This window comes from Pectinophora gossypiella, chromosome 8 (assembly GCF_024362695.1).
Source record: "Pectinophora gossypiella chromosome 8, ilPecGoss1.1, whole genome shotgun sequence".
In the NCBI taxonomy this organism is placed as follows: Eukaryota; Metazoa; Arthropoda; class Insecta; order Lepidoptera; family Gelechiidae; genus Pectinophora; species Pectinophora gossypiella.
The window spans coordinates 6792958-6937136 of NC_065411.1; the positions used below are offsets into that span (position 1 = coordinate 6792958).

The 144179-nt window shown below is 37.6% G+C and overlaps 1 protein-coding gene across 1 annotated transcript; it reads left to right on the forward strand.

Moving 5' to 3' along the window:
• Positions 1-276: 276 nt before the first annotated feature.
• On the forward strand, positions 277-70115 carry LOC126368915 (protein eva-1-like). The gene is made up of 8 exons (XM_050013155.1): positions 277-551; positions 38966-39186; positions 39719-39857; positions 52320-52469; positions 59365-59508; positions 63912-64016; positions 64522-64674; positions 68793-70115. The coding sequence occupies exons 1-8, from the start codon at positions 476-478 to the stop codon at positions 69254-69256; spliced, it is 1452 nt and encodes a 483-aa protein (XP_049869112.1). The 5' UTR covers positions 277-475; the 3' UTR covers positions 69257-70115.
• Positions 70116-144179: the final 74064 nt, after the last annotated feature.

The following is a 144179-nucleotide window of genomic DNA, read 5'->3' on the forward strand; positions in this document are numbered from 1 at the left end:
AGTGTTATTGATGAAAAAATATATAGTATACTATGTATAAATGTAGGATAAAAGATAAAAGTAGAGATATATAAGGGTACATATATTAAACCTATATTGTTCTCCAGCTAACCGGATACCCGTGGAAATTTACGTCCAATTTGGCTCTCAAAAAAAAATCAATTTTTAATTACTACCCAAAGTCCTTAATTTCACTCCGGGGAGAACATTTTCATTGAAACGTCACGGCGAATTGATGGGTATACTCCGGGTTGAGTTCTGAGTTGTGACCTACACTGTTTGTTGGTCGCGTCAGTTGAGCGACCGACGCGACTGTGACCACACGCCCGGGCCGTCCGGACACGTTCTGACACGCGCGACACCACGTGACTTGCAACGTCACCTCTCTCGTTCCTTGTTGTCCGATGCGCGAACTTTTTTGTGAAGTTTAAATATGTGATATGATATATGAATCTCATCATTCTTGACTGTCACCATGATGTATGTTACAGCGATTGTGTGTGCCTTCCTGTGGCTGCCGGGGCCTTCCTGCACCAACTCTGATAATTTCGGTGTGTTATTTATTACTGCCGTAATCACCGAGGGTTCCGTACACCTAATGACGTTCGCTTAATAACACGTTCGTGAGGCTTATGTTATGTTATGTTGTTATGGGATTCGCTTGTTAACAACGGTTTAGTGTAAATTAGAAATGTGTTAGAGATACTGTAGTAGTAAAAAGTAGTTTTTGTATTATTATCGAACGTTTTAACTTTCATGTTTGGTACGAAATCCTTGGTTGTTATCGGTATAAAATTAAATGTTAAGAAAGTATTTGTAATGATGATATTATTGGATTAAGAACTTTTAGACACTTTCTTTTACAGCGATAATTATTAATTGTGGAAGGAAGTTTGAAAGTTCAAACAGTTTGCTTTTTAGCAATTCTTTTTATGTCGGAAATTAAGGTTTTGAGTCGGAAAAACAATTTTCACGTGTTTATTGAACGGTATTTACTGAATGTGGAATATTTTTACTTTTTCCCTAATGGGGCTTAAACCTGCGCTTTGGGTTAGGCGCTCACATGTCTTGGAACCATTTTTCCTTTTATAACGCAACAATACATAAGGTCACAATCGGGGTAGTCAGAGGTAGGTACACCCGTTTTGATGAACTCAGTACCCACACTTCACTGAGTATTTAGTAATTACCTACGTAGTTATGTTTTATGCAAGACGGGCAAGCATTTCAAGCAGTTTTTTAAGCATTTTTCAAAGCGTTTTTTCGTGTTTTTTTCACCTTCCTTCTATAAAGGTATTTATTTACGACCATTACTTTTACTATAATCTCGCTAGTGTTGACTTTGAGATTGATTTTTAGACCTAAGTTTTTTTTATCTGTACATATCTGTGTCTGTGGCAGTCAAACGTAATAAATATTTATTTCTTTCGTCGTGTTTGAGTCGTAATGGATATCCCGTGGTTCCAGGATTTGTGCCCGGTTAATGGCATATTACATGGGAGTTAAGCATAGCTGGCGATGTGTGATGTACCCCTTGGATACAGCCTTGATGCTGTGCTGTCTTTCTTTTATTCTATAAGTTTATTCCTTAATAATGTCATAGATAGGTACTTACTGCCTTATCTTTGTGCTGTGTGAACTGCATAATGACTGGTTATCAACCCACTATGAGTAAAAATTATAATTTATAATTCATACTTCCTTGGGCATGATCATTTAAGATTCCTCTTCTATCGTGTGGGTTGTGAGGTGGCAGGGTTATTATTGAGCCGCAAAATTCCCTTGACATGGCTCATGTAACTACTACTAACTTACATCAGTAAGTAGTAACCGGGACCAGCGGCTTAACGTGCCTTCCGAAGCACGGATCATCTTACTTCCGGACAATCAGGTGATCAGCCTGAAATGTCCTAACCAAACTAGTCATAAAGTGATTTTTGTGATATGTCCCCACAGGGATTCGAACCCGGGACCCCCGGATCGTGTGCCCAACGCTCGACTACTGGACCACGGAGGCCGTTAAGATTTAAACTCAGGAGCAATTATTATTTTCCAATTGGGCTAGTCAGAAGTAATCCATTGCAGATTTAAATGATTATTAAAAGAACATAGTACCTATTCAAGTTTAATACATATTTATATAAACTTAACTATATATCTACGTTTTGTTGTTTTTACATAATATATTGTAAATGTTGTGTGTGTGTGTTTGTAATTGCGGTACTTATACAAACATTACCTTAAGATGAGTATTTTTTATCATTACGATATATCTATTGTTGGTACATAAATATATATTTAAGAATAAAAAAGATGAATAAAGTACTCACGCTTCGTCGAGCTTCCTGGTAATCAATAAACTGTTATATTGATAGATAAATAAAGATGAACACGATTTAACCTTTCCGTTTCTTAAGAAATGTTGTTTAGAATCGTTAGATCTCACATTGAACCTCGAAAGTATTAGAGATGAAAAAAGTTACTTTGTACAATTTATCTCAACGTATCAAGTGGTGAACCGTATCGCTGTTTATAGCTGCACTTAAGACATATAATTGATGGTGCTGATTCCTGTAAACACCATTCAATTTTATTTTATGTTATACCTGTCATTTTATTACCCGCCGAAAAGGAAAGGGACGGGTAATCGACAGCACGAATCTACAACAACCGCCTAAAAAATGTACATTGATCAATAATCCGACCTAAGTTGACAGCACACTTCAAAGGGTTTGCATACCAATAAGATACCTCTTTGATTTGTTCGGATTATTCATTCATTTTAAAATTAACAGTTGTTAATTATCCGTCCCTTTCCTTTTCGGCGGATAAGAAAATGACGAATATAACTTAAAATAAAATTAAGAGTTGTATGCAGGAATCGGGCCCAATAACTCATTGGTGTAAACCCGATACTTACCGGGGTTTGACTCGGCGCTTCCCGATTGAGAAGCAAGTCTACGTTGGTCTAACGGAAAGCTTGATGAGGAGTGGATACTTCGTTCATCCTGCGATGGATGTACTGCACCCCAATTGGGATATATGTAGGTACATAGTAGGGAGATTATGTATGTATATAAAGTGATGAAAGTGGTTGCAACTTGTCTTCTCGACTTGTCGCTCTGCACATCCCAATGGGAATTGCGGACTGAAACTTTATGTATGTATGTGTTGTGGGAGGAAAGTAGTAAGTTGCGCAGTTGTCAACCAGGGTCGCATCGCCTGGCGCGAAGCTGGGGCTCTTTAGTCTCTGAATTGGATTCTGTTGTTATAATTACGGATTAGTAAGATGTTTATACTTTACTACTATTTCTGTTCAACTTCATTCCACGAAGTTTTTTTTTATAATATGCTGGACAAACGAGCATCGATCTAGTGTTACACAATATTATACTTCAAAAATACTATTATTTTTATATATTATTTTTTCCAGTATCAATGCAAAATAGAAAATAACATATGCTCGAAAATATTCACAATTGCTTAGTTCATAGGTTGATTTAATTTTAGTAGGCAATATATAACACAATTTTCTGATGCCGGAATTGAATTAGGTAGGTTGTCCTGTCTACAATTTACTTCACTCTAAGATACTTTGGGACATAGATTTAGTTTTTTTTTTTTTGCTTTCAGAGAGAAAAATCGACAAAGACAATCTCATTTTAAAGATTTTTCCTTTAAAGTTTCTGCTTTCCAGTCTCCAAAGTGAACGTCTACATACTTATCTCCGTCTAAAAAAATAAAAGAAAGCTTAAAGTGACCCTCTGAAGGTACATTTGCTACATCAGATACTTCGAGACATCTACGAGAACGGAATCTTTAAGCTACGCCGGAGCCCGTAGCAAGACGTAATGGATGTGAGCTACGCGAATGCAACGAGAGAGAAACGTAGCACTCGATCTCAAATACTTGAAGCTTCGAACTTTGCAACTTAATTTAACTTACTCTTTTGTGTTATTGATAAGTTTAAGACTCGACGGGAAATGTTTTAATTGTTTTCTTTGTTATTTAGGGAGTAAACTTGGTTGATTTGTAGGTATTAGATTTAATCATTTATTTAAGTTACCTACGTATATACCTAGGTCTTAAATAATTGTCATTAATCTTTAAAATACTATTAAAAATCGTTGGTTTTTCAAATATACATTAAAACCTAAAGAGTATTAAAAAGCGTTCTACATAATACAAAAACATTGTTCTTAGCATTGTTTTCTTTTAATTCCATATGTAAAATCTTGCTTATAGATTAAATAGCGTACATTGTAAAATTGGCTGTATGTAAGCACCTCCAAGAAAATAAAATAAACTATATGACTCACTCCAGAGATCTTATGGCTACTTGTATGTACTTGTACAGGGTGTAAGTGACATCGTAATAAATACTAAGGGGTCTGATTTAGCTCATTATTCTGAGTTAATATGAAGTGAAATTTTCTATCGCAAAAGTATAGAATTGAAAATAATTAAAAAAAACAATAGAAATATCATGAATTATTCGACAGAAAATTCCTCTTGATATTAACTCAGAATTATGGTCTGAATCATCCCCCTCAGTATTCGTTACGATGTCACTAACACCCTGTAGACACCACTCCTCGCCAGCTACGTATTTAGTCCTATGTAAGAGGGAGTGAGGAGAGTTTATTTAAAAAAAATGAGTAACTACTTATTAGCAATTCTAATACGGGCTGGGTTCCAAATTCAATTCAATAACCAAACTTTCTGCGTTTTCTTTAAAAAAAAAGCTAACAAAGGAATAAAACAAATGAATATATTATATGGAACATAAGTCAATAATATTACCAATTAAAATAACAACGAATGTTGACCATTGAATCTCTGTAAATAAAAACAACCGAAAGTCATGAAACTGTCGTAATTATGACTGTAGTTAAAACAATTGTGCATAAATGTCATATTCCAATAACTTTTACTACGAAATATAATATTTTTTTTTGCATTATTACTTTTACTACGAAATATAATAATTTGTATTATTATATTTCGTAGTAAAAGATATTGGAATATGACATTTATGTGAGATACAAAAAGCAGATGAATTCAATTTATGTCGATGCGGTAAAACAGTTGTACAGAGCTGTAGATTGTCTGGAATTTTAATTACACTCGAATTTCGATCACTAAGCTTGCTTAAAATGCCCAGTTTGCTAGCAGTCAGAACAATAATAAATGAAAGTCAAACTCATCATCTCCCTAGCGTTATCCCGTTCTTCACGGGGTCCGCTTACCTGTATTTGAAAGGTCTGTTTTTTTTTAGTAGCGTAACCTTTCACTTAGAAGTAAAAACCAACCCAATACAGTTTAGGTCACATACCTCCGTAACGCTTTTCTCGGGAATATAGGTGGATTTCCTCACGATGTTTTACTGCCCCGCTGATGATAATTTATCATTTAAACATTAATTTGAAAATCATTAGTTAAGTCCCTTGAGATTATCATCATTAATTTAAGAGCCACGCTCTTGTCGTTGTAGCATTCTCCGTTCTTGTCTATCAAAGGCCAATTCTTTCATTTCCTTATAAGACACGACGTTCACATTCTCTTTAATCTGTTCCATATAAGCCCTTCCTCTCTTTCCTTGTCGTGTCTTATTAAGTGTCCAATCTTCTTGCCTCTTCTGTCCTCAATAACTCTCAATATTTGCTTCTTTTCCCTTACTCTTACTAGCATTTCTTCATTAGTAATCTTTTCTGAACAAATTATTCTTTCCATCCTCCTCTAACACTACATTTCAAACGCCTAGAGTCTCTGTCTTTCTGTGTCATTAACAAGTAGTAGGTAGTAAGTTGTAGTGTGTGATAACTATTAATAATAATATTATATAAATATTTGCATACCTGCTTGCAGGTTTTACTTAAAATAAGATCTTGAACTTTGTGTTCTTGGAAATAAATGATTGATTATGATTATTATGCGACCTCGAACCTGCGGCCTAATAGTGAGAGTCAAGCTTTCTCCCAACTGGGGCTACCACGGATCTTCCAACCAAGCATTAAACCTTTTAACTACGACGTTAAAAAACATCAAATCGGGCTTATGGCGGCAGCCGTAATATACCTTCTTAGTACATTAACAATTGTTTATTGGGTTTTAGATGTTTATAGTCCGAATTTCTGAAATTCAAAGAAAAATCGAGTCGGAAAGGAACAAAACTCGGACCGAGAATAGTAATATAAACAATGCACTGTCCGCTTCAGTTCCCCGAGGATAGCAGTATGCAAATATGCGCACCTATATCTACTCCCTATCGATATACCTAGTATAACAAGGAATAGAATATGGAATTTCAAATATAACCTGACTGAGATGGGAACTCAGTATCCCGGCTTGCGTCCCAATATGGAAGCGCCTATACGAACTCTGGTACCGGACTTCCATTCGGTTTTCACTAACAGTTGTGGCGACCATTATAGATGGCGATTCGGCTCACCAGCTATCACGTTGGTTCCATAGAAATGTCGGTGAGGTGTAGGTACTTAGTTTATCTTGCGATGGATGTAACTCTGACTACCCCATTTTGGATATACCTAATGGTACCATTACGTACATATATAATATAATAATAGTCATAAACTTAAATTTAATTTAGTTTGCGAATCCCAAAACAAGCTCTATTTCTTTCTTGCACTTATTGTCTGTAAAGGATAGCACTATAAAACGGTGAAACTCAATTAAAATTAAGTATTGTTCCCGAGAATCAGCACCAATATAACATGAACCGCTTATGTATATGTCCCGCTGCTGGGCACGGGTCTCTCAATCAATCTGAAGGGGTATGGAGCATATTCCACCATGCTGGTTTTTAATAAATAATAAATGAATGAACATATTAATGTTAACCCTTAAACAGGCCCCGAAGAACTGCTGTAAGAAATAAAGTGTTATATATGGATTTAGGCTTTGAATAGCGGCCTGTATGATTCCTTATCAACACATTCAGAAAAAAAACACTGAAAGTCCTGAAAAAAAATGTGGGAAAACATAATCCCATTGCCTGGATAGAGACTATCCTTTATGTGATAGCTATATATAAATGTCGAATGTTTGTCTGTTCATAATTCTAGTGTTTGATTACTAGATCATTATTATTTTAAATTGTAATTGCTATTACTTATTTAATTATTTATTTATAAATAATTAAATTTAAAAATAATTATATTATTTTTTTATATTTATAGAGGTTATTATGTGGTAAGTAAATCAAATACTTTTTATTATAAATCCCATTTATTTCACATTTTATTATGAATCCCGAATTTAGTATAATTTGTGTATAACATAATCATAATAAATTTGTGTGTAATCGAAATGATGCGTAGTTTTTAGTAAAACAAATATGTTTAAAAAAAACACAAGTAACGTCGGGTGCAAAGGCTAGTATAAAAAAATTGGTGATTTGAACAGGCAAAGGATATATAGCTCCCACAAATAAGTTCGACTCAACAGGCTTTGGTCACATGTTCCCCGCATTATTATTTGCCTTGTTTTAGACAATTTAGCAAGAAATCAACTAGAAATAATGCAAATCATGTTAGGAAAATTCAAAATCTCTAACATATCAAAAAATTGCACGACTTAGCTTTCTTTGTTTCGCCATAATCTGTATAAAACCACCACAGTCACTCAAAAACACGTCTCTAACGGACAGACGAAACTCGAATGGCTGTCAGTGTCACTTACGTTCGGATACACAAAGTTTGAAAATTCGGAACCATAGAGTATATATTTACGATTAAATTTTGACAGATTGTGGACTCTTTATTGCCAAAACCTGGCTACAGCATCGAAAAATCAATGTGGGACACATATGTCCGCGGCCTGCTTAAGGGTTAACCTATGTACTCACGTATTTACTACTTAACATAACATCACGCCTATATTCCCGAAGGGATAGACAAAGAACCTACTTCTCACCTGTTGAAGTCAAGTTCTTAGTAGTCCGGTCAAAAAGGGGTTGTAGAGTGCGTGAGAGGGGTCCTAAGTTTTTTCTTCATAAATGTGTTCAGGGTGTTTAGGGAGCTAACATACTAAAAGTCCCCGCGTCTAGGAAGCGAGCCGGAGTGGGGGAAGGGGGGGGGGAAAGATCCCATGGCCTTTTCGCCTTATCCCTCTCACGCACTCTACAACCCTTTTGAGGCATTTGTTGACCGAACTATAGTCACAAATCAGCTGATAAACTGCGTACCCCGAAATCCCAAAATTCTGCAATACCTCAGGCACATCACATGTAAAATCCCTAACTTGTCTTTTACAACACAATTTGCAACATAACCCCAAATTAGTTCCAACCGCCCATACGCCTGAGCACATGCCATTTGTCCTCCGTTATTAAGATTTAAATCCTCTTAAAATTCCGCTGGCCATACATTTAGAGCTTTATTCGTAACGCGAGTCAGTCACGCCGGAAAAGGGCTAAGCCGGTGGTTGTCACCATTTTAATTAATTTACGAGTATACTGGGCGAGGCCTTTGTTACGCGTATGTGAAATTCATCAATTAATGTGGCCTTAGCACGTACGGAGAACTGTCTAGAACTGTCGTTCCCAAAGTGTGGGTTGCTACGTACCGCGGTTGTTAACTGAAGAGAGCTCCGACAATATGAATTTTATACATAAACATTAAACAACTCGTATTACATTTAAAATATAAATCTACATAAACATAATTTAGAAGCGATATCATCTAGGTGAGTGACCAACTGAAACAAATTAAAATTCGCTACTTACATACTTACCTATATGCGGTTATTTTCCTTGGTCTCATCCACGTGTAACTTATTTGCGTCAGCCAAAACCTAAGAATAAAACTTGTTTGCGTACAACAATTGCCTCTCACTGATGGCCTCTAAGTGGATTTTTGAATTTTATTATTTTGGTGTCGCAGTTGATGTCACATTGAGAACCGCTGGTGTAGAATGCTGTGCGAAAGTTTTGAAGGCTACCTTTGGCCGCGTGAGGAATTACAATGTTTGCGGATTGGATTGTCATCGCGTCGTCAATGTCAGAGGGGTAAAGAGGGATAAAATTGTCGGACCGGAGGATGAATGACCGCAGTCTATTGTCTGTCACGTGTAAGGTAATCCTGCAACGTGGAGGAAATGAAAAATAAAATGTAAATACAAAACCCACAAGGGTTAATGCTGATGCTTAAATGTAATCTTTACGGGGATAGAGAGAGCCACAAGTTATCACAAGACAATTTGCAACTACAGTTTTGATAAAATTGTCGGGCCGGAGGATGAATGACCGCAGTCCATTATCTGTCACGTGTAAGGTAATCTTGCAACGTGGAGGAAAGGAGAAAAATGTAAATAAAAACACGAAAAAGGGTTAATTAAATGTAATCTTTACGGAGATAGAGAGAGCCACAAGGAAGCCACACGTGTAAGGAAGAAGAAGAAGAAGCAACGTGGGGGAAATGAAAAAAAAAATGAAAATAAAAGACCCGAAAAGGGTTAATGCTGATGCCTAAATGTAATAGCCGAAAACTACTGCAGCTTCTCACAATCTGTATAGCTGAGGAAGAGCTGCAAGAAAAACCTCGGCATAGATTCTTGAAAAACTGGTAAGGGAGCGCACGTGGACTGTCTGTCTCCTACGCATTCACGGGGTAAGCCGGAAAACGAGATTTTTGGATTATCCGGGCTGTTGTTCTAGAGCGGGAAGCTTGTGCGCCGCTCAGAACGCTAGCGATACCACCTCTGTGTACATCGACCTTTAACCGCCCTTGACCAGTTCACATTATTTCGTTAGCCAGGACAAATAGTACTGACTCATCAATAGTTGACTTCTACGACACATCCCTGATGAAAAAGAAGTCACTAGCAAACTAACTAACACCAATTAACTAAATTTGGCGGCGAGGGTGTGATGTCGCCATAGGATGGTATCGGGGTACTGAACAGAGCATATTACCCCGCTAGTTATGGGTTGGTAGTGTGACTAGGGATCTACGATCTAATGGTGTTATGTTGGAAGTTGTATAAAATGCGCGACGCGCTGTGCAGCCTATAGAGATCTATGCGAAAAATCTGGATGATTGCTTTATTTTTACATTGTTTGTTTGACTGATGAAGACACTTAATATTCTCATTTTTTAAGTGAGCTTAAGTGAGGTTAAACACCATCCTGCGCGCGCTGGCAGACCGGTGGGACTTACGGTTGCTGGCCCGATGGATACGACTGCACGCAGTCAAATAAAAATATAGTCTGCCGCCATTGGGGTTCCAACCGGCCTCGATTACTTCTTTGTTACTAATACTAGATTTAAGTTTGTAATGTTACTAAAAATTTGGATGTTTTTTATTAGTCCGAAATAAACTTTTATTATTATTATTAAGTTCGGAGATTAAAACAACATTCGGTAGGTAGGTATTGCCACGTTCAAAGTTCATCGAAAACAAAGGCAATTTTTTTTTATACAATTATAGGTTACATCCCGAGAATAAATGTTTTCCCAACTTTTCCGTTTAAAATAACATGCAGTAATGAAGCAAGAATAATTATAATTATGTTCTTTATATATTTTTCCCAGACATTTCATACAACTGAGTTACTTTAGTTAGTGCTGGCGCCGCAGGGAACCCGTAATGAGTACGGTGTCGCATTTCAAATTGTGCCCGACAGAAGCGAAATATCTTTGTATATTTTAGTAATTTAGACACTACTTACTTCAGGTTATTATAATATTTAACTATTTACTATTTCTCAAAGGATAAACCTTTCAGGTTTCGACGCCCGAGGGATTTCAAATTGGGATTTCAAAGTGCTTTGTATTGGGGTTTTTTGACGCAACTTATTATAGATTTACGTAGCTCGGATGACATTCACTAATAGACTGGTCAAATGAGGTGCACTCAGAGCTTTCACCTAGTTCAAAATTTAATTCAACAGGTTGAATTTCTCAGGTTGGGATAGTTTTAAAATAGAAACATAATATATAATGGTGTTAGTGACATCGTATATCTCATGGTCAACTAAATAAAGATATTTTTGAGTTTGAGTTGAGTGGTCAGTGCCCTTGCAATCCACATAGGAATCGTTGATGTGGGGCGTAAAGCCGTCAGACTTAAATGGGATTGGGTCGGACATGTTTGTCGCATGCACCCTGAGCGGTGGACACGGATCGTCACGCATTAGGTGTCTCATGACGGGTACAGGTGTCGTGGTAGACCTCGAAACAGATGGCGTGACGACTTGGACGCCGGAGGGACTGGCCGGAGTACGCACAGGACCGCGAAAACTGGAAAGAGGAAATGGAGGCCTTTGCCCAGCAGTGGGATGTTGTAAGCTAGATTAGATTAGGTTATTTGTGGAGGTTTCCGTATAAAAGGTGTGGTGATGAGGTGACGGGATCGTGCTGGTATGTTTCATATATTGGAGCCTACAATATGCCAGTCGTTGACATATTCAAAATTGCTTTCTATTCATTCATTTCAATACAGTACATATCATATTGAACGCTCTTTGTGCGGCGTATGAACTCCCTTTCAAAGTATTTTTCTGAATGATGTCTGAGAGTTTATTAAAAATTCTATGGTATCTAGCTTACAACATAAAGCCGTGATCGGCGTGAGTAGAGTCACAAAAAAAGCTTTTTTGGCTAAAAGCTGTAAAATTTTTAGTCTCGGCTATTTAGGTCAAAATCAAGCCAAACTCTGACAAATGGGTTGGCCACTAGCCTAAACACTTTTACTAGGCCCGAGTGGAGTAACGTGCTAGAGTATTAGTAATATATAATTATTATACTCCATACTCTACGGTTGATTTAGGGGTGGCATGTGCGTAGCAGTGGGAATTATTAAAGAAAAACACAGTACCATACAAGTTAAGCAGGCACGCACACACACATACACACATACATACAAACACCCATCCAAACACACCCTCCAAACATTTTTACCCAACAACAGCATAAACTTGTAAGTTAATAACAAGCTCACGGATGAACACTGCCTCCTAAGACACAGATTCTCCTAGTTTAGAAGGTAGGAAAGCATTGACTATGTATAACTTCAATTTATATTGTTTCTTTGTGTAACTTGTTAAAAATGTTTTGATAAATAAATATATTTTATTATTATTATTTATTATTATAGTAAGGCTCAACTTAAAATTGTTTTTATTGAATGTCCTGATTCACCTGTACTAAATTGACCTATTATTGTATTGTTTGTTACACGTAGCACCCTGGAATAGAAGAAACAGGATGGGAAGGCCCTCATCCGCATTTTGTATGAGAACCACTGTCGCCGGTTCTACCCCTCTCGCTTTTACCACTTTCCCTGCAAACGGATAACAAATTCCATAGCCGCATAGCAGTGTGAATTTTATGTGGTAGGCTGCAATTTTATCATTACTTTTTTACGTAAGATACTGCATACAAAAGTACCTAATATTTTGATAAATAACGAAACATATTAAGGTTTTTAGTTTTCCTGTGATATGGAGGGATCTCTTTGCATGATAGTCGAAATTAGAATTTTTGCCCTGCAGGTTATAACACACAAGACGACCTTTTCATACCTCTATATTATCACGGAGCTCCGAGCGTCGTAAAGTTTGCGGACGAAAAAAAAAGTTGCACTTAATATTAACTCAGAAAGGCCTCTGTGGTCTCACGATCCAGAGGCCCCGGGTTCGAATCCCGGTGGGGGACATATCACAACCCTACATTTGATGTCACTTTGTATGTGGTTTAATGTGCTGGATGGTCGTACTCAACACATTGTAGTGAATGGTAATTTGCTTCATCACGCAAATTATTATCCACGTTGGGAATTGATGGTTGGCTCTTATTAGACAAGCTAGTCGCTTTATGACGTTGCAAGTTGCATCCTTACGCCAATTAAGTTAAAGTACTTAAATAATATATTCTTAGCAAGTCTCTGCTCACCCCAACCTAGCTGCAGCCGTGATGCATAAATAGCAGCGCAAACGAACGCTCGGGCTCACTTTTTTGTCGGCGCTCGTGGAGTACGGACGGTTATAGGATCAATTTATATTGTTTTGATTGTCATGGGCTATTTTTGTCGGTATTAGTGTTAATTTGATAATTAGGTTGTAAAATCAGTTAAGGAGTATAAAATAATTTGTTTACTGAAATCTTATTTGTTAAATAAAATTATTAGGTCAATTCGTGCGTTATTTTTTAAAAACTTAACCTCACTCCTGGTTCGTAAAATCAGAAGTGGGATCACCGCGTGTTTTTAAGTGCCACGTGTTTCTGATCACCACGTGTTCCTTGCTGCTTTTGTCATCCTCACTAAAATTTTGTGTACTGTGCTTATTTGTTGAGTAAGTTTTATCTTAATTTTGTTATTCTTTTGCTACCTACATTCTTAACTGATTTTCTTAAGATGTCGGGACGATCATCTAGATCACGAATGGTTGATAGATCTCGTAGAAGCAGGCGCTTGCGTTCCCGGACGCCCAGTGACTGGTTGCGTCGTTATAGAGGCGATTCTGCCGCATCGCGTTATACGCCGCCGGTTTATCGGTCCCGTGGCTCATCGGATGACCGACAAAACATTTCGTCTAGGCACCGCAATAGGTCACGTAGCCCACGTCATGCAAATAGGCGTCGTGAAGGTTCACACGGTTGTCGTGATGGCCCCCGTAACGAGGCCTTAGATCAGATTCTTGGTAGACTGAGTGCGATAGAGAGTAGGTTAGAAACTCCGTCCTCACGAGCCGCCGATGCATCATCTCACCCGGTCAGCAAGTGTCACGCGCCGCCGCCCCCTCGGATGATGTCGACTCCAGTGGAAACACCGAGCATGGATGCTGGCACTGACAGCGAGAAGGGCATAGCAGACAGGATTGTTGGAGCACTGTCTTCTCTAGTACAAGTAAGATCGAACCATTTTTATATATCACCCTTCGATCCTAATGTGCATGATTTTGACGTGTGGTGCGCGGAGGTTGACCACGCCAGACAATTGAATAATTGGGATGATCGCGAGTGCCTCGGGCGTATAGGTGGTTCTTTACGTGGTGATGCGAGGACATGGCTTAACGACTGGGTCACGTCGGATCGTTCATGGACGAACTTCAAAACTGACTTTCGTACGTTATGCCCTCGTGATATTGACTTTGCCACTATATTGTTTGAAGTTATGAACACCGATTCGAGTAAATTCCCTACTTATGCCGAGTACGCCCGTAGGTCACTCTTGCGACTCAATATCATTAAGGGCTTAGGTGACGAGCTAAAGACCTCTATAGTCTTGCGAGGAATTTGTGACCCCCAAGTCAAAGCGGCGGCAACCAATGCGAAACTACTGTCAAAAGAACTGGTACATTTCTTGTCCGTGTATGTCAAACCTAAGTTGGATACGCGTGCGTCCAACAATTCTGTGCGCTCAAACAATAATGTTGCCTCGATGAGTTCGCGCAAACGTGTATCATCTCAGAGCGATAATGTTACCGATGGCTTTTGTTTCTATTGTAAGAAACCCGGCCACAAAAAGTGGCAATGCTCAAAGAAGCCAAAATTAGACACATCTGGGGCACCTTCAGCTCCCACCACTAACGCGACAGCCTCTATGTCCAATAATAACAAATCCACTAGGCTTTGCACCTTCTGTAAACGAAATGGTCATTCTATTGAGGCATGTTTCCAAAAACAACGTATGGATAATGAGGGTAGTCAGAAAAAAGCGACGAATGTAAATTTTTGCTCAGAGCCCAATCAGGACAAAACAATGTGATACGTGCCGATATTAAGAATATACCCGTAGACGTGTTGATTGATAGTGGGTCTGATATTTCGTTGATTTCCGAGTCAGTTCTTAATTCTTTTGATTTTAACCGGATACCCACATACCGTTTGATGCGCGGCCTAGGTGGCCATGAGATCGAATCAATTTCTTACGTCACAACAATCATACAATTTCCTGAGGTATCGGTAGAAGTGGATTTATACGTTGTCCCCAGTGGTTGCATTACTGCTCCTATTTTGATAGGTACTGACGTGCTTAATAGAAGCGGAATGACATACGTTCGGACTAATGAGACCCAACGTTTGAGGAGGTTAGAAAATATACCGTCCGTGCTGCCAGTGTCTACATTGGGGTTTGATGATAATTACATTAATACACCCCTATTAGGCGAGGATAGAAATTGTTTGTTACGCGTCATCAATGACTTTTCGAGTACTTTTGTCACCGGAACCGCAACCTCTACGGTAAATACAGGTAGCATGGACATAAAACTAACTTCTACCGCGCCAATAGTTCATCGACCTTATAAACTTTCGATTGACGAGAAAATTAGAGTGCGCGACATAATTAATGACTTGATGGAGAAGGGCATCGTTCGAGAATCACAATCAGAGTACGCGAGTCCTATCATTCTCGTCAAGAAAAAGGACGGGAGTGATAGGATGTGCGTTGATTACCGCGCGCTTAACGCTGTCACGGTTAAAGAACGGTTCCCTTTACCCCTTATCGATGACCACGTTGATAAGCTTGGTGGCTTTAAATACTTTACAAGCCTCGATATGGCGACGGGCTTCCACCAAATACCCATGAAAGATGACGAGTCAATAAGCAAAACTGCCTTTGTTACGCCCGAAGGGCACTTCGAATATTTAAAAATGCCTTATGGTCTAGCTAACGCCCCAATAGTGTACCAAAGGATCATATCAAAGACACTTAAGCCGTTCATAGATTCTGGTAGGGTGTTGACCTATATTGATGACGTGTTGATTTTATCTAACACAGTGCAGGAGGGTATTGATCTGTTACGGCAGGTTCTACAAGTGCTTACTCAAGCAGGGTTCTCAGTTAACTTAAAAAAATGTTCTTTTCTGTCCACTGAAGTTGAATATTTAGGACGGTTAGTGAGCAATGGTCAGGTACGACCGAGCCCTAAAAAGGTGGAAGCGCTGGTAAAGTCTCCCAGACCTACCAATGTTAGGGAGGTTCGCCAATTCCTAGGCCTCGGCGGTTATTTTCGCCGGTACATTGCGGGATATTCATCTAAGACTGCTCCTATTGCGAAGCTTCTGCGAAAAGGTGAACCTTTCTCTTGGGGTCCAGAACAGGACAAGTCTCGCGATTACGTTATACACTGTTTGACGCACGAACCTGTTTTAGCGATCTTTGACCCAGCTTTGCCAACAGAACTGCACACTGACGCCAGTTCAGTAGGGTTAGGTGCGATACTAATGCAGGAGCATCCCGATAAGAAGAAAAGGGTCGTTGGTTATTACAGTAGATCCACTCAGGGGGCTGAATCACGATACCACAGTTATGAACTGGAGACGTTGGCAATGGTTCGAGCACTCCAGCATTTCCGTCATTACTTGATAGGTATACATTTTAAAATTGTGACGGACTGTAACTCACTGAAGTTAACAGAACGGAAAAAAGACCTATTGCCCCGTGTCGCCCGCTGGTGGGTCTATCTCCAAGATTTTAATTTCACTTTAGAGTACAGAAAAGGCTTATTTATGCAGCATGCCGATTATCTTAGTCGGAATCCTCCTGCAAATGTATCTTATATCCGGAATCATAACAACTGGGCAAAGATCGCTCAAACCGCGGACGATGAGACACAAGGTCTTATCACTAAGCTAAGAGAGAGTCAGTTAGATCCCTCTAGGTATGTTGTAAAAAATGACCTGTTATATTATAAGTACGTACCGACTGGCGAGGAACCGCGTTTTCTATGCTACATACCTAAGGGTCACCGGCTTAGCCTTTTAAGGATATTTCACGATAATCACGATCACATCGGTGCCGACAGAACGACGGATTTAATTTTACGTCATTTTTGGTTTCCGGGCTTACGCCAATTTGTTAGGAAATATGTTAAGCACTGTCTGGTTTGTTTGGCACATAAGAAAGTCCCCAGAGCGCCACTACAACCAATTGAATCCTGGACCAAACCTGATATTCCCTTTTCCACTGTCCATACTGACGTACTGGGACCACTGCCGGAATCAAACGGGTATAAGTTCGTGCTGCTCGTTATTGACTCGTTTACGAAATTCTGTCTGTTATATGGTATTTACAGGCAAGACACTGATGAATTAAAACGAGTGTTCAGAAACGCAGTTTCGCTTTTTGGAGCCCCGTCTATGATAGTCTGTGATCGCGGTCGAATGTACGATAGTACTGACTTTCAAAACTGGGTTAATAAAATCGGAAGTTCTCTTCACTACATTACACCCGGTATGCACAGGGAGAACGGACAGGTGGAGAGATATTGCCGTACCGTACTCAACATGCTGCGAGTTGAAGTGGGGAATAGAGGGGTACAATGGTCTGACGTACTCTGGAGGGTACAGTTAACCCTCAATATCACCCGACAGTCTACCACCCAGGCATCGCCACTACAGCTGCTCATTGGTATCGATGCAGCAACTCCTGCGATACGATCCCTTGTGAGGGATACTGCTTTGCATGACTCTGGTACTAATCGAGAGGCGTTAATGACACTAAGGCGTCAACGCGCTGCTGAAAATCTGACGGCTAATCAACGGCGTCAAGACGCGTACGTCAACGAGGATAGACGTCAACCTCGTGTGTACTCTGTAGGTGACTTTGTGTTTGTGTCTAAGAGTTCACAGAGCACCGGTAAACTGGACGCGGGCATGCGCGGCCCCTATAAGGTGGTGAGCGCGTTGCCACATCATCGTTACGAGCTGGAACTCCTGGCCGGGTCATATGGCAAAAGAACCCAGGCTGCCGCGGAAAACATGGTGTTGTGGCATGGCGAATGGACGCCGGAGACTTGCGCAGCTTTCTTTCGGAGCGGTGAGTTATTATGTGAACGTTACAGCTAACGCCTTCATGGCAGTGCCTCTGACGTCCATATTAGTTGAGTGTTAATGCTAACGCCTCACGGCATTGCCTCTGACACTAAGGTTTCGTGTTATCGCTAACGCCTATACGGCAGCGCCTCTGACACCCAGGTATATGAGTGTTATAGCCAACGCCTTTATGGCAGCGCCTCTGACATTCAGGTTTTTCAGATGTTATAGCCAACGCCTTATGGCATTGCCTCTGACATCCACACTTGTTGTTTGCTGCCTTGCGGATTAGTGCGGATGTAAACTATTGCTTCCCCATGTGTTCGCGAGGAGAGTAAGCAATTATTTGGTGGCACTGCGCCCGACGGTAATCCGGAACGTCGTCGGACGGAGTGTTATGCAGTAGATAAGTCATTTGTCTATAGCAGACGTAACTTTAAATTTTCTTTCGCGAGACTGTGAGAGCGAGAGTGCACGCTTGCTGTCATAGTTAAAAGTTTCATATGAAATCCGTTAGTTTAACTCAATTAGTCCTTACAAGTGTCTAATTTTTCACCGATCAAGACAAATGACTTAGTGCAGTTGCACGGACTAAACATAAACTTTAATGAGGAATGTGCGCTTTTCAGACGACCATGATGAACCTGGCGATGGCCCGAATGATGATGGTTCGGGAGATGACGGTGATACTCAACCCGCAGCTATACACGCGGGCGAGGACGCGCCGCGGTCAGGAACGGCCGTCTTAGCAAGTCTCTGCTCACCCCAACCTAGCTGCAGCCGTGATGCATAAATAGCAGCGCAAACGAACGCTCGGGCTCACTTTTTTGTCGGCGCTCGTGGAGTACGGACGGTTATAGGATCAATTTATATTGTTTTGATTGTCATGGGCTATTTTTGTCGGTATTAGTGTTAATTTGATAATTAGGTTGTAAAATCAGTTAAGGAGTATAAAATAATTTGTTTACTGAAATCTTATTTGTTAAATAAAATTATTAGGTCAATTCGTGCGTTATTTTTTAAAAACTTAACCTCACTCCTGGTTCGTAAAAATATTAAATCACAAAGATATTTCTTTTATTTTTTATTTAATCACGAAGTTACAATAATAAATTAAAAAATAGAATTAATAAATATTAATAATAAATAAATAATTAATAAAATAGAATTAAAAAATAAAATAAAATAATTGGGAAGCGAATAAAGAAATAGATGACTTTCAGGTGTCTTCTTAAACCAACAGAGGATTTTTTTTAATAGCTATTATTAATAATGGACCACTATATGGGTCATGAGCTGATCTGTACCATATACGATTCATCATATTTTTCTTGGGACTTCGAATCAAACCGTGCTACGTTTATCAACGTAGATTGAATTCGCTGCGTCTATTGCTCGGAACCCGTTGTATTGATATTGCCGCAACCATCAAGGTTGCTGAACCCATAATTTTACCCAAATACACTCTTGCATATACGTTCCACTGCTGGGCACAAGCCTCTCCTCAATCAACCGGAGGGGGTTTATATATACCAAAGACCTTGTATAGAATAGACGGAGCATATTTAAGACGAAAGAAAAACATAGGTTTTGTCTTTCGCACTCATGTGAGCCGTCATAAGTTAAAAAGAGATAAATATACTATCGTCGTAACGTCTTTTGTACTCGTGTAGCGGGTTTGTTATAGAAACGAACCTATAGTATATGTTTTTGTATCAGAACCACTAGTGCCGTTCCATGTCTTTATCGACATTATTATTGGCTAAATATTTCATGTTAGTCCAAGATCTAAAAAAATATACATTACAAATTGAATGATTAATTAAATACAGAAATAACGACCTAGTATCCATACCTGGGTGGGTAGAACCACAAGTAAATTAGTTAAAACGATACCTATTTGTACCCTGATAGAAAGATACCTAAGAAGAACCGTACGTTGCGGTGACAGATTCAGAACCACTTATTCAACGTAATTATCATGGACAAACTTGTTAAAGGTCAATTTATCATTTTTGAATCTATGTCATTTCGCAAGGTGTTATGGCCGAGGAGGTCGAGGACGGTCCATCTAGTCCACATATACTATAGTATCATTTTAATACGACATTGCGGCCACCCTTTGGTTGCTATAAATCACATACCTACCCTTTTATAAAAATTAAATACACGTTTTTCATTGACTTGACCGGAAATCGAATCGGCTCTCGATACAAGAAGTAGACGACCTTCTAGTATATTTCGGGGATTATCTCAATCCGATTAAAGAATAAAAGCAAATACTTCTTTATAAGATTTTTATTCAATATAGTTAGAATACAATGACTACGAAGCACTGAACAATTCCGACTTTTGGTGATAAAAAAAAAATATTTCCTCTTGTTCACTTTCTTTAGAAGTGTATAGTGTCGGCTCTGGTCGTTATAACTTTACCTGCAAGAATGGCACATATTAACGTGGAGCACACAAATACACAAGCATTGCATGTTTACACATTGCACATAGAAGGAATAATCACAGGTAATTACAAAAATAGTTATTCATACTAATTATTTATAGAAGGAATAATCACAGGTAATTACCAAAATAGTTATTCATACTAATTATTTTGTGCAATAGAGAATATTTGTATTGTATTGAAATATTTTTTCCATGCTAATGTAGAATACAAAAACGAAATAGCTGCAAATTTATCTATAAACTTATAACTAAACTTAAACTCACCTTATGTGAGATATGTGAGTGAATATGGTTGGTACTGCATCTCTATGTAATATTTTTGTTTGGTATCCTGCTCGATAGAAAGCAAGATACATCGAAATGTATCTTGCTTAGCACAGGCTTAGCACAGGCTTAAATAAGGAGAAGGCGTCCTTCAGAAGAGAGAATTATCTCGTTTCATGGTCTGAATCTAATTGTTTCTTAATTTCTTGTTTCGTAAATTAGGATATTTAGGAAATCTGGAAAATACAATATCTTTATGTAATCTTCATCCAAATCGGAAACAGGTCGAAAAATAAATTAAACGTGAATAGAATAACGCAACATGTAGATGTTACATTCAAATATAATATTATGTTATCGATATCAAAGGACAACACTACTTATAATACTTTGGGTACATAATCTGTCAAAGCTGATTAACGTAAAATGTGAAATCAATTATTTGTACAAATGTGACGGCTTTGCTGAAAATATGCGTCTGCATCGTGTTTAGGGCTCAATAAACTTTACAAAAACCAGACCAGGTAATGTATTTCTTGCACACAAACATGTATTATGTGGTCGATAACTTACCCATGGTGAGACATTGTTTGATCGTTCTCCATTATAACACCCATTCTACTCTCACAACCAATAGCTACGCAAGCCATGGTTCATAATGAATAACTATTTCACAGATTGTTTATATAAAAAGTTAAAATAATGTCCCAAAACACCAAAAAACTAACGGCAGGTTTGGTATCCAGCTGACTACCACAACATCTCAAAACGGTAAACACTGACGTTCTAGACAGCGGTGTTTGTCTATGTTTGTTTCTTTTTTCCACAGAGATTGTTGCCATAGGGAAGAAAGAGAGCTGTGATAGTTTGATCGTCACTCTAAAATATTATCCGTCTATTCTATACAAGGTCTTTGATATATACACTCTTGCATTATGATTTAGTGTACATTTTGTTTGTGGTCTAGCTAGAGTTAAATTCCCAGTGCGGACATGTCGCAAAATCTCTAGTTTGGTTTGGACATTGGAGGCTGATTACCTAATTGTCCGGAATACGTAGGGCACATTACGTAGTCAATCCGGGCTACTATTTACCCAAGTATATGATAGTGATGATGATGATTTGAGTACATAGTCATTAAAAGAACCGTGTCTCAAGGCCTTTAGCTGCTCAATAGTAACCACGAAATCAGTTTTGATAAGGTAACAATCTTCTTAGTCAAGATGCTACTAATAACTCACACGAGAACAACAATCTTTTTAGTCAAGAAGCTATTAAATATAAAAGACAACATTTACAGTTGCTTGTAAAAGTGCAGAGTAAAGTGGCATAATAAAAGCTTTGGAGATTCTTAGTGGGACGGTTAAGTATGTAACTTATACTTGCTGACAATTTGCTAAGGATACTCTTTGTAGCTATTATAATAATGGATCGTGTTTTGTAAGGGGATTGCGGTAAGCTGGTCCTATAAAGATTTACATTTGGAAGTCCCGTGCTAGACTGCGGGTAAAGAAACAAACAAAATATGTTGTGCCATAGAGGTGGAATAGCAGCACACCACAGACACTACGTACAAAAATATCATCCTTACCATGTGCCGCCTTAGCGGGTAAGTGCGAACGAGACAGACAATCTGCATGCGCTGCCCCCAAAAGAAGACCCAGAGGGGGTGAGGTAAATCTAGCTCGGTGCCCAATACGAATAGGTGCGGGGCGGAGAGTTACCAGCTTTATGACGTAGTTTTATTCTTTATTTTCTGCTATCAGTCCGCGACAGCAAATATATTTCTGATCCCCGACACCAGCTCCGCTAACGTCGGAGTTATCCATTCTTCAGCGCTTTTCTCTATCAAACCATTCCGAGCCTATTCTCCCCAGCAAAACTATCTCAGCTAATGTATCAGGCTTACATTTTTGTACTGGGTGAGGGTCTCAGCGCTCCCTATTCGTTCGGCCAAGATGCAAATCTGCTACAAGTTACGTCAAAAAATAAGCAAAAATGGCGCAAAGGAGCGGGAAACAACACGATAGATTATGAATACGAGTACCTACAGCTGCGCTACCCTCACGTAGAAATTACTTAGCTTGGCGGCCTGTTCGAAATGCCTGGACTGTTTAGGCTAGATTTGCTAGTGCGCCTGGACTGTCAAGTGGCTATGTAACCCTACACCACCATAGTCGAACTACCAGTCTTGACCGCTGTAGACCGTGCCTCGGCCTGGAAGAGTGTGTTCTGTTCACATTGTCATCTCCACGTCACAGTGCCATCAACGTGGAAATTCACGGTACCGCTGACGTGGCCTGGTGCAAATTTCAACGTTTCACGTTAACATCAAAGCAAATTTTGAACAGCGTCGTGACGTGGAAATGTAGACGAGCGGAAAGCTAGTAAAGTAATGAAACTTACTAAATTAGATGGTAAAGAAACAAATTGGGAAAACGAAAAGAGATTTAAATAAAGGCCCATATTCCGACGTACTATTTACTTTGAATGTAGACGAAGTATACCTTCAAATGACACAATGACACAAATTTATCCTCTCTCCAAAATTTGTTGCTTTTAACAAAATTGCGAGCTCTTGTTTACATTATCTTCTTTTAAGATGAATGTCAAGAAATGAAAACATCTAATAAATTTCTTTTCATTTAACGTTAATGGACAGCTGGATGAATTGCTTAAGAAATTGTTGACAGAAATACGATATTTCTAAGCTTTATGGGGTGTTCCGTGTTATGTTACCTACTAGAATGTTTGCTTTTGAAATTATTCAAATCAGAAACCGTGTTTTTAGGAAGTTTCTTGATTCACTTCTTCTCCTCGGCCATTACACGTTCTAAAGCGGTAGTAAATAGTACGTTTGTATGTTGGAAAATAAAGAAAATCTAGACTTTTACGACTTCCACTTTTTATTTTGACGTTTCAGCTGGCATTTAACTACTTGGGCGGACAAATGGGGAGCATTGATAGTGACATGGCTCCGGTTATATGCTAATGTGATCGTGTTCTTGAAGTGTTACGTTTTAGGAAGAAGTTGGTTATTGTTTTTTGAAAATAAAACAGCTAGTTACAGTGATACCAGAGCACTTCTTATATTGTAGGACGTTGCACGGTCACGAGCATTAATAATGTATACACTTTAGTACCATGTCAAATTAACTTTTTTTAACAAATTAAACCGTAAGTCTCATTAAAAAGTCAAATATGATAGTGCGACAGGGTTCTAAAGTGGGTACATGATATTGCTCATGACTGCACACTCTATTCTTGTTGCGCAGGAAGCAAAAGTTACAGAAAAAGTGTTACAGTATTAATACTATTACAAAAACTACTATATTTTAGTTAGCGTTGCCAACACTAGCGCACGTATCTTAACGGATGAATGGATGATCCTCGCAATTCATAAAGAAGGTAATTTAGGTGGAAAAATACATTACTTACCTAAGTCTCAATTCATCAAATTCTTGGCCTAAAGTCATGTCCTCTTACCCTCCGTAGTTATCTTCTATTGTATGGGTTCTGAGGTGGATTAGGTACCACTCTTGTCAAACCTGGTGTCAGGGTTATCACTGAGCCACCAAAGACCCCTGAAATGGCTCATGTAACGACTAATTATTTACATCAGTAGGTAGTAACCGGGACCAACGGCTTAACAGATCATCTTACTTTTGTTCACAAAGTGATTTTTGTAATATGACCCCACCGGGATTTGAACCCGGCCTCCGGTGAGCCCAACGCTCAACCACTGGACCACGGACTGCTTAATATAAGTATACTAATCAACCTTTATTTATTCACCAATCCTGGAACGAAATGAGAACGAATGTCCACATTTTAATTCCTTCTCGGCTTGATTGTACTTTCCTTAACTTTTCCTCATTATGAGTGAATCGGCTTTACTTCCTTTTCCATTAAAATATCATGAAGGTTGTGGTAAGAAATTACATCATGTAATCTTGACATTGCGACATATGCTACTTGTTTCTTCCCGATCTAATGAAGTTGTTTGTGAACAACAAGGAAATAATTACTTCGGGTAAGGTAATCTTCTTTAATGGCGTGTATTTCGTACTGGCTGTTACCTCAGCGTGAACTATTCCTTGTTTAAAGCGAGTAAGAAAATTGACAATACATGTGCAGATTGTTATGGTTGATCTAAACTACGATCCAGAGGACGTTCGATTGCCGGTGGGGAAACGTCTAACAAAAAAATACTTTCCGAGACTGTCCCTGGTCTGGTGACGACAATGCAGACTGAAATCCATTAATCGATCAATAATTATTTTTTGCACGTATAACCCATACGACAGTTACAAACGGATAAAATAAGCACAATAGGCTGCCTAATTGCTAAACAGATTTATTTTCCAGGTAACATTAAAGTCACCTGTTTCAACAAAATCACCCGACTGTCTGAATAATAAGATGATTCCGTGCTTCAGAGATTCCGGCTTATATTTACGTATGAAGCATCTAGTAGGCCAGTATGGTAGTCGCAACTGATTCGTAACTGACTCATTGCGTTGATTTTGCTTCTCTATGTTTACTATCAGGCATAGTTGAGCCAACATACTTGACGATTATAAAAAAAATGTAGTCATTACTTGAGCCATATCAGGGGCCTTTCGCGGCTCAATAGTTACCCTGACACCAGGATTGATAAGGTCGGTCATTTATCTCGCAATCCACTTTAGAGAACAAAAATAAACGCTAAACGTTGGCAATCGATAAACCCTTGATGCAAGCTTTTTAAAATTAGCATACAAATAATTATTTTGTCTATATCTACTTATTGTTTTAAATAAATGGAATTTTGCCTTTGTTACGATTTCATATTATGATACCTACAAAATGGGCTTCATTTGCATACGTTTCTGTTCCACATTTTCAAAACGAAAGGTTTAATATCAGCTATATTCATGGTTCGACTGATACCACGCTACGATTGTGTTTTTACTATGAAAGTCCAATCAGAGTGTTATGTTTGCTATTCGTGGAATCGACAAATAAATCCCAACAAAAACATTTGCATGTAAAATGATACCAAGACGAAATCATATCGATCGCAGTGTCAAAAAGTTATCAGGGGGTTAAAATGGCTTCATTGAAGCAATAATAATTCATCTAGGAAAGAAATATTGTTATTTACTGACATTTATTTGTTTTGCATTGCGCAGTTACTATTATATGCACAAATGTCAAATTGCAATATTGCTTTCTTAGATGAATTGCCTCGATGTGGCCATTTTAACCCCCCTGATCTTATGTAGAGCCTAGCTTCTAACACCAAATTGCTGTTGAAACAATACTGTTAATTGATAAGGGATAACCCTTATCAATGAATAATTTAATGAATAATAATTAAAAATATTATTCTTGCACACATCTGTGTTAGACTACATATACAGTTCAGCTGCATAATGATCCTTTTTATAGAATAAAATATGCCATGAACCTCCAATCATATTGACTTGAACTAAGTATAGTTATTTTTATTGAATAACATAAAGTTCAAGTATTTAACTAAAACATTGTTTATAAATGCAAAACTTTGATTAATCTATTATTATTTTGTTTTGTCGCGTGTTTATCCAACGTGACTCAAATAATGTTTACATAATTATATACCGGTTTATCTGCATTGTAGTAGGTACTTATATAGTTATTATGTTACTATTTTATCTGTGTCATTTCCGTATTTTGACATTACCGTAGGTATATAGCTTACTTTATCGAATGAACAACGATTGAGAGAATGTTTAACCATTTTTGTTTACGCATATTCAATATTTTAATCCTATTGATACTAGTCAGTCCAAACACCGTCACCAAATACCGGCTACTTAAAAGTTGTAACATGAAAGTTGAAATATGAAATAATATGTCGTATGTAATATTTTATCAATGATTATCCAAAAAAAAAACGCATTCTTATTTTGTAATAATAAAATATTTTAATATTTTAATTTTAATATATTTTATTATTACAAAATAAGAATGCGTTTTTTTATCTTTGTATTAAGTACAAGATTCGAACACGGGCGGCCATGATGGAGCTTCGTGTAACGTCACATTTCACAAAATATATAAAAATTATGTTTGACAGTTTATTTATTTGTTGAAATGTGACGTCACTGGGCGAAATGTCACGTGACCAACCGTTTTCGCGCGAAATTTAAAATAATTGAAGAAAAATATGTTTTTTTTCCATTACATAAAGCTTTTTTGCATTGCGGGGTGGAAGGCAAGAGGGAAACCACTGCCCTATTTTTCCTTAAATTAAATGCTGCACCGACAAAAGCGTGGCTCTTAAATTGATGATGATGAAAGCTTTTTCGAGAAAAATAAATATTTTAAGAGGCATAAAATAAGCATCTGTAATTTTTAGAATGCTTATCTGAAAACTGTCAAGCAGCCAATTCGCAATAGAGATGAGTGTGCTCCATACCTCCTCTGGTTAATTAAAGGGACGCCCGAGCCCAATAGTGGGAGGTGTGGGTACAGTCATGAGCAATATCATGTACCCACTTTAGAACCCTGTCGCACTATCATGTTTGACATTTAATGACACTTACAGTTTAATTTGTCAAAAAGTTAATGTGACATGGTTTCAAAGTGTATACATATTAATACTCGTGACCGTACCTGTACGCTTTTTATGTTCTTTGCGGAGCACGCGTAACTTGCATTGTAATATCACGGGTTCGAGTTCCGGCTAGGGTTCTAAAACTCTGAATTCAACTTTGACTTTGAATTGATGTTTGGATCGTATATGATTGATATCCAGGAAACCACGTGTTACAAGATTAATTTATTTGTGTCCATTTAATGGCAATAGTTTCGCCGGGACTTAAATATAGGAGCGGATATATACTATACACCTCTGCCTACCCCTTTGGGGATATAGGCGTGATGGTAAGTTATGTATTTTTAAGTTATTGGTATAAACTATTGTGCATGGAATTTTAAATATTTTTATTAAAAAACTTCTATACCTAATATACAAGTAAAAAGTTTTTAAAGCTATTTCTAGTAAAGTCCTGGTTCGAAGCAGAGCGATCATGTAAACCGGGGCTTTATCTCCCGGGACAGAAAACACCTTTTATTCGCATTATCTGTCCCGTATTGTTTCGGGCGATTTCCCTTACGGCACCACCTGTACTCTGATGTAGGGCTGCCTTTTGTGCGATGTTCGTGGAAAATTATACTTATGGGTTGATTACATTTTTTACTTAGGTATATGTAGGCATGTGTTTATTTCAAGAGAATCGAGGAGAGGAGGACAATTAAATAAATAAAAAAAGTAAAAAAATATATAACATAACAGAGAATCACGCCCGTAGCCCTAAGGGGTATGGAGAGGTGTACGGTCACGAGCATTAATATGTGTATACACTTTGGTACCATGTCACATTAACTTTTTTGACAAATTGAACTGTAAGTCTCACTAAATGTGAAATACGTTAGTGCGACAGAGTACTAAAGTGGGTACATCATATTGCTCATGACTGTACAGTATATACAGCAGCTGGCGACTTGATCTAACCTTTTTTTGGGTTCCATGTAATAGGGGGCGAGCCAATGAAAAAGAACCATGTAACATTAGGTACTTATTAGGCCATTTTTAGTTGCCATCTAGTCCTATAGCAACATAAATATACATCAATGATCTAATTGTAAACGATTTTTTCAAAAAAGAACAAAAGTCGACCTTGTCTATTCTGTTATAGAGATTAGCATTCCTTAAAAAAACTGAAAATGTTGACAACGCGTACGGTGCTGAAAAATTTTGATCTCGTGGCTTCAATACGCTCCTTTTTAAAGTCAATAAAAAGGCAATGACGTCATAATGTTTTGGCGCATTGGCGCCTCTGCACTGTAAAGTCGTGAAATGTAAATAATAGTATTTTATGCAACAGTTGTATAAGAAGGGTCAAAAAATGCGAGTGGCGTGAGTTGCGATGTGAGCCTTGGCGAACATCGCAATAAGAGACGCCACGAGCATTTTTTGACCTAGTTATACAACGTTGCATACAATACTTTTTCTACGACGACGTCATTTTAAACGAAACACAAAAATTTTCCAATTTATTTTCCAACGCGCGGGAAAATGGCGGCAAATGTATACTTTTTTTTATAGTATATCTATGGCACCAAACAAAGTAAAGGTGCCAGTTTCCAGGTCAAAAAAAAAAAAAACAACAACAATGCTTTTTTGGCGACATTATAGTACAGTTACACTTTGTAAACAATGCTTTTATAGGCCATAGAGCGTACACTTTTTCAAAGAGTTTAATTATGTATGTACTTATATTAGACTTTTTGGTTATTTAAATGCCAGATTAAAGTAGAGGAGTAGAAAAATAAATAAATAAAGGCGAAGCAATTCGTCTAAAAAAACAATATTGCGTTTGTTGGCATTGTGGCGTTCTAGGTGTGATGGTTGAGTGAGTGGTGTGCTGGTAATTAAACGACCACATAAAGGAATATTTTAAAGTTTATTGTTTTCTTTTACTTATTCACACATTTTACACTTTTATTATTGTTATTTTATAAATCACCATAATATTTTTAGTATTGTTTTAGATAAATTTTTAAGACAAGAAAACATTGATTATGCATCCATTTTTGATGCCAAGAAGAAGTCTCCTTTTGTCTATGATAATAACTTTTTTATAGTAACAAAAACCATAGACATTGTTATATTTTGTTCGTGATCCGAACAGGCATTACGCTCTTACTTTTATGTATATGCCCATATTGTTTCACGTGGCCTTTTGGACCCCTTAGCTTTCTGTTTTACCCCCAGTTCAAAGAGGAAGTAACATGTTAATATTATATCCCCATGTAATCAAAGAAAACAAAATTTTACAATAAGTACGTATTCAAAGTATGGCAACCCTTAGCATGACACGACATCGCTTCAGTGTGCGTTTCCCATCGATAAAAGAGCTGTTGTTGCCAAGACCGTGAACGACACACCGCTATAAATACATGGTTTACCCTAAGAGCCTCGCATTATGCCTACTTTGTATTTACAAAGAAAACATTATTTCTTCTTTTATTTTGTTATTTGTTTAGGTATTTTACATTTTTGTGGATAAACAATTATGTAAACAAACATATTATCGGGAAATATCACGTTTCATCTATTACGCGGAAATTTTTATACTGTTATCTAAATTATATAAAAGGAGAAACTGACTGACTGACTGACATAGCCACGCAGAGCCTACACGGCTAAATGTAGGCACTTGAAATTTGGAAGGGACGTAGCTTAGGTACCGTAAGAAAGGAATTCCCGAAATTCCCACGGGAACGGGAATTAGTTGGAAAATCCTTCCACGCGGACGAAGTGGCGGGCAAAAGCTAGTGTTTACATGCGTTACACAACTCTGATCCTGACCTCGCTTTGCGATTTCCTAGAATCGGTTAAATCGATTTCAATTATATATAATAATTAATATATGTTAACGGAAATGTATATAATCCGTCATTGTATACAATTCCTAGGAAATGTATGTACTTAATTTTTAAAATCGCACGCAAATGTATGAAATATATTAAATTATACTTACACATTACAATCGGAAATGTGAAACATTTAAGATATTGGTGGGTACGCGGGGACGCATTTATAATTATTTAATTATCAGACTGATTACTTGCTTAATGAAAATTTGATTTTATAAGAATAAATAAAAGTTGATTTTGTGATACGTTAAAAGTTAATAGATAGTTGATTTTAGAAGTTTTAATTAGTAAGATAATAATATGAACATTATTATTATTATTTTACAGTATGACTTTTACCCGATTGTCTCAATAAGTGCTATAATAAAAATATATTATTAACAACGTGTTTTATTACAGAAAGCATTTACTTTATACTTTTCCTGGGATTTGTATACAATTAAGGAATTGTATACAAATCCAAACATTATATATAAATTTCAAACATTTCCGGTAAACACACACACATATATATATATATATATATATATACCTACCTAACCGTCTCTTGCTTCTGTAATAGTGTTATGGGGTCGTCAGGTGGATCGTTTCTGAAAATTAAGATTAGTAATTAGTTACACACATACAAGATCATGCCTATCTCTCGTTGGGGTACGTAGATACCTCGGAATTCCATATAGTATGATCCTGACACACCAGTTTTACTTCTTCCACTGTCATCGAAGTGAACTGCATTTTTCATCCCGTCTCAGTAAATAGGTATCAACACCAGTAGGCTCTGCATGGCAACCGTGCCGAGCGCGGCGCGAAATATATTGAGGATTTCGACCAATAGCCATTTGACGTCCATCTACAAAGATAGCATTCATATCGTTTATTGGTCGAAGCGCTCAATATAATTCGCGCTGCGGCAGGTGTACAACTATAATACATTTTGTAACTAATGTTTAACAAATAACAGGTATATATATTAAAAAAAAACACATTTTCTTTTTGTAGGTAAGTATTTAATCTTTACGAATTCAAACCAAGAATAAAAAAGCAGTTGAATTGACCAGTTGGAAACATCTCTATTTTCGTATTGGCAGCTGGGCCGGTTACCAGGCCATCGGTTGTTATTCGTATAATAAGTGTACCGTGATAGACAGGGCGGCTAATATGATAAAAGTTTCATGAGCTGGAAACTTGTCACCGAAACCGATACTTTTCCGTTACTATTCGTAGTTCTGCTGTCATCTTAACGGTTATTACAGCATATGAGCTGAAACTCAACTTCAAAATTACAATTTGGGCATAGTTTTTGTGAGGTTGGCATAACACCCGTATCGATCTCCCTAGATATGCTCTCAGCACTAAATTACACGAGGCCGCATGTCACCTGTTTTTTTTTTTTTTTTATTTAAATCACCTCGGCATGTGAAGCGGCCGTTACCACATTATGGCTAGATCGCTACGTCGATTTACCCGACGTTCATTGCGTAGTAACACAAGCGCTAGTTGTGGTTGCGCGATACCTAAGAAACAATGAATGGTGTGGAATATTTTATAAGTAATAATAATGATCGATCGTGTTAGACCGCTTCTCGAAACGGTGGCGCGAGCAAGCTGGGGACAGGGAGGAGTGGAAGAAGGGAAGAGAGGCCTTTGCCCTGCAGTGGGACATTGAGGGCTATTAATTATAATAATGATCGTTACCGCATGTACGAGTAATATGATCGTTTTGTGCATACCCACATTCACTTTGAGGTCGTAGGTTCGATTGCTGAATGATTGCTAAATTATATTTTATGAAGTAGAATTTTCCGTTGCAAAAGTATGGAACAGAAAACAATTTAAAAAACACTAAAATTTTAATGACTTTTCCGACAGGAAAATCCATTTGATATCAGTATTTAGACAGAAAATTCCACTTGATACTCGTATTAACTCAGAATCATAGTCTGAATCATCCCTCTCAGTATTCGGTACGATGTCGCTAACTAACATCCTGTATAATCATTAACTGCCTAGTTTCTCCTACAATGTTCTCTAAAAGCTCTGGGAACATGCAGGATCTTAATTGCATACATTATAATTTGCACTAGTAAGTATGTAGTATAGTAAACGGTTAGTTCCCGGTACGTGCAGCGTTTTACCGTCTTACCAAACATGTTTACTAAACTAGTGCAAATTAAAGATGTCTGTAGAAAACAGTCCATCAAGTGTGATAATGAAAATTACAACAGTTATTACAACAACCTTTGTGGTCTTGTGGTAGACTATAGCTCATTATGAAGTCGGGTTCCAAAATCAATTTTAGTGTTTATCTTTTAATACATTAAAGGTTCTCATTTGATCACAATCTCAACTATATTACGAAAATATATATATTATATTTTCGTAATATATATATATATATTATAAGTAAGTGATGATGTGGTCTAAGTTGGGCGCTTGTAGCACAGTGCAAACTCTACGCATACTGGCCTTTTCTTTTTGTCGTCAATAATTTGAAATTTCGAAATTTACATTCCATTTCGCAATTCCTTTTAATCTGCTCTGACTCATTACATATTTGACCTTGATAAGTTACATATACATTTATATTGTTTAACTGTGGCCATGTCCACTATCTTTATTTTCTTTATATTGTATTCTAAATATTATTATCGTTCAACTGTGACTTTAAGTTCCTGTTGTGAAGTGCCAATTAATAAACTGTTTACTGTTCGACTCCTGTCTCACTACTGTTACTACCTACTCCTATCGTACTACTCTGCCGTTACGTCGGGACTCCGGTCCTCCACTTCTACCCGTCGTGCGCCAAGCTTACATACCTAGCAAATTCCTATTCACTTTAGTTTTGAAAAATTTTTCAAGCCTCCGTTCAGCATCATCTCATCCTGGGCATGTCGTGGAAGTATACTAGAGCAGGGGTCCCAATCTATTTCAACCTGCGGCGCAGTTACAAGTTTAGCATTTTGTAACGGCGCCCTGCCCTAGCTACTCGTAAGTTGTTAGGTTAGGTTACTTCGAGGGAGATAGGAAAACGCGCGCGAAGATAGTAGGTTCCTACCGTCCTTGTAAATTGAAAGTCATGGTCTAAAAAGAATGACAGGACGCCATATTATATACCGATGCGAGCGCTCAAACAGGTGCCCGTGATTATTTATGGTTTCGGATAATGATAGAACTCACGACCGACTGTCCCTCTTTAGTTTCTACGGAGCACCAGGGCGCCGCGGCGCACACTTTGGTAACCCCTGGACTAGAGAATTGTGTAACATTGTGAACCATTATATTGTTGATGGGCGCCTCGTCACCGGTTACACGTATCGATTTTAGGACGTGTCAAAAGTTTCTGCTAAGTAGGTAATAAAATATTCCGAAGTTTAAAAACAATGGTATAATCTGCTGTGTCTCATGTATGTATTTCATTTGCATTTCTTCGAGGCAATGACGTCATAAATCATCTGAAACAGACGTATAAGGCAAATGACGATGTAATTCCATAACGTAATATTTGGGTAAAATTTTACAAAATAATAATAGGTATAAGTATGACGATTGATTCCTTAGAGTAGCGTAATCTCGTCTACTTGACATTTTTGATGTTCTAATAATATATTATCGAAATTATTATGGAAAATATTAACAGCAAAATATTGTGTGTTTCGGCAAAGCTTGAGGTCGATGAAACGGTAGATTATTGACCCTCATTATTATTTGTTTTCTTTTTGTGAACGAAATAACGAGAAAATGTAGTTTGATGAACTCCACAAATACATACAGTAATTATATTATGTTTGAAATTGGTTGTAAGTCTCCTGAGTTTCACGAATACTGTTAAATTATTTTCTTTTATGAATAACATGAAAGAAATTCTGAAATGCCAAGAATTTTATGGAACGTGAATTGTCCTTTTGACATAAATACGAATTATAGGATTTTGAATAATGAACGAATAAGTAGATAGGTAGGTACCTACGTCAAGCCCTCCAAGCCGTTTTTAACCAGTGGAGTGCTGTTCCCAGTAATGTTCCCAAAGTTATTTATTTATTTCAGATATACATACATAGTGATTACAGATACTCCAAATCAATCTATGCAATCTATTCACTAAAATACTTTAAGACTAATATTAGTGAATTCCGCTCTGTGTCCGGATTTTCATGAGCTATTTCGTTAATCGCTTATTAGTTGATTAATTGAAATGTTAAACTCTTAATAGTAAGGTCACCGGCTGTTTTTCTTTTACAAGTTATTCTTTCTTCCACTCTTATTTGCCTAAAGGTCAGCTAATAGAGCTCTTTTTACGTATATATAACTTTTGCACCTTTTAGAACTGAAAGTTTTACTGTTTGTTTTACACGTCACTATTTGTAACTACGTAGTACTTATTACCGCACTATCGATAGTTTGACAATCGATACTATGACTTGTATTGCTGCTGACTATTGTAAAAACTAATTAAAGCACATAATAACGGGTTCTTACCGCGTTTAAATGGGGATATGAGACTCCCGATATTTCGACACTGTTGCAAGTGCCATGATCACGGGATGACTGATGAGATTGGAGTGGAGTAGGTAGATCCATAATTTTCTACGGGCAGACATATCTGTCTACCCTCTTTCTCCATGATGGTTCCGAACATTCCGGTATCAAAAACATTAACAAGCGGCAGAGAAAGAGGGTAGACAGATATGTCTGCCCGTAGAAAATTATGGATCTACCTACCTACATCAGTCATCCCGTGATCATGGCACTTGCAACAGTGTCGAAATATCGGGAGTCTCATATCCCCATTTAAACGCGGTAAGAACCCGTTATTATGTGCTTTAATTATGATAATAACCGCGTAAACTTAAAACAATGTATTGTAAAAACTGTCGCTAGTATCGATACTAACAACAGCAGTTGTAACGTTATACGGTATTGCTCGGATTACATCCGACTATACCATTACCCCTACATACCTACACTTTACCATGTTCAGCAGCTTTTTAACGAAATACTTCGCCTCTTCCTTTTTCAAATAATTTCAAATCAGTTTCCAAGGCAAAAAAAAGAAGAAGAAAAAAAAATAAAAGAAAGAAGAAGAAAAAAGAGAAAGAAGAAGAAGAAGGAAGTAAAGATTTCCTAGATAAGCGCCTATTACTTAGACCGTAAATTATCAAAGATAATCTAAGTTAAGGGGAGATTTTGTCGTTGAAAAATTATTGTCTCCATCTGAGGTCTCCATACATAGACATAGGTTGCGATTGGTTAAGCAACTGCAAATAAGCTTGTAATCGCAAAAAGAGAGGGAATGTTTTCGCTCCTTTTAATGTAGGATTACCTACTTTATAATTTAGGAAATTAAACAAAAATACGTCTGTAATTTTTTGACGAACAGAATGACATAATTAAAGAAAATTACAATTGTTGTAATGAAAAAGGTTTTGTTCAAGGAATAGTTATGAATCCTAAAAACGTGTTGAGGAAAGGTTCCATCCTATTGTCATCCTATTGTCATTATAATGTATATATATCGTCACTGGAAAGGCAAAATTACGTAAGCGCCAAAAGGCCATTTCGAGAAAAAGCCGTTTAAAGTTTCATTTTTTCGTTTTTTTATCATAACTTTTTACCCAATTATCCAATTTAGATGATGTCAATGAAAGGTTACATTGTTTTTTAATTTTCTATGTCCAGCAATACATATCATTACAGTTGGATTGCTATTTTAGGATATAGTGGCGCTTACGTAAAAATGACTTCAGTTTACAGTAAAGCAAATTTACTTAACCGCCATCTGGTTAAAATATTATTTGGAAGCAAAATTACTTACAGCTCTTACGACAATGCATACGAGAACGACAATATTTCTTTAAATATAATAATACTGTAATGTTAGCGGAGTAAAAGTTACTGTAACGACTTTTACACATCTGCTTTCATTATGTGAAAATTGCCTAAAAAGTGATCGATTGATTATGTCAGTTCACCAAAGATTCTTTAAAGTAAGTTTTTGTAATATCTTACATGGGTAAAAAGACGTAAGAGACAAATAATTATTCTTAATACCTCCTTAAATTACTTATTACTTCAATTGATTTATACAAATAGCTATTAAAATACTGAAGTGCCAGAAATAAAGTATCATAAAATATAAATAATAGCGTACAACCTGACGAACTGGCAAGGAGAGGATCAGACACCAGGGTATATGGACCCGAACCAATCCTGCCGATACCTTTCAGTCAGTTACGCTCGTGGGTACGGGACTATACCCAGCAACTACACAACGACAGATGGGCAGAGCTGCCCACATGCAGACAGTCGAAGGATATCATGTCTATGATATCCAATTCACTCGCCGACTGCTTAGCTTAAACCGCAATGACCTCCGAATAGTAGTGGGCAGTATAACGGGTCACTGCCCACTCAACAAGCACCTATTTAACTTAGGGATAACGGACAGCCCACTTTGCAGAGGCTGTCTGGACGCAGAAGAAACTGCCCCCCATGTAATCCTGGAATGCACGGGAGTGTCAGCACAACGGGTAAAAATCCTCAAAGGAATGGGGTCGCTCCGCGAAGCCTGTGAAATCCCCAGGAGGCTTCTGAGCTTCTGGAAGGAGATAGGTTGGCTTACGTAGTCAACAATTACACGCATATTGGGCCACCTTAGAGTCTAAATGCGGAAAACAGAGCACACTAACATAACATAACATATGCAGGGCAGCACAGTCGACCATGCAGTAGTATATTTGGGCTCAAAATTGTTTGAATTAGGACAAGCATACGTGGCTCTAAGTCGAGTCAAGTCTCTGGAAGGGTCAAGTCTTTTTAATTCCTCAATAATTTCTAATTCCTCAATAATTCCCCTTATTGTTTTTCAGAGTATTTACCACGAAGTTTAATACACTTTTCCATTCGCTCGAACCAGGTATTATTTAACATTTATTCCACTCCAAAGTAGAGGTGTTCAAAATGGCTGACTTGAAAGCGTTGGCCGCTTCTTCACCACACTGGAACCTTTGACCGCGAAGAGTTTATTTTTTAATTTTAGGAAATGTAAAGAAATCATTGGAGCTTAGGTCAGGACTGTATGGAGGATGGTCAAGAATTTCTACGTTTTCCTGCTTCAAATAATCGTTTGACGAGCGGTGTGTGAGCTTGCATTGTCATGGTGCAGCATCCTGCACTCCTGCGCATCATCATGCGTGGCTTTGGGTTAGATTTTCGAAGTTCGGCGATGACTTGTGGTAAACAAATTGTGGTATACCAATCCGCATTAACCGTCCTACGATCTTCAAGTGCAATTGTCGCAACATGACCGATTTTCTCCACGAAGGTAGCCACCATCTTCTTTGAAGTGCTTCGAGAGCGAACAACTTTAGTCGGCTTTGACTCGTTTTGGAAGACCCAAACTGTGGATTGTTGTTTGGAATCAGGATAACAGCATAAATCCAAGATTTGTCACCACTGATGATGTCGTACACGTGATTTGACTCTCCTCGGTTGAACCTCTGAAGAGTTTTCTTACACCATCTGACGCGGGCTACCTTATGATCGTCAGAAAATGCGGGATGCAACGGCAAACTAGTTTTCTCACACCAAGTGCCTCATGCAATATCGTTTAAATGGTTGTCCCTGAAATGCCTAATAACGCCTCTATTCTCGGTATGTCACATGACGATTTTTGAGGATTAGTTGTCTCACAGCAACGATATTATCTTCAGTGAAGGCGGATGTCCACGCTCGAATTCTAAATACCAGCGTTCGATGGTTCGCAGACATGGCAATTCATCGTGGAATAGAGATTTTAACTGTTTGAAACACTGAAGTCGCGGTAGGCCTCTTCGAAAGTTATAGAAAATTTTTCTTTGTAATCTTACATTTAATAATTTTCGGACGTGACCTGACAGATTCAAACCAACGCTGTGACTAAACAATTGCATTAATCCTAATGCTTTCAATTGTTTTGATATTCGAAATTCCAACAAATTTGAATTTTGAGTTCTCGATTCAAAATTGGCGCTAAATATGCAAACGACAGAACTTAAAAAGTATAACAAAGTCGCTTTTTCTGTCCCTATATCCATATGTACGCTTAAATCTTTAAATTGCGCAACGGATTTTGATGCAATTTTCTTTAGTAGATAGAGTGATTCAAGAGGAAAGTTTATAGGTATGTATAATAACATCCAATAAATAGTGTAGAAATACTGTTATTTTTGAGGATTTTAATGTGATGTCGTAAATAATTTCATTTTTCCTCAGCATTGCATCCGAGCGAAGCCGGGCGGGTCGCTAATAAATTATAAAATCAATTCTAAAATAGTTTTACTTTTAGATCTATTGTTAAAAAATAACTTCCTGGGAAACTTACTGCTAGCCCACGAACTTGCTTAATAACAGCATAAAAATGCGAAGGCAAATTTACGTCCACGCCTTACTTATTCTAAATAATGTAAGTCAAAATTACTTATTCGCCATTCACTGCATAAACATGCTAAGACATTTTTTTCTTATACGCCTTACTTTTTTTAAAAGCTGTAAATAAAAATGACTTATACATAGTCTATTTTTTATTTTCAGTAGACCAAAATTACTAATAAAATGATACTTTTCAAACTATAGAATGCCAAATTTACTTGAAATTAATATGTAGTTATTATATAGGAACACAATATTACTTATACACCAGTCACGAAAAAAACACCAAAATCTTGTCGTTTAAGAAACTGGAATTGAAAAAAGTCAACTATTTTTAAATTTACGTAAGCGCCAAAAAAGTGCTCGTATCGCAATGCTACCCAGACAGATCGACGCAGAATGAAACGCTGATTCCGAATATATAAAAAACCCAAAATACCTATTTTGGCGCTTACGTAATTTTGCCTTTCCAGTGACGATATGTAATCCGTGTCTGTGGTGTCCTAAATAATAAATGTTTCTTTCTTTCTTTCTATTGCATCATACTTTTAAACATCAGCTCTAATTCAGGTTTTCTTTCGCAGCTCTTCTCGGAGGCACACTGAAGACGATGCAGCGAGCAGCTTGTGACGACGAGATCGTCGCCCTGGCCTGTCCTACCAGCACTACCATCAGCATCCAAGTGGCACAGTACGGGAAGGCAGCCCCTGATGGACACAACTGCATCGTCGACAGGCCCAGCTCTCAGGCTATCGATGTCGAAGTTGCTGGAGAAGAGAAATGTCTTTGGCCTAATTCTATGCAGGTTTGTCGAACTGTTTTTCGGTGAATAAGTGGTTATTTAGACCAGGATCTGCAGCAAATGCTCCTTTACAAATTAAACGACTTGTAGAGAAACATGGGGAGGCCTTTGTCCAAGTCAAATGGGCCAGTAACAATAATAAAGGTTTTTTCAACACCGTTTTACTGCAGCAGTAGCCAGTATTTTCCTTACGATCTGTTTCACCATTAGCTGATAGCTGTCTGATAGCCTATCACGCACATTGTGTTCCGCTAACAGACATAAAAAGTGGTGAAACCGGCGCTTAGACTTTGAGATGGACCATTCCAAATAAAGTCATGACAACTATGTTCATGTTGAAGGTAGATATGGTATATTTTTTTTAAACTTAAAAAATCTGGAAATGCAGTTACTCATGAGGGAAATCTACAGAGAAACACAAAGTGCGGTTGTCTGTTCGAGTTTTATTTTGAGTGGAAAACCGTCAGCAGGTTCCGTGTAGATTTTCTTTTATCTTTCCAATTCCATACATTTAATCAATTGTTATTGTTTACAGTACTCACTTCTCCAAACCGTAGTGGAGGCGTGTCAGAAGAAGCCGTCCTGTAAATTTAGTACCAAGCCGAAGCCGGGACTAGTGGACCCCTGTCCCTTTGCTAGGAAATTCGTTGAAGTCGCCTACAGATGTCGACCATGTAAGTAATTTGTCATCTTTACACCGCCCCGGTGACGTGGCGCTCGCCTCGCCTCTTCCTGACATGAACACGGCTTTTTTCTGCGACACTAAACGACTAACTGTCGACCAACTAACAGTTTTCATTGACATATGTAACGTATCCAGGATGTTTTAAAGAAAGGCCAGGTTAAGAGTACTCTAAACCGGCGAGCAAGCTTGAAGTCGGCGAGTATGATGGGTGATGTGAGTGGAGAAGGCGCGAATGGTGGGTCAAGTTCGGGAAATAGACGAGATCTTATGTATGTATGTGTCTAACATAGGGTAGAGACGCACGCAACGTCGCGTAGTGACACGCGCTCGCGCGATCTAAACTATTATGATCGGTTGATGAACCTTTTAGTATCAGCGTATGATGAAAGAAAATCTCACTACAGTATAACTTGTTGGTCGATGTATGTCGAGTTTGGGCTCGTTTGATTCATCTTGCCAAGCACTTCCAGCTCCATCTTCAGACCGCATATCATGAAGCACCAGAAGTCCGAATCAGTTAAATATGTGGGTTCGGAACAATAATGTAGAAAATATTTTCCCATGAAAATTCATTTAGCCCTAACTTTTTACTAACAGCATATTTTTGACTTGTATTTGGTATTTATTACTCAGTATTTAGTGATCTATTTCGGGACATAAGTCTCGTTGGTAGTGGACATTTGGACATTTTGGACTAGTTTTGATCAATCTCCTTAAACTAATAGGTGCGTTAACGTTCAAAGAATTGGTACATATTCTCATTATACTATTCGGTCCCTATTATTACCGTATGGTAATAATTCCGGTGGGGACATCCAACACAAAATATTGTGTGATCCCTAGTTTGGTTAGGACATTACACGCTGATCATCTAATTGTCCGAAAGTAAGTTGATCCGTGCTTCGTTAAACCGTTGGTCCCGGTTACTAATTACTGATGTAAGTATGTAGTAAGTAGTAGTTACATGGGCCATGTGGGGGCCTTTGCGGCTCAATAAGAACCCTGATACCAGGTTTCATGAGGTTGGAAATCCACCTCAAAAACCACACGATAGAACAAGATTACCATACGACCTATCGTATTCATATTAGTGTTTAGTTTCAAAAGTGGCTATCAATTGTTGTTTGAATGTTTGTAACTCTACTCACTCCATTAATTTGGGCGTGTACTATTTTGTTTTCATCTACAATTTTCTTGATAGCTTTTGTTTTTTAAAATGGCGTTCGTAAAATTCGTACCTCATCTATTACATAAAATGAATAACTCTTTTTTCCAGCAGAGCTACCCACCTCTAGATTTAATATTCTGAAAGGGAAGTACAATTTGCTTGCTAATCTGATTTAAGTTTCTTGCTTGGAATTTAAAAATTCACGATGGAAATTTTGTTTCAAAATGTACGGATGATCGGCAAAGTTTTGGAAGGGTAAAGTTTTTGCGAGTTTGCTGAATCGTAATATTTATACCACAGGAGACGAAAAAGTGGAATAATATTAAAAATTTGCGTCGATATTGTAAAAAGTCACGTGCCAAGTCATAAATTATACTCAAAGGTAGAAACACTGTAAGAATTCTAGAGCATAAAGTTATTTATTGTTATAGATTTATCTGAGGAGCTCAATGGCGCAGCGGTAAACGCACTCGGTCTGCGATTGTTGAAGTTAAGCAACTTTCGCAAAGGGCGTTCATAGGATGGGTGACCACAAAAAAAAGTTTTTTTTTATAATCTAGTTAATCTTTTAGTCTTAATTTTGTTATTTTTATAACAAAAAAGTCATCTCTTCTGTCGTGTAGGTTGTGAGGTGGATTACCAACCGCAACAACCCCGGTGTCAGGGTTACTATTGAGCCGCCAAACTACTAACTTAGATCAGTAAGTAGTAACCGGGACCGACGGCTTAACGGATAATCTTACTTTCGGACAATCAGGTGATCCAATTAAACTATGGATCATAAAGTGATTTTTCTGATATGTCTCACCGGGATTTGAACCCGGGAACCACACTGACACAACACACTGATATAATTTCATTTGAAGGGAAAGAAAAATGAGTAAATTAATTTAAAAAAAGAGAGACTGTTGTTTACACCTCTTTTTTTTAAATAAAGTTCTTCCCTCACTGCTTTCCGATACTTCCGGTAAACCTTATCTCCGGAACAACTCAATTTTAGGTGTCACTTGACAATATGCGGGTAGTTCTATTTCATGTCTCTATCAATTCAAGTATTTCAATCTCTTTTACACACAATTTTTAATTTTTACTTTCTCCTTGCCCTGACTCATGCAGTCATCTTCACTTGAATAATTAGGTAGGTTAATACCCGCAATGGAGCAGCATGGTATGCTTCTTACATTTTCCGGTTGATTGAGGGCGCCTGTGCCCAGCAGCCCACTGCTGGGCGTCCCAACGTCCCAACGTATATAGGCTGTTTATGTATGTTGTTATTTAAATATGGTCAATGTAAAAAAAAATATTGGAGATGTCCTTATAAAAGGTGTAATACGATCTATTCTGAACCGGCGTGCACGTATGAAGCGATTTATGAATGTGGAGGAAGCAAGAGAAGTGTGTAAGGATCGAAGCAAATGGAATTCTATAGTCTCTGCTTATCCCGGTGGGGAATAGGCGTGAGTTTATGTATGTATGCATGTTATTAAAATTTCATAAAAAAACTTTACGCTGTTAAATGGATGCTTCCAACTAGTCTATCACAACTCATTCAACCTCTATTTTATGTATATTTAAAATAATGTTAAAGTGCTACTTCATATATGAGTTATATTTTAAGTAGACACGATTATTTTGTGGTCAGAGATTATGGAAGCAAAATTATATCGAATCAGTTAGTTACCACAAATCGCATTCAAAATCATTGGTTTCATTAAAAAAGAGAAATGCATTAAATTCAATCATATTTTATAATATACGTCTAAACTTAAACCCACTCCGTGATTCCTAAAAGGGTCTATGCTATACGTCAACGTAAGATAACTTGAAGCTACTTTTATCAAGCCCAAAAATGGGTTATGAGTAACTTCTCATCGCTTATATAAAATCAAATATCGTCAGCCACGTCAGATTTCTATGGCGATCTGATAAGATAGACAGATAAAATCTTTATGTAGGTTTAAAACGTTACATTAATATCTTAATATTAAAATTTGAGGCTGTGTATCGTGGCTGTCTTTGCTAATTGACGTATTTGTATTTTTTTTTGCTAGAGTGGTGAGTGTGAGTGAGTGAGTGAGTGAGTGACAATTGTAAAATGTGCAAATCAGTTTCGGCGTAAATTGCAGATACGTCAGTTCGCGACATCAGCGACAATAAGTAAAAGGGGTACTAGCTTGGCTGATGTCATATCGACCCACATGGGATGCATTACGACGCCCATTTTCAGCCAGACCCTTTTAACACATACAAAAAACTTAAACTAATAACAAAACAATTATCAGCGACTCTTTGCTATTCAAAGTAAAAAAAAATATATATATGCGCACTGGTCATATAAAACTAAAGTGAGACCCGGCCAGGGGTGAGGTAAATCCAGCTCAGCACCAGTACGAAGCGGCCTCCGTGGTCCAGTGGTTGAGCGTTGGGCTCACGATCTGGTCCTGGGTTCTAATCCCGGTGGGGACATATCACAAAAATTACTTTTTGGTCCCTAGTTTGGTTAGGACATTACAGGCTGATCACCTGATTGTCCGAAAGTAAGACGATCCGTGCTTCGGAAGGCACGTTAAGCCGTTGGTCGCGGTTACTACTTACTGATGTAAGTACGTAGTCGTTACATGAGTCATGTCAGGGGCCTTTGGCGGCTCACAAGTAACCCTGACACCAGGGTTGATGAGGTTGGTAATTCACCTCACAACCCACACGATAGAAGAAGAAGAAGACCAGTACGAATTGGTGCGGGGCGGAGAATCTCCGTTAGAGCCACAAATCCGTCTGAAACCAACCTGCGGTCTCAGTTTAGCCGTAGATTACCAGTCTGTATTAGTCCATAAAGTTAGACAGGATGTGACACCTTATTCGCTTTATACGACCGTAATAAAACTAAAATACTGCTGAAATACTTTTTTGTTCCACGGCAGAATAGGGCAACGCCCCTTAATATTCGGTAGGAGGGTCCCAAACCCCTTATCAAACTCGTATGCTCCACGTTACCGTTTAATGGATAAGGGTTAATGCCCTCTAAGTTTCAGCTGTTAATGAAAACTTAAAGATACTAGATGCTTAACTTCTAAACTCGATTGGAATCCTTCAAAATGTGTAGTTTTCGACAGATGGATTGTGTCTTGTCTAACTTGGTTGACCACCTCATCATTTGTTTAGGTCCGTGCTGGATTTGAACCTGCGACCTCTATAATAACTATACTATAATAATGATAAACTTTTATTTAAATACTTAATACAGGGTTCATACATAATTTCTTAATATAAGTAAGGCATTATAAACATAGTCTAGTGTTCACTAGTATCTGAACTAGGCCGACCCTGTATCTCAGATACTAGTCCGTTCCTTGTGTGCAATAAATACTATCTAATAACCTCAAAATGAGAGTCCAGCATTTTCCTACTAGGCTAACTCGGCTCATAATTTATTATCTCACGTGTAACAATGATTTGCACCCGTAACTAATGTCGTAAGCAGAGCGTTATATAGAGAATCAAAAGAAATCTTACTGCGACCTTTAATACGAAATCCTAAGTTGAACAGAATAATATATGAATAATGGTATCTCTGTGGTAAATAATAAATAAATACAGACATGTGCTTACTGTGTATTTCACATTCCGCAAATTTGTTAAACATCTTATCATTCAAACATCTAAATTATTTTTACAGCTACACATAAATCCAAACCGTAAAAAACAAACTCTCATTGTAATAAACAAACGTACACGCTTTTACTGTTAACATTTCCAACTCGCGTTATTGTCTCTCCACCTCATAAATACCTATTCCAATATTCCAGAAAAGCACAACCGAAGCCCGAAAGCAATATTCGAAACATATGTCAAAAGCGAGGAACACGAAAATAATTCCCGCCCTAACATTTCTGATATCACCGAACACACCAACGAAAACATTAGATTGAATAACTGCGCTGATATTCTACTTTTATGAGAATGGAGCCTAAGTCGTCGTGGCCATTATCGATAAATTATTGGCTGACGCTTTGTTTTACTTAGAAAGAATAAGGAGGGGAGATATTTGGGCGTTTGATTCGTGGAATCAGTCTTTCGAGAATGATTTCTTAGAATAGTTTTATCGATCGTTTTTTTCACGACATAAATATTAATTATCAACCGTTGACTTCAAAAAAGAAGGTTTCTCTTTAGGTTTTTTCATGTTTTAGACTTGAATAATTGAGTTCGGCCTACGCTCAGACATCGTAAATTTAAAAACATAAAAAGTATGTTTTTTCCCCAATTGTTTACAGGCAATAGGGAAAGTACCACCATACTTTCATCATTATCGTAGGACTTGGCCTTCTTCGATCATGTGGATTGTGAGGTGGATTACCACCCTCATAAACCCTAGGATCAGGGTTATTAGTCGCCAAAAGCCCCTAACATGGCTCATGTACCAACTACTTCCTCACTTAAGACTTGAACTTGGTATCAAAAAGAGCTGCAAGTTGTCTTCGAATTATTTTTGGCTCTGCCCACTCTGTTGCGGATGCCTGTACATGAGTTTACGTAGATGTCGAATAAAAATGGATTTCACGTCAAACAGGAAAGCATTGCCGATAGGCTGGTAACCGCCATTATAAAGTTAACCATAAAATATTTGTCTTGACACATAAAGCCATAAAATAGACATGTGCCGTAACGTAGCATGCCTTCAACACAGATTTTTAAGATGACGTAGCGTGAACGTAAATTTCACATCTGCCTGAACCCGTCTCGTAGAATTTCTTATTTTAGCGTCACGTCATAACTCGGTTGATTCACTTCCTATTATTTCTTTATTTTTTAGGGTTCCGTACCCCAATGGTATAAAACCGGATCCTATTACTAAGACCTCGCTCTCCGTTCGTCCGTTTGTCTCTGTCTCTCTCTTTATTTAAGAACTGCGCTCTTGTCGGTGGAGTAATCGCCTTCAATACTCCATAGATAGGGCGTGTAGAACGGTGGTTGCCCCAATCGCCTTTCGTTCCGTCCGTTTGTCACCAGGCTGTATTACAAGAACCGCGATTGCTAGACAGCTGAATTTTTTACAAATTATGTATTTCTGGAGTTTAAAACTGAAGTCCGACAAACTGTTAACTGGCTCAGCAGTAGGTATTATAGAGGTAGCCGCTGCACGGACAGAACGACTTTATTCATGATGCACTATGACATAATTATTTTTCATGAAAAAAAAGTCACTTTCATTACAGATATTATTATGTCTTATTTATTCGTAGGTCACAATGCTAATTTAAGATAACTCTTACGACAGAGTTGTATAGACAGTGTGTCCTTTCTAAACTACTTTCTCGATTACCAATGCACGCATTCAGGATTCGATGTTCTCTTTGAAGTTCGGAATTTTTGAATGTACCTACTCGTATTTGGAACTTTTTTGTTTTTGAAAAATTTTACTTAAGTAAAAGGCAAGTAACAGCTCACGATCCGGAGGTCCGGGTTCGATTTTCGATGGGGACATTGTTGAAATCACTTTGTGAGACTGTCCTTTGTTTGGTATGGACTTTTCAGGCTTGAATCACCGGAAATTTCGTGCTTCGGAGGACACGTTAAGCCGTTGGTCCCGGCTATTAGCCAACACATTTACCAACGCGCATTGGAGCAGCGTGGTGGAGTATGCTCCATACCCCCTCCGGTTGATTGAGGGGAGGCCTGTGCCCAGCAGTGGGACGTATATAGGCTGTTTATATTATGTTAAGTAAAAACTTTTCTATAAATAGTTGTTGTTTCGGTTTAATTCTGGAAATGATTCATAATCACCCGATGCGAATTATAATAATTACTCAATAACAAAAAATAACCTAACGTTATAACACTAATAAATCCGGAAAAAAAACCGTAATTTGAATGAAAAAAAAAACGCCTGTTAAATACCTACCGATTGCGTCCATAGATAAATTGTAAAAAAATAAAATCAAGTGCCAGTCCGACTCACGCACCGAGAGGGTTCCGTACAACTGCCGTCTAAGTAAGGGAGTCTCTAACTTTGTCGTTGGAAAACTATTTTCTCCATACGTCGACATAGGTCGCGATTGGTGTACCAACTGCAAATAAGATTTTATTAGCAAACAAATTTTTTGACGTTAAAAAACTGTTGTGTCTTTAAATCGACATAAGCGATTAATTTTCCAACTCCAAATATGTTCGGTCTACGAGGAGTACCTCATAGATTTTGGTTAAAATAAAGATTAAAATGGCCGTATCTTGAGATTGCGTCGATTTAGAAGCTTGATTTTTTACAGCTTCAAGGGACCCCAAATATAAGTATTAGATGTTAATTCCAACTTGATACCTCCACGAGTTCCCGAGAAAAAGGACGAATAACAAAATGCTTCCGTTGTTCCTATTGCGGTTCGGAACCCTAAAAAGAACCGTAAATTAATTTCCCTATCACAATGTTCGGAAACATGTGAAATTTTTCACGAAGCCCCATAAATTGCGCCACCGCAAACATTCTAATTTATCTGCAAACATACCAACGTCTGCGAAATGCGACTTTCCAAACGCTTGGCTGTGCCCCGGCGAAGTAATTTTAAAGACTTTTTCAGTAAAAACAAAAGAACTAAGCTGCACCAGAGATTGTTTTTGGAACGGAGATAATTTGTAATGTTAGGTTTACGTACATGTGATAGTGAAAATAGAAAGCGAACATAGGCACAATGTAGGTCAAAAATTGTCGAGCTGGTTGGCGTGCTTTATGGCTAGAGTAATCCGGTCGTCGGAATCGTCTGGTATCTTTTAGATGCGCAGATATACTAATTAAAGCACATTTATGGGTTCTTACCGCGTTTAAATGGGGATATGAGACTCCCGATATTTCGACACCGCAGATATACTTACGTATCTTGCAATACCTTATATACATATCTACCTTATATTTTAGAAGCTTAGATCTTGGAGCACCGGTGGTCAACCTTATTACCGTTAACGCAAAAATATTCTACAATCTACGTTTTGTTTTTTTTTTTGCAAATATCCAGTTAGACTTACGTAGTCGGTGGCATACATAAGTTCTAACCAGACATTTGTAAAAATAATTTAGGATATTTCGCGTTCATAGAACTATCGAGAAACAAACAATATGTAATATAGTATCAGTTAATACTCGATGTCCATCAAAATTTATAATAAACTGCCTAACATAATATAAGAAAAAAGTGACAAAATCTTTATTAAAAAAATAAAAGAACTTCTAATTAATAAATGTTACTGCAGCACTAGTGAATACCTTAATGATACTGATGTTACAATTTGAAAAGCTTCTTTCTCTCTTATAAACTTCTATTTTGTTGTGCCCGAAAGGGTCTATAATGTGAAACTCATATGTAACTTACAAACTTGTACACCATCATAGTATGCAAATAAAGAATATTGAATATTAATAGTTTGTATATTGCACCTCTTTTTATTCATCCCCAGCTATTCTTATACTACCTCTAGGTTGGCTGGAAGAGATAAGTCCTCCCTTGTAAACGTCCATTTCATGTTTGTGATATAATGTGCAATAAATAAAGTACAATATATTAATAATAACCTAAACGTCCATCATTCATTTGCAGTAAGTAGTAAAATGTAGTTAAGTTAGTCCCTCGTCAATAAGTAATCTTTTAGCGTAAGTACATTGTAAGTTTTTCATTTTTGTATAATCAGGAACGATGCGAAAAGAAAAAATTGAATTTTATTTATTGTAGCTTAAAATAACAGCTCGTAATATCAGCATAGTAAAAATACTAAGTACTTATACAATAACTTTTAATTGAACGAGTCAAGTAACTCACACCAAATAATACCTAATAAGGATAGGTGCACACAAAATAATAGTTTAGTTTTCATAGTCGCATCAAAATGGCCTATAACTTTGGACAGCCATAAAAGTAATAAAATATAACATGACGCGTCCACTTACAATTTATAACTTATCATTTAGGGAGTGCGCACCATAAAATACCCGGTAATTTTGTATGAAATGAAAAGCGCGGGGTTCAGATTCACTAATCGCGTGAGTTGGGTTTTTTTATGAGGGGTCGTTGCAAGTGTATCGAAGTGATTTATGTGGATGTTAATAAATTCCTGGCTCGCCCGAGGGTGTGGCGGGAAGCGCAGGAGCGGCTGGAGGTGTGGCCTGGACTCATTAGCGAGTGTTAACGGGCGGTTGAAACGCTGCGTCTATAAAACCGCGGAATAATGTTAACTGATTTTTCAATATACACGCATATCGTTCTTGTGTTTAAGAACGATTACCTGAAAGTTGGTTTAAGATTACATAACATGTACTTACATAATATACAGACTTTATTCGTATCGGGGTATTCGGAGGTACATCTATTGCAAGAACGTGGGTACTTAACCCACGACTCGTCGAGCTTTCTGTTACACCAACATGACAGGTGGTGAGCGGTATCGCCGTATATAATGGCTGAACCAACTATGTTAGTGAAAATTACACTTAATATATAACTCTTTGGTGCAAATCCGGTACCGAGGTTTGAATTGGCGCTTTTCGATTGAGATGCAAGCCGGTGTACCACTGGACTACGGTTGACTATTTCTGAAAATGAATCAATTTATAAAAACTATAAGTGACAGAATTTTTTACACGTATAAACCAGATATGTCCCTCTGCCGGACACAGGCTATCCATCTGTTAAGTCACGCCCGTAATCCCTAATAGAGCAGTAAACATTTTTTATTAGAAAAATAAAAATGCCATAGAACAATAAATTAACGACTGTCGGACTTTTTTTTATTAGTGCAGTAAGACCCCGAATTTCGTGAATCCAGAGGTCTATGAGAAGTACCCCAATGGTTTTAAGTGTACGTCTGTGGAATATTTTACGGAATAAGCCTCGAATGGAATTAAGAAGCTTCATTTTTTAGAGCTTCAAATAACCGGTGATATAAGTATTAGCTAATAATTTCAATTTGATAGCTCTAGTCGTTCCCGAGAAAAAGTATCAGTTGGACAGACGCACGAACAAAAAGTGATCATTTAAGGTTACCGTTTTTCACTTTGAAGATCGGAACCCTACAAATGGTGTAATATAAAGCAACATACTTGATATAATAATATATCTCAATTACATTAGAAAAAATAAAACAAAAATATTTCTAACGTTTACGTACTTGTATGGTGGTTGTAGGTAAATGATTTTTGTATACTCTTCAAATTCATCAGTGTGTTATCATTTTCATAAGGTGTTACGTATCTTATTCATCACAAACTCCAATTCTGTCTACTGGTTATTTTGTTATGTACTTATCAAAAACTTCAGTATCTACCTCTTGCTTCAGTAGGCCAGAGTGAAATGGTGGCTGAGTTCGTATAGGGACCCAGACCTATGGGGTATAACGAAGAAGTCTTGCCCAGAAATACGGGTGAAGACCTCAACGGTTGCAGAGACAGAAATGGGAACTATCGGTACGGCAATGCAACCTGCAACCTGTAACCTGATAGAGGGCAACAGTAACTGTCAGTGCAATTGAGAGGCGGAGGACAGGAGTCTTAGTATGGCTTTGAAATATACTACTGTGGGCGCCATCCTACTCGCGGCAGACAGAGTACTGCGGGCAAGGCAAGGGGGAAACGACTGCCTTATTTTTTCCTAAAAAGTAGCATAGAGAATGTTACACCGACAAGAGCGTGGCACTTAAATTAGTGATGACTTATGAACCAACAGATAATAAAAAAAAACGCAGCGTTTCAGCCGCTCGTCCACAACCGGGTTCATGTAACCGACATACTTCCTTTCCAGGGTATGAAGTCGAGCACTGTACGTACTACGTACTAATTGATGTTCGGACATTGTGCTTTTAACGTATTGCCGGTACCGGTATCAGGTTACACCGTAATGGAGGAAAGGGTTCCGACGTACTAGGCAGTTTTTTTCCGTACAGGAGTGGCTTTTAATAGCTGTTACTAAGCTGATACTAAGTTTCTTTTAATTGAAAAGTAATTATGGTGTTACATAAAAGAATATTGATCCGGGTGTTTTGGAGGTGGGGTATACAATGCGGCTTGGACATACCACTGTTAGGTACAGTCATGAGCAATATCATGTACCCACTTTAGAACCCGGTCGCACTATCATGTTTGACATATAATGAGATTTACGGTTTAATTCGTCAAAAAAGTTATTGTGACATAGTTTCAAAGTGTATACATGTTAGTACTCGTGACCGTACAGACTTCCTTTTTCTCTTCAATCAACTGGATGGAGTCATCACACTTTTCCACGATAATGTGATGCGTTGCTGTTGATAGCCGTCACTTATTAAACGTTAGGTACTTGAACATTTTGTGCATTAAGTACGATAATCACTCTTATAATTGCAAACCACATATTTTAATTATTAATCAACTCATTGATAAACAATTATCAAATCAATATACATTGCACAGAACTTAATTAAATTAAATTATCTATTTCATAATGGAAGTAAATTTTAACAAAATAATATGTTTTTAACATACACATTTACAAAAACTCACGCCTATTTCCCACCGGTGTAAGCAGACTACGGATTTCCATTTGCTTTGATCCTGGCATACTTATCTTGCTTTCTTCACATTCAATAATCGTTTCATACACTCGCGCCGGTTCAGATCGTACTAAACCTTTATAAAAATCGGTTCATATTACTGGAGACGGTAATAAATTATACAGGGTGTTAGTGACATTGTAACGAATACGAATTTTACGACGGAAAATTTCACTTGATATCAACTCAGAATCATGGTCTGAATCATCCATCGAAGTTTACGTTACGATGTCATTACCTGTATATAGGTTTGAGTGTAAGTGCTTGCCTAATTCATATCTACCAATCCCATAGGAAAGGGCCAAGGTTCTGGCTATTCCGATGGGTGTTATTGGCATGAATTGTATCTACCTATGTGTAACGTGATAAAATTATCGATCGATTCAATAAATTTTGTCAGATTCGATAAGTTTATTTTTATCCCTAACATGTCTGCCACGTGATTTTGTTCATATTTTGACAGAACGACATGACTGATTTGGGTTCACATATTAGCACCAATCAACAAAATGACATAATTATACCGACAGAATTGATAAAATGACCGCGACAAAATTTTATCTAGTGGCGCATGTTAGCCCCACAGGTTATGTTAGGTTAGTCACTTACCCCCGAACTCCAAAACGCATTGTTCGGGAATCTGGTTTTCCTTATGTTTTCCTTTACCGCTTGAGTTCTATCTACCTATGAGTATATCTACATTATAATACTTTGTTATAGATGAATTCCGCAGTCGGACGGCGTGCGAAGATGACGTTATCCAACTGAGTTGCAACCCGTTTAGAAGAGTGGCAGTGTTCGACGCTCAGTACGGAAGGACTGCGTACGAATCGGTCACGTGCCCACAGACGCAAGGAGTGCCTGATGAGAGTAAGTACTACACGCATTTCCTCTAGAGAGCGACACATTCGATTTCGTGTGACGTCAAGTAGTCTATAGAAGTGACGTGCCGTTTCCGCGAAGGTTCCCAAAGTTGTAAAAAATGTCTTGCTGTTTTTTTTTCTGTAATATTGTTTCGTAATTGTACTCTGGCCCTATCTACATAAAGGCTAAGTAATAAAGCTCATTTTATATAACTTTTGCGCTTTTTCCCTGCACATCACTGCCTAACCATAACCATAACATATAATAATAATTATATTATGCATACTCGTAACCAACAGCTAGTATGCTTAGTTACACCTCATTTATCAAATATTTATAAGTTATGCGGGAACAGACTTCATAATATGTATACATACATACAGACGTATACATACATAGCGGTCAAACACATAACCCTCCATTTTCTTTGCCGTAATCTTGTAAAAATATTAGTTTACATTTTACCAGCAATAGAAAAGGTTTTTATATTTGTAAGTTTAATCTTAACTTCATCCTTTTTAGCTAAGTTTAGAGAAGTTTTTGTCTGTATTTTGAAAGATAATTTGAAGTTATGTTTAATAAAATGGATTTATGTAAAAAAGTTTTACTACACCTTCTGATTAAATAGGTAACATGAAAAAGTTTTGGAATGTCTTTTTGTCTAGTTTATAAAATATATATTTTGGATATTGTCATTTATTTCAAATGTTTTGTTTTCTTTTTTCAATTCGTAAATTAACTTCTTATTACTTTTCTAGCCTCTTAAAGCTATAGCAAAAAGGTAGCATCATCGCCATTCATTTATGAGCCAGTCTCTAGTAGCGTGCCAACAAAACCCCGTAATCTATGTATATAATTTCTAAAAAAACGATATTAATATAACGCATGTTTTAACACTGATTTGAGATTTTGACATTTCACTTTATAATTTTTGTAAAGACCTATTTTTTGCTTGTCTGTTCATTTGACTTGCTCCTGCCGAGGCTTCGCTCTCGTGTTTATAGTTTGTAAACATTAAAATTAAGAACACAGTTCACTAACATAACTAGCTCGACCATTATAGACGTCGATACGGCTCACCACCTATCAAGTTGATCTAACAGAAAGCTCGGTGAGCTGTGGGTTCTTAATTCATCTTGCGATGGTTGTACCTCTGACTACTGCATTTGTGATGTAATTATGAGCATGACATGTGGTTGTATGTTATGTTAAAATTAGGAAGTAAATTAAATCAAATAATTACAACAACCTCAGCGTCGAGAGTTACAATAAATCAGAAAGCGTACACAAAACATGGCGCGCGGAACAAAGGGTTTATATTTGTATACAAAGCAAATAGTCCACTCGGGAATCGAACTGGTACTTCCTCTAACCGCAAGGGCGTCGCGTGATAAATATACCACATTTACAGCGGTGCGATTGACGATGATTTTCGTAATATAGAGCCAGAAGTGAGTGATGTTAAAAGCAATTTGTAACTTCTAATTGTAACGTCCTCGCCAGTTATGTTTAAGCCCCATGCAATAGAGGGCACAAATAATAAAACATACATACATACATAAACTCACGCCCGTAATCCCTAATGGGGTGGGCAGAGCCACAAGTAATCAAAGACAACTTGCAGCCACTGTTGATACGGAGTCCAAAGATGGATATGATGAACCTTATGGTGATAAGGGATCAGCCTATCGCCCATAACATTAGTACATCATGTTAGAGGACACAAAAAAAAAGAAAAAATAAAAAAAAACCACGAAAAAATAAAAACCAAGGAAAACCGAGGAAATAATAAAAACCACGTGATATCAATCATCTATAATGCAAACATAAATTCACATGTGCCGTGGTAGCCCAAATTGTTAGAACGCTTGCCTCTTACCTTGAGGTCGCATGTTCGAATTCAGCACAGGTTTAAACCAATTATTTATTGTCGAATATATTTTGAAAATTCATGTAAAAATATCACGTGCTTAGCGGTGAAGGAAAACGTGAGGAAAACCACATTCCCGAGAAATGTATTTTCGGAAGTATGTATTGGGATCGTTTTCCCTTCGCGGGTTGGAAGGGCAGACAGGCAGTCGCTTCTTAAAAATCCGTACCCGTCAAATTTTAGTTAGGTAAGCGGACTCTGTGAAAAACGGGAGAATGCTAGGGGAGCAAACATAAAGTCAAACTCGAAATTTAATTCAGTTGTTTAGAGCCGGGGTTGTTATATATGAAATTAGTATTAATTAATTACAAAACAGTGTTTTAAAATAACAAAATATAAATTAGGTTATGTAATAAGGACCCTCATAACAACGGATAAGGTTGTAATGGATGGATATTTAGCTTAGGGAAATTGGATGATATATTGATTCATGTGCCTTCGTTGGACGACAGGATCGCTGTTTGCATCTTAATCTTTGAAGGGAGGATGAATATTTATAAAAAGGTAAAAATAAATGTACAAGCTACTACTACGAAGACCAGTATACGCCCTATTGAGGTAGTCAGAGACACGGCTGTTCTTTGTAACTTTTTATTGTAAATTAATATTTACACGCCTGCAAGCAGGCTAAATACACTAAGGACATACATATTACTTTATATTACTACTTACATACATATTGCTTTTTTTTGCATTTTTTTTTCATTTATCCTCAAAGTGTATTTGTATTGTATTACTTATTAAGACCATTGTAACTGTGTTCATGAAAATAAACGATCTATCTATCTATCAGCATCGCATGATGAACAAACAGTATTTTTGTACTAACAATAGCCATATCCTAATGATATAAAATACTAATCTTAAGGTAATTTTTGTATTTGTCCCTCAATTACAAATACACAACATTTACATTACGAGTAAAAACAATAAAACATAGATATATATTTAAGTGTATACAAATATGTATTAAACTTGAACAAGTACTATGGTCTTAAAAACAATCATTTAAGTCTGCAATGGATTACTTCTGATTAACCCAATTGGAAAATAACAGCTCCTAGGTTTAAATCTTCACGGCCTCCGTGGTCCAGTGGTTGAACATTGAGCTCACGATCCGGAGGTCCCGGGGGTCGAATCCCGGTGGGGACATAATATCACAAAAATCAAATATCATCCCTAGTTTGCTAGTTTGGTTTGGTAATGATATTACAGGCTGATCACCTGATTATCCGAAAATACGATTGCTGAATGTGGAGGAAGCAAGAGAAGTGTGTCGGGGTCGAATCAAATGGAATTCTATAGTCTCCGCTTACCCCAATGGGAAATAGGCGTGAGTATAAACTCACACATGTATGCATGTATCATTAATTTAACTGAAATTGCCCCGTAAAGAGCTTTGACCATTTGCCAAAATACTTAGTATTAATAAGACGACATATCGAGGTTTGTTTTATTTTCCTATGTTATTTTGTTGCCTTGTTCAATCAAGAACAATCTATTAAGCTAAATTAAATGTTATTTCACCAAATAAGTTATGAGCAACCATATTTGCGCTGATAACAATTCTCACAAGACCCACGCTGTTGGTAAATATTTACGGGGAACTTTGAGAAAATTCATTTATTCAAATCCATTCAAGTTTTCCTACGCCAACTTTGGAAACGGATGAATCGCTAGAAAGACACACATTGTACCGTATAACAGAACTGGGAACTTTTGTTAGAAATCATTTGGATTCGATTTATGTTCACGTTGCGTGAGCTAGATTGCTTTTGAAAACTTTTGTGTTTTCTAGGAATTATAGAATAACCTCTTGCGGCTGAGATTTCCAGAATGGGTTTCGGATTTTAAAATAACTTTTGGTCTTACGACTTTAAGGCGGGCTCATCACTAATTTGAGATCTACTCTCTTGTTACATTCTCCATGATAATTTTTAGGGAGAAATACGGGCAGTGGTTTCTATCTTGAGGCAGACTATGTCGCAAATAATATTATAATACGACCTGGTATTCTTGTATCTCATATTTAATACGTCTTGAAAACGATTCTATGACTTTATTTGATCATAAAAATGTGTTACTTTTCAAGATTATTTGAATAGTTAATAAGTATATTTACTGAAAATGATTGAAGTTCTTTCGCGAGGATATGGTTTATAAACAGATTTTTTTATAATTACTTTGTTAGTTTAATATGGTATTTACTTGAAAAGAATAGATTAGAACTTTGCATACCTATGGTATGACATGAAACAAAATTATACCTACAAAATTAAGTGAAGGTGTGATGTGCCTATTGGCGATATTTTTCATAAATATTCATAGATAAACTCACGGCCGTAATTCCTAATGGTGTGGGCAGAGCCACAAGTAATCAAAGACAAGTTGCAGCCACTGTTGTTATGAAGTCCTAAGATGGATATGATGAGATCAGCCTGGTCCATAATGCTAGTGCATCATGTAGAAATGACACATACTTCTGTCGGATTTAACGACAGGCCCGGGATGACAAGCAGATGAACGTTTTCTGATTTTTACTCGTTCCCAGTCCGGCATAGATTTTTTTATAAGTATATTTTATATTTCATGAAAAATGATATCATTTAATAAAGCAGATCTGGAAGTTAAAAAGCAATCTTACTTTTTAGATGAATTGCTTAAATGTGGTGGTTTTAGAACCCCAGATACACAATGTTAGATTTTAGTTACAAGCTCTCGAGCGCTGAGTGGAATTCATGTGCAATAAATTGAGACTAAGTTGCCAATTTAACCCATTTTTGTATGAAATCGACGTATCGACATGCTATTTGTGAGATATTTGGCAGCGCGACATATAATATGGGCCTTAATAAAGTAATGGCGTGCCAAAATTCAGCCGCTTTTTGGCCGTATAATATCTACACATTTTCTTTTTTAATATTTTCTTATTGAACTCAAGTCATGGCCGCAAAATGTTTTTTATAAAATAATGAAGTATTTACTAAGGTTATTACGTGTGCTATATGATTAAAATGTAATATAGCAAATGTAAATTGTTACTGGCAATAAATTTATTTTCTTCTTATTCTTAAACAATAATAAATAAATACGTATACATATATAAGTAGATTGATTGAATTCTTGAATTAATAAATCCCAAAAATAACGACCTCCGTGGTCCAATGGTTGAGCGTTGGGCTCACGATCCGGAGGTCCCGGGTTCGATTCCCGATTGGGACATATCACAAAAATTACTATGTGGTCCCTAGTTTGGTAACGACATTGCAGACTGATCACCTGATTATCTGAAAGTAAGATGATCCGTGCTTCGGAAGGCACATCAAGCCGTTGGTCCCGGTTACTACTTACTGATGTAAGTGAGTAGTCGTTACTTGAGCCATAGTAACCCTGACACCAGGGTTGATGAGGTTGGTACTCCATCTTATAACCCACACGATAGAAGAAGAAGAATAAATATACCTAAACGAAAAACTTTTACAATACAAAAATAAAATAAATGCCATAAAAGTTCAAAATTAAATGTACTTATAAATCATTACAGATATTAAAAAAAGTCAAATAATCCAACTTAAAATCACTTAACCTAGAACCCACTCCGTGTCAAACCTGGACCAAAAGTGCCCATGACACTAGCAGCGTTACCGCGCTGGATGATATTAAAATATTTATTCCTTTTACTTCTCGCCTTTTGGAAAATGGCTTTATTGCATAAATATTACAATAACAATTTTGTAAATTACAGTGACGGAGTGTGGAAGCAGTTTCAACAGAAACAGTTTGTAGCTTCATTTCATTTTATTGCAGTGTAACAATCGCCAAATTGTCATTGTAATTTACAATCGGACGTTATTATGCAATAATGCATGATTTGTGACCATTCCATTGTTGGTATATGACAGACAACGGCCTCCGTGGTCCAGTGGTTGTGCTCACGATCTGGAAGGTCCCGGGTTCGAATCCTAGTGGAGACAGATCACAAAAATCACTTTTCGATCCCTAGTTTGCTTACGACATTGTAGACTGATCACCTGATTATACAAAGATAATGGGGTTAGCAGGTACAGTTCTATAAAATAATTCAAATTCAAATTCAAATATATTTATTTCAGACATTAACACATCCATAGGGGTTAGTATGAAAGGCAACTTAATAGCTAATGTTATCTTAACAATATACTTATAAATAAGAGCTGGGTTTTGGCAATATATAAGCCTTTGTCCAGTGCTCAAAAAAATTAACCCTGGGCGCAGGCCGCTACAATTTTTAGGAGGCTGTTGCCGCTGCCACGCACCCTGTACATCAAGGATGCTACTCTTTTTCTCATAATAGCAGCAAAGCCATCTACATGGGCATCTACGAACATCCCTGATGCACTGCAGAATCGCGGCAGCCGAAGCAGCATCCTGAACATATTATTATATAATACTCTCAGAGAGCTGAGAGCTTTCTGTGTATAGTTGACCCACAGGCTGCAAGTGTAGAACGACTGACAGTAAGCCTTGAATAATGCTATTTTAACTTTGTCCGAACACCTTGCAAACCTGCGGGCCAACATGTTGCCCCGCACGGCCAACGCTCTCCGTTCCCTTTCAATGTCGGTATTGTCCTCTAGGGACTCGGAAACCCACTGCCCAAGGTAATGTCCTTCTTATTCTCCTTCTTCTATCGTGTGGAGTATTATTGAGCCGCCAAAGGCCCCTGACATGACTCATGTAACTATTGCCTACATCTTTAAGTGGTAACCAAGACCAACGGTTGAACGTGCCTTCTCTAGCACGGAATATCTTACTTTCGGTCAATCAGGTGATCAGCCTGTAATGTTGTAACCAAACTAGATTTTTGTGATATGTCCACCGGGATTCGAACCCGGACCTACGGATCAAGAGTCCAACGCTTAACCACTAGACTACGGAGGTCGTTGTTAATTACAGCATTAAGAAATATCTTAATTTTAGTTTATTTGTCAGCTTGCATGGCGCCCCACGTGGCTGAGACGGTGATGCAGATATGCCATGGCAAGAGACGGTGCACCATCACAGCCAACAGCAAGACTTTCGGCTCCCCCTGCCTTTCTGACTCCAGGACCTATCTGAAAGTCATCTATGCTTGTGGTCAGTATATTAAATACGTTTTATTATTTGTTAAATAATATTTTGTAGTGAACGACCGACCGCGCAGAAGACAATGACCGGTAAACTAACATAATATCCCGCCTGTATTCCTGAAAGGGTGTTCAGAGGTGTAAAAAAAAATCAAAAATATTTATTCTTCACAATTGGGTTACATAGTTAGCGTTTTTGAACGTCACGTTACATATCGGTTACATAGCGCTTTTTGAACGTCAAAAATTCGATTACGTATTATGTAACCGGCTGTAAAACTACTACCACATCGGAAGCTGTATCGCTGAAGAAAAGAAGTGGCCAGTAAACTTCCCAGCCTACTGTTTCATGCTTTCCTTTCTTTTTGTTAAGTCCAGTTTGTACCTACACCCACCAGTCCAGCACCCGATAGATAGGTGTATGTCCCATGAAATTGGCTGTTGTGATTAACCACCCACTAGGGTCGATTAATCCTTTCAAAAATTCTTCCTCTCAGACGGCCCAACTGGGCACCCTCAGGCCTATTGTCTTAAACGTTGTATCGGGTGAGAGCCTTCAGCGCTCCCCATTTGTTCGGCCAAGTAGTTAATGCCAGCTGCGGCAGATCTACAATAAGTGACGTCAGAAAAAAGAAATGTTGTCATTAACCGGTCACATATCCTGCAAACCACGTGATATCAAATACCTATGATCCAAACATGAATTCAATCTGATAAAGTTGAATTCAGTGGTTTAGAGTTCCAGCCAGGAATCAAGCCTGTGACACTAAGTATTCATGGATTCACCGATACTAGTCAACTATGAAAAGAAAATTTTATCTGCAAATAATTATAATAATTCTGATGCTCGGAGTAAGTACAATACAAATGTTTCACACATTTACCATGCAAAAACGATTACTGTATAAGTAAGACAACTGACAGTATGCAGGAGATTCAGAAAGGCAATTAAAACAAAGCAAATAATGTAAGATTTTTATACTTATTTAAATACTAATAAAACAACAAAGTACCTACTCATTTTTCATTTCACTACCTATTTCATGGGATTTAAACATAGCTTTAAACATAGCCGTGCAAACTGTCAAAAAACGGAAAGTAGCGTATTTGGGGCATATTCTTAGGAATGAAAGATACCAGCTGCTTCAATTAATTACGATGGGCAAAATAATTGAAGGGAGAAGACGTCGAGGGAGGAGGAAGAAGTCTTGGCTGCGGAACATCCGCGAATGGACCGGCGTTACAACCGTAGAACTGTTTCGTCTTGCTTCTGACAGAGAAGAGTTCTCAAAGCTAACGGCCAACGTCCAGTAATGGACAGGCACTGGAAGAAGAAGAAGGAACATAGCTGGCGAGAAGTCGATGTAAAACTTTTTTTTTACACCTCTGCTCTTTCGGGTGTGATTTTAATATTAGATACTTAGGAGTACAGAGTTTTGTTTGTCCTACATATAGTTAAGCATATGAATCCGTTTAATCTCACCAGTTCTGCTGCATAGTTCTGTTGACAGAACTACTGGTATTTTTTGTCCCATTTTTTTTTTGTTAAGTCATTTTTGTCAGTTCTGTTTAGATAAGCGGCTTTTAGTTATAATAGGAGTTAAGTAGGTATATTAAAAGTGTCTCTCAACTTAATGTTGAGATTAGGTAAGTATTTTGCATTTTAGCGTTATTGGCGTGTTAAATTTTACTTTATCATAAATTCTTTCAGATTTTAATGAGAATTATCGTCTGCATAAACTTATACCAACATCAGTTCCGCTGTATTTCATCTGAGATGCTTCGGTTCATTAGATTCATAAGTAGTAACATTAAAAGTTGTTCCTCCCACCGTTCTCGTGTAAGTTGTAAAAGTTCCCGCGAACAAACTGGTTCTCTGTACAGTAAGTAAATAATTCCAGTGCAACAGCTTCGTTGTAATAACTGATTATCTTATCTAGCCTATTCGATCCCACTGCTGGGAAAAGGCCTCCCCTTGATTTTTCCACTCCTCTGGACTTTGCACGATCTCCGGACAGTCTCTTCTATAAGCATTCAGGTCGTCGCTTCAGCTTTTACGCGGTCTGCCTCAACTTCTATGCCCGCCTTGAGTTGTCCAGTGGGTAACGACTCGTGCCCATCGCTCCGGATGCATCTGAAAAACGTGTGCGGCCCAATCCCACTTCAGTTTGGCGTAAACTGATTAAATTATCACTAATTTATATTTTCTCATTTCGTTATAGTTTTCGAGCAGGATTGTAAGTAACACTGAGGGTTGGCAGAAGAACACTTAGATCAGATTCATTAGGAAACAAAATATTAAGCAGACGGCGATCAAATCCGGGTCTTCAAGTTTGGAGCCGAGATGTCCAGTGTAAACACTAGAAAGTCGTGCAACCAAAAAAGTTAATTTTACGATCGTCTTGAAGTTGCCAAACTGTAATCGTTTAGGTATTGCGTTTGTCTGTAACTTGGTACAATACAAAACGTTGTATTTAACAGCTCCCTTCTTTGTTGCTCTAAGGTGTTAATTTGTTTCGTGTTTTTTATTGCTTTGTGTTGCCAGACCGAAAATGTGTGTTCAGGGATTCTACTCCACTTGGTTGTAAACTGACCAACAGTAATTTCAAATGATGCGGTTGCTTTACTTAACTTACAAGGGAAGTACGAAGAAGATATAATTATATTCCTGGTATAAATAGGCCTCTTCATCACCAGCCCATTAACGTCCCCACTGCTGGGGTACGGGCCTTCCCTATGGATGGATAGGGAGATCGGGCCTTAAACCACCAAGCGGGCCCAGTGCGGATTGGTGGTTATTAACGACTGCTAATGCAGGCGGGACCAACGGCTTAACGTGCCTTCTAAAGCACGGAGGAGCTCGAGATGAAAACTTTTTTTTGTGTGGTCACCCATCCTAAGACCGGCCTTTGCGAAAGTTGCTTAACTTCAACAATCGCAAACTGCGCCACCAAGCTCCTAGGAATAGGCCTACTTCAACAATATCAGGATTGCTTCTTTTTACTTGGGTCCTCCTATTTACGCGACGCGTCGCCAAGCTTATCTAGGTGTTCGGTTGGCTCTGGTAGTATTGCAGTATGAAGATCTTTTTTCACAAGACTTTTCTTGTCATGTAGTCTGATAGTCGACACCATGCCCATGCCATCTCATTCGACTTTAAAACTACCTCTGAAAGTTCAATTTAATGTGTCAAACTTTATACAAAACTGAGTGAGCCCACTGCCTTAATCACGTGAAATTAATTTTAAGTATTTCAAGTCTGTGTCCATCATGTATTTTTGAAATCTGATGAAAATTTATATCCTCATTAGCTAAAATAGTATGGTCATCATTGGTATTTGTCAAACTTAAATTTATTTTAAGTATACATTAAACTCTTTGTGGCTGACTACTTTTTGTTTATATCTCTAAATGTATCTTAATATCGGACTTCGGAAGCCACGTTAAGCCGTGGGTCCCGTTTACTGCTTACTAATGTTAGTACGTAGTCGTTACATGCGCCTTGACAGGAGACTTAATAATAACCCTGACACCAGGGTTGGTGTGTTTGGCAATTCACCTCACAACCTACACGATAGAAGAATACGATATGTCTAAAACTTCTTCACGTAAAATCTTATACGCGATATTTTATGCTCTCATTGTAATGCTCGTATAAACGTCTTGAGGGGTTCATTTCGCACGTAGTTAAGAAATTGCAAAGGAGCTTTTCATAAAAGTTTTATTGCACGGTTTTAATGGTCATGAATCCGAGATTGTTTCAGACATTGAAACCACTATTTCATGCCAGACAGCCTTGTATTTTATAGCATAATTTCATTTAGTTTCAAATTGAAAATGCTCCTTTGTTATATGGCACCCATTAATAAATGTTTAAAGAACACAGGCGCCGTTTGTATAAACGAAAGGATTAAGACTCAATAAACGTGCTCAGTGAATAATGATATTTGGTATTAATCAGAAAGTACTTTTCCATTTTCGGCTGACTGTTTCAGTTTCTCGGAATCGCCCGCTCATACGTAAGTATGATGCGCCTCACTTGTGGCGAATTACCTATCCTACCGGTACTTTCGTCCATTTATGCATTTCACTTATATACTTTATTTATTCAATAGTGTAATTAATTAGTAGTATACTTCCGAAATACAAACTGTAACAATAGCGGAATATTGCATTGAGACAAACCTGCAAGGTTTAGCAATGCGATTCAATTGTATCATTATGTAAAATGTTTTCAACAATAAATAAAAATAAAATTGGTTTATTTCCCAAGACTTCCTTAACTACTGCAAACAAAAGTCGCAGCCACAATATTTTTTTTCATCTCTATTGTCTTCAGTTTGCATTTATCCAATGATTATTTGTTGATATTCAATGAACTTCCTTTAACAGTTATATAATATTTTGTTACAGTACCACTGGGAGTGCTTTCGGAGAAATATGAGAGTGCTGCTGAGAAAGATGAAATGGATGGAAACAGTGACAGAAATGACGACGACGACTCGTTCGATGAATCAGGTAAAGTATTTATGTAAATTCACTTTACAGAATGACGTATGATAAGTGGGAACGGAACGTGTGTAATAACTTATGAAAGACAAATGTGCTTCTAAAAACAACGATACCATGGCGATGCTGTATAGCGCCAGCATCGCGTATTTACGTATAAAGGTTTGTGACTTCATCCACGCTGCATCGTGACTGGATTGTGACTGTATGACTGCAAAAAGTCGCAGGGTGTAAATGGCCTTCTTATTTTATTGAATTCTTGTTTTATTTACTCATATTCGTCTGTATAAGTTAATGCATCTATTTTAGTTTATTTCTATTTTTTATGGCATTCTTTAACATAAACGTTTCTTTCTTTCTTATAAACTCGTAGGTAATTTAAATACATTTTGAGGTAGATAACTAACGGGTGGTATTGGCTGCGGATAATTCATAAGATTAAGATTTATTTTTAGTTTGCACAAACTGTCGTCGACTCTTTTTGCCAGAATAATGAATTGCAAATATTACTTAGGTGAAGTTGGTGAGAAGTGGTCGGAACCAAATGCAATTCCACCAATCGCTGATCCCGCTCTTCAACCCCTACCTGATGTTGATGCGACACCACCGCCGAAGTCAGAAGACCCTGGGATTAAAAGATCAGTTCCTAACGTTGAAAGGCCTTCAGGTAATAGATTTAGTTATTCTAACTTCTTATATATACTCGAGACGACGCCTTTACCCCAAAAGGAAGAGTAGACAGAGACCACAGAATTACACTTACTACGATCTTGACACAACACTTCTATTTTAAGTTGTTTTAACAGCCTCCGTGGTCTAGTGGTTAGAGCGTTAGGCTCACGATCGGGAGGTCCGGGTTCGATTCCCAATGGGGACATTGTCGAAATCACTTTGTGAGACTATAATTTGTTTGGTAAGGACTTTTCAGGCTTGAATCACCTGATTGTCCGTAAAAGTAAGATGATTCCGTGCTTCAGAGGGCACATTAAGCCGTTGGTCCCGGTTATTAGCCGTAAAAACATCTCCACCTTCCCGCATTGGAGTAGCGTGGTGGAGTATGCTCCATACCCCCTCCGGTTGATTGCGGGGAGGCCTATGCTTAGCAGTGGGACGTATATAGGCTGTTTATGTATAATTCTTTTGGGCAATACCAATATACCTATATACATACCTATTTTCGCTGGTCGTTAATTTTGCCAACTTATGTGGTATATAACATTAATACAGGGTGTTAGTGACATTGTAACGAAAACTTTGAGAGATGATTCAGGCCATAATTCTGAGTTGATATCAAGTGGAATTTCCGTCGCAAAAGTATGGAACGGAAAATAATTTAAATAAGCTCTAAAATTTTCATGACTTCTCCGACAGGAAATTCCACTTGATATCGACTCAGAATCATGGTCTGAATCATCCCCCTTCAGTATTCGTTACAGTGTCACTAACACCCATACCTACTTGTATGGCTACTGTATGTACTTGTATGGGGTGTAAGTGTCATCGTAACGAATACTGAGAGGGATGATTGAGCTGATTATTCTGAGTTAATATCAAGTGGAATTTTCCATCGTAAAAGTATAGAATTGAAAATAATTTAAAAAAACTAAAAAAATAACATGAATTTTGCGACGGAAAATTCCACTTGATATTAACTCAGAATCATGGTCTGAATCATCCCTCTGAGTATTCGTTACGATGTCACTAACACCCTGTATACTAAATACTCAACATAAACTCACTACTATTTACTCAACTGGGGCAGTCAGATGCACTTCAATCGCAAGATGAATTTAGTAGTACCCACACTTCATCGAGCTTTTTGTTAGACTAACGTGATAAATTGTGCACCGTATCGTTGTCTATAATGTTCATGATACGAAACAATTTTTGTTTCTCAACTTTTGGAAATACTCGGAAATGTAATACCGTCGTCACATTTTGTAATGAAAGATGTGGTTTTCTGCGAATTTTCAAAAGTTCCAGGACAAAAGATGTTTACTAGCGATCCAGGAGAATTAAAATTCCAAAAATTTTGGTATATGTCAATGTTTAAGCATTCACACTAGTTTCTTTGCATGAGTTACACGAACTATACTTTTGCTGTCTTGGTAATAAATCCTCACAACAAGATAGCTACTAGCTATTTGTCGTTGTCCGAACAACACCACCAATCATTTGAAGACCGTCAGCTCTCCTATTAACACATATTGTGAACCCTGACAGATCTGATGGGTTAATGGCACAAGATATCATTGATGATATACCACCGCACATGAATCAAACCATAATGCTGTTGACCTACCTTTGGTTGATTGGATACGTATTCAATTTACAATTTATCGGTATTAGTGTGATGGGTTTGTGATCTGTAATGCCCACTATAGTACCATAATCATATATCAGTCATAACATACTATGTGAATTAGGACCGATCGCGTCTATTTGTTGAATAATGTGTTCCAAATTTGAAATTTTCGAAACAAAATTTTGCTATCCGGTCCACAGATAATTTATCCGTTTATCGAAAAGTCACCCGTTACTGTTATACAAAAATTGCCTATACACTTTTTACTGCTCAACATAAGTTATGCCTCCTCTTACTATCTTTAGAGATAAGATATGTTTGTAGGGTAAGGCTGTGTGTAATTTGTATGCATTTATAATCTATACACGAAAATATTCTAACGTGGGATTTGAAATTTCTCGTGACCGATCTTGCCAACCCTAGTATTACTGTTATTATAAATATGACATGTGTTTTCTGTCACCGGGAGTCGCAGACAGGAATGTCGGATTATGACCAGTTATGTGCCGTTTCCGGGAAGTATGAGAACATTTTTAGAACGTTCCTGGCAGTGAAAAGACGCAAAACGTATGCAAAAAGAGTTTTATTACCTTACCTTAAGACAAATACGATCAGGGTACAAGAAAGAACAAGAAAATGAAATAAAAAAGAAAAGTACCCATTATCCTTACTATAAAAGAGTTTTTATAACGGGAACATTCCTGAGTACGATACATCGCTGATCGTGACCCAAACGTTCTTAATTTTTATATACTTAAATAATCTCTTTATAATTTTCCATACATTTCGAAACAATTCAGTGGTATTCGTACGAATGACTGTTGGAATGCCAAACGCGTTTACCATAGCTACAATAAAATAATTATTTATATTAAGTCGATCTAAACGTGGTTTATGTACCTGTTGCTTCATGATATGAAAAAAAAAATTAAAAATATTTATTCATTAATAAAGTTGGTACATTGTTGCCATATCTAGTTGTTGTGACTCTCTCTTAAGTGTGAAAACACCCGTATCAAAAGGCCACGCTTTTCATATCTGTATAATACCATAGAACATAATACATAAACAGCCTATATACGTCCCACTGCTGGGCAAAGGCTTCCCCTCAATCAACCGGAGGGGCTATGGAGCATACTCCACCACGCTGTTCCACTGCGGGTTGATGAAGGTGGTTTTACGGCTAATAGCCAGGATCAACGGCTTAACGTGCCCTCCGAAGCACGGAATCATCTTACTTTTTCGGACAATCAGGTGATTCAAGTTTGATAAGTCCTTACCAAGCAAAGGACTGTCTTACAAAGTGATTTCGACAATGTCCCCATCGGGAATCGAACCCGGACCTCCAGATCGTGAGCCTACACGCTCTAACCACTAGACCACGGAGGTTGTTAATAACAATGAGCTTAATAATCTTAATACTTATATTCAATGCTTAAGCTAGTTTACTTAAATTTGTGTGTATGCGTGTGTAGGGTGTATATGACATTATTGCTGCGGCGGTGTTGCGCTCATATATATCAATCGACAAATGTACGACCTGCCTAGTATTCAATTACCCATTCTAGTTCAGATTGGTTTGTTCGATATGTTTGTTGTATTGAATTTATTGATGTCAGGATTTTGTGGTCTATGCTGTAAATTGATGATCACAAATTGAATAGACAAATAAGCTTTGGCAAATTAATGACCATAATTACTCAAACTCTATGTTTGTTTTTGACTTCAGAAAAGTCCGGTCATAATGTAGCGAAAAACTAGTAGAAACAAAAACCGTTTAGCTTTTTTTTGAGTTCAGTAACTATCCAGAAACCCTCCCTAAGCCTCCGTGGTCTAGTGGTTAGAGCGTTAGGCTCACGATCTGGAGGTCCGGGTTCGATTCCCGATGGGGACATAGTCGAAATCACTTTATGATACTGTCCTTTGTTTGGTAAGGACTTTCAGGCTTGAATCACCTGATTGTCCGAAAAAGTAAGATGATTCCGTGCTTCGGAGGGCACGTTAAGCCGTTGGTCCCGGCTATTAGCCGTAAAAACACCTCCACCAACCCGCAGAGCAGCGTGGTGGAGTATGCTCAATACCCCCTCCGGTCGATTGAGGGGATGCCTGTGCCCAGCAGTGGGTCGTATAAAGGCTGTTTATGTTATGTAACTATCTAATTAAAAACTAAAAGATTTCTTCATAGAACAATGTTTGGCAAGTCATACTCGTTAATGAAACTTATACTTAGTTTTAACAGTATCAGAATGTTTATCATACTATAGTGTTAGGTAGGTGTCTGCCTAGTTGAATGAACGTGGATTAATATCATTCACATATTTTGCATATAAATTGTACCATTTTAGAGAATCGTTAAAATAATATACCTACCTAATATAAAGTATTCGAAAAGTAAAGTTACATGTAGGAGAGATTTTGAGAGGAGCCTTTATCTATATGTATAATATTTTGTAAAAGTATAACCTTACTCAATTTTTCAGAGACACATTCACCAACATCTTTGTTCTACTACATCGGTGCCGGGTTGGCAGTCTTCATCATCCTTATCATCTTATTGGTCGGGGTCCGCTGCTATATCATCCGCAAATCATCGAGGAACTCCAAAACTGCTGATATGTTCACCACTGAGACGCCAAACGTGTTCAACGACGCCGTATCAGACATCGACAACGATATTGATGTCAGCCACATTTCTGGAACCTTCTACGACCCTGTGCATCCAGACATGATTCTATATAGGGACATGCCTGGTACCAAAGGCACCATTAGAGCCATGAGGCCTTTATCGACAATATACCCATGTGCTGGGGCGAGTATGTACGGCAATGCCGATTTCCTCCCTACGTCCAGAGAACCCCAAAGATTCAAAGACGAGGAGAATCGAGAGACTTTAAGTCCAAAGAGTCTAGGGAGCTATTCGAACTCTCAGTTCTACTACGGCTGACGTCACGATTTAGGAGGCAACGATGATTCCTCCAGGACGTACTGCTTTTAGTGGGGCAGGAACTTTGTGAGTGCATTTCGTGCTTATGAAGCCCGAGTGTCGTGTGAACGTTTGTAAATATTACGAGAGAATTATAAATGTTTATGGTCAGTTGATCGTGCGTGATATTTAGATACCCTCAATACACGTAATGGCTTTAGTAGATGAGGTGATTTTGGACAGTTTGTTTGTTTAATTTTTTTTTTGACGTGACTTATTGTACATTTGCCGCAGAGAACTACTTGGCATAAGTAAACTATAAGTAAGTAGTTTAGTCTGTCGTCCATAATAAACATACTTATACATTTATCGTCTAATTGTACTAACACATTTCCAGTCCGAATTACTACGTCTACTAAAGTTGTCTTTTAAAGAGAGAAACTATAGTCATAATCAGAATTTTATCCACGATTTTGAGTCGATTACTTGCAAAATTAGATGTATACTGGACATATCGAAAACTTAAAGCACATTTTAAATTGTTCAACTTTTCGTTAGGAAACGAACTGTCTGTGATTTGTATTTTTTTAATAACTAACCAAAGGTTCGTTAGTTTATTAAATTGCATAATAAAAATAATTATAATGTAAATATTTATAATAAATATTGGCACATTATAATAAGCTTATCAAAATCACATTAAGGTACTTGAATTATTTAAGCCATATAACGTACGGGAGTACGTATTTTTATCATCTGCCTCAAACAAAGCGTCGTCATCATTATTCATTACTTTTAACGTATTTAACTTAAATGGAACATTCCTGTAGGATGAGTTTGTGAATTTTTTTACAACTTTTTTCAATAAAAAGTTTCGAAATTTGTGTTTCATTTTCTCCTATCAGGCGGCTGCAAGACAGACAAGATGTCATTAGCGACGGTGACTGGTACTTTTAATAAAAAAAAAATGCGTGGTAACCGTTGCGTGGTCAGAAGGCATTAAAAGAACAAGTAGGGGAGTCTTAGGCGATCATTCAAAAAGCTAACTGCGGGAACAACAAGCATAGATAAGAAAGTAATTCTTTAAAAGACATTAGGGACTGATTTAGAGATTGTTCTTAAATATCGTTATATTCCGAGTACTATAAAACTTTTATATATAAACAGCCTATATACGTCTCACTGATGGGCACAGGCCTCCCTTTAATCAACCGTAGAGGATATGGAGCATACTTCACCACGGTGCTCCACTGCGAGTTGGTGAAAGTAATTTACGTGAGCATCAGATGACTGCCCAAAATGACAGATCAGCTTTAAAATATTACTAACATCCAATACCTTTTAGCTACTATTTAATACCTTTGTATAGATATTTTCTACCTAATTAATAAATAAGAAAATTAATTTAAAAAATGTACGGCTAATAGTTTAGACCAAAAGCTTAACGTGCCTTCCGTAACACGGAAAAGAATCTCGACATTTTATATAAAACTATAATACAAATAAATAAATTTTAGACACCGCGCAACTTACAGTTAGCTTTAGCAGTAAGCCGTCAAAAATTGTAAGTTGTTTCTAGGAGCAGTTAATAGTTGGACCCCGGCGCACCGCTCTAGTAAAGACCACGGCGCACCGCTCTAGTAAGATCACGGCGCACCGCTCTAGTAAAGACCACGGCGCACTGCTCTAGTAAAGACCACGGCGCACTGCTCTAGTAAAGACCACGGCGCACCGCTCTAGTAAAGACCACGGCGCACCGCTCTAGTAAGGACCACGGCGCACCGCTCTAGTAAAGACCACGGCGCACCGCTCTAGTAAGGACCACGGCGCACCGCTCTAGTAAAGACCACGGCGCACCGCTCTAGTAAAGACCACGGCGCACCGCTCTAGTAAGGATCACGGCGCACCGCTCTAGTAAAGACCACGGCGCACCGCTCTAGTAAGGATCACGGCGCACCGCTCTAGTAAAGACCACGGCGCACCGCTCTAGTAAAGACCACGGCGCACCGCTCTAGTAAGGACCACGGCGCACCGCTCTAGTAAAGACCACGGCGCACCGCAGTAAGGTTCACGGTACACTCCAACCAGTTATACGGAGCAATTGGACATGTGCCCCGAAAGAAATAGAATATAGCTACAACTCGTTAATTTCTTTTGAGAAGGGTATATTATGAAAGAAACACTGAAGTCTTCATAAGCATCTTAAATGATAATGGGTTTATGATCCAAACATAAATTCGAATACAATTTCGAAAATCATTGGATTCGAACCTGCGACCTCGTAATAAGAGATAATTTGGCATGGGCCGTTATTTACTTAATTTAGTAGGAGGCTGAAACATGGGCAACAAATACTAGTTCAATGCTTGATAATGTAAATAGTGAGCTCTGCCAAAATTATGACTCTTTTACGAGGTATTATGGTCATGGATACGTATGATAAATAGTTTTGACGTACTTACCTATTAGTTAGATTTCTTTATGAGTCAGTAATTTCATGTCTTTTTTTACTTCTCGGAGTTTGTTGAGAGCGGACGTGTTTTCTGTCCTTTATTTGCTAATTTTTGATTTTTGCTTAAACGCTCGTGGCCAAGTTTAGACATCGGTGCCTCCTTGTTCAACCTAGGGAACTTCCCATTTGACACGGCGGCCATCTTTGACTCTGTCGGATCTCTCACTCGGGCTTGGTGAACGTGCGGCGATTTCTCGAACATCGGTGGCTCCTTGTTCTTCCTGAGATACATACCATTGAACGCGGCGGCCATCTTGCAGTGGTGTCGGATCTCTCCCTCATACTTGGAAGTCGGCTGATTCGCGTTGTGTGACGTATTGGCTGATTCGCAACTTTACAGTGAGTCTATATATAAATTTTGTAATTTTAAAAAGTCCTCTGCTTTGCTCGAGGATCGAACCAGCGACTGAGGGATTGTGAGTCTGCCGCTTGCCGCTTGCGCTGTCAGTGTTGAACGCACCGACGCGAAATTACTCATCGCTACCTAGACTAGAGGCGGCACAAAGTTGGTCACATTTGGAACCGGAGGCGGTACTAGATTGGACAAAAGGCGGTGATAAGTTATACTCCCCTACCTACAGATAACATAGTGTCGTGCCTGTGTCCCCGGAGGGGTAGGCAGAGGTGTACCTACCTTTTAATTGTATATACATACACAGTACCTGCTTGTGCTGTCACTGTGACACAAATATGATCTGCCGCAGCTGTGATACCAAGCTACAAGATAACAACTTTTTAAAATGCAATGCTTGCTTTTCTCCTTTTTGCTTTGAATGTCTACAAATAAACCCCGAAAAAGACTTCCATCCTCGGGATCTATCTACGCTTCAGTGCCCATCTTGCTTAAATGTAAATAAGTCGCGTGGCAGTCGGAGCGCGAAACCATCGCCGCAGAATCAACAAAAGCTCGACGTTGCTGGATCTCCGTCAGCTTCTGCATCCTGCGCACCGCTTACCATTGAAGACATTAGTCGTTTGCTTGACCAAAAGCTCTCACCAGTTTCGGCCACGATGCAAAACCTCCGGGCTGCTCTAAGGGAAGATACGAAGTCCATGATCTCTACTGAAATTAATGCTGCCATAAATAGTTTAAAAGCTGATTTCACAACCACAACTGACTTTATCATGAGCGAAGTATCGGATCTTAAGTCTAAAGTCAACGAAAAAGACAAGTTAATTAAAACGTTAGAGACGGAACAACTTCAGCTGAAAAATGACTTGACCTTATTGCAGAACCGTGTACAGACGCTGGAGAAACTATTGCGAGACAATAATTTGGAAGTGCAGGCGGTGCCTGAAAGGCCGAATGAAGATGTGACTGCGTCATTTAAAAAACTCTGCGAAATCCTAAGCACTCCTATTCAAGATAATGACTTGCGCGCTTGTCGTCGTGTTGCTAAAGTTGATGCGGGCTCTACCAGGCCACGTAATATACTAGTTACTTTAAGCTCACCAAGATTACGCGACAATATAATATCGGCCTGTCACCGTTTTAACAAGGAACATCCCAACAATAAATTGAGTTCAAGCCATGTTGGAGTCAATGGAGAAAGCCAAAGGATATATGTTACAGAGCATCTCTCTCCTGAAACGAAGCGTCTACACACTGCGGCTCGAAAATTCGCTAAGGAGAAGGAATATAAATTCGTCTGGGTTAAGTTTGGTCAAATATACATACGTAAGAACGAAGGCAGTGACGCTACTCGTATCAAGAGCCTAGAGACACTTAAAAAACTAAATTAACTTAATTACCTATATTCAAATGTTCAATTTATAATTTTTCATGTTAAGTCTATCATTTCCTTTAAAAATGGCATCATTTAGAATAGGTTATCATTTGTTTTATATTATGGTCATATTAGCATGTTTCAACTATTTCTTTTGTAAAATAGTTCCTAAAACTGTGTCATTGTTAGCTCGGGTCGAATTATTTCACCATGTTGTGTTACTGGCAAATGTTTTTTCTAATTTTTCTCATTATTTATCTATTGCGATCATTATAAACATTCTTTTACGTGATCTAAATCACCTTTTTATCTCTACTAGTAAATTAACAGACATAAATATTTTTTACCAATTAAATTTTGCTGTATTTACAATAATGCGGCAATTTTTTGCAGCGGATCTCTTGGATAGTGAACTTTACCTTTTATTTTTATTTCAAATTTATTTTCAATGCTGCTCTGAATACTCAGTATGTAACCTATATAAAAATGCTGCCTTCCAAACTCGATAACCTTAAAGTCTTTTATCAAAATGTTAGAGGCCTTCGTACTAAACTGTTAGAATTTTATCACAATGTTCTTTTATCTGACTCCGATATCATATTAGTTACAGAGTCTTGGCTTCATGACGGAATACTGGATTCAGAGATTTGCGATGGCCGTTTTGATCTTTTTAGAAGTGATCGAATAACAAACACTACGGGAGGAGGTGTAATGATGTGTATTAAAAAATCGCTACAAGCACGAGCACGCCCAGAGTGGTCTTGCACCCCAACCGAGTGTCTATGGATTACCATTCCGCGGACTTCTATCGGTCGTATCCCTCATGACCTACATATATGCCTCTTATATATAGTTGGTGGTGGTCAATCACAAGATGAACATATATACAGAATAATAGACTCCGTCTCCGAAGTAATATCATCTAGTCCCAATGACCTCTTTATGATAGCTGGCGATTTTAATTTACCCGCTCTTAAATGGACTACTACTTTACCATATGTCGAAAAACAGGGCTATACAAGGACACAAGACGCCGCTAATCGTCTTATTCAAGACTTTAAACTGTTTGGTCTCGAGCAATATAATATATTTGTTAACAATTTTGGTAACACTTTGGACCTAGTTTTTTCCAATTTTTACATTGTATGTAATCAATCGTCACATCCGTTGGTTAAGGAGGATATTTCACATACAACTTTAGATTTAGCAGCAAAAGACATTTTCCTTCCACCTTTACCGAAAAATAAATCAACGAAATATCGTTATCATAAGGCAAACTATTCAGTCATTAACATGGAAATACAAAACAATGATTGGTGTTCAATGCTTTCCACCGGTACAGTAGAAGAAGCCGTCGCTACATTTTACAACAAAATAAACGAAATAGTTGCACGTCACGTCCCGGTTTCGGTTGATAGTAGTAGTCAATATTACCCCACGTGGTATTCACGTGCATTAATCAAAGTGATACAAGAAAAATCTAAAATGCACCGAAGGTGGAAGACGTTCAGGAACCCTAGGGATTATGATGAGTTTTCACTGTTACGTACGCGGCAGAAGAACATGCAAGTTAATTGTTATAATAAATTCATTCAATTTTCACAACAAAACATAAAACGTAACCCCAAAGAGTTCTGGACATATGTTGGAACACTTCGAGGCAGGCGTGGTAACTCTGGTTACCCTAATAATATGTCGGATGGGTCCACTATTCTAAAGACGGGAATGGATATTTGTCAGAGTTTTAACAATTTCTTTCGTAGTGTCTTCAGTGTCTCAGATGGTGCGCATACTTATGCTAATGTCAAACCAGTTAGTGACAGCGGGTATGTTCACACTGTTCATTTTAATAAAGATCAAGTTCTAAACCTTATTAAAAAACTCGATGTCACTAAAGGCGCTGGTAGTGATGGTTTGCCGACTGTTTTTATAGTTAATACAGCTTCTAGTATATCTGAGCCACTGACGTTTCTCTTTAACCGCTCAATTCAGGAAGGGGTTTTCCCTAATATTTGGAAAGAAGCTCACATTGTGCCAATACACAAAAAAGGATCCAAATCTATTATACAAAATTACAGACCTATATCTATTCTAAACACAATCTCGAAACTTTTTGAAAAGCTAATATATCAAACTATTTATCTCAGCATAACCTCGAATATCAGTGAGGCACAACACGGTTTCCTCAAAGGTAGGTCGGTCCATACGAATCTCTGTGAATTCACCAACTATGTTTTTAGGACTATGGATGCTCGTTCTCAGGTTGATGTGATTTACACGGATTTCGAAAAAGCTTTCGACCGTGTGGATCACATCATCTTGCTTTCTAAATTATATCATCTAGGTATTCGAGGAGATTTGTATAGATGGGTTAAATCTTATATATCTAATAGACGACAGGCGGTTGTCATTGGTGGACACAAATCTGACTACATATATATACCGTCGGGGGTACCCCAGGGTTCCCATTTGGGGCCCCTTTTTTATGTTGCGTATTTATATGATATTGACAAATGTTTTAGGTCTTCCAAACATCTGCTGTATGCGGACGACAAAAAGGTATTTTTGAGAATTGACAACATTACGGACTCTGTCAAGTTGCAAAATGATCTTGATTTGTTATCCGAATACTATAAAGAAAACAAAATCAGTGTTAATATAGCTAAATGTTTCCAAATAACTTTTACTCGCAAAATAAAACCTATTAATTTCAATTACAATATAAATAATACCAATCTACAAAAAGTAAATAATGTAAGGGACTTAGGGGTACTTCTTGATTCCAAATTGAGTATGACGGATCATATTGACCTAATTACTAATAAAGCCTATAAAAGTCTCGGCTTTGTCATGAGATCTTGTAAGCCTTTCAAAGATATACAGTGTATCAAAATGGCATATTATGCATATGTGCGTAGTCAGTTAGAGTTTGCTAGCATAATTTGGAATCCTCTTTATAGTGTTCATATTAACAAGATAGAACGTATTCAAAAAATATTTTTAAAACATTTAAATTACCGCGTAAATGCCCGTTTCGATTCATACGAGGAGGCCTGTGGGGGACATGGCCTTGTTACTCTGGCGGATAGACGTATGTTGTTGGATATGTCTTTCTTACATGACGTGGTTAACTCCCGATTGGATGACGCTACACTCACATCTTTAGTCTCACTACATATTCCTCAGCGCCGGCCTAGGTACGCTATCCACAAAGTTTTTCATGTTCCTCAAGGTCATTCCAACTATGGACGAAACGAATTCGTTTCTCGATCAACTTCTAAATATAATACACTTTTTAGTGATTTAGATATTTATGCTTTGTCTAAAACCTCATTTAAGTCTCAAATACTGAAAAGACTTTTGCCAAGAAATTAACTAAACTACGTTAAAATTATTAAAATAATCATTTATTTTTAAATAATATTTATTTTTATATTTATTTGTGGTCACGTAAACCAATTTTAGTCGGTGCCTGCTTATAGTGACAATAGTTTATAATATATAGTTTTAAGTTTATAAACAATCTTTTTGTAACATTTACAGTCTTTTTTATAATGTGTGTTTTTTTTTTTTATAATATATATATTTTTATATAAGTACTTTAAGCCTAGCATTGTATCGTTAGTTTTGTTACTGTTCTCATCAAGTTCTACAATTTGTTTTATTTGTGGTATCCTGTGATTGGCGAACAAACATTGTACTTACTGTAATTATTCTTAGTTAATTAATAAGCTGTTGGATATCCTCAATAAATAAATAAATAAATAAATAAATAAATTAACACACAGCTGTTGTGGACAACATCAACACATTTTATATCTAAAGATATTTATATATATGGATATTTTTTTTTATCAAATGAAGAAAAAATAGAATGCCATGACACTGAAATTGCTTATTTGCAGCTGTTCCGTACTACTGCCAAATATAAATTACTTAACTACAGCACATATTTATTTCATAATGAAGTCTAACTTAAAGGAAAAAGAAACTTTTCAAAAAATACTTGGAAAAGGGAGTGAAAAATATACATAGAAGTTTAATCAAAAATTTTGTAGACTTAAATTTTCTATCGCTAATTTAGTTCATAAATATTACATTGGCCTTGAAAACAAATCGTCTGGGATACCTAACTAAATATTAGCATAATCTTACGAGGATAATCCTAAGCTTACAGCTATTGAATGTTTCGATCCACTGTGGCAACTTCGACAGGATAATCGACCGATAACGACTGTAATTCGGGAACTTGCCGATAATAACGATAGTTCGGCACAGTGGTTGTGAATGAATTCATTGCAAGTTAGAAACTAGTTAGAAACACAATCTTTGTGGTGTCAGGTGTGATGTGCAGTGCTATAATCCAATTTTATGAATTGTTCATGGACTTTGGACAAAATTTACCATTTGTGAGCCCTCAGCTCTCCCCATTTGTTCTACTTCGGCGAAATAGTAAATGCTGAGACAGTTTACAATAGGTTACGTCAAAAATAAACAACGACGAATAGTTTGTCATTAAATTGGTTATAAAATGTAAGTGTATGGAAAATTATTAATTTAAGAACGAAAAACTACCTATTGTAGAATGTAAGAGGCAATAAGTTGTCAAATTGTTGTCTAACAAAAGTGCACCAAAATTAGTGAAGACCATAGTGGTTATGCATTTGGTGTGCATTTTGAGTCACATCTTGAAACACAAGATCATTGATGTTATAATACACAGGGTTTAGTGACATCGTAACGAAAACTTTGAGGGTGATTCAGGCCATGATTCTGAGTTGATATCAAATGGACTTTTCTGTCGCAAAAGTATGGACCGGAAAATAACTTAAAAAGACACTAATATTTTCATGAATTATTCCGACAGGAAAATCCACTTGATAATAATATCAATTCAGAATCATGGTCTGAATCAGTATTCATTACGATGTTTGTTACTATAGTCCAACCTCATTGCACAAGATCTCCTCCGTTCGGTCCTTGCCGGTAAAACCTCTAAAACTAACTTATATTACAGGCGTAACATTGACACTTAAATTAAATCTTTTAGTAAGAACTTCAATACCAAGTTTTTGGGTGAAAGATGAAAGATCTACGTGTGAAATTGTCAAAGGCTCAAGCACCTGCATTTCCTTGTTGGCATATTTTGGTCCTATGGTTTGAAGCACGGCGCAGCGGCAGTCAGAGTGGTGACTTATTTTTAATGTTGTGATAATAGCTTTGTGTTGCACTGATCTGATCACCTTACCAGCCATGGATTAGTCTCTAGCCCTGGTTATCTAAGGAATTATCGAACATTCTTTGGCCCCAAAATGAGGTAAAAACCTACCCTCGAGTGACCTTCAAGAATATTAGACAAGACACCAACAGAAATTATCGGCTTCTTGTCGCCAGCACTTGGCTAGTCGACCCACGTCCCAGAAAGCTTCTAACTTCGCCATGTTAAGCCTTCTCGAAACTTCGCGGTCAAACTACCAAGGTGGACAGAGGTTTCTTTCAAACTGTAAGTAGGTATTCCAGTCTTCGTGAATATAAACAGAAAGGCATTAAAATTCTAAGGTTTCGAAAGACTTGGAATGGAACTCTGACAAGATGATTTCCATTATGAACAGAATTGCAAATCGTAAAATGACCACTTATGGATGTTCATATTTGAATTCATATAACGATTCATAGTATAAATTTCCCATTTTGACAGTTTTCTATGGTAAGTCGTAAAATGGCCAACTTTAAGATGAATTGCAATCGTCAAATAGCTGAATTTTTAGAAATTAGTCAAGAGCAACTTTTTTCCATTCATCTTGTAAAACGCGGGAAAGTGTTTGTAAAATTCAACAAATAATTTAATTATGGCTGATTTAGGTTTGATACGGCATGTTGATGAGTGAAAAAGAATCTGCCAGTGTCTCGGTGTGGTGTGATAGCCCTATTTCAAAGGTAAGTGAAAAGATTCGATATTAAAACTAAGTCTCTACTTTGCTTCAATATCAACGTGTTTCTTCAGTCAGCGTTTATTGCTGCCGGCCCACTAGGATCGATGGGTTTTTTGAAACATGATTCTCAAATGTAAACTAAGCAACCTCAAATTTTACACCGAAATGCCTTCTGCGGCAAAAAAGATGTTGTCTGATTGGCAGCAAATAATAAATTATCATCTGGCTGAAGTTGGTCATTCACCTCCCAACCCATACGATAGAAAAAGATCCTGTAATATTTCAGTAATATAAATAGTAAGTACTTATCTGCAGAATATTTATTTTGTAAATCTCTCGAAAGCATGTATTGTTATTCTACATAATCGATGTTGATAATATTTTTTGAGACAACACAGATTTTATTCGTCAATGTATTTTTGGTGTGGAAAATATTATTTTTTGCAAATTGTTTGAGCGGACGGAGGTTCGCGCTTAGCATAATGTATTCAGGGATCGTCGAGAACAAAACATATTCGATAGACCTCTGTGACCTTAAATATAAAAGTTTGTTGACAAAACTAGTATTCGGCGCCCATTTTATGAGCTTTACTTAACGCTTGAGATCGATGTATGTGGGTAGTAGGTACTTGTTATGTTTTAGGGCTGATTCTTTCCATAGTATAAAAAAGGGGTGTAGTGGGTTAATAACGCCTATCTCTGCTAGCAGACTTCTATGGAAGTGACAGAGATTTGTTAATTCCGTTGTTAGACCACAAATTCTCTCTAGTGGCTCCAAGTAGCGCTACTTCGGTGGGCAAGTTTCGTATGCGCTTCCCTCGCGCAAAGCGCACAAAGTCTGTTTCGGTGAGAAAGGCAACCCAATGCAGATATGCAAAAGGGCTTGGCTGACTTGGCGACTCAGCAAGGCAAGGTGGATGGCCTAGGGCGACGGTAGAGGGCAAATACTTATCGAGGGGTAAGAGGAGTGTGTGCGCCTGCGTTTTGCGCGAACTTCTGCGCACCTTAATATATCCTGCGTACCTGACCGCTTCCGTTAGTCGAAGTGGTCGCCATGGCCGAAGTCGGTCGGAGACATCATAAAAAAGGATGTTATTTTTCATTGAGCGTTCCATAAAAACCTATTCATTCAGGAATGGCATCGTTCATTATGTATATCAACATAAATACTATATTATTTGCTTAGACGTTTGGTAAACAGCAATTACCTACTTTGTTATTAACTTAAGTTTTTAACTAAGAATTTCAGGTTTTAAGAAATACAGAAACATCGCGTCTCGTGGTGTATTTGAAAATTATTTTCGAACAGTCGTAACTAATTAAGTACATCTATGAAAACTTTGCAGATTTCAGCTTTCATTATTATGATATTGAATCATAAAACAATAGCATGTTAAAATCTACTACGAATTGACAGCTATGTGAAGTATCACAATATCCTGAAATTGTTCTCTCTACCTTGCAGTTTCTAAAATACCCAACTGGTTCAGATGTTAGCATACCAAAGCTGAACTAACAAAGCAAAAAAGAGCAACTACGAAAACTATGAAACTAGTGTTCAAAATTTTGCAGCTAGACCACTCAATACTATATATTTACCTACTATAGTACTGAAATAAAAAATGTTTTATAAGTGCGCCCTGAAAATAAGATGTTATTTTCGTTTCACAATGAAAAGATCAGTGCGCGAACTATTTATTTCAATCCTGGGTTTTGGAGTATCAACGAATTTTTTATATATTTTTTTGACGTAACTTATTGTAGATTTGCCGCAGATGGCATTAACTGCTTGCCGGAGTATCGACGAAAGCTGTCTCTGATCCGACGATACACCGAGTGGACGTTTTATTGACAATCTCAAATTACTCTGTTTAGATTGCACGAGACGATTTCGACACTTAACCTTTTGCAGCGACGGAATTCGTAGTAACACCATTTCCAGCTTAGTGTGCATCAAACATTGGGTTAGGAGTATTTCAGACAGAAAATAATGTTATTATAGAATAAAGCCGAGTACAAACATTGCGAGGCATGTGCCCCGTACGCCCTGCCGTACAGTCATGAGCAATATAATGTACCCACTTTAGGACTCTGTCGCACTAACATGTTTGACATTTAGTGAGACTTACAGTTCAATTTGTCAAAAAAGTTAATGTGACATGATACCAAAATGTATGCATATTAATGCTCGTGACCGTACGCCGCACGTTTGCTATTTTTATACAGGTGTTAGTGACATCGTAACGAATACTGAGGGGGATGATTCAGACCATGATTCCGAGTTATTATCAAGTGGAATTTTCCGTCGCAAAATTCATGTCTTTTTTTAGTTTTTTTTAAATTATTTTCAATTCTATACTTTTGCAATGGAAAATTCCACTTGATATTAACTTAGAATAATGAGCCGAATCATCCCTCTCAGTATTCGTTACGATGTCACTTACACCCCGTACAAGTAGGTACATACAGATAGTCGTACAAGTAGGTATGGGTGTTAGTGACAACGTAACGAATACTGAGGGGGATGGTTCAGGCCATGATTCTCAGTTGATATCAAGTGGAATTTCCTGTCGGAAAATTCATGAATATTTTTATGTTTTTATTAAATTATTTTCAGTTCCATACTTATACGAAAAAAATTCCACATGATATCAACTCAGAATCATGATTTGAATCATCCCTCCATATTTTCGTTACGATGTCACTAACACCTTGTTTGTGCGTTGCAAATTCGTCGTCACAAATTATGAAGGTATGCACATTGAGTCGTGTGGAGCATGGCGTGCAAGGCACAACCTTCGCAATGTTTGTATTTTGCTTAATATATAATTATTAGGTGTTGTTTCTATAGTTATTTTAATCATTATATTTATTACAAAATATAATTATCAGGTTTTTGGTGGAGTCGGTAGAGTAGTATCAAAACTCCGGACTTTTTTATGTTTTGTCGAGTATGTTGAGTTCTAATATCAATGTCCCTTGTCACCTTAAGGTTCATCATGTCCATCTCAAGACTTTGGACCAGCAGCGGCTGCAAATTGTCTTTGATTACTTGTGGCTCCACCCACCCCATTAGGGAATACAGTCGTGATTATGTAAGTAATACTAATGTACCTGCCTACTGGCCAAGGAATTTCTCTTCATCAAAACCCTTTGCCCTTTTAGTAATAATTATATTGAATGAAACAAAAGAACATCGCCGAACAATTTCTTTGAACAATAAAGCATTATTTATTATTTTTTCTATTGAGATATCTTTACTAAGAAATGAAAAAATACTTACATCTTCCTCATATCTAAAGTAATTTTCAGAAGAATTTTTGCCTTTTGTTTCGATTCTGGAAAGATCCCTATTACTCATGCAGAAACTCTTTTAAGGAAATTCTAACGTAAATTACCTTCCTACTTTCTCCTTAAAAATATTTAAGAAGCCTTCCGGGAAAGTAAGTTGCTTCTTATCAATTGTTTTGTTGGGTAGACAGATACAATACTTAGGATTTTTGGAAGTGTAGGGAAAAATACCTGAGCATTGTTAGGAAATAAAGGGAGTTGCGAAAGTTAAACAGCTGGTTAGAAGTGCCTCATTTGCCTACCCCTTCGGGTACACATACATAAAGCTATGTATGTTATGTAACTACAGAGAATTTATAGCGCTCGCGATTTCATCCGAGTGGACTTCGGTGGGTATCGCAGTTAGCATTCTAAATCCGTCTCTGGACACTCTAAATACTTTGTACCTTGCACGTCGGACCTCGTGACGTGCTCTTTATATGTCTCTGGGTTTCGATCTATCTGTGTGTAAATTTTCATCCAAATCGACACTTCTTTTCCCCGGCTATACAGGTTGTGAGAAGCTGCAGTAGTTTTAAGCGGATGAGACGTTCATTATGTAAACATTGACGATTCAAAGTGTAACTATGTTACCAACTGAATAAAGATATTTTTGAATTTGAATTTGACACAGTAGTTTAGGCGTGAAAAGGTAATCCAAGAAAGCAAGACAAACACACTGATACTTTTGTATTGATTACTTATTTTTACTTCAAAAATCTAAAATATAAGATAATGTGAGTTCGCATTTCCAAGTATGTAGGAGGCGGTGATATAATTATTATGAATCAGCCGGCTGGTATCCCTAAAGTTTGAAAACTGAGCTAATTAGTATGGATTCCGTATGAAAGAACTCATAAGTTTGAATTTCCTTAATGTTGTGCTCCTGAACGTAGCTGGCTGTAGTTCTTGCCAACCTTTCTTTGAGCGCTTATAAGTCTTCATATATAATTCCTACTACCACCACATCATTTCAAACAACATACTTCTAATCTTCCTAGAACATGTTTGACTTACTTAGAAACCTAATTAAGAATAAATTCTGCTTCGTCGTTAGTTTCTTCTTATACTTTACTAGTGGATCTACCCGGTTTTGTCTGGGTAATTTTTTTACCTTATGATATTACTTAACTTTTTTTTTTTTGACGTGACTTATTGTAGATTTGCCGCAGATGGCATTAACTACTTGGCCGGACAAATGGGGAGCGCTGAAGGCTCTCACCCGGGGTTAATTTTGTTAGAGAAAAGTAGATTAACAGTAAATTCTGCATGTTGATAGTTATCGCGGCTAGTGTGAGGTGAAGGCTTTGCACGGGTTGTGGAGTGTGAGTTTGGAGTCGAAAAAACACCCAGTATTTTCTAGTAATTTGGAAATCTCAAAATTCTATATTTAAAATTAAGTAAATATTGAAGTTTCATACAAACTTTACAACCTCTTTTTTCCCATTTAAGAGTTGAATTTCGAAATTCTGCTTTTGAGACTTCAAGCAATAGATTTTGAGATTTTTTATGATATTCATCGTCGAGATATAAATTTTACCATACAATTTACTTAACATCACTAATGAAGTAGGAAGTTGGCGATGAGTTTCCGCGCCACATCAAAGTTTAATGAAATGTACTCCTAATTAACCAAGTACATAAGATTAAATTTACCTTTTGATCATTGACACCTGTACTAAATTTTGTCGCATCTTAACACCGTGATTTATTTATATGTATATTATAAATTTTGCTCTCAGATGTGGTGGGTGGGAAGAGCCACGAGTAAACAAAACATAACATGCATCCACTATTAATTAAAACTAGATATACCCACCCACCAACGTTTACCCACGTTGGGCGCCACTGCGGCAGGCTGGGTGGTGAGGATATGGTATCCCGACGTGCCGGCAGAGTAGGGGAATGATTGGTGATAACGATGATAAATTAGAAGCAAGCTGCAAGCAGGAATATATACAGTTTATTAAAAACACTTCACAAACAGTATAGGAATACACATAGTTCACGATATACACACTTCACAAAAGAATCAAGAATTAGAGGGCAAGGCCCTAAACAGTATACTTGCGTAGTTTTTAAGAAGGTTTTTGTGATTACAAACTTATAAGCAGTTGATAAATTTGTCACTTAAAATTACGAATAATTAAAACATTTAAAATTATAACACAAACACTAGTCAGTCTAAAATACCGCCCCCTCTCGTACCCGGTTCAAAGGTGCCCATTATACTGGCCGCGTTACCGCGCACTATTGCCAAGGAAACCTGTTGAACCAGGAACGAGCTGGCGCGGGGGTCACTACCGCGGTCCCTCAAGCGCCTCCCCAAAACACGAATAAAATCCTTGGCCGCCGAGCACCACACACCCGAAGTCTCGACGGCAAAAGGGACAAAATCGTGGGTCCGTGTTAAGTCCCCGTATTTCGCCAGCTTTTGGCTAGCAGCCCACTCGGCAGCTGCCCCTGCGGTTCGAGTAGTACGGGGCAGGTGCGTTGCTGCAAACGTGCAAGCACAGGTGGCGTCCCACAATAAAAAAAATAAAAAAATATTCGCGACTTATATCGATGTGTGGAGGTAACAGTTTTTAAACTGCAAAGTCAAAGCCTCGGAAACCTCGATGCGCGACTTTCTGTCCAAATATTTCGTCTACAAGGTGTCCAGCCAGAATAAAAATAAATAGCCAAATTTATCAAAATTAACGACCTAAGTAGAGTATCTTACTACTGAACAGTTAACGTTTCCATAGTAGAACGGAGATGTTCATTAAAATGTAAAGAAGTTCCGATCAAAGTCGCAGGAGTATTAATCGGTAGACGATAGGCCTACCACAGATTTAAATTTGGAAATACGATGTAACACTTATTTAGCGGCTGGTAGTCTGTCTTATCGTCGCTTTAGATAATAATTATGTCTATACCATCAGTAATTTGGATCTGTGTGCTATTTGGGTAAATAAAAAAAAATATCCTGTCATCAACTGGAAGCTTTAAGTAATCTGTGGAGAAACATTCATAGATGAAGAAATATCCGAGTTAATTTAGAAAAGTTTGTTTCCGAAATGTTACCTAACTAGGATTCAAACCCGGGACCTGGTTTGGTAATCAAGGCTGTGATTAAGAGCTCTAGCCACCATCGTCGTGCCCATTAAGCACGAAAATCCAAAATGGTCGTGCATACATAATACATAAACAGCAGCGTATATACGTACTGTGTTAGACGTGGTCGTTACTTACGTCACTGACATACACAAACATACTGAAACTCACGCCTATTTCTCACCGGGGTAAGCTGAGATTATATAATTCCATTTGCTTCGATCCTGACACACTTTTCTTGCACACTTACATAGATAAAATCTTGCCCGTAGTCCCTAAAAGGGTGGGTAGAGCCACAAGTAATCTAAGACAACTTGCTGCCAACGTGGAGAGTTGAAAGTAAGTTTTATTTATGTTACGCACCTTGTCACATCTTCCGATGTAACTCTTCGACTCATACTTACTCGGAATCTAAATGGTTTTGAACAAAAGTAATATAACTTTCTTTATCGAGTGCGTTACGTAAAATCGGACTCGGTCAAACGTGTAATTAGGAAAACTTCAGCCTGGTGTGGTTTAACGAGAAATCATTATTTTGGACATTTATATGTATATTACCTACTTAAGTATGTTTATGTTATTCAAGCCCTACATCGCAACAGGGGATAAAAGGATTACATAGAAGAGAAGAGACCTAAGTGTCTTCGTACTTCGTAACGATTTAGTAATTTATAATAATGTCAGGTTACGTACTTCTGAGGAATCTCCCCCTTATGACGAATATAAAACATTTTCTTTTAGTTCTTTACTTTTAATACATACACAAAAATCATTTATTTATTTATTTATAAAGGTACATACAACATTACAGTGTACACCAATGCGCTGTATGACGAGAAAAAAAAACAATATAAAAACTAATATAACACAAAATAAACAATGACTGAAAAAAGAAACAAAAAGAAAAATAAGACTATGAACATGAAAAACACTAAAAAAAGATTACAATTACAAAATTAAAAGGTAAACTATCACACAAAAAAATTAAGATAATAATGAAAAAAAAAAAAACAAAAACAGTAAATCATTAACATCAATCATTAATCATTTTGAGAGGATGGATGGCCCATTCTGGAAACACTGGGTTATGACTCACGTGTTACCTATACGCCGTGTGGCCAAGTAATGTAATTTAATTTAATTTAATATACTAACATAGTTCGTAAGTCTCTATTGTTTTACTCACATTATATGGATGCAGAATCTGAAATAAATATTTTATTATTATTATTATTATTAACAAATCTTCTCGCAAAAAGCAAAACACTCTCTCCATACACACCACCATCTGCCAGCGAACACATCACAATCGTGTATTAAAAGTAAAGAACTGGCAAAGCGAACTCTAAGGTAGCCCTGTTGAAAGCCCTTGACTTGTGAGGTCGTAGGTTTGAATCCCAGCACGGGGCCTCAAATGACTGACTGATTCTCGAATTCATGTTTGGATCATAAATAATGATCACGTGCTCAGCGGTACAGGATAACATCGTGAGGAAAACCGCATTCCCGAGAAATGCGTTACGGAGGTATATTAACCTATATTGGGCAGGCTTTTCCGTCACGCGTTGGAAGGTCACAGACAGTCGCTTGTACGAACAAATATAGGTACATAAACTTCAGCAATCCATAATGGGGTGGGCAGACGTGTATAGTACACACACCAACTCCTCGCTAGCTATGTTTTAAGTCCCATGTAATAGATGGCGAGCCTACTGCGATTAGTCGGCCAGAAAACCTAAAAGCTGAAAATGGCAAGTCCAGGTCCTTCGTGCGGTTTAGCAAAAAGTAATTACGAAATAATTTCTAATAACCGAGGTGGGAAATTATTATTACATGTCGGATTTGCCTATACTCTCCACAGGAATAATAAAAAATCAAGTGTGTGGAAATGTGTCCATAAAACTAAAAGAAATGGCAAGTGTAGTGGCTCCGTAAAATTCAGTGAATCCATTTTGAATTAAACATTTTTATAAAAACTAAAATTTTACTATCTGACTGTACTTTGGATAAAAATATTTAACTAATTTATCGCACTAAAATGAAATCGGGTTAGTATACCCGGGTTCAAAACACACCAGGATAGCAACACACGGACCCGTGATATCAATTACCCATGATCAAAACATGAATTCAATGGTTTAGAGTCCGAGGTAGGATTTGAACCATTAGCTATCACGGATTTTGTATGTTTAATAAATAAATCTTCCTACAATTAAGCAAGAGAAGTGTGCCAGGGTCGAAGCAAATGGAATTCCATAGTCTCAATCTCTAGTCTCTCCATGTATGTATGTATGTACAATTGGGTAGCTTCGAATCAAAAATCATCACCAGATAATTCACAATGTCCATCTTTTCCCAATTATCATGTGCTCAGCGGTGAATTAAAACATCGTGATGAAACGCACATACTTACTCGAGGAAGGTTTAAGAGATGTGTAAGTAACTCTACCCTTACCTAACCTGTGCTTATCTCTCATTCAGCGCTTATCGCTATCGACCCACTAGGGTCGATTAATTCTTTCAAATATATTTTATTCCTCTCAGACGACGCCATGAACCGAGGTTCGCGCCCTACTAGGCACCCTCAGACCTGTTGTCTTAAACGTTGTACCGGGTGAGAGACTTCAGCGCTTCCCATTTGTCGTCACGTCAAAAAAAAAATGTGTTTGGGCTGGTTTTCCCTTCTGGGTGGAAGAGTATGCGGACCTCGTGAAAACGGGTGTGCCAGGATCGAAGAAAATGGAATTCCATAGTCTATCTCTAGTCTCTCTATGTATGTACAATTGGGTAGCTTCTTGCACTTTTTAAACACAAGCTTGTCTATGATACACTTGCTGAGTATTGTAGCAATACTACTAAGCATTGTTTGCTTGTCCGGCGATTGTGCATTCTGTAAGTTAGTGCCTAGCTCGCCGCAAACTTGGCCATGCGCCCGACAGTTTGTTACTATCCATCTCTGTACATTGAAAAGTACACACATACATAAACCTCCATGGTCCAATAGATGAGGTTTAAATCCCGAACATATAATATCACAATAATCTCTTGCCCAACGATCAACCACTGAACCATCGAGGCCGTTAATTGTATGGTGAGAAATGAACAGTCTATCCCACATCTGGTCCGTCGTGTTAGACAGGACACACAATATATCTGTAGATTAGTACAGTCACGAGTACTATATGTATACACTTTGCAACCATGTCACATTAACTTTTCTGACAAATTGAACCATAAGCCTCATTAAATGTCAAATATGATAGTGCGACAGGGTTCTAAAGTGGGTACATGATATTGTTCATGACTGTACGTCAAACAGTCAGTTCATGGAAATATGCAGGTACAAGACAGTAAATGTGTCACAGACACAAAATACTTCTTCAGAGTCTGCAGCTATAAATTACTCAAGCACCTAACGTAATGGAGATTTTACAGGTTCCTAAGCCTATACTTTATGTGTTGTTAATGACCGAAGTACTTCAGTTATGACGTCATAAAGTCACTTGTGATACGAAGCTCAATTTTATAGTCATACTTCACCTTACCAGGAAAGGTTTATGAGACAACATTTGTTACTTCGCCTTTGAATTTATGAAGCGTATTACCATGTTATTATGAGGCAGTTTGCGAGGCTAATTTAAGCATTTGAGTCTCAGAAGTAGTCACTAAACTATGTAGCGTGACGAATTGTCGCTAAAAACTTGATAGACCCAATTAAATCAAATCAAAGATGGGCACACAGTGAAAGTGTACAATAAGCCTCCATATGCAAGCAACTCCAGAAAACATTTTCACCCCAACCGCAACCGCGTATCGGGCTCATAGAATAAGCTTTCAGAGTCAGTGATCAGTGCACCATCAGTGAATTCATTTAAGAAAAGACTTTTCTTCTTCTATCGTGTGGGTTGTGAGTACCATCCTGATCAACCCTGGTGTCAGGGTCACTATTGAGCCGCCAAGGGCCCCTGACATGTAACGACTACTTACTTACATGAGTAAGTAGTAACCGGGTTTAACGTGCCTTCCGAAGCACGGCTCATCTAAAGATTAGACTTGACGATCATTATAAAAAATCACACGTGCAGAGACGTGCACGCATCAGCATATGCTGGTAGTGGACTTAAATAATAATAATAATAATCGCTGCGGTGGGTAGAGTCGTAGAACGAACAATGATATATATGATATTTCATAGAGCCACTCTCCGCCCCGCACCGATACGGGCTTGGAGCGAGTTTGATTTACTCCCCATGATGGGGCTACTTTACTCTATTTACTCTATCCCCTACTTTACTCTATTTGAGCCGTTAACACGTTAACAGTCCCCATACAAGCGTTTCAAAACATGCCATATGTCCAAATGAGATATTATATTTTTTGGCTTTCGTTTGTTATTCAATGTGACATGTTTTTGACTTTTTCTATTTATAAGGTCTTTGGCTACAAGTCCTTTATGAAAATATCAACAAATTTTACGAGTCCGTGATTTGACAGCCCATAAAGCTGCACTGGTCTCGTGTACCTCATAGGGTACACGAACTCGGCGGAACCGCTCCCCGTGTGCCACATACGGTACACCGGACTGTTAACGTGTTAAGAAGTAAGAGTGCGCGAGAGGACTTTCTGTCTCGGTCGCACACACGAAGAAAGGTCTTTATATTTATGTCATCTAATAATATATTAAAATACCAGCTCTACTTTAGCGTAACGCAAGCAGCCTTGATATAGTCCCACTGCTGGGTACACGCCTCCCTTACTAGTTATAAAACACAAAATCTTCTTCTTCAGCCGAAGAAACAAAATGTTATTACATCAACAGAAAACATAATCTTCAACGAAAAGATCAGGTCTTTATATTAAGTTTATAGGGCGCAGTAGGCCAAAATGTCTTCTCAGCAAAATTCATATAAAGACGTGACTGGTTTGTAAAGCTACTGTTTTCTTAACGTAGAGCAGTTTTGGGAATGTTTTTTTTTTATTAAAAAACTGTATATTGTTTTACTACACAGTTGCACATAACTGCAGTAGAAACATAGGGATACCTTTGTCCAGCAGTGGGACGAGTAGATTATATAAGAAGAAATAATTACATTACCGCATATAAATGAAAATGTAATTTTATTTGACTAGGCTGTATTTCTTATTTATTTTTAAAGAGGGTTTTACCTAAAGGCATGACACCCACATAATGAGGCACCAAATAAAATTAAGTACGAAAATCAAATAACTAGTTTTACACTTTTCGGGCCTTAATCCCTAAAGTGACTTAATTAAATAGAACTTTAGCATCTGCAGATTGACTAGGTTATAAATATTTAATATTTGTACTAAGAATCTCGTACGGTTGGCAACACTGACAGCTCTCTTGCTTAAGGGTGCTTTTCCACCAGAGATGTGGTATGCTGCGTCGCTGATGTGTTTGATATATCCACCAATATTATCTGTTGGTCTATAAGCATAGCACTGGTGGTAACGGATTCGCCTATGCTCTGTTTTAATATGCAAGTATGCGTGTAGTAGCTGTGTCAAAAGCAGAATACCTACAGGACCCGCGTTCATAGCACATCTTACTCACCCCGGTTCATAGCTTAGCATCAGTGGAAACGGTCTCCGTGGCCCAGTTGTTGAGCGTTGGACTCACGATCCGGAGATCCTGGGTTCGAATCCCGGTGGGGACATATCACAAAAATCACTTTGTGATCTCTAGTTTGGTTAGGACATTACAGGCCGATCACCTGATTATCCGAAAGTAAGACGATCCGTGCTTCGGAAGGCACGTTAAGCTGTTGGTCCCGAATGCTACTTACTGATTTAAGTGCGTAGTCGTTACATGAGTCATGTTAGGGGCCTTTGGCGGCTCAAGAGTAACCCTGATACCTGGGTTAATGAGGTTGGTAATCCACCACACAACCCACACGATAGAATAAGAAGTGGAAATGATTATGATTATGGTCACATAGTTTCGTAGCTTAGCTTTCACATCCTCGCACCATAGCTGCATATCACATCTCTAGTGGACAAGCACCATAATGCTCCGAAAAATTGGGTCGTGTACTAGATTCAAGATAAATTATGAAATGATTACTAACTAATGACAGTCCTAAAACTAACGAATAACATTTGCTTTTTTTCTTTTTAACTTATTTCTGAATTTTAATCAAGAAAAACATAATAATAAGTGTGACATTTTATCACGTTTTTCTATGACGTCACAGTGTGCTTTTTCATACAAATTCCAAAGTAATTTCGTGTTATTTATTTATTCATTTATATCAGACAACACAATAGTCCATAGATGGTTAGTTAAGAGTGTGAGTAACAATTCAACTTATAGCTATGTTAGTATTTATTAGTAGCTAAAACAAATTACGTTATTATGAATATTTATTTAACATTATTTATTATTTCCTATCGCCACCTGTATCCAGTGATGCTGGATGGGACAATCAAACCGAGCCGCTATCATTTTCAAAATGCCGTTGCAGCTGTTTCGCAAGCGCTGCAGCAGAGAAGCTGCTTTTTTGCGAATAATCGCATGAAAACCATCCGTGTGGGCTTCGGCAAACATACCTGATGCGCTACAGCGGGGCGGAAGCCGCAGCAGCATTCTGAAAGCGTTATTATATTGGATTCGCAAGACGTTGTAGGCGCGTTTGGTATATGCAACCCAGAGGCCCGTTGAGTAAAAAGACTGACAATAAGCTTTAAAAAGTGTTATTTTAACTTCACGTGTACATCGGGTGAACCTCCGGGCGAGCATGTTACCCCGCACCGCCAACGCCCTGCGCTCCCTCTCAATATCGACATCGTCCTTTAGGTCACTCGTCACGACGTGTCCAAGGTACTTAAATTTATCGACCAGTTTTAACTCAACTCCATTGAGAGTCACCCGAGGCACATGAGCGGGTTGATGTTTTTCCGCTTTGAATACTAATATTTCACTCTTTTTTACCCACGACGGAACGGAGCAGGTATATGCGTTTAGGGTGAGAGATGTTTGTGTGTGCGTTTGTGCAAAGAAATGTTATTAATTATCTTCTAAACTAATAATCCGATTTTGATGCGGTTTTCAATAACGGGTTTGTGTTTGATGAGTTCATGTTATTAGACAGGTGTCATGTCTGTAACTCACTAGGGGGCGCCACAATATTAGAGTTTAGAGTCAATTATTATTCGAAACGCCTCTTCAATTTATAATAGCAATTTATTTGCAATAGTTTTTATTAGTTAATTGTTTCTGACAGGCGTTTTTTTTTTTCGGTTCCATTAATTACACGTAATTACGTCGAACACGGTGCTGTTTCATTGCTACCTAAATCCCTTAAAAATCAGTAAAAAGGCATATCAGGCATATTCATGGTCCTTCGAGCCAGATTTCAGAGAAGATCACAATCAATAAATTGTAGATAATACGAAGTGATTGGCGAAGATTAAAGAAAAATCAAGATCGACTATAAGTGGCACGTGGATTGTGTGGTCAAGTGAATCAAATTCATCCAATTAATCCTCATTTAATTCATAAACTTGAACCCATCACTCAATAATCAGGTAGTATTAAGTAAACAGCCTCCGTGGTCTAGTGGTTAGAGCGTTAGGCTCACGATCTGGTGGTCCGGGTTCGATTCCCGATGGGGACATTGTCGAAATCACTTTGTGAGACTATCCTTTGTTTGGTAAGGACTTTTCAGGCTTGAATCACCTGATTGTCCGAAAAAGTAAGAAGATTCCGTGCTTCGGAGGGCACGTTAAGCCGTTGGTCCCGGCTATTAGCCGTAAAAATACCTCCACCAACCCGCAGTGGAGCAGCGTGGTGGAGTATGCTCCATACCCCCTCCGGTTGATTGAGGGGAGGCCTGTGCCCAGCAGTGGGACGTATAATAGGCAGTTTATGTATGTTATGTATTAAGTAAAGCAAAGTGTTGTTAATTACGGTTAGTATAATTTTAATTACATTTATTACCCACGACGGAACGGAGCAGGTATATGCGTTTAGGGTGAGAGATGTTTGTGTGTGCGTTTGTGCAAAGTAATGTTACCACCTATCTTTTAAACTAATGATCCGATTTTGAGGCGGTTTTCAATAACGGGATTGTGTTTGATGAGTTCATGTTCTTAGACAGGTGTCATGGCTGTAACTCACTAGGGGGTGCCACAATATTAGTGCAAAACAATGTTGCAATATAATCAAAACGAAATGTCCGATTACAATAAATTCTGTTTTCGGCAATGTGTACGTGGTAGCTTATTGCATGTTCCCAAATAATATAAAAATTACGTCTTTCTAGAGGGTGCTACAATATTATTGAAAAATAGTATTGCAATAATATTAAAACGAATTGTCCAATTTCAATGCGGTTTTCAGCAATGGGTTCGTAGTTGAATGGTGCATGGTCTAAGATAAGTCTTATGATATTAACTCACTAGGAGGCGCTGCTATATTAGTGTGAAACGTTTATATTGCAATATTATTAAAATTAAAACGTATTGTCTGATTTCAATGCGGATTTCAGGAATGAGTTCGTGGGTGATTGGTGCATGTTCTCAGATGAGTGTTATAGAGGTAACTATAAACAGAAAGCAACTGTATAATATATAATAAGGGACTTAATATTATGTGGTAGGATGAATCACACTTATTGTTTTGCGAGATCTTACCTACACATTATATAGATTATAATTCGTATATGCTCTCTAAAAAGTCTGAAATAAAATTAAGCAAAATTAAAAATTTTGGAAAAACCCACGACGGTAAAAATATCATCGAAAAAGAATAAAATAACTCAAAACCCCCGACTTAACCCAATTATTATGTAACGAAATATTATAATAGACTAAAAATACTTTCTAAAAAAGAGTTGATATCTCGAGACATCGGTAATAGATATACATACTTAAGTACCTAAACAATGAATATGGATGTTTACAGTTTTTTCCTAACGTGTCTGTTTCTCGAAGATATACTTAAATGTAGCGATAATAATTTTACTATAATACATAACCGAGGAATATCCGTCGGGGGCTGCCATTAACCCAGCTAAAGTTTTTCTAGTGACGTGAATACAATTATTGAATAATTGTGGATGTTTAACGACGACATAAAATACACTTATGAGTATGATTAAATTTTTGTTGAAATTTCATATAGAAAAGGCAGCCCCCGACGGATATTCCTCGGTTATGTATTATGGTAAAATTATTATCGCTACATTTAAGTATATCTTCGAGAAACAGACACGTTAGGAAAAAACTGTAAACATCCATATTCATTGTTTAGGTACTTAAGTATGTATATCTATTACCGATGTCTCGAGATATCAACTCTTTTTTAGAAAGTATTTTTAGTCTATTATAATATTTCGTTACATAATAATTGGGTTAAGTCGGGGGTTTTGAGTTATTTTATTCTTTTTCGATGATATTTTTACCGTCGTGGGTTTTTCCAAAATTTTTAATTTTGCTTAATTTTTAAGTTATATTTTAGACCATGCGCCTCCGCATATGACTCACAAATCGACAGGAGTTTTCTCAAACCCCTAATCGAAGGACTCAGCAGCACCATGTCGTCGGCATAGCTTATGTTGTTCACGCATGTCCCGTCAATGTGACATCCGACATGGGTACTGCTGAGCCCTCCGATCAGCTGATCGACATACACATTAAATAACAGTGGGGAGCTCAATCCACCCTGTCTCACTCCACACTCCAAGACGTATTCATCTGAGAGGCTCCCGGCCCATCTCACCTGATTCATCTGGTTAGAATACCAATATTTCAGTTATGACGTTTAGTGAAAAGTAGGTAAAAAACAACTGATCAGACAAGTTGGCAACTAGTCTATTCTGCAAATGCATTATTGTTAAAATGCCCGACAGCTGTCTGAGACAAGACTATCTTGCAATCTAAAGCAGTGATTAGAAATGTGGAATACCATTAACAAGAAACTGGTAAGTAACTATGACAATTATAATATTTAAATATAAACACATATACATCATCATTTATTTATTTATTTGTACACAATAAAACAGACACAAGAAACATACAAAGAAAACAGATAGTACAGGCAAGCTTACCTCATCATTATCATCTCCCTAGCATTATCCCGTTTTTTCACAGAGTCCGATTACCTAACCTGACGATTTGACAGGTCCGGTTTTTACAGAAGGAAGCCTGTCTGACCTTCCAACCCACGAAAGGAAAACCAGCCCAATACTGGTTAGGTCACATACCTCCGAAAATGCATTTCTCGGGAATGTGGGTTTCCTCACGATGTTTTCTTTCACCGCTGAGTACATGATTATCATTTATGACCCAAACATGAATTCGAAAACAAATTCGACAATTATTTTTTAGATTTAGGTCTGTGCTGGATTCGAACCAACTTCAAAGTGAGAGGCAAGTGTTCTACCAACTGGGCTACCACGGCTGCCAAACATCAAAGAGTATGGAAGAAAATAAAGGAGGTCCTGCATTGGGGCACTTTTGACACATAAAACTATTGGGCAGATTAGGATGAAAATTTATATAGAAGGAACCCAGAAACGAAAGTAGGATAGTTACCTATTAAAAACTATTTCATAGGCTTAAAGTGTTTTCCGCGATATATCCAAGTCCACGAAGACAAAGACGCGGAGATAGTTGATAAAACGAATAAAGCGAATGTCTCAAGAGGTTGTTGGGGAAAAAATCCGTATCCCATTGTCGTCTATTTCAGTATTTTGAATAAACACTGTAATTAATTAAGTAAAAAAAAAAACATGAACATTCCCGGTTTTGTATGAAATTAATAAATTCTTCGCGAAGTATGCCCAAATGTGCTTTGGGTCGCCCTTATATTATAAATTCCCGTGACAAGCTCTGCCCTCCGTTTTTTTCTACATATTTAACATAATTAAATGGTTAAATATTCATTAAATTGAATATACAACATAGTGCTAAGTTTGAAATTGAGCTGAAAAAGAAAACTATAATTGGCTTACTTCGGATAATTAAGTCACTTTATCGTCACTTTTATAGTGATTTTCTTCATAAACCCCTTTTTCTTTCGATTATTTTTGTTTGTTTTGATTTTCCCCGAAGGGTAAGTCAAAGGGAATTATGACCATACTTCATTTTATTAATTTTCTTTATTTTGCCATTTTTCTTTGTACCTTATCCTTCAGATGGGATATACTACATACTATACGTAGCTTCACATTTTATAGTAGGTAATTTTATAACGAATTTTAGCTGGACACTATGGAGATCTGTCAAAATTTAGGAACACTTAACAGTGAGGCCGCCTTTGAGCTTCTAGGTTTTATCCTAAAACAGATAAATTGTTCAACTAGCAACTTCCGATTCCGACAAAAATATTTGTACATTTGAGAGTGTATTTGTATTATAAGTAAACACCATACTTAGTAAGCATTATTTATAAAGATCATTACAGAGTTTTCCTCATCGGAACATCTTTCCTTATTACGATTACTTCTTAATTCTTCAAAAGAAATGAGCCTTACCTATGAACATTCACGGCGAATTTAGTAATAATATATTTGTACCGATAGCATTACATTTACTCCACTAACCCGTAGTATAGGGCCGTAGAATATTATAGGAATATAATATACTTACTTCAAACACCCTCCCGTTGATTTGCACCGTCCTGCACCAAACTGTGATAAATGTTTTCTAGCCACTGGTTGCCCGGAAGAAATTGGGTATCTTTCGTCCATGTGTGTAAAACTTGTTTTGTATGTTGTGTGCAATTAAGTATTTTGGTATTGTATTGTATAGTTTGAGGGGGTCTGTGCAATTCTAGATACCGCACATAATCCATAGTTAGAAACGGGAATTTCAAGCCACCAATACTTAAAAATTTAAAGGTGATATGTGTTCTGTTTTGTTATTAAGGGTGTTGGGACCCTCGGTAAATAGTTTTCGACGACAATAGATGGCGTAAGTGTAGCCATATCATTCGGTGATTGATGAAATATTTTTTTTTTGTCATCAGATACTATGCTAAAAGAGTTTGAAGGTCTAGAGAACTAAACACACAATAAAAAATATTATAAACTCTTCGTATTTTATTTAGGTTTACTCTGGGTCTGAAGCTATTGAGAACTTCCCATTTAAATTTTCATGTCGAAACGTAGGTTTATAGCGAGGGTCCCAACACTCTTAAGCATTCCTATCCTGGGACATCTTAATAATAAAAACGAACTTAAACGAATATAAGAACATAACCATTAAAAAATCTTACCTACCAAATGTAACCACAGAAGAGAGAGAGAGTATTTGAAAGAAAATTCGGCTAAACCGGCAATCAATTCTGTTTCCAAATGAACCTTTTAATTGGGGGTCGTAATCCTTAAGCGGAACCATGTAAAGTGGGGTTTAATTCTAGTTCATTACACATCAGAGACGGGCATGAGTACCTACTTTATCAAAGGTTCATTCACATTAAACCGGCCGAACTTCATAAAGAATGCAGCGTGTCCCTTACTTAAACATTATAAAATTAATACTAAATTGTAAATTGTTACTGGCAATCAATTTATTTTATTATTTATTCTTCTAATACGATGGTGCTAATTATTATGATTTTTTAAAGCATCATCTTAGGACTTCGTATCAAATCTGGCTGCAAGTTATCTTCCTGGCTCTACCTGTATGATGCTTTAAAAAATGATGGTCTTATGGTGACAGGGGATCATAATATCATAATCGTCCATCATGTTAGAAAGGACACAATTCCTGTATGATGTTTTATAATTTTCCTTATACTCAACCCCTAAGAAGGCCAGAAATCGTTAAAACACAACTTGCTGCCGCTGTTGCTATTGGCGTCCGAATAATAAAGATTCTTCTTTAATTAATAATAATAAATAAATTCAAGATAAGAGGAGCTCGGTGGCGCAGCGGTTAACGCGCTCGGTCTGCGATTGTTGATGTAAAGCAACTTTCGCAAAGGCCGGTCATAGGATGGGTGACCACAAAAAAAGTTTTCATCTCGAGCTCCTCCGTGCTTCGGAAGGCACGTTAAGCCGTTGGTCCCGGCTGCATTAGCAGTCGTTAATAACCATCAATCCGCACTGGGCCCGCGTGATGGTTTAAGGCCCGATCTCCCTATCCATCCATAGGGAAGGCCCGTGCCCCAGCAGTTGGGGACGTTAATGGGCTGGTGATGATGAATTAATAAATTCTCGTGACAGTTACAAGCCGAGCCTTACGCATTAAATTAAGTTTTGTCCTTAACAATAAGGACCATTTGATAGTACAATAATATTTCCGGGACCGAGTTGTCTGTTTCCCGTATTTCGGTCGTTGTAGTGTAAATAGACCTTTAGTCTCGTAAGCTCCAAACCCCTATATAGAGGTTCATTTAAATTCTGGGTACATTTTTTATAATTAAGCAAGGGTTAATTGAATTTTTGTAACCGCTTGTATAACCTACTACACTTAGGTTAAGGTTGAAAATATTTTTTTTTATGAGATTTACGTGAGATTTGCGTTTACTTGACTTCGTGGGATTTTAATGGCACTCCATCATATAGGATAGGCTAGGATCCCATAGTAAATAATAAGTTGAACGCACATTTGTTCTTGAAAGTGCCCCAGTAGGTATACCTCCTGTAGAGAAAATCTGCACGGTTTAGTGACACCGTAATGAAAACTTTGGGGGATGATTCATACCATGATTCTGAGTAGATTCAAGTAGAAAATTTTAGTGTCTCTTTTTTCAAATTACTTATTTTCTTTCCTTTATTATGCTTTAAGCTGCATATGACTCGAAAATGTCCAATTATTTAAAACTTAGCAGCGGGGGAGTAGCCAAAACTAAAAAACCTTAATTAAACATTTCCGACAAGAAAAACGTCTACCACTGATTTTAGTACAATAATAATGATAATACAATCAAGAAGTTCTATTTTTTCCATACGGTGTCCCTAACACCCTGTACAGTTCACATTGCAGATTCATAACAATGATAGATGGACAATAATTTGCACTACGCAGAAAATACGAAAATAGGATTTAGAAACTTCGAGGGCCGAATGTGACCCTTGTTGGGCTTCATAATGGCCAAATTCGGGCAACTAAAGGTCTGAAAGTTTTTGCGTGACACACGCAAAACTTCGAGGAAAAGTTATATTTTCTTTACTTGGCGATATTATTTTTGTCGCCATTTTCCTTTTAACAATCAATCAAAATCATATGTCGCTGTATATGTAGGAGTGTAAGCGTATTATGGCATTTGGTCATTCGTCAAAATGTTGTGATAATAAAGCAAATTATTTGCAGTCACTTTTGATATTTAAAGTTAAGTCCATAGACTTCTGACAAGTTCATTAGTACTCAACTAGACTGGGCAATGCAAGCCGGTAATTATTTTTTTATAGATTTCGCTTCGAGTGTCTTTCAAGCTTTTGGAACAACCTTCTTCTTCTTCTAGTGCCTGTCCATTACTGTACGTTGGCCGTCAGCTTTGAGAACTCTTCTCTGTCAGAAGCAAGACGAAACAGCTGTTCTACGGTTGTAACGCCGGTCCATTCGCGGATGTTCCGCAGCCATGACTTCTACCTCCTCCCTCGACGTCGTTGGAACAACCAGCCATCAAATTTTTAGTCATAGGTACCTATGGTATTGGGCTGGTTTTCCCATCGCGGGTTGGAAGGTCAGACAGGCAGTCGCTTCTGTGTAAACCGGACCTATCAGATCTTCAGGTTAGATTAGCGGATCCTGTGAAAACGGGATAACGCTAGGAAGATGATGAGGTACCTACAGATGTCTATTTATACCTATATTTTATGATAACGGTATCGTAACCTGGACCTTTTCAAGCCCTTTTTATATTTATCTAAACAGAAATCGACTTGAATTTACAGTGTTTACAAGACTAATTATACCGAAACCACTGAATTCTACTTTATAAGTTTGAATTTAAGTTTAAGTACATGGTTTATAGAATTCGTGCCCGGATAATGGGAATAGACTCGTCCCCTATATTACACGGGAATTAAACATTATGTAGCTGGCGTGGAGTAGGAGGAGAGATAGGATCTGTGCCTACCCGTTCGGGGATACCTATAAACGTGATGTTATGTTATTGTCGTAATTATATCTGATTTTCATCACACATAATAAATCAAACAGTTCTGTTGTCAGTGATATTTATTTAAGCGTGTTTCCGCTGTCAATTATGTCCGAGTGCTGAATAAACAAATGCACGAGTATTTACTGTTAAAATCGTAATATTGTTACAAGTCAAAAGTAAAAAAGTAGGACGTAATATGGGCTATCAATTATGTTTATTGCTTATTTTTTTTAATAATAACATATATTGACTGGCAGAGGACGACTTTGAAGGACGCAAATTGACCAAATTGCGGATGTCCTTTAAACGTTTAATTGGCGTAAAGGCACGACATTTATTTTCTAGGAAAATGAATCTGAATTTAAAGCTTTTACTTCAATTATATGAACGTAAAATAAAATGCCCGTGTTTTCGAAAGCCCGTTAAGCAGTCAGTCTTGGCTACTTTACTTTAGTATAATTATACAGTCCTTACATGAGCACTGTCAAGGGCCTATGGCGGCTCAATATTTACCCTGACACCAGAGTCGATGAGGTAGTTTATTGATCTCACAACCTGTGGGTTATGACAGAAGGAGAATGAACTCCGGATATTAATATGCTGAATTCATTTCGTAGGTAAACACAGTTACATTTAAGCATTTAATTACTAACGTACAAATAATTTTGGTATGTAACGTCAATATTGTGATATTAGAAAACTATCCCATTAGTTTCCTGAAAGAAAAAATGTCGTATTAGCTCCTAACTTGTCACATCGTTCTACCCGAGTCATCCCTTTTTTTCTAAAGCTTATCTTCGATCCCTGACCGGCGTCGCTTCGTTCACATTTCATTCACTATATTTCGTTCGTCGTGTCGGTTACTTCCGTATCATTATTTATGGTTATTGCTTCCATTCGGTCACATTGCCCACTGCTTTCGGCCGCGGACGGCGACTCGTTGTTTATTTTACTTAAACCATACGATATTTGACATTTACTCGTATTGAGGACGTTGGAATCGTTGGGTTATTGAGACTTATATTGGAAGTCAACGATTTATGATTGCATTAGTTGTTAGTAGCTTTGAGTCAGTGGAATAGGATCGGTCGTACAATGGAATCGTTTCGTGTGTTATTATATTGACTTCACGTATCTTTTTCAAATATTAGCAGGACATTTTGTCATTATTCTTTGATTTGGAAACCAAACTGGACACGTCGAAGTCCATTATTTCTGTGATGTATCAAACACTGAACTAATTTAGTACCTAATCACAGTTACATAAAGTAAGTTACATGGGTGCCAGATAAAGTAACTTCATGTTACTCTTGACATTTCAATGTCATAATGTTTTGTCTACTTTTGTCACTAACTATTACGATAACGGCCTCCGTGGTCCAGTGGTTGAGCGTTGGGCTCACGATCCGGAGGTCCCGGGTTCGAATCCCGGTGGGGACATATCACAAAAATCACTTTGTGGTCCCTAGTTTGGTTAGGACATTACAGGCTGATCACCTGATTGTCCAAAAAGTAAGATGATCCGTGCTTCGGAAGGCACGTAAAGCCGTTGGTCCCGGTTACTACTTACTGATTAAGTAAGTAAGTAGTCGTTACATGAGCCATGTCAGGGGCCTCTGGCGACTCAATAGTAACCCTGACACCAGGGTTGATGGGGTTGGTAATCTACCTCACAACCCACATGATAGAAAAAAAGAAAAAGAAGACAAACTATTAATAGTCACATTGTGCATATACTAAAGTAAATAATAAACCTCTACTAGGACAAGTTCTATAAGTCCATATATTGTAACATATCTTTTTTGTTGTTGTTAATATGTAAGTAACATCATCATCACATCATCGCCTCATTCTATTTCTCTTTTGTTTTGTATTTTGTTTTCCTGTTTGTACAATGAAGTATTTTTTATGTTATGTTTAGTACAATAAAGAATACCTTTTAGATATTATTTTTTAACACACTACTTATCATTACAGTAACAATTTGCTTTCCACAAATTATTTAATTTAGCCACTTTCGGAAGCAACAGCGTAATAATTTATTCAGACATTTCAAATGCAAACCAAATAACGGATTCGCTGTGTATTTTAGTACAAATAAAATTTAATTTTAATCTCATTACGTGAAGTACGCTCAAGCAGATACGGCTTCCGGAAATTGGGCAGTAAATTCTGTGAATTAATTTTAGCCTTCATTCACAGATTAAACGATGTCGGACGTAAAGTCCATATAGACATTTTAAATTATCGTATTTGACATTTGGTGAATACACGAGTGGTTACACGTCCGTAAATAAATAAATACGATATTATTTCTATTCAGGGGCCTTAGCTAAGTTGTAAATAATTATGATAATCTACACAGAGAGTCATAAACACAAGGAGCTTGTGACATCGTAACGAATACTGAGGGGGTGACTTAGATCACGATTCTGATTCACCCACCTCAGTATTTGATTACCTTTATATACTTGTATATTCATACCTGTATATATACTTGTACATTACCTGTATATAATTATACTTGTACAGGGTGTAAGTGTCATCGTAACAAATACAGAAGGGTATTATTTAGCTAAAGGATAAAACTCCAAACTGTATACACGGCGACTGACTCTACTGAATTTGAGCAAACACATTTAATACCTTCGTAAACGTCAGGCGTACATTTCTTCAGGCTTACTTCCTCCATGTGATAGACGGGTGTATGAAAAACCGGTGAGAGGCGAAGCCGGGCCAAGAAGCCGCGGGCCGGCTGTAATCAATCACGAACACGATGATCCGCCGGCACTTGTGATACGCCACGCCATCCATCAAACAGGAACTAGCGCAGAAACTTCAACGCTGGATTCGACTCTAGCGCACTTTTTTCCTATAGGTAAGACTGGTAAGAGCTGGCGATTGAAAATGCAAGAGTTAATTTTGAATTGTCGAAATGTTTTGATACATTGGCTAGTATTTTTACATTTATGGTAATTTATTTATCATCATCACCAGCCCATTAACGTCCCCACTGCTGGGGCACGGGCGTTCCCTATGGATGGATAGGGAGATCGGGCCTTAAACCATCACGCGGGCCCAGTGCGGATTGGTGGTTATTAACGACTACTAATGCAACCGGGACCAACGGCTTAACGTGCCTTCCGAAGCACGGAGGAGCTAGAGATGATTTCTTTTTGTGGTTACCCATCCTATGACCGGCCTTTGCGAAAGTTGCTTAACTTCAACAATCACAGACCGAGCGCGTTTGCCGCTGCGCTACTGAGCTCCTCAAAAAAATAATAATTATATAATGCAATAATAAATAGACGTGGTAGCCCAGTTGTTAGAACACTTGCCTCTCACTTTGAGGTTGTTGGTTCGATTCGAATTTCTTTTCGAGTTCATGTTTGGATCATAAACGATTATCACGTGCTCAGCGGTGAAGGAAAACTCACATTCCCGAGAAATGCATTTTCGAAGGCATGTGACTTAACCTGTATTCGGCTGGTTTTCCCTTCGCGGATTGGAAGGTCAGGCAGGCAGTCGCTTCTGTAACAAACCGGACCTGTCAAATCTTTAGGTTAGGTAAGCGGGCCCTATGAAAAAAACGGAATAATGCTAGGGAGATGATGATGATGAATGCCATAATAATTATTGTAAACCACTGCCCTATTTTTCCCTAAAAATTAGCATGGAGAATGCTACACCGACAAGAGCGTGGCTCTTAAATTAGTGATGATGATTTATATATTCTGCATTTGAATTTAAAAACTATGATCTGCTGGCGCGAGTGATAAACCACGTCATCCATTAAACTAAAATTGTCGTGGAAACTTGAACGCTAGAGCGTAATTAATGTTGGCAACCCAACAAATTTACTTTTTTATAATATTTTAATACGGCAATTCTGTTCTCTCTCTCCGCTAGGAACTATTAGAACAACGACATTGTGCTCCTCAATTTAATTATAATAAATATTAATTAACAGTAACAATCAGTGCGTGTTATTAAAGTAGTGCATTAGTGGACCCACAACAGTGCGACAATCAAATTAATACAAGTTCGGTGCACCTAGTACCGTACAATTAACACTTTATATCGATTCTACGAGTAACGGTCCGGCGATTGAAAATGCAAGAGCTGGTTTGAATTGTTATGCTTTTTCTGTACGTTGGCCAAATTTGTTTTATGAAGTGTAACTATATTATATAGCCTTTATTCCGACCTCGAACACGATCATCCGCCAACGTTTGTGATACGCCACGCCATCCCTCAAATTGAAATTTGTGCAAAAACTACTACGCTGGATTTAGTTGGAGCGCACTTTAGATAAACGATAGGAAAATTGAAAATGCGAAAGCGGGTTTTGAATCAGTCATTTTTATATTGTGCTATAACGTTGCGTTGAAATTTCGCATTTAAATAATTCTTTGCATATAATAACTTAAACCAACCTATCTGAGCGTTCTATACGCTTTGACGTCATGTGTTACTGCAGGAGCTACTACTCATTTCACATTTAGGTACGTAATTTATTTTTATAACTTACATCCCAAAAGCTAAAATTTATGAAAGGGATAATCCGATGGAAGTCCTTTGACGATTTATAGCCTAGTTGAGCTGTACGTGGTCTAATATAAGATTCTTTGTAAATAGGTATTATTTATATACTTAGCCTCTTCCAGTATCTTTAAGCCGTTGGTTCTTACAATCTGACACATTGACGTGCATATGTACCACGTCTTATGTACAAGACATATGTGGTCTAATCAGCTTCGTGTACCACCGGCCTAATACATCAAAGGTCTAGTCTAGACATTATCATATTAATTATATACAAGTACCTAATTACGAAGTGGAGGTCATATCCAATTACTATAGGAAATTTTCATCTTGAAAGGCAAATGGTAGTCTAGTTATAAAGTATAAAAGCACGTGAATTAAGATGTCAGAAATAAATGATAATGGCCCCGAAAGCCGATTCCTGCCAGACACCTAATAATATTTTAAATTATATCTGTCATTTTCTTATCCGCCGAAAAGGAAAGGGACAGATGATTGACAACTGTTAAATTTTAAAATGGATGAATAACACGAGCAAATAAAATAGGAATCTCGTTGATAGAGACAAGTCTGTTTATCGGTTTTATCGTAAACGGTTAGTACTTAACCACATAAATACGTAATAGTTACATGAGTCACGCCAGGGGCCTTTGGCGGCTCACTCACAACCCTGACACCAGGGTTGATTAGGTTGGTAACCTACCTCATAGCCCCCTTGATAGAAGAATAGATAGATTGGTCATTTGAGCTTTGTCACTGTGAATTTACTGTTGTAAGTAAGTACTCGTAACATGAGCCATGTGTGGGGCCTTTGGCGGCTTAATAGTAACCCTGACACCAGGGTTGATGGGGTTGGTAATCCACCTCACAACCCACGCGGTAGAAAAAGCAGTGTGAATTTTATTTTACTTGGTATGAGAAAGGAAATTCTATTGATTCAAAACATACAATTCGGTCTAGACCGGACATATTTTAATTTTAAATGAGATTTAAATAAATTTGTAATTTGGCTGAAATAATATTCGTGTTTTCATTAGATACAGTTAGCCAATTGCTTGTATTACCTGGAATAGGTTATTCATTCTGACAGTTATCATTTTATAGTGGAAACATTTTAAAAATAGAAATCCGATTGTTTTAAAGCCGTTGATAAGGAAAGATATCTTCTACAAGATGCAACGTTAGGTACAAAATGTTGTTGTAATCCTGCTCCGCGGCACTGGTTCCGCGTCGCGCGAATTATAAAAAAATAAAAAATAATAAAAAAGTTTATTTAGGTAAAATCTACGACACACATATACATTTACAACATTAAAATATACACACACGACGACGTTCTTCTTCTTTTATCGTGTGGGTTGTGAGGTGGAGTACCAACCTCATCAACCCAGGTGTCAGGGTTACTACGACGACGTTTATCCAGCAGCGTTCGCTGCGTCTATTGGTCAAAACTTATTTCGCTCCTTTACCTACTGTTTGTCGTCTGTCGTTATTCCCCCGCTACACTGTCATGCCCGGGAAGATAAAGAGATTTACGCTTTCTATTTTTTTTCCAGCCCAAGAATCTAATCCTAAAGAATTTAGGGTTTACATAATAGGTAGGTAGTTCAGTACTCGTTTCTATGTTTTTCTCACACATTTACTTTCTTACGGATGGGACGAGTTTCAATAACACGGCTAAAGTAATTCCTGTGCCCTTCATTACCTGGATATTTCTAGACGAGAGCACAAAGGGTGTCAGTTTGGAACAAAAGTCTATGAAATATTGTATAAATTGCGTAGTTACCCTAGGCTATTGTTGTAAAGAGTTTAGAATAACTAGGAATGTACCTAAGTATTTTAGGCCCACCTATGCTTTAGGAAATTCACCCTATATTATAGAGCTTAAAATTGTTGAGAACTTTCTCGAATTTTCAAATCAAAAATTTCGAAAATTATTTTACTTTATTATACAGTGTGTAGTTTTTTGGACTCGACAAACTTTAAGGGTGGATTCTACGAGTAATTTTATCGAGAAAACACCCCCATATGTGGGGTGAAATCTCAATAAAAATTTTGCGGTTATTTTTCCAACAAAATGAGATTAGGTGCTTTTAACTTATTTTATGTACTTTTTTAGCAGTTGTGGATATTATTTTTATTTGATAGAGACGATTTTTTGCAGATAAAAACATTTTATTTCATGTCCGTAAGGCCTTTAAATCTCGAAATATGATTTTTTATGAAGAAGAAGAAAATCTAAAATCTTAAATTTTAAAATGGCCGTAATTTCTAGAATATTGAGATTTGACCCCACATATGGGAGTATTTTCTTGATGAAGTTACTAGTAGAATCCACAAAGAGGAAGGGGATGCCTTTGCCCAGCAGTGGGATTTAAGGCATGTGCGCAGTACACCGTATCATGCTAGGACCGGCGCGTGACTGACGCTACTATGCCCACTGTAACGGAGCAAAATATTCTCTCCGGGAATTCTGCCCGGTCCGTGGATGGCATGCTACGGTGTTGGTCGCTGACGTGACGGTCTAGTGGGTGTCGCGCCATACAATTTCATAGAAAGAATATTTTTTTGCCTGTGCCGGCTTCTTCTTCTATCGTGTAGGTTGTGAGGTGAATTACCAACCTCATCAACGCTGGTGTCAGGGTTATTATTGAGCCGCCAAAGGCTCATGTAACGATTACTCACTTACATCAGTAAGTAAATTAGTAACCGGGACCACCGACTTAACCTTCCGAAGCACGGATCATCTTACTTTCAGACAATCAGGTGAGCAGCCTGTAATGTCCTAACCAAACTGGAGATCATAAAAATGATTTTTGTGATATGTCCCCACCGGGATTCGAACCCGGGACCTCCGGATCGTGAGCTGAACGGTCAACCACTACAGAGGCCTTTCTAGTATGGTATGGTGTAGTGAGTACAGGACTTTAATAGACTAGATTTGATGGATTAGATTTCGTATACTGTGACATAGATCATAGAGTTCTAGTCTGTGACTAAGAGCAAGGCCTCACGATGAATTATGGGTCCGTTGCGACATCGAAGCTCCGTCATCGCGACGAAATCGGGCACACGTCGTGAGGCCTCTCTATAAGAGTTACACGTATTTATGTTCCTGAAATTTTATTTGATTTCCCTCGCTTCCACAATCAGGAGACTCCACAAAAGACGACGGAAACTTTTATATACGTAAACATTCGAATTCCGGTGAAAATTATCAAAGGACTCAGGTGCCGATCGACCTCTGGGTGTAGTTTCTAGGATTGAAAAACAAAATGAGGGTCAGAAAGCACTTACATGGCCCATAAAAACGGCCCTTAACGACATCCGCTGGAGGTTTTGCCTACATGATATTGGCAGAAGATTGGACGCGTATTTAGTTTTATACATTCATAAGATTGAACTGAGGCACCGTGAGTGAATATGAAATTGTATTGGAGAATTAAGCCTGACTTTATGTGAGTTGGCGCGTCAAAAATAGATCATAATAATTTTCTGTTTTAAATGGAGTTATAATAACTATCACAGAGCATTGAGCACGATTTTTGATTTTTGTTAGTTTAATAAATTCGGTTCGTTTAACACTATGCGTCGAATCATACTGATGACGTCATCAGACCTTTTCAAATTAAGAAAACTAAAATCTACCATGTCTGTTCTGTATTGGTGACTATAATTCCATATAAAACTGAAAATTCTGACAGTGCGTATGTTGGTTTTCCTCTACTAACTCTTATATTGGTATCGGCCGTCTTGGGTAGATTATGATACTCTCAGATGATACTCTGAGTCCAGGTTCGCGCCCAAGTGGGCCTGTTGTCTTAAATTTTGCACCGGGTGAAAGCCCTCATTTTTCCGGTCCATGAGGAAAATCTTTAATATTTTTTTTTCGCAATTTGTTATAGGTAAGTAACAATCGAAAAGAATCGATCGGCCTTATCTGGATTAAAAACATCACCCTGTTAATGAACGTCACAACACTGGTTACTGAACTTTGACAGATATAGAAAGAAAGACTTGTAGAAAGCTATTGTAAAAAGTTATTTTTTATTGAAACATAATCACTAATAATACACTATTGATTTAGTCATTCTCTTTCTCTCTCTCTCTCTCTCTCTCTCTCTCTCTCTTTATTTAAGAGCTGCGCTCTTGTCGGTAATAATCGCCATTCCTCTATTTTTCCCGCCAAACCCTTCACCTCCTGCACCTTACAATACAACAATACAATACAAATACACTTTCACCTTTCCACCACCCCCTTCCCTCCTTCCTCAATTTTTTTCTTTCCTTTGCACCTTTTCTTTTATTTGTTTCATAAATGTTCTTCTAGCTCTACCCCTTCCTCTCCATTTTGTCTAATAGTACCTATATTAAAAAAAATTACATCAATAATTTCTTTCACCTACTTACCTATTTCCTACCAACAAAATGCGCAGAAAACTCGAATACTCGAATACTTTGTAACGATCGAGATCGTGGAAAGTTTGACTTCGTGACCGGGCCCCGGTGTTTTATGTTGGATTAAAATGCGCCGCGTGCTGAAAGTTCGTTAATTACTCTCCTATAGGCGCCTCCATTTTTGGAAAATACCCTGTCATCGTCGCTATACAAAATAAAGGACGAGACCGAAATGGTAGTCTGCCGAAATCAGGATGGCTTGGAAAATTTTCGATTAAGCCGTAAAGGAAAGTCCTGAATATTCTCTTTCGTTACGAAAACAAACAGATTTTAATTACACAGCCTTTACTTGAACACCGGAGGAGGTCGTTCACTGTATAGCAAATAAAAACAGATTATGTACCTATATATACTATGATGCAAAATAAGTCGGAATCGATAAAATCAAATCTCATAATTACATAGTGCCTTTACTACACAATAGGAAGCCAATACATGTCAATGTAATTTTATATTCATAACGGAAATCTAACACGACCGTGCTCTTAGTAATTATATTTGTAGATCTTTCATTAAAGCACGTAAATTTATCGGTTGTAACTATCGCAAGTCATCACTCACCTTTATCCTAGAACCACAGAGCAAAAGCCGTCTCAAGTCAAGTTTGTTTAGTCCCAAGACCTACTTAATTAAAATTCAGCGTATCCTACTATCCTACCTACAATTTACTAGACGAATATTATTATAGTCAACTGTACTGCTAATTTGCCTATCAAAATGCTCATTTTCTGAAAATCTAGTCGCAACTTTTACAATGCAGCGTTTAGTGATTTTTTTAATATTTCAAATAAAATGTAACAGCCTCCGTAGTCTAAGGGTTAGAGAGTTATGCTCACGATATAGAGGTCCAGGTTCGATTCCCAATGGAGACATTGTCGAAATCACTTTGTGAGACTCTCCTTTGTTTGGTAAGGATTTTCAGGCTTGAATCACCTGATTGTCTGAAAAAGTAAGATGATTCCGTGCTTCGGAGGGCACGTTAAACCGTTGGTTCTGGCTATTAGCCGTAAAAACACCTCCACTAATCCGCAGTGGAGCAGCGTGGTGGACTATGCTCCATACCCCTTCCGGTTGATTGCGGGGAGGCCTATGCCCATCCGTCAGACGTATATTATATAGTATGTTTATGTTATGTTATATGATATAAAATGTGGAAACCCAATGATATCATCTCTACGACATCGTCGTTCACCGTCGGCTGCTTATATTAACACTTCTCCCGTATAATGTATTCGTCGATATTGAATTCCGTACAGCAGTATCGAAGGGTGTTGCCCTTTGGATATTATTCCGACAACTCGGGGGTTTAGTTTGTGAAATTCTTGGAAAGTTTGCTTGGAACTGGGAAGTATTCACCGAATGGCTGGCACCGGAAATATTTCACGTAAAGTAGTAAGACTGGTTTTGTAAAAATATTATTTGTCGTATACAAATACAGCACAGCATACCACTGCACTGCTAAGCCCTACGGCGCGCCCCCTCAGTCAACCGGAGCGAGTGGATCGCGTACTCCACCTGTCTGATATATGACAGTGATATTATTAAGTACAGCATTGTATTGTAGTTCATATAAGTACTGTAGGTACTTAATTATATTATTATGCTAGTAAAATCGTAAAGAATACTGAGGGGATGATTCAGGCCATGATTCTGAGTTAAAATATTCGTGAATAAGTAACAATTTATTTTGTTCCTATTCTTTTAGATAAAGATTACAAGCTCACGTCATATCTTATTTCACGTATACCAATAACTCGGAAAGATTACAAGAGGGACAAGTTCAGAAGTTCTTAAATCTTAACTATTATCTTCTTCTATCGTGTGGTGGCGGGAGACTTTCCGATGGTGCGGTAAAAGGGGTGGGAGAACACTTCCGCAGCCAAAGATTTAAACGGGCTTGGCTAGGTTCGGAATCCAATGGAACCACCTCTTTAAGGAAGCTGTGACGACTGCTTCAGTAACCCTGACACCAGAGTTGATGAGGTAAAAACCTGTGTTCTCCCACCCCTTTTACCGCACCATCGGAAAGTCTCCCGCCTGGAAGCAATCTAGCGTGGCCCACATGGAAGTCTTTAAATAGGCTCCGGACACAGGTTGGCCGCTGCAAGGATAATCTCTGCAGGTGGGGATATCTGGTTGATGGTTGCGATGATTGCGAGTGTGGAGTATCACCACAAACTATGGCTCACCTTTTGTGCTGTCCTAAGTCCCTTACACCTGCTACCTATTAAAGACCAATTATTGGTCAGCAAAAATTTTGTATCGATCGCCATCGACTCGCAAAGAAGAAGAAGAGGGTTACTGTTGAGCCGCCAAAGTCCCATAAGATGCCTCATGGAACGACTACTTACTTACATCAGTAAGTAGTAACCGGGATCAACGGCTTAGCGTACCATCCGAAGCACGGATCATCTTACTATTATTATTAATAACAACAAAATACAAATTTTCTCTTTATTGCACTTAAAATAAACATTAAAAATAAACAATTATAATCACTTAGGTAGTAGAACAGGGGTAGTAATAATTCATTAAAAAGGACGCCACATATATTATAGAAGGAATATAGTAACATCACATTAAAAACTCTCTTGACTGTATTATGCACAAGCTCGTACGTCTGCGCAGTACAGAATTACATGGCCTAGATCTGATATCGTATGTAAATTAACCGCACCATCGACTCGGTAGCGACGAAATTACTTTCACGACGAATGTAATCAGTATTCTGTGTTAGTAATCATTGAGGAGTGCGATGTCGTAATCGTGAAGAACCCAGACTTGAGGAAGATTAATTAAGCTTTTGGCATCAATCATTCGACCAGGAATCCAAATAGTGGCTGACGCGTCAAGTTTACTTTGTATAAGTTACTTATCGCTATTTGGATGAAGATAAAATAGCGAACAAACATGTATATTTTGTTTACCAACTCTGAAAGTCGAATTACGAAAAAGATTTATGATGCGGGTGTGAGTAGAAGAGTTGGCCTGAGTGGACATACCGCAATCAGATCCTGGATGTTTTAAAGAAAAGCCAGGTCAAGAGTACCCTAAACTGCCGAGCATGCATGATGTTTATGATGAGAATGGTGTTATGTCTGATTGTTGAAATTAAGTTCTGTGCAATAACGTGTGTTTGATTTGAGGACGCGAAAGTGGTTTGTCAGGGTCGTAGTAAGTGGAATTCCGTGGTCTCTGAATTTTCGCGTGATGATGATGATAAATGTATATATATGTATCTAATTAAACTATCTATTTTAAAAGAATACTTGTCGAACTATAAAGTGTAGCATACTTATTTACTTACAGGCAATTGACGTAAGTATATTTATTGAATAGCCACCGAGAGCCGAAGTAATGCAAATTTTGAACTCCTATTGTGATCCGAGAGTCGGCACATAACGAGTCGGCACAATACTCCCAGAGCACTCTCCGTTTTCGATTCCTCCTCGAAACGTGAGGGGTTGGTTTACGAAACGAAATAGATTTAGATTTTCGTCGCTAGCTCTTGAGCTGGTCTCATACCTATACCAATACTTAAATGGGAAAATTCAGAAAATTGATACGTAGGTTACCTAATATTCCCTGGAATTTTGTTTTATTCAGATTGGGTTTTTGTTTAACAAGTCCTCTTTCTTGATGGACAGCACACACTCTCTCTTCTCTTCTGTCCTCAAACAATTGGGATTGAATAAGTTAATTGAATTTTAGGCATACAATTGAAAGCTTATTTTTGTAAAACTACAGTTTAGCTTTCCATTTTCTATAATATGATAGTGTATTAAAATTATTGTTCCTAAACATTTTTTAAATATTTAATTGTGATGTAAATTTTTTACTATTTGCCTAGAATCACGAAAGAAGTACATGAATTGTCATGAAACTAACTGACAAGTTATAGATTAGATTTGAGAGTTATAAGTTATTAGTTAGAGATTGTCACCGTAGCAATTTGCTACCTATGTAATTATAATAATGTATTTTTAATATTTGCTTTAAGTGCAATAAACAGTTTTGTATTATTATAAATTCTATGCAGAATCTGCGTCATCTACCACCGCGGCCGCGAAATTTTTTTCGTGGCGGAGCTTTACTGTGTAAGAAAACGGTTAGAGATTGATTCAGTAGTTATATTTATTTAGTAAGTGCACCAAAAAGATTTGTAGTCGGTAGCAACGGCGGTAGTAAGATGTCTATCGGTTATTGATTGTTGGCTATGTACATAATGACTAACGAACTATTGGGCGCGCGGTGTACACTCATTAGATCGAAACATTATCACCTAGCCTGCAGTAATAATTTGCAACGCTGATATAGGTACCTAGTGTTGTGAGTTGTGGGGTTGTGTTTGCAATGGTTTGCACCTACTATGTGCCCACATAGGCAGAGGATAGCCCGCGCCAGCTGTGGAACGCAATAGGATTATGGACAGGGCGATTATGAAAAACGACAGACTAATCATAACAATTACATAGATTTACATAGTGATATAATTGACATATCCATCCCATACATTTTATTAGATTACATACCTACGGTAGGATTACATGACGACAAGCATAAAGTAACAGACCACATGTTTTGTAATCCGACAAGTTTTAGAACTCAAATTCAAAAATATCTTTATTCAGTTGGTTGAGAAAATGCAAGTTTCTAAGTTCAAACCTTACTAGGTAGCATGAAAACCCTTTTTGGCTTGATAAACACGATTTTCCCAGCAACCGCGTCTCCGGTGTCGTTCGCGACGTCAATTTGACGTTTATTAATTCGATTAACCGACACTTTTTATTAAATTACAGCAAACGATGAAAGGGGAAGAAGATTGATAACAACGACTTGCTTTTAGCTATTGTCTGCGCCTCGCCTTAAATGTAAACGGGTTTATTTAATAAAACTGGCATTGTTTTATGGTAAAACAAAACGGGTGCGTAATGTAATTTATAGTGACGAAGCCGAGGTTCGTAGTTGTAATTTATGGCAAAAATTAAATCCAGATTTTTGAATCAAAATTTTTTCATAATACTTTTTAAGTTACTTTTCAAAGTGAGTATGCTTAAATGTGTGTACCATTACTCTCCCCATTTGTCCGGCCAAGAAGTGAATGTCATATGAGGCAAACCTATAAAAAAAGGCTTGTACTCAAAGGCAACAAGTATTTTTTTTTTAACTATGTAAGAAATCTTTCACTTCACTTCACAATTTGATTGGTAACAAATTAACTGCACAATACGTGTCTCTATTTTCTTTCATCTCTGTTTAGCAGAATGAAAACTAAATAATAATGTAACTCTATCAGCACGAGTTGCGTTATCGAGTGTGGTCCGATAAACTTTGTAGGTCCTTCGGTCGAAGCCCACGGTATTCGTCGCGCCGCCGCCGCATATTTTCCTTTGGTGTAGACAAAGACAATAAACTCACTTGTTTCAAACTCGACAAACCATTTTCACCACTTCTACTAGAACTAGGTACTACTGCTACTTTTTTCAATCGAAACCTTCATACAAGCTCGTGGGTTTTGAATACTCGACCTGATCTTTCATTAAAACAAATTACAATGAAAATTATTAAAATAAATAATATTTACAGAACAAAATAAACTGTAAACTATAAAGTCATGGCCGGCGGCAGTGGGCAAAGTTCATTCCTTTCTGTGACCTAAACAGTTTCCGTGCGAATTTAGCGAGTCATAATTCGATGGGCAAACTTTGACGGTCACTTCAAAACTTGACGCCAACTTTATCTTACTCCACTAGTGATGCGGCTTTCGGGTTTAACTGGCTAACGAATGTTGGACATCATTTATTTTAAACCGCATTTCTTTGCGAGTGGAAAACTTACTGACCGTTAACTTAATACCGTAAAATACCTTCACCAACCCGCAGTGGAGCAGCGTGGTAGAGTATGCTTTATACCCTCTCCGGTTGATTGACGGGAGGCCTGTGGCCAATAGTGGGACGTATATAGGCTGTTTATGTTATGTCTAAAACTTATTATTGTAAAGGCACGTACATGGGTTATTTACGTCGTCATATAATTTTCCGGGTTTTTATCGTCGGTACCGGATGTTGACACCGTATTATAGCGGATACCTTGCGAGACATACATAAACCCTTCGTACGCCACATGCATTATTTCAAGAAAACACATTGGGTGACTTTATCGAATATTTATTAATTTCCATCGTAATTCTTACTTCTGTTCCCGCCTTTTCTGTTTATGTACTTTTTAAATTAATTAATTAGTTGTATAACATTTACAATTAAAAATAATTTGTATTAATCCTATTTAATAATATTTTATATCATTAAAATACTTTTATACTATAGGCCCGTTTGCTTGAACGATAAAAGTGCAGGTAAATTAATAGTCCATATAAATTCCATCGTTTCGCAACTTTTAACTTTAGTTAATATTCATGTTAGATATTGAGATATCTACTTGCAGATAATTAAACTTCTTTTAAAATATGAGTGATCATAACAATTGCTAAGTGTTGTAGTAGTTACGTGCGTAGCACATGGCGCGCTACGAATATGAGGGTAGGTACACACATTGCGATGCGTGCGGCGCAAGACGCGCGTTAGCTACGGCTGCTAGCCCTAAAAACTCGCAGTGGAGCAGCGTAAAGCCTAGGTGACACAGTGCGAGCTAACATGCGAGCTGACCGAGTCAGTTATTGAGGTGCAGCTACTACGCACGTGTGACCGCATCATACGAGTTAATGTCATGTGCGAGTGGGACAGTAAGTTGCTCGCGTTCGAGTTACTTCAACATTTTTTGTTTTTACTCGCTACTTGCCTTCCCCTACCACATCACTCGCACGCCGCTCGGTCGTCAACTCGCACGATTTTGCGAAATGACAGTAGCTGGTACGCTCGGTACAGTGCCGGGTACAGTGTTTCTTGCGACATGATAAAAACGAATTATACCAGTACACTGGTATAGTAGCTGGCTTCTGAGACGCCAGCAGTTTGCATAGTGACCGTGCGAGGCGAGTCGAGCTACTGTCAAACGAGTACACAGGCACAGTAGCTGTCTATTGTCACATCAGCTGCTCGCACTGTGTAACCTAACTTAAGGGGTCGCCAGTTGATTGAATTGAGCCTGTGCCCAGCAGAAGGCGTAGTATGTTTTATGATGTGTATTTTTTAAACAATATTAATACAAAAAGATATTATATCTCTTTTCGACGAAAATAAACCGAAAGCTTTCGCCGATATGAAAATTGAGTTAATCAGAATGAATATGGATCTGTAACTTAATTCCATATCAAACAATTACACGTTTATCATGGTTTTCTGTTTAATTTAAAAATATGTTTAATGTTACAATCTACTGCAACCGATCGCGTGAAGTTGTTTTCATGACTGCGCGGGGTCGGTGCAGCCAGTCTGATGGAAGTCTTAGGACGAATATTAGGAGTGACTTTGGATTCGTATAGATGACTAGATGACTTAAGAAGTTATGACTTTTTTAATTGCTATAGGGCTACGGGTGAGACTTAAATTAAGTAGGTATGTACTTATGTACGAATTAAACAAGTTTACTACTCTTGTGATTAAACTGTGTCGGAGGCATGAAAACTCGATACGAAGTTTCTACCACTTCATTAGTGATGTCAGGATTACGTAGGTAAATGTGAGTAATAGGTACCATGTTTAATTTAGCACATTATCATAGATATTTTTTATACTTTGTAACAATTCGTGGCTGACTTTGCAAACTGACGTATCTGCAATTTTTTCTAAAATAATTTGTGTCTTATTGACAATAGCAAAAGGTGCAAATCAGATTCGCCAAAAATTTCAGATACGTCAGTTAGCGACGTCAGCGACGAATTGTCATGCAGAGATCCCTGATGGCTGTAAAGCTGTGGTGTGCTGTGCCGATGCTGAGCTGAGCTGTGCTGAGCTGATGGAGTTTAAGCTGAGCTGTTATTTATTATTTCTAAATAATTACGGAATTATTTTTACTAATAATACTCCTCGGTGGATTAAAGTAGGTATCTACCAAGGAGGTTCAATAATAAATTGATACAGGCATAATTTAAACTTGTTACGTCAGGTACATTTCTAGTCTGTGGTTTTATAAAGAAAAGAGTTTAGTTTTCGGCCAATGGTCTTGTAACCAAAGCCGCAATAAATTAAAAAAAAAGAAAAAGAAAAGAGTTTAGTGTCTGTTGTTTTCCTGGCGGCAATTATAAAAAGTTGTTAAACTTATAATAGCGATATTATACACTATAAAACGATTTCGTAATTAATTCAGTGATCTCTTTTACAATTTTTGGTTGTTTACCTACATATCAGAACATTTAACATATCTTAGAACTATATTTACATTCTTAAATTAAACTTTTTTTGATTTAAGCTCAATGGGCAGATTTGTTGAGGAGGGAGCATTTCGGGCCCGAGATTGTCTTGTAGGTAAGTAGTCCAGGATTTGTAATTATTTATGTCGTAAGTACCTACTTAGTATTTTCATACAAATTCTACAAAAAGTACTCGTTTTCGGCGAATTGTCATTAACGGTTTGTAAAAAAGTGGGGACTTATTTAGCAGCCATTTATACTATAATGACTGCGTTGTCAAATGAGATATAAATAATAGAAACTTTTTTTATTTTTATTTGTTGTCCACTAAAGTAACTTATAATGTTACTATGTAGACTAGATGATCTAGTTTTACGTTTTTAAGTTTTCTACGAGAACATTTAAAGTCAGAAATCTAGCCGGCTAATAGTGCGCAGTTCCTAGAAAGTGCAAGGACTAAATCAAATTAGAACTTCGAAGGCAAGACGTGTCATAGTCTGAGATCAGATACAGCTTAGGATTATTCCAAAGTGACATATCGTGGTTTCAATCAGCAATCGTAAAACCCACAATATTCAGTTCAGTTAAATTGAAATATTATTAGATACTTTATCTTCGATTGGTTGATTAATACTTTAATTCGATTTTCGGATTATATTAATCCTCTTCGTCCAGATCGTCCGGACATTAAAACTGGCAAGAATTTCTTGTGGAATTGTCCCTGTTTTGATAAGGTTAGGTTAGAAATTACAGGAAGAATGATTCTGATTGTTCGTAATATGATTCTGTATTTTTGGAGGCGTGGTTAAGTATTGGTCCCGGATAAAGCCCACATGGGAAGAAGGTATTTTCTAAATCCTTAGCTCTTCAGTTCCACTCGTGAACCTATTCTGATTCAGATTATCTGAAAACGTCTTCGTCTCGTCTGGGTTTAAATATGACGCTGCCCTTACGCATGTTTGCTAAAAACCCCTTTACCTCAACTTCTGTAAAATTTTATAAATGAACTTACCAAAATCTCGAAGTTCGTCATTATTCTATTCATATCCCCTTTGTGGGGTAAAGGGTATATAACAAAAACTAACAAATGTGTTCCAAACTTTTGGTTTTACTTAGTTAATTCTTTGTTTTTGTAGTTACCACGACGGGATTGGCAGATTTGTAGCAAAATAAACATTGAATAATGTGTTGATTTATACATTTTGTATGATAGTTTAAGTTGGCCTTTCTTCAATCCACAGAACGGATTATTCTTAATAAAATTATTTATTCGGTGATTTCGCTAGCGGTGTTTTATCCCTGCTTTAAAGGAATGCGATTATTTTTAACACGGAGTAGCCAATTAATACTCAACTTAGAATATACAACCTTCATCGTATACATCAGCAAGTTATCTGACTTGTAGTCCGATTGAAAATATTGGGACAAGTCCTCTATCCTCTGTCCTTTATTTTTCGTTTGTTTCAATATTTTCTAACAGCTTCCGTGGTCTAGTGGTTAGCGTGGGGTCAAGATCTAGAGGTCCGGGTTCGATTCCCGGTGGGGACATTGTCGAAATCACTTTGTGAGACTCTCCTTTGTTTGGTAAGGATTTTCAGGCTTGAATCACCTGATTGTCCGAAGGAGTAAGATGATTCTGTGATCGGAAGGCACGTTAAGCCGTTGGTCCCGCCTATTAGCCGTAAAAACACCTCCACCAATCCGCAGTGGAGCAGCGTGGTTGACTATACTTCATACCCCCTCCGGTTGATTGAGGGGAGGCTTATGCCTAGCAGTGGGACGTATATGTTATGACATAAAATGTGGAAACCCAATTATATCATCTCTACGACATCGTCATTCACTGTCATCTGCTTATATTAACACTTCTCCCGTGTTTTCGAAATCTCTAGTGAAACACATAACTTATTTGAAGTGAGATGGTGCCAGAACTTCCTCAACTCTAATGATAATGAGTGGGCTTAATCTGTCCAATGAAAATGGAGATTTAAATGAAGCGAGACGGTCGATATTCTCACGGTGAAGCCGTGTAGGCGTGGGCAGTCCACGGTTACCGACGTTTTTACTTTCCAAATCAGTGGCTCTCAAACTTGTATTCACTTAGACCACCTAACCCTGATCAATTCATGCTTTTGATTACAGAGATGCCACAGGAGCACTACCTCTCGGCTGCGACGTCGGAGCATCGCTGTTCTACATAAATCAATATGGTATGCCAACGACGCAACGGAGCAGACAATAGGATGATTTAAACAGTACAAGAAGTATAATTTGTCTTCAACAAAAAAATAGTAGCGTTAAACTTTACAAGGTATATACTACCTATTTTGTAAGTGTATTCATTATTTTATATTTCTGCAGCAGATAATACGCGTACTAATCTTACTTTGACAATTAAAAGAAATAAAAATAGAATTTGTGAGAAATATACCCACGGCATACGACCACGGTTATCTGCTGAACATCATTATTCGGAAGAATTTCAGAGAAATGTACTTACCCATTTTCTTGTTTCATACTTTTTAGAGCGTGAATTTTCCGTGGGCGGGTTTCCTTTTTATACTTATATTTTTAGAGGAGCTCGGTGGCGCAGCGGTAAATGCGCTCGGTTTGCGATTGAAGTTAAGCAACTTTCGCAGAGGTCGGTCATAGGATGGTTGACTACAAAAAAAATCATCTCGAGCTCTTCCGTGCTTCGGAAGGCACGTTAAGCCGTTGCATTAGCAGTCGTTAATAACCATCAATCCGCACTGGGCCCGCGTGATGGTTTAAGGGTCTATCCATCCATAGGGAAGGCCCGTGCCCCAGCAGTGGGGACGTTAATGGGCTGATGATGACTTATATGTTTAAAAATATTATTTTGGGATCTTATTTATTAAGATAATATGATTACGATACGTGTTTTATGCAAGATTTGAACCTTTCCGGAACATGCCAGAGCAGTCATGTTATCAATTCAACGTAATTGTCGAGTAAATACAAGAAAACCCGCAAGTAAAAGTTAATAATAATATAATTATTATGTATATATTTGTAATGTGCAAGTTAAGCCCTTTCATTTGATACCCAATACACTAGAAATAAAAAAAAATCATCTCACTTTACATAACCTAAACCACCGGACAATCAAGACACTTCTAATGATACCTCATTTGTTAAATTCTGACAGGTGGTTTAGAAGATTGCAACAGACGTGCATACACACATACATACATACATAGCGGTCAAACACATAACCCTCCTTTTTGCTACGTCGCAGTCTGGTAAAAATGTCGCATTTTGTAACTGGAAGTAAACTGACATTGGTACAGTCATGAGCAATAATACAATGTACGCACTTTAGGACTCTGTCGCACTAACATATTTGACATTTAGTGAGACTTACAGTTCAATTTGTCAAAAAAGTTAATGTGACATGGTACCAAAGTGTATACATATTAATGCTCGTGACCGTACATAAAATTTAGAATTTGCTCGTATTTAATGTTTCTTTTCATGTTAGATAAATTCGGAAGGACTGAATATTTCGAAAATTTGGAAATACTGTGTTCAATGGCAGGCGGATCTAATTACAGGCTGTTACGAAAAAGATAATAATTACTTAAGTAATTTGGATTCCTTATTACTTCACTTACATTTTGCCGGGTATAAAATGTGATAAGGTTTTCAAGGTCCGACCTTTAGGTAGTAATCCTGTTGAAAAGAATATTAAATTCTGACCTTTCATCTCGTCAGCATCACAATTCAAATTTTACTTTATTTTTATCGAGACTCGGTCCCTCTTATTGATTAGAAATAAATTCCTGATTCAGTCTATTTCTGCACATTTAGGAATAATAAGTGTAAGTATAAGTATGTCTTGTTTTGTGTGCAATAAATTAGTTACATAACAGCTAATATTAAATGTGACTGCTTCACGTACTTCAGAGGCTAAGTTTCACTCGTCTCGGGATAAATGGCGCGCATCAATCACCAAAAACTTGTTACCTACAAAAAATATTCCGGAGATGAAACCTAGCTAGATAAATTCTTCCGTTTTGAAAAAATTGGACCATTTCCGAGAATAGAATTTGGGGTAGGTACCTACAATTTATTCAGCAATAAAAATTATCTCAACACAAAAAAAAAATCTTTGCTTTTCAGTCGGCGCAGCCGCAAAGAAAAATACGTTTTATAATTGACTTTGTCTGCCTATTTTAAGCACTTACCTGCTAGTTTTTCTATATTTAAGAGAACAAAGAAGTCATGTATATTTGGAAAAAAATGCACTTAGATATATTTGAAAGATCAGATTATAAGATATTACTAAGATATTAGCAGTTCGTCTTCTGAATACTTTACCACTAGCACAACTTTAGCATGCCACCTTAGACTAAGTTATGCGTAGAAAATAACTACCGGCTAAGTAAAGTATGGGAAACTTCACATTTGCGGCTCGTAAAACTTAAATACTTACGGCCGAAGATTACACACACCTGGTGCCTGTATTAAAATTAATCTAAACTTTAGGAGACTTAATATGTTTTATTACTAGACCAGATTGATCCTTTTCTCAGTGAAAGAACCCAGATACCACGTCTGTCACGGTAGCTTAATACCAAGATAAATATGAGAGACGGCCTTTGTGGTCCAGTGGTTGAGAGTTGGACTCACGATCCGGAGGTCTCGGGGTCAAATCCCGGTGGGGACGGATCACAACACTTTGTGATCCTTGGTTTGGTTAGGACATTACAGGCTGATCACCTGATTGTCCGAAAGTAAGATGATCCGTGATTCGGAAGGCATGTTAAGCCGTTAGTTCCGGTTACTACTTACTGATGTAAGTGAAAAATCGTTACATGAGCCATGTCAGGGGCCTTTGGCGGCTCCATAATAACCCTGACACCAGGGTTGCTGAGGTTGGAAATCCACCTCACAACCCACACGATAGAAGAAGAATATGAGCTCACCCTTTGTTATAATCTACTGTCGATTTTCTTACGTTAGTATTATGAAGAATATCTAATGAAATATTTATTTATTTAAGTAACAGTTTATTGTACACAGAACAGAATATAAAAACAATAAGACTAACACAACAAACAAACACAAACCGTTCAGCTTATTTCTAGTAAAAATCTCTTTCAGCAGATCGGAAAAGAATATTTGTAAATAATATTAAAAATCTACAGACGTACATTTCGTATGAAGTCAATACAATATTTTAATAACAGCCCTTGTGGTCGCGTGATGGGCTTACGATCCGCAGGTTGTGAGTTCGATTCTCTAACAAAAAAAACCACCTTGTAAGAATGTCCTTGGTTTGCTGAGAACATTTCAGGTTGAAATCGCGTCATTGGCCGAAAATAAGGATGACTCCGTGCTACGGAGGGCACGTTAAACAGTATGTATGTAGTCGTTACTTGAGCTATGTCAGGCCGATTTAAAAACCCTGACACCAGGGTTGATGAGGTCCGTTTGATCGATCGCACACACCACACAAGGCTTAACATAAGTTTTCAATTTTCATACGAGCAATTATTATAGCTACCTTTATATTTAATTACTTTGCATTATTATGAAGCATGTAACGTTTTTATTAACATGCTTTGACTTTAAGGAGACGTCCAAATTTGAAAACCTCGAAATGAAATAAGATTCGCGAGTAATTTAACTTGGGTTAATTTTATCTGATGGAATGCCAAAGAACTTTTGAACCTTGTGAGTTGAAAAGAGTAAGCACATCGGAACTTTTAGAAAGACGTACCTGCTCTACGTCATAAATTAATGTAAGTACATAATTATTATCATCATCATCATCAATTTAAGAGCCACGCTCTTGTCGGTGCAGCATTTTCCATGCTACTTTTCTAGGGAAAAATAGGGCAGTGGTTTCCCTCTTGCCTACCGCCCCGCAGTACTGTGTCTGACGCAAGTGGGATGGCGCCCAGCGTAGTCTATTACAAAGCCATACTAGGACTCCTATGCCCTCCACCTCTGAATAGTACTGACAGTTACTGCTGCCCTCTGTCAGGTAATTATTATAATTTTAGATAATTATACTTATGTTTAAAATTATTTTTTTTGTGAACGTATGGAAAACTAGAATAACAGACGTTCAACTGTTTATTTTCCGGGACAAGTTTTAAAACCGGCGACAGTGGAATTGTATCCTTAATAACATGTTGTTGTCATGTAGCTGGCGAGGACACTTTGGTACCATGTCATATTAACTTTTTTGACAAATTGAACTGTAAGTCTCACTAAATGTCAAATATGTTAGTGCGACATAGTCCTAAAGTGGGTACATTATATTGCTCATGACTGTACATACTATACACGTACACCTACCCCTTCGGGGATACGGGCGTGATGCTCTGTTGTTGTTGCTACATGTTGAAACTTTATATAGGTGATACACTGTCATATTATAGTAATAGGTAGTAGGTAAAAGTACATTTTTTTAATATCTACACAAGTTTACGTATAGAGCTTGTCAATTCAAATCAGGTTTTAAACACCCTTAATACAAGTAACTCTTAAGATAATCAACTGTTTAAGCAGAAAACTAAAGCTACGCTTAAATAGGCGAGATCGCGACGTTTCAATTTGGAAAGGATTAGTGTACTGAGCGTATCCACACACCAGCTTAATGAGATACCTGACATTACGTATAAACAAACATTTTCTGATCAAAAAGTATTAGGTGGGATTTCGCTAATAGTCAATGAGGGATCTGATTATGTTGGATAAGTGATCTTCGTTGCGTTTGGGGGACAATCTGTATTCGCTAACAAATTCTGCGACGTGACTGTAGACGAATAAAGGGATCGGTTTAATACCGCCTTAAGAACGGCTTTTGGAGTTGCTTAATAGATGCCTATCTCGGGGACAGGCGGATTACAGATACAGGAAGTGATTTTAGGTACTTTCGCCATTTTGGGAAAGTCTTAGTGGAACCCTTGTAATTGAAATGGAAGACTGCAGTTAAGTACTATTGTAGAAAACTTTTGCTGAAAATAGTAAAGGAAAAATTGCTCATCATTACCTCAGGCATGTGCTTAATACAAATTAAAGAATTTTATTCTCTCCATTATGAAAAACGTCTTAGATGCGCTATAAACCAATAAACACAAAACATAATATGAGTTATTGTAGATTTGCCACAGATGGCATTAACTACTTGGCCGGACAAATGGGGAGCGCTGAAGGCTCTCACCCGGTACAACGTTTAAGACAATAGGCCTGAGGGTGCCCAGTTGGGCGCGAACCTCGGCTCAGGGCGTCGTCTGAGAGGAAAAATATTTGAAAGAATTAATCAACCCTAGTGGGTCGATAGCGATAAGCGCTGAATGAGGGAAATCGTCGACCACGCCGGGGGGGTCGGTATCGGGGTCCTGAAGTGTTTGGTGTCGCGAGCTGATTGGCTGCCTCTATGGCTAGAGTAATCGGGTCGTCGGGATCGTATATTACGTCCTTCGGACGCCGATACTTTTCAGTACCGTCCCTAAGCGGGATGTATTCGGAAGCCGCAACTACCAGCGGATTCGGGTGGTGCGGAGCAGAATCGAAAAAACGTTTGGAAGCTAATTTGAGCCATTGGGCAATGGTTGGCAGACCTAGGTAAATTTTTCGCAAGTCCGGTACTGGGGTACTGTCAACAATACTCGTAACTACAACATGACATAAAATACACTATGAATGTCCCACTGCTGGGCATATGCTGCGCTTCAATCCACTGGAGGGGGTCTGGAACATTCTTCACCTCGCTGATCCACCGTCAACTAGGATGAACCATCATCATCATCATCTCCTTATCATTATCCCGATTTTCACAGTGTCCGCTTACCTAACCTGAAGATTTGACAGGTCCAGTTTTTTTTGTACAGAAGCAATTACCTGTCTGACCTATCGACCTGCGAAGGGAAAATCAGCTCGAAACAGGTTAAGTCACATTTCTCGGGAATGTGGGTTTCCTCGCGATGTGTTCCTTCACCGCTGAGCACGTGATAATCATTTGTAATCCACACATGAATTCGAAAAATATTCGACAATCCACCGTCGACTATATATAAATAAATAAATAAATAAAAGATTTATTTCAGTCTAAGGATCATAAAGCGTTAGTTACAAATTGTTTAAAACCTAATGATAGTTGGCAAACAAATTTACATAAATCATATAAAACAACTTTAATACCACATGTGGCTACAAGTTCAGTTGTGGCTCTGCCCTCATCGCTCAGACATCAAAGGCGTGAACTGTGTCTGTTTATTATTATCTGGTTTTCAAGACGATCCTAAATAAGCTAAATTGTTTGCAAGAAGCGATGTCAAAGAAACTTAATTGCTGTTGACTCTATAAATAAATTATCGCGGCCAATATTTTCCTTAATTAACAACATTTATATTCCAAATTTGAAATTAAATCTCGGCCAATAAGAATGATATCCAAATAAAAGTAATTAAGAATAGATTAAATCACCTTTTTGTAAAAAAAATATATATATAAAATGGGGTAGGTACCCATCTTTGAAGATGATTAATTTTGAAATCAAGATCATGAATTTGAGCCGAGATAATTTCCAAGATAATTATTTCTGAAACTTTATGTCCGTTTGTCTGTCCGTTGGTTTATAATGCTGCCTGTGTGAAAAGATATAGTGACGGATTTAGGCGAAAGAAAGAAATGTGGTAAAAAGATAGGAATATATGTGACAGACAACAGTGTGCATGAACGCTTTATACCTACATTGCCATATGATTACGTCATTTATCGCGCTACATGTGACCCAACGACGCCGCCGCAAGTTCACATACGAGGTCTAAGGGACTCTTACAAAGGCTGTGGTTCAGTGGTTGAGCGTTGGACTCACGATCCGGAGATCCCGGCTTCGAATCCCAAAAAAAATTTAATCCCTTGTTTAGCTAGGACATTGCAGCCTGATCACCCGATTGTCCGAAAGTAAGTTGATTCGCACTTTGGGGAGCACGTGAAGCAATCGGTCCCGGCTTCTATTTACTTAAGTAAGTATGTAGTTGTTAGATGAAACATGTTAGGGTCTTTAGCGGCTCAATAGTAACAATGAATTGGTTGATAAGGTCCAAAATGGACCTCCACGAGAGAAAAGAAAAGGGGCCCTCATATCACAGGTTGGTTGGCTCTTTGTACCGTTTCGAGACGGAAAAAGCGGTTTGTCTGTACATAATAAAATCAAATCACTTTTATTCGCATATCGCCAAGGTCAATATCAATACAATCGTAAAAATAATGCTCTACGCAAACAAATTCGCGAGTATTGGTAGGTCAGATGATAAGAAGAAATGTAATAATGTAAATTGATTACCTAAATTGAATAAACGTTCTACCAGAATTGTGATGGAATTAAATTATGAATTAATTTTAAGCAATTTTGTTATTTGACTATCAAACATCTGGGAAAATGTTCTTAGACGTTTAGAAGTTAATGAAAATATAATTATTTTTATAGTATGCTTCAATATCTTTATGAATTACAAAGCTGATTAGTATAATAATGATCCTGATCTTACAATGGATGTACCTCTGTCTAGCCAAATTAGGAATACCACGATAATACAATCGTTTGCTTACTTTATATTGTAATACTCGTAGATTTACCATTGATGAAGTTGATTAAACTCTCTTTTATCATTTATGATTACCAAAATTTTAATAATGTTTAGGGTTAATGAAGTCGGTAGTCCACCTCACTATCTACACGATACCTAGAAACAGACCAAAATGAACTATATATTTTTTTTTAACAAAAGGAGGTTTTATCTCTTAAGGAGATCTTTTCCAGCCAATCCCGAATGGCGTGAAAGGACAATAAACATGGGAAGGCACAAAATGTCCTTACGAGCTTCGTGACGAAAAATATAGATTAAAATATTCCATGCTAAAATTACATATTATTTATTACCTTAAATTGTCGAAGAATTATTTGTAAAAACTAGGTAATACCATGAAAGTGGTTACGATAAACGCGCGGCCCCAACGGGTTGCACGGAGAGGCTACGCACGTGTATTAAGCTCGTTTTAAAAGTAAAACTATGTGGTTGTGTCCACTGCAACTCTCGTAGAGGCTACGCAAGAATTGACGTCATTGATACATACGTGGCTTGCTCGAAGAGGCGGTTTGAAATCAGAAAACACAAAAATTTCAATAGAGAAGGCGGGTTCAAATTGTCGAGCATGTGGAATCTAGTGGTAGGTGTTGTAAAACGCTTAAAACGGCCTAATGTGGTGACAAAACGCGACGACACAGTGAGTCGTAGTGAGTTTGGTGCGAGTTCAGATGCTTCCGAACATTCTGATATCAAATACATAAACAAGCAGCAAAGAAAGAGGGTAGACAGATATGTCTGCCCGTAGAAAATTATGGATCTACCTACTCCACTCCAATCTCATTAGTCGTCCCGTGATCATGGCACTTGCAACAGTGTTGAAATATAGGGAGTGTCATATCCCTGATTTAAACGCGGTAAGAACCCGTTATTATGTGTTTAATTATTTTCCCTTGTCTAAAAACACTATTAAAATTTATCGATTATCGTATCGCAAGAAAAAAACACCTTTCACTCCAAATCTACCCAACATCTCCTTTCTTTTTAAAATCACTCTTCCCAATTCGTTCACTCCGTTCATTTCAACTCAATCATCCATCTTTTCTATTAGTCTTCGTTCAAAAATCAACATTCAGCCTCTCACTTATCCCACATATAAGTCCTTCTATAATCAAAGTGATAATGAGAAAAAACTTCGCTTCAAAGAAGAAAGCCAGGGAATTGCAAATAAGATTTATTTACACAAGTTGTAATCGATTTTGTTCTACAAAATCGGATCGAAAAGTTCAAAATTGTTAATAGTTAAGGTACCTACGCTGATAAAATCTTGCTGCTACCTCAACTGCTTCTTCATCTAATCCCTTTATTATTATAAAATTGAGGGGAGTTCAAAGTTTTCTAATAACTTACCCTAGTCCCTCGTTTAAATTCCAGGTGAAGGACAGCGATCTCAATCAAACTTGGTCGCTTAGGAGTGTGAAGTTTCGCAAACAGCTCGGTAAGTTCCATAATGGTATGCAAAAACGTGTATTCAAGCACTTGTCGATAATACGCCCCTCACCTACCCTCCTTTGTTCGTAAACGAAAATTCTTAAAAGTTTAGCCGAAAAGTACATCAGCCCCCGTTGCATGGATCAAGTTGTCGCGCGCGATTCGACAAAAAATTACCTTCACTATCACTAGAGGGTGTTAGTGACATCGTAGTTTATTTTTTTAGGAATTGGCCTTTGATAGACTGGAATGAAAAATGCTACACCGACAAGAGCGTGGCTCTTAACTTGATGATGATGATTAATTTATTCGAAACTATACAAGGTTGTGACGCACTTATCGCGTAAGTGTACTTTCCAATAAAGCACGCGAATATTGCTCCTTGATATACTGCAGTGCTTGCTAATGCGGGCTAGTCATGTATAGCTATTTTCTAAGCGTTTACGAATGACGACTCAATCTGTCCGTTGGTGTTTACGACATGCTTGGGGAGCTAAACAGGTGAAGGAGTTCTATGTTTTTGTTCGCACCCAATCCAACACTGAAGCTCTTATATAGATTTAAAATTACTAGATTTCCGCAAAGAACAGAAGCAAAATGAATAAACGTATATGTTTTATTTAAAAGACACGAGCCCACTTAAAGCGTCTTTATAGCCGTCCCCATAAATCTGAGAGATAGACATGTTTTCAGACTAACAAAATTCTGTTTTATTATGCTCATTATTTTTGTTTTAAGGAAATCGTAAATCTCTAATGGATTTTCTCTGTAACGTCTCAGGCATGTAGGGATAGGGAAATATTGCGCCGAATTCGGCTTTACATACATTACATAATGTTACAACATTTCGTTTATTTATTCAAAGAACTAGTGGGAGGGAAACTAGTACCTACCTAGTCTATGTGGAATCATATCTAGGTTACATTACGTAGGTATCTGTAACGTTAAATGCAATTTCGGTGCTAAGCGGAACACTTGAGAGGAAAATGGTTTTCTAGATTGTCTCGCACTTAGAGGTTTTTGTAATGAGAAAACAATGTTTCAAGATGCTGAATATAATATTATAAATCACAAGATTACTACGAAAAAGTGTACCAAAATACCTATACATCATTTTAAAAAAATGTGGTCTACTTATATGTATAAATTTAGTACTAATTAATATAATTTAAATAATAATATAATTTAAGTATTTTTTGAAATAACATTATTATATTATTTAAAAAAGACGTCACATATATAATAACATAAAACTTAAGTACCCAAAAAACATTTAAAAAAGAAAATCAATTATAAATAAGGTACTTAACCAAAATTTCAAGATATAATATAATATTATAATTAACAAGATACCTACGAAAAATGACACAAAAATACCTATACATTATTTTTAAAAATGTGGTCATTATGTATAATTTATGAAATAAAAGAAATTATTTAAAAAGGACGTCACAAACAATAACAATACAAAAACGTCAGACTTAAAACTTAGGTACACAAAAAAGGTTAAAAAAGAAAAACAATAATTATCTCAGGTAACCAAAACTTCATGAAAATATCAACAAAAAGCTCTTTTTGAATTCCAGCAGATCTTTTAAAATTTTCAGCAAGTGGAATGGTTACAATTGGGCGTGGTAATGAAGAATTATTAATTACCAGCAGGTGTATGAAATGCCCTCATTCACAGCACCATTGTGAGGGAACGGAGGAGACACCTCTTTAAATCAATAGGGATACCGAAGGATGCTAGGGAAAGCTATCATTTGGGAGTAATGAGGTAACGGTCTGTGTTTGATATTAGTATTTAAATGTCCTGTGGCATCTGTGGTCTCTTGCCATAATATGATTTGAATGTGAACCAACTGTAAATTATTATCACGTGCTCAGCGGTAAAAGAAAACATCGTGAGGTACGCCGAGAAATGCATTTTCGGATGTGTGTGACCTAAGCTGTATTGGGGTCGTATTCCCTTCGTGGGTTGGACGGTCAGACAGGCAGTCCCTTCTGTAAAAAAACGGACCTGTCGAATCTTCAGGTTAGGTAAGCGAACCCTATGAAAAACAGGATAATGCTAGAGGGATGCTAGGGTGGCAAACCTAAATTCAAACTTAAAATATAATTCAGTTGTTTAGATCCCGAGCCGGAGTTGTTAAATATGTGAAATTATATAGTATTAATTAATTACAAAATATAAATTCAATTCTGTTTTTTGTTATGTCCTTTTTTATACTACGCTGTATACTGCCTTAGTGTCAGGACACTAAATGCAGTATACAGTATGCATAATTTAATTGAGAGTAGGTATAGTGTGTTGAAAGATCTTTCTGAATATAATTATGAAGATGGTTACTATGTGTCACGTTTATCACCAATCCGGGAACCACCACTATTGTGCTTTAAACTGCTTCTATAACTCCAAACTTATTCAGAGAATAAAACTTTTAGTAGCACTAACTTAGTGCATAAAAGTAAAATTACGAAAAACTTAACGTTTCACGTCTATTATGCGCGAATGTTACCCACTTCTGTGGGATGACTCATAACTGTAAACTTTTCATATAACTTTTGAGTTGTGGTTTAATTTTGGTAGTAAATATACCTGAGAATATTTGGACGATGCGAATGAGATTTAAAAAATAATATAGCTTTTATATCTATGTAAACGTACATTATTATGTCTCAACTGAATAAAAACCCTAACCCCTAATAGACCCTAATGCTAGTACATTAAGGTAGACGTTCTTTGGAAAAGTTCGTAGATATAAATTGCAATGTCGACAAGACTGCCTGTTAAACCTAATTAAGTAATACAGGGTGTAAGTGACATCGTAACGAAAACTTTAAGGGATGATTCTCAGGTGATTTCTAGTGGAATTTTGCGTCGTATAATTCATATATCTTTTTGTGTTTATTTTAAGAGTTATACACTCCCAACTCAAGCATTAACCTTGCTTCCTGGGGTTGTCTCATAACTTTATGTTGTTGAAAACAAGAAATAAACACTTTTTTTTTATTTAATTATTATTTTTTGTAATCGGATGACTAGTTTCGGAAACTACCTACTATATCATATCTCTACATACTTTTTAATAATCATTTGTGTAGATGTATTTATTATTTCACACACGCCCACAAGCACAGGAAACCTGATTAGTGTTTACGATTCAATAAAAAAATGAAAATTTTGACAACGCAATGCGGAAGAATTTTGGTCTCGTACCTTTGTTTTGGATTTTATTTGCGAGATCCAAGCGATCCGAGCTATAAATATTACCTTTTTTCATACGTACGATGAGGGTAGACAGTTAAGTGGCACATTAAATTATGCGTGACGCCCGACAAAGAAGGATAATCCTGGAAAAGTTTCGTTACTTTATTGGACAAGGGCTGTATTAAGCTGGGCTTTCGTTCATCATCCCACCTGCAGGTATTTCTCGTAAATATATATAGAGGGTTATATTATAATTTTTATTTACATTATGTACCTATATTGTACCATGACGTTCGTTTTGGTATAATTTTATTGTGTAGGTTACATACCTGATAGTAAAATGACTACAGTGTAGGTAGTTACCTATATAAAATTATTATTATATACATGGTGTGGGCCGCCTCGTAAAGCCTCTTTAATTCATAAATGTTTGGTAACATAATTACACTTTGAATCGTAAATTTTTACGTCTCATCTGCTTAAAACTGCGAATGTGAGCAGCGAATGCCAATCTGTCCTAAGAGTTTGCTTACCACGGCTTGCGACCACGGCTATCTCTTAAACATCACTATTCGGGAGAATTTTGGACAAACATTTTCTTGTTTCATACTTTTTAGAGCGTGATTTTTCCGCAGTAGGGTTTTATTTTTTAAACGTATATTTTTGTGAAATTAATGTAGAATATAATAAAATATGTTTTCTCTTTTCGAGGAAAATAACCACAAAAAGGCCTCTGGCATGACTTATGTGAAGACTACGTACCTACATCAGTAAGTAGTAACCGAGACCAATGGCTTAACGTCCTTTCGAAGCACGGATCATCTTCGTTTCAGACAATCGGCCGATCAGCCTGTATATATTATAATGTCCTTACCATACCAGGGCTCAAAAAGTGATTTTTGTGATATTACCTAACCGGGATTCGAACCTGGGACCTCCGGGTCGTGAACCCAACACTTAACCACTGGGCTTCAGAAGAAGAAGACTGTCATAGTCACTCTGGTTCTGTGGTACATTAGCTTACTTCTCAAGCGGGGAGCGCCCGTGCGGATCCTAACTGCAGTTTTCACTAATACACTTAGCTCGGCCATTAAAGACGACGATACGGCTCATAACCTATCACGTCTGTCAAACAGCTTGAAACTTGGAGCTTGGTGAGGTATGGGTACTTAGTTCATCTTCCGATGGATGTGCCTCTGACTACCCCATTGGGATATCGTCGTGAGCTCATGTGATGTATATACGCGTTTGTAGATACATAAGTGTGTATAACAAATTGATATCTGCTTGATTAATGGGGGACTTTTCAGGTTACGCTCCCCAAAAATAATATTAATGGCACTGTCCAGATTTAACGACATAATTACCTCTTTTCTCATTACTCGGGTAAATAATTATTCAAAAATATAATGGCAGGCAGAAGCATTTATAAAAAAAAGTAGCTTAATATTTAGATCCGGTTATTTACCTATAGAATGATTTGGCTACCTATTGCTTCTCTTTATTTTCATCAGAATGATAATGGGTGGAAATGTGTGCCTGTGTGCAGTAAAAAAACTCATCATTTATGCCTAAAAATAAAGATAAAAGATGCATAATATATCTGTTATTTGTGAAATTAGAAGGTTAAACGTAGCATTTTTATCGTCATCTGTATTTTTCTGGGGAGCAGAGCCTGGAAACTGCTTCATTGCTCTTTTCCGCGCCCGCTTGTTAGTGTGAATATAGCCCAACTATGTGGCTGCACCATAATCCTTGTATTGCCTTTGAAGTAGTCAAGTAATCTTCACTAGACACGTGTCACGTGCAGATCTATTTCAGACAGAATCTATTATGAAGGTCCTAATTAATATTACTGTTCATGTTACATTGTGTTATGTGGGTACTCAGCCAATTAGTTACAATGATCCCAACAAAAACGTTTTGATGTAAAATGATGCCAAGAGGATATCATATCGATCGCAATGTCAAAAAGGTATCAAATCTCATGTAGAGCCAAGCTTCTAACTCTACACGGCCTAATAGTTCCCGAACTCTTCGCTTTAGGCAAAATATGGGGCTTGACCGTTTCGTTACTACAAGAACTATACGTAACATAATGGCAAAGAACAGTCAATTTTGTTATCTTACTTACGTCTATGGTGACATTTAGCGAAATCGTTTTGTCTCCTTACGATCATGTGATGGTAGCAAAACGGTCAAGGTTTGTCTGATATAATTTAAACCTGAGTTATGAGGGTATAAAAATCAACGAAACGTTTAGAGAAAAGGTAGGTATATATAGTTCAACTCAGTTGTGCGCGCTTCCCTATGTGTGCGTGAGCTTGTAAATATACAACTTTCATTCGTGTGGCATTGACGCGGCAGTCGTCATCCAAGCAAGACGTGTTCGTTTACGAAAATGTCTGGTTCTTCACGGAGAAAATGTGTAAGGAGTCAGGTAAAGTGCCCTGCCTTTGCGCTTTGCTTTGCTCGTCTCGGCGGCATGGTAGTTCACGGTAGATAAGACGGCTATACGGCTCACTAACTATCACGTAGGTTTAACATGAAGCTCGGTGAGATGTGGGTACTTAATTCATCTTTAGATGGATGTACCTTCACTATCCTAATTGTGATATATTTTTGAGCATATGTTATGTTATAGTATAAGATAAACTATTTAACCGGTTTACAAACTATGTTTTCTTCTTCTATCGTGTGGGTTGTGAGGTGAATTACCAACCTCATCAACCATGGTGTCAGGGTTATTATTGAGCCGCCAAAGGCCCCTGACATGGCTCATGTATAGAATACTTACTTACAACAGTAAGTAGTAACCGGGACCAGCGGCTTAACGTGCCTTCCGAAGCATGGATCATCTTACTTTTGGACAATCAGGTGATCAGCCTGTAAAGTCCTAACGAAACAAGGGATCACAAAGTGATTTTGTGTGATATGCCCCCACCGGAATTCGAATCCGCGACCTGCGGATCGTGAGCCCAACGCTCAACTACTGAACCACAGAGGCCGTTTTTCAACCAATATTTGATATCGTGTGTGGATGAAATATCAATTCGAATTTTCAGTCCTATTGTAGTTTTTTTTTTGGAAATTATTATATCAGTAATATTTGAAACTTTAAAAATAACGAGAACAACCTTTTTTATTTTTGCTATTGGAAAATATAACAAATATATTAATTTACCGATAGTATTATTTACTCTTTCAAAGTTTCTTTCTGTCTGTGTCATTAAACCTATTTACTGAGCATTACTGTCTGTATATCTTAATACAGTGAAGTATATACTCACCCTAATTTAAAGCTATGTACACGCGACTTACAAAGGGATCTGGTCCATTGAAGATTAACGAGCTCAAAACAATAATCAATCTTAGGGGATACCTCTCACTTTAATTAATGTTGAACGTTTCGGTTGCGTCCATTTGGTAAATTACTACAACCAATCTTACTCTATAATTTCTAGAATGCTGCAAGTACGCCTACTTAGGATGAAGAATGAAGAATGAGGCCGGGAATCCACCGAAGCGGAGATGTGTTATATGTGCTGTGTGCTGTGCGAAAAGAGATGTTTTTCAGCTCGCGTGAATCCACCGAAGCTGTACGGAAATGCGTACTGTGTAGTGGAGATCTGTGCTGGTTAGCCTTGCGAGTGCGCGAGGCGTTGCGTGCTCAATACGCACGTATCCTCGCGTGCACGGTACTAGCTAGGAAGGTGACATCACTCACTGCACGCCGCTTACATTTCTCATCTCCGCTGCGTCGTCCGCGCCCAGCTCACATCTCCGCTTCAATCGCGCCATACAAAATTACACAACCTTTTTTATTATTTATTGTTGAAAACAGTTTACATAATGATACAATTGAATCGCATTGCTAAACCTTGCGGGTTTGTCTCAATACAATATTCCGCTATTGTAACAGTTTGTACTTCAGAAGTATACTACTAAATAATTACACTATTGAATAAATAAAGTATATTAATGAAACGCATACATGGACGAAACAACCGGTAGGATAGGTAATTCGCCACAAGATTCCGAGAAACTGGCAAGCAGCAAACAAGTAAACGAGATAGTGAACAGGGTGCTCCAAATTCACACATCAAGTTAACATACTTTGTAGGTTTTCAAACATGCACATTTTTAATATATTTTTGTGGTTTTTTGGTGTGATTTTATGCTTAATTTCAATTGGTAACTCCGCATAGCGATCTCCTCTGAAGCTGAGCGGAGAGGAGATGTGTCACTAACGCAATTCTATTGACTGCTAACGACCTCCGTTGTCCAGTAGTTGAGCGTTGGGCTCACGATTCGGAAGTCCCGGGTTCGATTCCCGGTGGGGACATATCACAAAAATTACTTTGTGGTCCCTAGTTTGGTTAGGACATTACTGGCTGATCACCAGATTGTCCGAAAGTAAGATGATCCGTGCTTCGAAAGATACGTTTAGCCGTTAGTCCCGGTTACTACTTACTTATATTAGTATGTAGGTTGGTACTCCACCTCACAACCCACACGATAGAAGAAGATTGATTGCTTGAAAAACATCTCCTCTCCGCTCCTCTCGTCTCCACTTTGGCGGAGTCCCGGCCTTACGTGACTGTTACGGATTGAATACACTCTCAGTTGTTTTTGTGAAAATCCGGACCAGTGAAATCTTGGGTTTAAATTGTGGAAATCATGATGACGACGTATTCAAAAACACTGCCTAGTATTTCGATCGATATCACTCCTTAAAGAAAACTGGTTGATAGCCATCAGGCCTCCTCGTTTGTCCGGCCAAGTGGTTAATGCCACCTGACGCAGACCTATAAGTCACGTCAAATAAAAACTCCTTTAAAAATAACAAAACGCAACGTTGCGTCACCGTGAGACCTCAATTTCTATCGAACCGTCACATCTTGAAATAGTTTGTATTGTTATTTCTCCAAAAGTATCCTGTACCAGCTAATTCGAGTAACTAAAGTGTATCTTACATAACTCTAGAGAGCGGAAAGTTAAAAGTATATTTCAAAAATAAAATATATGAAATTCAAAAACTTCCTGCAAAGTGGATGAGAATGCAGTAGAAAAGTGCAACGAAAATGCACGTCCCCGTACTACACGAATGTTTGTCGGGCAAATTGAATCTCATATTGTAAAGGTACGTGGTCAGGCTATGAATATATACTGTGAATATGAAATCAAATATCAATGAAATGTATATTGGAAATTTCAGAAATATGTCGCTGAGAATATGTCACATTCTGCATTTTATGCGTGGGGGAATATTCATGAACCCTTAAGAATGTTCCGAAGGCGATACACAGGTTGTGACTTCGTAGAACTTGATGGCAATTTAGTGTCGGTGTAAACGAGCCACCGACCACAGCGGTTGACACGCTTTCACATAAAGCAGTCTCCGCAACTTGTCACAAGAAGTTGCGGACACTGGTATTGCGACCTAAGTGTACGGAAAAGCTCAACCCAAGGCGCCGATATCCGCCATTGTCGCGCAAGTCCACAAACGTCCTCCTAATTAAATTTAATTCACGTCAATTAATTTTATTTTTACTTCATCATCATCTTCACCAACCCATTAACGTCCCCACTGCTGGGGCACGGGCCTTCCCTATTTATGGATAGGGAGATCGGGCCTCAAACCATCACGCGGGCCAAGTGCGGATTGATGGTTATTAATGACTGCTAATGCAGCCGGGACCAACGGCTTAACGTGCCTTCCGAAGCACGGGGGATTATTTTTACTTATTACTACTTATCTCCTTTTTTAGCCACACTGAAAAATGGTCAGTTTGCATATTTTGGACACATACATAATTATAGACATAGCAAATAACCACACGTTGAAAGTAATTTTGGAAGCGAAAATAGATTGGAATGTGGCAGAAGCAAGTTAAACTTATTACAATACAATACAAATACAATACAAAGACTCTTTATTGCACTTGAATCACATTAAAAATACATTAGTATTATAATTAAATTGGTAGTACAACAGGCGGCCTTATTGCTAAGGTAGCAATCTCTTCCAGGCAACCTTTAGGTATAGGATATGAATTTAATGAAAAATGTAGCGGGATAGACAGATTACTGTATGAATTCAGTGTATATCAATGGTTCTCTATTTTTACGCTTAATTTTTTATGTAATAATTTACCATGGCATAATGTTAGGTACTTGTCCTATTATTAGTTACGCATAATATTAATTTGTCATAACTTTTTAAGCATAATTTTGAAACTCAACTACCATAAGCATAATAATTAATGACAATAATGACATATAAGCATAAGTATTATAAGCAAAAAAACTATACTCCGAATAAGAAAAGTTTTGGCACAACTTTGAACATTTCCGAAACTTACTTTTTCCTTGGTTGCATTTGGTTCATGATTGTGACTTTTAAATTTTTTTGACTCTATTTCATGCTGTTGGTGATCATTCAGTATACTTTTCGTGTGTAAGATAAACATACTGGCGGCGTAGGGGTGGCCCAAGGGCCACCCCCGCCGCACCTTAACCTACTGCTATGTCTTGTAAAAATTATGACAAAACATTATTATTCTAAAAAAGAATTATGGATACCTATTTATATGCGAATCAAATTTATACCAACAAATATTAGTCCAAAAATAAGTTATACTTAACAAACCAGTATTCTTAGATGTTATTATGCTTAAAAGCGTTATGCGAAAAGGATTATGATAATTAAAATTAAGACAAAACCATTTATGCATTTTAAGAGAATCCCTATATCAATTCATTTCACCCTAAGGTTGCCTAGAAGAAGTTGCTGTTAAGAATATTTTTTCGACGTGACTTATTGTGGATTTGCCGCAGATGGCATTAATTACTTGACTGGACAAAACTGCTTAGCAATAAGGCCGGAAAGAGTACTTCTGCTGTAATTTTGTAATCTTCCTTTATGTTCTTTTAAGTGCATTAAAGTGTTTTGAATTGAATTAAGTTGACAAACTGCACGCCTTCCAGAGTGGCTCAGAAATAAAAATACTTTGCTGTGATGATCACCGACTCCCGAGGAGCATCTCGTTTCATAATTATGAGATGACAGGTATTCTATAAGGATAATTCCATTTATTATTTTTTATATATCAATTATCTTTTTGTTATTAGAATAATCATCAAAGGACCTATCTATTATATCTAAGCAATTTAAAAGTCTAATTACATTCTATAGATTGCGTACGTACGCTTTTCAACATAAGTTTGATTCGAACTTCAAATTATATTAGAATGTTTCAGTTATGAGCCCGGTCCATAATAATAATTCTCATCAGGAATATTCTGAGCAAGCTGAAAAACATCCTTGACATATTCTACAGGATATCGACAGCGCGAAGAAAAATATTAACACATTCTGTCCTGTTAGCTTACTCTATTAAGACTATTTTATAAAAAATCATTAATAGAAAAATAAAACTTTTTACATTCCACAGACTCAAATGGGAAGTGCTACACGGAATTATTCATTTATCTTGCAATTTTCACTAATACAGTTAGCTGACAACCATTACAAACGGCGATATAGCTCACCATCGTGTTGGTCTAACCTAACGCAAGCTCGGCGAAGTGTATTCACTTGGTTCATCATACGATGTACGATCTGACTACCCTGATTGGGTAAATAGTTGATTATATTATTAAAATAGAAAAAAAATCTTTATAATTATAATTCGGCTAAAGTCAATGAGCAGTACGTTTAACATTAAGTACTTCAGGAACAAAGCAACGGCCTTTATAGACCAGATAGTTCGAGCGCTGTTAGCTAGATGTCGCTGTGACAGAAACTTTTATATTGGGTGGATGGGTAAAAGTTTGGAGCTGTTCTTCGAGTTTTGTCCATTGCTAATAGCTAAGTGGAGATTGTAGAAGTATTTAAGTATGTTAGAATAATTATCTTGTTGGCTTGAAATTTTCAATTTCTTCTATTGTGTGGGTTGTGAGGTGGATTGCACCTGGTGTCAGGGTTATTTTAGAGCCGTCAAGGGCCACTGGCATGGCTCATGTAACGAATACTTACTTACGCCAGTAAGTAAGATCGGCGGAAGGTATTAACGGCTTAACGTGCCTTCCGAAGCACGGATCGTCTTATTTCGGGTAATCACCGGATCAGCCAGTAATATCGTAACCAAACTAGGGACCACAAAGTATTTTTTGTGATATGTCCCCACCGGGAATCGATCCCGTGACCTCAGAATCGTGAGCCTAACGCTCAACCATTGGACCACAGAGGTCGTCAGTAATGTAATTAAGATCTGTAATATATTCCAGAACATTATGATAATATCTTGATATCTTCCAACTGAATTTTCTAACTTAACCGTGCACATAGGTTGGTTAGTAATTAAAAGGTTACTTAAAACTAATAGAGTTGACGTACGCAATAACACCACTAGAATGAAGTGGCACTGTGCTGAAGAATACTGAACACGTGTGCCGCGTGCATCCTGAATTCTACAATATATCACGTGATAAAAGGCGCACGTTTCTGACGACCCTAATAACACATTGATTCACTTCTAGCTTTCCACATTATTCAGCATTCCAAATTCGTTCCGATAGAAAAAGGACGGAATTATTCAAAGTGGAATTTCCTCTTTAGGACTAATCGTCTTTTGCGTCACTGGTGTTACTTTCCACAAATTAAGGAAGTATAAATTACTCCTTGAATCTGATAATGGTATTATCCGATTTGTTCGGAACGTCGGTCGGCCGTATGATTTTGGATTTCGCTGGGAATATAAAACAGGGTCGGTTTTGCGTTTTCGGTCATTACGTGTTATTTTAGACTTAGTACTTTTATACAAAAGATACTTAAGTTGGAAAAGTTGACAGTTTTGTATATTTTTACAGCTGCTGTACATTATGCTGCTGCGTATTAAATAAACCCATTGATAATGACCATTAAATAAACACTTTTTTTTATTTTTTATGATCAAACAAGCGGGATGCTATGATGGCCGTTTTAACGTTTGTATGTGCCATCAAGTTTCACATGAATTAATAGTAGTAAAATATACACTTCTCATCAAAAAAATCGAAACACTTCCGTTTTCATTGTTTCTGTCCGAATTTAACACAAAAAAGAATTCAGCTGGCAGTTTGGCCATTACAGTAATAAGCGAAAATTCTAAATTCAAAATTAGAATTTCATTTGTTTATCTTATAAACGAAATGAATCACTGTTTTGAGACAAATGTGTGTTTAGGGTTGGAGTACATTTAGCGTTTAAAAACTAAAAATTGGCGCCTATCCTTAAACTTTTTGTTTTTTATTTCAATACTGTGACTTTGGGACGTCTGAAAAAAGGTTTTTTTTTCTAAAACGTATGGATACTTCGCCCACAGAAGCCGCCCAAGTTGTGGCATTGCTGGATTCTGGCCTTAGTCAGCGTGTTGTGGCTGCAAGACTGCATCTAAGCCTGTCATCTGTTCATAGAGTCTATAAAAGTTATCGGGAGACTGGTTTGTTCACGCGCCGTTCAGGATCTGGCAGGAATCGGGTCACTTCTGAGCGAGATGATCGATTTATTGTAACAACTTCTTTAAGAAATCGACGCCTTAACGCTTTTCAACTGCAGCAGCGGCTTCGTGTTGTACGAAGGGTGGCTGTAAGTGACTCTACAATTAGAAGAAGGTTGAAGGATCGTGGACTGGTACCGCATAAGCCAGCAAATGGGCCGAAATTAACTGCAGACCATCGAAGAGCGCGCCTTAACTTTGCACGTGAGCACCTAAATTGGTCATACCTACAGTGGAGCAAAGTTCTCTTTTCTGATGAGTGTAAAATGTATGGTAACGACGGAAGGAACAAGGTCTACAGAAGAGACGGAGAACGCTATGCACAATGCTGCATTGAAGAAAAGGTCAGCTATGGTGGCGGTTCGTGGAGGGTTTGGGGAGGAATCAGCGCCGACGGTAAGACAGAGCTTGCTTTCGTGTCTGGGCCACGTCTGCCTGCACTAAACTGTCATCAGTACGTCGAAGAGTGTCTCAAGCCTCATGTGATGCCCTATGCACATTTTATTGGCAACGGCTTCATATTCATGCACGACAATGCTAGGGCTCACACCGCGGGCGTCGTACGAGATTATCTTAACGAAGTCGATATCTCTATTATGGAATGGCCAGCAAGAAGCCCGGACATGAATCCCATTGAACATCTGTGGGATGAATTAAAGAGACGAATTCGAGCAAGAGATCCTGCCCCAGAAACACTTAGCCAGCTGCAAGATGCAATCCAAGAGGAATGGGACAATATACCACAGCATGTGATCGTGACTCTCATCCGATCGATGAAGAACCGTATGGAAGCAGTAATTAGAGCTCGGGGAGGGAATACAAGTTATTAAATAAACGTTTTTTAGCTTTTTTTTTTCATTTACGTGTGTTGTTTTATCCATTTCCTTTATACTCCATACGGAATAAAAATGACTCATTTAACAAAATACGAAACCTATGAAAAATTCATTTAAATTTAGAACATTAACATTAAGATTTGATAAGCTCATATTACTCACTATTAAACGACATTTAACATTTATTCCTAAATGTAACATTTTTCTGATAATCCTGATAAAACGTAAACTTGCAAGGTGTTTCGATTTTTTTGATGAGAAGTGTAAAAAAGCACACTTTATTGTTTTATCAATTATTGAGTCGTGTACTAGATTCAAGATAAATTATGAAATTCGGTTTGCCTACCAAATAAATACAGGTTTGAAATTGAAAACTAACGAAAACCATTTTCTTTTTAACTTATTTATGAATTTTAATCAAGAAAAACGTAAAGTAAGTCCGAAATTATATCACGTTTTTCTATGACGTCACAAATTCTATAGTAGTATAATGTTTTGACGTTTAGTAAAAAGTGATTGATTTGAATAGTTGGAAATAGCTTACTTATTTAAAGAAATAAAGAAAGTGTTGGCAATTTCAAAAAAGGAACGTTACGTCACTTTTTAAGAGAAAAACGTTTTGGCGGGTGTTCCGTCTGCGACTACGAGGAAAGAAAACAAGTGAAGACTAGGATTGTCGAGAGAAGCGAAAACTGAAAGACTAGTTGCTGTATTCTTTTGTATAATATTATTTCTTATTATAAGTTGTAGTAATAATATTTGGTTTCCGTAATAAGAGCGAAATTTGTGGTACTTACCATTTACTGATTAAAACTGGGTATGTTACTAATATTTACGTTTTATTGAAGAGTTTGCTAACAAAAGAAACATTTATTACTTCCGGACACCACAGACACAGACTGCCAGGTACATCGGCGTGGGTTGAAAATCAGTGTTGCCCTCTGATCTGATCTACTCTGAACCGGCGTGCGTGTATGAAGCGATTGATGAATGTGGAGAAAGCAAGAGAAGTGTGTCAGGATCGAAGCAAATGGAATTCTATAGTCTCTGCTTACCCCGGTGGGAAATAGGCGTGAGTTTATGTATGTATGTAATAGTAAGTGACAATGTAGCTTGGAATAAATTTAAAAATGGATGTCTATTGATTTCAGCTTTCTGAAATGACAGGGAAATGGCAATGGGACAAGGCGCTATACTTATTGAATACCGCAAATATTATTCTCCTCACGGTATCACATCAATGGCCAACCTAGAAATCTTTGAATAGGCTTCGAACTCAGGGGAGATAGAGTAAAGAAATCTCGTCCAGG

Bases quoted from the DNA above. Each gene is read 5' to 3' on its own strand.
- LOC126368915 (XM_050013155.1), top strand. From the start codon at position 476: ATGATGTATGTTACAGCGATTGTGTGTGCCTTCCTGTGGCTGCCGGGG. The intron at 64,017-64,521 runs GTAAAGTATTTA...AATATTACTTAG, and splicing joins CGACTCGTTCGATGAATCAG to GTGAAGTTGGTGAGAAGTGG. The intron at 64,675-68,792 runs GTAATAGATTTA...TCAATTTTTCAG, and splicing joins TAACGTTGAAAGGCCTTCAG to AGACACATTCACCAACATCT.